This window comes from Pagrus pagrus, assembly GCF_965226575.1.
Source record: "Pagrus pagrus genome assembly, chromosome: 3".
In the NCBI taxonomy this organism is placed as follows: domain Eukaryota; kingdom Metazoa; phylum Chordata; class Actinopteri; order Spariformes; family Sparidae; genus Pagrus; species Pagrus pagrus.
The window spans coordinates 35,295,820-35,417,715 of record NC_140187.1 but is presented as its reverse complement, the minus strand read 5'-3'; the positions used below and the strand labels follow the sequence as shown (position 1 = coordinate 35,417,715).

Here is a 121,896-nt window from a genome sequence, read left to right as displayed (position 1 = left end):
TATTTGATCTGGAAAATCCCTTGTTGTGATAGACTCATGTGTTTTCATAATGTAGCCTATCATAAAGTGGATACAATCACCGCAACTCTGTCCGGAGCTTCGCTACTTTTATTTCCGTATCCTTGGTAACAGTAACCCAGGTACAAGGATCCCCCCCCCCCCTTGTCCAGATGCGTTCCGCGGTCCATGGCGATTTTCTTGAGGTTTTGAGCTGGACTCCTTCGCAGTACAGGCCGGCTGGCTGACGGTGTCCGGTCTCATTATCACTGGCTGTTTGTGTTGTTTGTCAAAACATGGATGAATGAAACCTATCAACTTTGTATCGGCCGCGTCTTGTTGCCTATTTCTATCGAGGAAAAGTTATTTCAGGATATCCTATGTTTTATCGCCCAGCCCGAAAATGACACAGCCCGTTCATTCATGAGAAATCATCCAGCAACACTCTCAATCAAACAAGGTGGGGAATGAGAAATCTGCGGACAGTAGTTCGCTCATTTTAAAAACACAGACAGGTGTGTTTGGAGCTGACGAGACTGAGGACCGAAAAAAGAGAGTGAGACGTATACTGTAGCTGCCGTCGTTACATTTGTCTCATTGAAAAACTATAGACTACTGTATTACAGTGGCGAGCGGTGACCTTTGACTGTGGTCATGCTGACGTGTCAATACCATGCGCGCCCGTAAGGGGGGTATTTATTTATTAATAAAAAAATATTATATGTTTTTTTATGTCTCAGATCAGTAGGCGCTGCTGCCGGTGTGTTTTTAAAATGAGCAAACTAGGCTAGTAGCGCCGCAGATTTCTCATTCCCCACCTTGTTTGACAGAGTGTTTCGAGATGGTTTTCATGAATGAACAGGCAATATGTCACTGTCAGACCGGATCGTTTGACGGGAGGGGGGGTCGGGCCGTATGAGTTTCACTCATTTTGACCAGGCTACACGATGAAATGAACCACTGACAGTTTCCCACTGAACAATTCAAACAAGTCAGTTTTGCGCATGCGCGTTGGCAGATAAGCTGCTTCACTGACAGCTTTTTTGCCATTCAAAGTGCTCATCTACAGTAAACACAGCCTCTAGCAGTAACTGTACTACTCGGTGTCACAGTGCGCATGCGCGAAACAAGCTGTCAGCTTTCCAGCTTTTCGCAAGCAAAACGGGACAGATTAGGCACGGATTTAAGACCAAAACAGTAGAACTAAGGTATTGTATAATTGAACACACTGCCAGATTAATATTTTCAATTATTTTTATTGAAGGGCTTGGGCATGCACTGCATTTATAGCTTATTATGACCGCTCGCCCATGCTGTATTATTATTATATTGCATTCCCCATTTGTGTTCACTGCTCCGTGCTGCTGTCTTATGGAGGCGTCCTGCTGCTCACAGATGCCACCTGGCGGTTGTTTGGGCACATTGCAGCTTCTGGTGAAAACACAATTACTCCTCCACAAAAAATCCGTGTGACTCTCCCGTGACTCACGCGTGAATCTCGCGTGAAATCATCCACATGAAACTAGTACCCACTGTAAGGGCCGAATGTACTGTAGCATTTACCACATGGGCCAGTTTAGGCTCACATCTGTTTTGTGCGGGCCAGAAGAATGCCTACAGTGCCGGATTGTTGCCTGAAGTGGCCCACATCCGTATGCTATCTGGGTACTTGATGGAGGGGGGGTATGGAGGGCACACATTTAATATAGTGGTGATCAAACCGGGTCTAGACGTCCTTTGATTAACAAGTTGGTGTTAGCAAATGTGTATCTGCAGGGTTTAGGAGACAGAAAGGAATCGCCATTACATTACATTTACTCCAAATGTGTATTTTCTTCCTCAGCAGCTAACATGGCTTCATTATCTAGCATTATTAGCTAGTTTTGCTTTATTTTAATTTAAGATAGCTAGTACAAATGAAGAGATCAAGATTGGCTTTATTTGTCCCACAACTGGGAAATTCACTTGTTACAACAGCTCGAGATGCAACAGTACAGGAAAAAGAAACAGAAAAATATGCATAAAGTTAAATAGAAAATAAAAATATATTTACAATAAAACAATATATTATAACAAGATATTTTAAAAAAATGCTTTGCGGGGTTGAGGTGAAGTCTGAACAAGTGAGTCTTGAGTCTTTTGCGGAAGATGGTGAGTGACTCTGCTGTCATGACATTGGTCAGGAGTTCGTTCCACCACTGAGGCACCAGAGCAGAGAAGAGTCGTGACTTCGCTGAGCCCACCTGCTGATGTAGTAGAGCGAAGTGCTTGTGCTGGGGTTTGTGTTCTGACCAGTTTTTGGAGGTAGATGGGTGCACTCCCCCTGTCTCCTGAATATGACTGTGAACTCGACCTAATACGAGTAGGAGGCCGACTCCGAAGAGCAGAGACCCTTGACCACTGTCCTGCACACAGTACTGGTTGAAGTTGAAGGCATCCTTAATTCAAAGCCCCTCGGATATGTCTCCTCTGACCTTGCCGATCCAGATCCAGTAACACCAAATATGTTGCTGATGGGGCGGCTTGACTCCTCTCTTCCTCAGGCAATCTACTGTTCAAGTGAACTCCTTGGCCGAAGGACATGGCGTCACAGCCAGATCTTGGCAGATCATTTCTGGACAGCATTCATTCGCTATTATCTCCCTACTATTATCTCCCTACTCTACAAACAAGTGTTTTGTCCAGTCATTGTCGAGTCATTTGCTGTGTTTTTGAGATCCTGTTGTTCTCGTTCCTGCTGCTTAGCTTCTGCTATCCTGCTCCTGTCCAGTTTCTGTTATCATGCTGTTCCGTTTCCCTAAAGTTCCTCCTTGTTTGCTTGTTCCTGTATTGCCAAGATCCCCATTAAACCTCATCCAACGCATTTTCCGCCTGCTGTCTCGTGCATTTGGGTCCACCTTTGACTCCTCTGTCTCTGGGTCAGCCAACCCCTGTCTGGTACAGAGCCTCATCCTGGGTTGGCCAATGCACCTCGACCCTAAGCCTCTTCCTGGGTTTGTTCCTGACTCTGGTTCCTAGTGGCCAACTCCTGTTCCTGTTCCTCAGTTGGTGGCCCAGCTGACATCTGAGTCTGGTTCCCAGTCAGCGGCCGGGCCTCCAGAGGTCTTCCGCCTTTGCTGCTGGCCTCCTGCCTGGCTTCCAGAGGGCTTCTGCCTTCACAGTTGGGTGGAGCCTTTATACTCCCTGAGCAATGGGAAGTCCTTGTCTTTGCAGTTACCACAGTCATTGTACATGCACTTGTTGTTGGTTTGGTCTTTACAGTCAACGTTTCCAGGTCAGGGGTGTTGAGCAACTTAATGCTGCCAGCTTTTCAGCTACAAAACCCGAGCTCTCATGCAAACATTCATGTTTCCCTATTAGAAAGCCTTGGGTGAACCACCCAGAAGGGCATATGTAAGAGTGTAAAACAAAGAAGAGGAAACTGCAGTAGTTCATGTGCAGGTTCTTCAGGAAGTCCAAAGGAATCTCTTTTGCATCCTGATCTTGGCTTGTGTCACAGTCTGCTTTTTACCGTCCATCAGACAGCTTTTGTGGCGTCTGGTATAAAAGGCTTTTACATTGTCTTAGAAGTCAGTAGGAAGGAATGCTTTCTCATGAAAGAGGACTTCAGTCACTCTCTGGTGAAGCCAAGGGCACTTTGGGCATATTTCTGTTACCTGTATTTCTGCACAATCCTCCCTGTCAGCAGATTACTGATCAGTCTTCTTTCCCGACTATTACCTGCTTGATGAATGTGTTGCTTTAGGTCTTCAATCAATGAGGCTCTGATTATCTCTCTCAGACAGTAAATGTTGGAACTCTGCCACTTGGTGTTGACTAATGTTTTGCCTCCTGCTAAAAATAGAGGAATAAGCCAGAGAGGACACGATGGGAAAGAGAGTCCTGTTATTTTGAGCCTTTTATGGACTAATTAAGCAATTCTGCAAGAGATGTTAATAACTGGATTATCAAGTTATGCATGAGGATTTGGATACATCTATAAAGAAGCCACTGATAGTTTATTGTTAACTTTAGCATTAATTTGTACCTCCAGCCATCCCCAACTGCCTTAAACTACTGCAAAGCTCACAACATAGGTTTAATGACAATTTTAACTTGTTTGAGGACAGCCCCTCCATCATCAGGGCTGACGTCTAGCCCAACAGGCTGGGTAGCCGAATGCTAGCAGCTAACTTGCAGCACGCTGTACAGTCTTCTACACATGATTGACTATTTACATCCCACACCCCCTCACCGGAACCTCCCTCTTCATCTATGGTGGCATCTCAGAGTCTCCCATGAGCGCTCCCCCCTACAGGTCCCTCCTACCACTTATACCCCTATCCAATCATAGACATTTTTCTGTCTCTACTATTAGTCCTAAACCTCCCACTCCCACACCAATAGACATTCCAGTCAGAATCACTAACAGATCCTATAGCAGAGCTAAAGATAAAAATATAAATGTGCCTACACCAGTCATGATGAAGCTTAGCTACTCTTGCGTGTAAGTGGAGGGAGTGCAGGGGGCACTCCTGACAACTTTCTATGACTCTGTGGTGGCATCAGCCATTTTCTATGGTGTAGTCTGCTGGAGCAGCAGCATCTCGGCAGCAGATAGGAAGAGACCTGATAAACTTATCAAGAAGGCCAGCTCCATCCTGGGATGCCCTCTTGACCCAGTGCAGGGGGTGGGAGACAGCAGGATGATGGACAAGCTGTCATCGCTGCTGGTGAAGGAGTCCCACCCGCTGCAGGTCACTTTCACAGCACTGGTCAGCTCCTTCAGCGACAGGCTGATACACCCCAGGTGTGTGAAAGAGAGGTGTCGCAGGTCCTTCCTTCCTGCTGTTGTTAGACTGTACAACCAGCACTGCTCCCAGTAGACCTCACATGTGCACTATGCAATAAAAAAAACTCTACACATATCCACATACATTTTGGTTTGCACTAATTGGACAATTTTTAATACCCATATTTATTATTTATTATTTGTAAATAAAAATACCAAACTGTTTATACTTACACTTACGCTGTTCATATTGTAAATACTATGTATATACGAGTTAATTGTATTTCTTATCTTCTTATTATATTGTTTATTTTTTATTTTTTACTTTTTATTATTGTTTAGTGTAATACTGTCCTTTGGCTGCTGTGACAAAGAAATTTCCCCATTTGCGGGACAAATAAAGGAATTCTGATTCTGATTCTGAAGGCCTTTGAGTGTAGGCATGTCTCCACTGATGTTTTTAGCTCTTTTGAATATCTTGCTACTGTTTTTAACTGTCAACCATATTAACAATCACTGTATATAGAGCACTAAATCACTATCCAAGGTTTGAAATGGATTCTTCTGAGCTTTTACATATATTATGAATACAAATTACAACAAAATTCTTATTGTTGGTGATTTTAATTTGCACATAGACTTGGTCACTTGAACATCTTGGTTTCACACGTCTACATGCAAACCCACAATCGTGGCCATACTTTAGATCTTGTAGTTAGTGAGGGGCTGAATGTTCAATTGTCATTGACGAGATGTTGCTCTATCTGATCATTGTTGTGTTGAATTTAGTGTGTCAGTGCCCAGGCCACAGGTTAACGTTGAACCCACAGTAAAGAAAAGACATGTTACACCTGAAGTGGCTGAATGTTTTATTATGCATATGAATCTGTTGCCCTCACAAACTCTCCCTTCATCTGTTGACTCCTTAGTAAATGAGTTTAAGTTATTAGAAATGTTACATTTCTTAAAGTTTTTAACACAATCTGTTAAAAATATTCTGTAACTCAATCACATTGATTAGAAAACAGTCTCAGAAGTCACCTGGGCTTCCCAGAAACATATGTGATTTGCATAGTTTAGGACAACACTCATAACAACATGGCTCAGAGGTGTGTTATTGAGAGAAATGAACCAACTGAATATGTTAATGATTAGCATGTTGAGGGACAAAAAGTCTTACAGTCAGGAGTTGATAATGAGGAGAACAACTCTACAGGTGTGAGGTGATTTTGGTGAGATGACGCCATCATCCATTGCTTCCGTCCACACATGTCTCCTCTGTCAGCAGGGAGCTGATGTCTCACCGTCTCTTTTGTCTCTCATTTGACTTAATACTCAATGGTCACTGCTTTTGTCTTCAGGTATTCGTTCAGAGCCTCTTGTCCTGTTGGAGTGACATGGACACTGTCAGTATGTATGGATATCAATCAGGACAAACTTGAGTACTTTGTTCAAATTCTGCAGACAGAGGTGAACCACTGAGTAAACAGGGATGACACAGGCTGATGTTTGGAAAGTCAACACAGTGAACAGCTGCGTTTCAAAACATCAATAGCCAGCTCAGTGGAAATGCTGCCATTTAATGAAGCTACTCGCCACCATAATGAAATCCACATTAAAGGAATAGTTTACTCTAAAACAAAATTCAGTCATTATCGACTCACCCACATGCTGATGAGAAGTCGGGTGTAGTTTCTTATTCTTCAAAGTGCAGCTGGAGACCCGCGGGGGTACTCTCCGGCAACAATAATCCATATAATCAAGTCAATTGTGCCTGAGAGGAAAAGGTACATAAAACTACACAAAAACTTTGTAATATTCCTCCATACTGCTCGTCCGCTGCAATCCAAGTGTCCTGAAGTGGCGACATCCAGAGTTTACTCTAAACAATGTCATTTAGTACATGTTTGTAGCCTTAACAGTCACTATGCTATATCTGCCTGGAGGCACACTCTGTGTTCACGTGAGTCTCCCTCACAGCCGACGAGCAGTATGGAGGAATATTACAAAGTTTTTGTGTAGTTTTATGGACCTTTTTCTCTCGGGCACAATTGACACTCATTATATGGATTATTGTTGCCGGAGAGTACCCCCGCGGGTCTCCAGCTGCACTTTAAGGAATAAGAAACTACACCGGACTTCTCATCAGCATGAGGGTGAGTCAATAGTGACTGAATTTCGTTCTAGAGTGAACTATTCCTTTAACTTAAAATACAGTGAAACAGCCAAGAGCTGGTCAGCATAACAGTAGTCTCACTTTGTAATGTAGTACATTTGTAAGGAAGGATATATTGCTCAAAATTTCTGATAAAAGTCTATAATAGATACATAGAAATGCATTATTATACCACAGTCTTATCAAGAAGGACAGATTTTGTGATGACATCTCCGGATGTTCTGCCATAATTGTGTTGGGCATAAGAAGTCATATTCAAGCTTAATGCAGCATGTCAAAAACTCTGAGTACTGCTTCAGAGTGGTATGAGGACAACTGTCAGACTAAACATCTTGCATAGCTTCGTATGTCAACTATTTTCTTTCTACTGAAGCACACCCGACAAACCGTATCAGGAGACAGAAGGAAGTGTGCATCTACTAATGGACGAGAGGCTAGCTAACTGAGCTAGCTAATGTTACAGCAAGAAGGAGGCCATTCACTTTTATGTCCCACACTGTCAACACAAGCCTCTTTTCCATGAGTAGATGCGCACTTCCTTCTGTCCAGTGATTCGATTGGCAGAAAATAGTCTCCACATAAAAATGCTCAGAACAAGTTCTGTGGATTATCTTGAGTAATCAGGTCTTAATTTCTGGAAAGAGACATTCCTGTTGTGGTTTACAAATGTGTTTTTTTTTTTTTTACGCTTTGAGCACTAGTTCGATTATATTCAAGAGAAGGCTCTACAGCCAATATCTCCAAAACTTCAGCTCACACCAAAACAATGTAGATGGAAAAAAGCACTGCAGGTAAGTATTTTTGATATCTGTTCTTTTAACTTCTCTTCTGTTAAATACCTCTTTAATTCATCTCAACTTATCTTTCCTGTTTCTTATTTATGCAACATTTTGTGGAATGAGAAGATTCCTGAAACTCTACGCTTATAAAATTTCAAATTGTTCTCAAATTTCTGTATTTCTGTAACATATTACTAAGTGAGCTTTAGAGGTGGTGGCAAGCAGATTAAAGCTAACTGGAAGATGGTTCTAGCTACATATTTAGCATTCAGTCATTAGAGTGGTATTGAACTTCTCAAGTGATAATAGTCTTTCCCAAAATATCGAACTAATCTAAGTGTACCTGCCCTGGCCTGAAGGGATCTTTTTTTCCTTCCTCTTTTAATTGAAATGCTTATTCTGTTAACCTACATGAATAAAAGAACCACAGTGACTCAGTGACAGGAGCAGTTTCTCTTACCCAAGTCTTTGCCAAAGCCAGACTGTTTGAAGCCTCCAAAAGGCGATGCCACATCAGTCTTGTTGTAGGTGTTGACAAAAACTGTGCCAGCGTTGAGCCTTTCACTGACGTACAGAGCTTTGCTGATGTCTCTTGTGAAAACACCTGATGCCAGACCGTACTCTGTAGCATTGGCCCTTCTCAGGACATCATCAACCTCGCTGAGGGACATAGACAGACAGAACACAGGGCAGGAGGGAGAAACAGCAGAAAAGAGAAGAAAAGACAAGGGGTAAGTTTGGTGATGTTTTGCAGCTGTGGTGAATGTATGAAGTAATCGTGAGTTAGCCTTACCCGCTCTGGAACTTGGAAATGATCATGACCGGGCCGAACGACTCCTCTTTAGCGATGAACATGTGGTCTTCCACATCAGTAAACACAGTGGGTTCAAAGAAAAAGCCTGGAGGCAGACATTTAACAAGTCAAATTCATCATCTGTCATATCAGAGGTGGAGCTCACTAAACCATCAAGCAGATGACGCTGCCTTACCTGGTCGCTGCACTTGTTTGCCACCACAGACCTGTGTGGCTCCCTCCTTGATGCCAGTCTGACAGTACTCCACCAGTTTGTCTAGATGGGCTTTGTGGTTCTGAGGGCCGTGGTCTGTGGAGCGGTCCAATGGATCACCGATCTTCATCTTCTTGACCTCCTCAACCTGATAGACAAGACATCCAAATAAGACAACCACAAAAGTAGAGCTGCACCCTGTAGACCCCAAAACCTTAGTAAAGTCGACATGGAAAGGATTTTGTGATTACAAATCTGTTGTTCTTAAATCTCTCTTTCTCTTGTTCCAGTATGTGAGTCTGAGTTTTTACTGACGTGTATTTCTGAATTTCAATCAAATCTATTTGGCTTTGTGTCTAGAGTTGAGTCCTGCTATCCTCCTGGCTGCAGTAAGACTGGCTCAGTAAAGCTAGCCTTGTACAGCTGCTCTATGTCTGGGAATAACCACTTGACCATCAATTCATATTATGACTATGTGACTATCAATGGATGCTAAATGACAGGTATGTATCAGGTTCATTAATTGTTTACAACACACTGGAGCTGGACGATATGGCCTGAAAATAATATTGTCATGTTTTTAGGCTGTTGCTACCTATAGGTCTATATGCAAAACAATTCTACATATGCAATCACAGAGCACACTGACACACTTTTGGCTGTGTCAATCACTTCTTCTGGACTTCTTTTATTGCACAGAGAACTCAACAAGTTACAGAGCGCATGTGCCACCTACTGGTGACTATTCACGTAGCGCAACATTAGTTTCATACATAACATTTCCTCCCCACTAAGATGTGTTGTCAATATACACAAAGTATAGTTTCTATAGCACAACATAAGATAGTTTTGTTTTTTTTTAACTTAAAATAAAAAATTATTCAACTTGTTGTAACTTGTATGTTGAAAACAATATTTCTCAGAACTCAACCTTACACCCTTATTTGAACTATTCGGTGTGTTCACTCATCATGGTAACAAACTGGTGGTTTAGTGATCCTCACAGGATAGCATCTAACAGTCTCTGTCACCTCAGTCTGTCTCGTCTGTGGTGGTACATTAGACTGATTAATCTTTGGTGATTCAGTGGTCTCAGAACCTAGATCATCGTTCTTTCCAGAGTGAGTGGTGCTCGTGTGAAGTTGAGGGCAACTACCACTCTGGGGTAGTAACACTGGGGGTTTACAGGTAAGTTCACCGCAGTGTGCTGGGGCTCTGGATCAGGGCGTGCCAACATTTGATCCACATGTCGTTTCCATACCCCGTGTGCTCCTACATTCACCTAGTATGATACTGGTCCAGTCTTTTCAATAAAAACCCTTTGTGACCACTTCTCCTCCCCCTTCCTATAGTCACGCACCAAAACTGCCTCTCCAACATCAAACTGTCTGTCCTTAGAGTGCTGTTGGCGCTGTAGTTGTTGGGCCTCCTGCGACCTGTGCACGGCCCCAGCCACACTGGGTTTCAGGAAATCCAGCCGAGAACACAGCCTGCGTCTGAGGAACAACATAGCCGGCGTTTCCTTCATAGTGGTGTGTTGCGGTAGGACAACAGAAATGCATCAAGGCGTTGCTGCACAGGCACTGTGCCCCTGGAGGATTTCAAGCATGTTTGAATGTTTGCACAAAACGCTCAGCCAAGCCATTGGTGGCAGGATGGTATGGCGCCGAGTGGACGTGTTTGACTCCATTGAACTTCAGGAACGCACAGAATTGTTCAGAAAAAAACTGAGGTCCATTGTCACTCACAAGTACGTGGGGAGTGCCATAGTGACTAAAATGACCCCTAAGCACTTGAATGGTCTTATTGGCTGCGGTACTGTCCATGAAATGCACCTCAGGCCACTTGGAATGCGCGTCCACCACGACCAGATACACATGTCCTTCAAATGGACCTGCAAAGTCCACATGTATTATTTCCCAAGGACTGGAGGGCCACATCCAAGGGTGTAGAGGTGCAAGCCCAGGCTCTTTTTGTACCCTCTGACAGGAGGGGCAGGATTTAGCCTGGAGCTCAATTTGAGAATCAATGCCAGGCCACCACACCTGGATGTGCCGTTTGTAGCTCCTTCAGAACCCGGGGGCGCAGTTTAGGAGGCGCAATCACCCTAACACCCCACATAAGGCATCCCTGCTGTATTGTGAAATCATGCCGTCGCAGCAGATAGGGATACAGCTCTTCACCTGTGTCTTTTGCAGCCGGAAAACAACCAGTTGAAACCATTTCTAGGACATGAGACAAGGTGGGGTCAGACACGGTGTCACGTCTGATCTCAGGGTTACTGACTGGTAATGTGTCCAGTAGGGGTGTGCAGAGCAGCCGATATTTGTATCTGTATTTGTATTTGTTGAGGGGGGAAAAGTATTTGTATTTGTATTCGAGTAAAATTCAAAATAGGCGTACATTTTTTTTTTTTTTGAGTTACACTTCTAATTTTCGTTATAGTGCAAGTATTCTTTAATTATCCATTATAATAATTATGGATATGCAATATTGGTTGATGTTTTTCCATAAATCCAGCAATGAACATGTAACAAGGAATGTCATTGAAAAGAAAATAACATAACAGCCATTACCTCATCCATGGTTAAACCAGCAACTAATAAAATATCATTGTGAACATTATGAACCCCACCACCACCCGTCCTTGTTGGAGGACGTTGAACAGACAGAATAAAAACAAATAATACTTAAAAGAACTATTCTTTCTAATGCACAGAATTCCAAGAACTAAACTTGATCTGTAAATTATATGACATAGTAGCCTATAGCTAACGGTCATTATGCTTCTGGCCTCTACCTGGTCTTTTTACTAAACTTAACCAACTCCTTTCTTCATTGCCTAAAACCCAACCAAAGCACCGAGCAAAGAATTTTTTTTTCTCCCCCGGTCTGCTGTCAGCAGGGTCGCCGTCTGCAGCAGCCTCGTGCCCGTGAAGTGGGCTCAAGCCGCGTTCAGCCGCACTCGAGCGGAGCGGGGGAGAGAAACAATGTGTATTTCTTTTACTCTGTGGAAGATCTCCCAACGGAGTGAGGGACAAAGCAAGTGGGACAGATCTGCCCAGTCCCTGAGCAGCGCGCGTTTCACAGACAAGCCACAACGCAGAGAGTAAACAACGTCACCTGGTTCAGCAGCACCATGGACAGCTGCGGGGGCGGGGGGGGCGGAACAGCGGTGTTTTGACGCCCCCACCCCCGACTCCTGAACGTCACTCACTCACTCATCCGGGCATGTACTGCGGTCTCATGAGGAAACGTAGCTTTTTGATATGATGTTTTTCTTGTTCCCGAATACAAATATTTTTTAAAGTATTTGCTCGAAATAAGTATTTGTAAAAAACACGTTATTTGTGCCTTTCCAAATACCGTATTCGGGTTCGGCTCCACCCCTAGTGTCCAGCTGGGCAGAGTAGAATACCTCTACTGCGCCTGGCTTCTCGTGATGAACGTGAGGGAGTGGTAACCTTGAAAGTCCGTCCGCATTAGCATGTAAAGAACCTTTCCTGTATTGAATGGTGTACTCATGCGCTGACAGGAGAAGCGCCCACCTCTGCATTCGGGCTGCAGCCATTGGTGGTGTACTTTTTAATGGACTCAGGATGGAGGTCAGTGGACGATGGTCAGTGAGTAAGGTGAATTTGTTACCATAGAGGTACTGGTGGAACTTGCGTATTCCAAAGACTATGGCCAGTGCCTCTCTCTCTATCTGAGCATAATTTTGTTCCGACCCCGTATAGGGAAGCATCACATGCAAGGTGAAGGGGCAGCTCAGGGTTGTAGTGGGTCAATACCTCTTGTGATACTAGTAGTGCTTTAGCTTTCTGGAATGCTGACTCACAGGCTGACGTCCACTGCCATTTCTTCCCCTTATTGAGCAGTTCATTTAATGGTTGCAGGACAGCGGCTATGTCAGGAATAAAACGTCCATAATAGTTTAACATCCCTAAAAATGAACGACTGACTGACATCACATGGCGCTGGTGCTTCCACAAAGGCACGTACCTTGTCTGGAGATTTGTGGAGACCGGCCGCATCAATGATGTGGCCCAAGTATTCCACGGACTCAGGAAAAACAGGCACATCTCCTGCTTGAGGTGCAGGCCATGCTCCTCTAGCCTGCCCAGGACTGCATCCAACGTTTTGAGGTGTGACTGTTCATCAGGACCACTGATGAGGATGTCGTCAAGGTAACAGTGAGTATACGGCAGTCCAAGTAGCACCTGATCCATAGCCTTCTGAAATAAGGCAGGTGATGATGCTGCGCCGAATGGTAAACGATCAAAACGGAATAGTCCTTTCTGTGTAGAGATAGTCAGCAGCTTCCTGGACTCCTCTTCTACCTCCATCTGTAGATAGGCATTTGATAAATCCAATTTACTGAAGTGTTGACCTCCTGCTAGTGAGGCAAAAAGCTCCTCAATGCGTGGAATGGGGTATTTATCAACACAGAGGGCTGGGTTGAGGGTGACCTTAAAATCCCCACACAGTCTCACTGTGCCATCCTTTTTGCGGACCGGCACCACGGGTGTGGCCCAATCACTATGTTCTATTGGTGAAATCATGCCCAGCTCAGTTAGGCGTTTTAGCTCCGCTTCCACTCGAGGTCGAAGAGCATAAGGTACATTACGTGGAGAGCAGAAGTTGGGTACACTGTTGGGTCTCAGAGTCAATCTGGCTTGAATTCCTTTCATTGTGCCTAGCTTTTTAGAGAAGACAGCTGAGTGTCTTTTTAACACCGTCTCTAAATTGTCTTTTTCTCTTTGCTCAATGGCATAAACAGACTTTAAGTCTTTCCAGTTCAGTTTAATCACTCTCAGCCACTCTCTGCCAAACAATGGAGGTGCATTTACTTCACTACGAACAAAGGCAACTTAGCACATTGTTTATTTAGTTTTACTTGCACTTTGATGACCCATTCTGGGGCCAGAGGTTCTCCAGTGTATGTCTTTAGCATGACATCAGTGTGTTGTAGGGGCAGTTCGCTCAGCGTGTTTCTGTACTGTTCCCAGGGAATCAACGACACTGCAGCCCCTGTCTGTATCCAATTCCATCTCCATTTTCTTTCCATTTACTATAGGCAGCACAGCGATTTGTGAATATTTTCCTTTTAGAGGCAAAGAATACAGTCCCAACTCACAGTCTGTGTCAGATTTAGTTTCCTCACTTTCACTTTCATTTTCTCTTGCCTCTACATGATGAATTCTCCTCTTTTTATCTTTTGCACTGCGTGTAATTGCATTACCTTTCTTTTCTGATTTCTCCACTTTTGGTTTCCTTTCTCTGTCTTGGCTGCTTTTGGCTTTACTCCTACACATGCGCTTGGTGTGGCCTTTCCTCCCATACTGGTGGCAATCACGATCCTTGTACCAGCAGTCATCATCAGTGTGATTCGTTTTCCCGCAGCGGTGGCATCTGTCACCTCTGTGAAAACACCGCGTTCACTTTGAGAGAGGTGCTTAACTGCTGTATGAAAGCAGTGGATTATGCCGACACGGCATAATCCACTGCTTTCTGAAACGTGAGATCTTTCTCAGTCAAAAGACGCTTCTTAGTGGAGCAGATAAAAGCAGAATTTGAGTGGAATTGTGTAAATTATGATACAAGCATGAAATTTGGTGTATTTGTTCTCCAAAGGCTTCTGATCAAATCTGTCCGATTGGACATTTGAAGATCCAAGATGGCGGCAATTTTTTCAAGATGGCTGCCAAATTAGCCTCCAAAATCGCCTCTTTTATTAGTGTGTGTAGTTTTTCGATTTGTTTGATCTTTGTGTCCATTCCTATGTTTTCAAGTATGGTGAGTTGGATTTTGTGACTTTAAATAAGGTAGAACACAAAAAATTTATTTTGTAAAACATTAATACGAGGATTTTTTGCCCAATAAATAAATACATTCAACTCATGATGTAAGTAGTAATTCTTGATAGTTGACAGTAGTTGATGGTTGACTCGACAGTAGGTTATATAAAGAATACTGGCAGATATATTGATGTAAAAATACATTCTCTTCTTTCTAACATTTGCACCAGCATTGGCTGCAAAAATTGATCAGGTTATATTTTAATAGGCTATATTTTTTCAGTTCCAGGGTCGTAAAAGCATCAGCCTTTGAAACTAAATGTCAGACCAGCCATAGCTGTTAGCTCTACAAGTAAATCAAGGACCACTGACTGGACCAAGTGTTGCATATGTCAACTAGATAAAAAGGAAGATCTAAAGTCTCCCCAGACCAATCCTGTCAAAAAAGGAGATGATCGGTATGTCACCACGCAAGGAATATTCCTCGGTTTCAATCACTTCATCAATTACCAATCAATATAGACCCTACAAGACTTGATGAAGGTGGAGGGATAGAGGAAACCTTGAGACGAAACAAGGCACACTATCATGAGATGTGTAGGCTCCTGTTTTTACAAAGAGCTGAAAAAAGATCAACCCCAACAGCTACCAGGAATGAAGGCGGTAGAAGCCCAATATCCCAAGAAAGGCCCAAGAGAAAAAAAAAAATAGTGTTTTCTATGCAAGACTCAAGGAGTTGAGCTAAGAGAAGCAATGACAATGAAAGTGAATATGATAATTAATGAATGTGCAAGAACACTCAATGATGGGAAACTACTTGCCAAACTGAGTGGCGGAGATGTCATAGCACAAGAACTGAAGTATCATTCTGCCTGCTTGGTGGCTCTGTATAACAAAGAACGAGACTACCTAAGGGTCCAAGAGCAAGAGAGAGCACAGGAAAACTGGAAGGAAGCATATCCAATTGCCTTCTATGAACTGGTCACTCACGTCAGTGAAATAAAAGCTGCCAGTGATGGTACAGATCCACCCATTTTCAGGCTTGCTGATCTGACCACACTTTACAAGCAGAGACTGGAGCAGCTGGGTGTTGAATCACTTAGGTTCATGCTACTAGCAGTCCTGCTGACTGGGAGTGGACTGGGGGTGGACCCAGAGAGGAGAGACATGGCAGATTTGTTGGTCAACATTACCCCCCATTGCAGCCAGCTGTCAGCAACTGACAAAGTGTTCCTGTATAAAAGGTTGCAACCGGAGATGCAAGTGCTTCAGATCAGGGCTCCCTTGCACAGCACTCTGCAGCTGCATATGTGACCAGTAGCAGCCACAGGAACTTTTGTGTTTTGTGTTGTGTTACACAGTTATATTGGTGTTTCATTATGTTTCCAATAAAGTAATATATTAATCTTTTTTCTCGTTTTCCATTAATAATGTCATCTATATGTCTATATACCAATACAATACAATGCATCTTAAAGAAAAATGTACACTAATGTCATTCAAAGTAGTCAACTACACACATTTCTATGAAAAAAGGGATCTTCGGGAGGCTAATTTGGCAACCATCTTGAAAAATGGCCGCCATCTCGGATTTTTTAATGTCCAATTGGACATATTTTATCATCAATGGGCCCTAGAGAACAACCAAACCAAATTTCATGCTTGTATCATAATTTGCACGATTTTTCTGTTATCTGCTCCACTATCTGCACAGTTTCACACGTTAATCCACACACGAATCTGTCCCGTAGTGCGTCTTCCAAATACGCACCAAACTCACAATGTTCTGACAGTCCCTTTATTGCTGCCACATACTGTGCCACTGTTTCCTCCTCCCCCTGATTCCGCTTGTGGAACCGGAATCTTTCCGTTATCACCAGCGGTTTCGGAGCGAAATGGGCTTGCATAACGTCCACAATGCGGTCATACTCCAGCTCCCCAGGCTTGTCAGGAGTAACCAAACTGTGGAGTAGTCCATACGTTTTAGGTCCCATCACACTAAACAGCACGGGCACTTTTTTTGAGGTCCGAATCTCATTAGCCAGAACGTAATGTTCAAAACGTTCAATATACGTCGTCCATTGCTCTCTGGCCTCATCAAAAGGATCCATATGTCCAAATACTCCAGCCATGATGCGTCTTTCGGTGGACTGTCCCGACCTGTTAGCCTCGTCGGAGGAAGAGCGGCTCATTATCTCCCAACAGCCCACACTAGCATACTAGCTAGCTGTTCCATGCAAGCGTGGTTGATCTTTTACATCCAAACTTGACCCACACCGGCAGCTCACTTGCAGGTCCTGAGAAAAGTCTTCCAGACTACACAACTCGTCGCCAATTGATGTTGTGTTGCTACCTATAGGTCTATATGCAAAACAATTCTACATGCAATCACAGAGCACACTGACACACTTGTGGCTGTTTCAATCACTTCTTCTGGACTTCTTTTATTGCACAGAGAAAAAACAGTCCTGTTTAAATAACGGAAAATGTAATAAATTCCCAATAATGTAATAAGGTATTACATTATCGGTAAAATTCACGTAAGCCTAAGCCTGCGGTGAACTTTGTATGAGCTTTATGAGCAATTTGCAGCGGTGACAGTCCCAAGCTGTGTGTTGAACCAATATTTAGTTCACTGAATGATACTTGTTGCCTGGCTTCTGTCTCCCTTACCATCGCTGTGAAGTTTGATTATCTATTTTTCTTTTGTACTGCATTTATATAAGAGGAAATCACACAGATCACAGGTGTGTACATTACAAAGTGGATTCTTATAAACTGTATAAGCAAGGAAGCAAGAACATAAGCACTTTCAAACCAAGTGATCTTAGGTCTAAGCTTAACTATAGATCTAAGAACATTTTGATAAGTCAGATGAGACATGCACTAAGATAAAGATGAGAAATTAATAAATGCCACCAAGAAGCTTTTTGCTGTTCAGTTGGGTGAATAAAATGTGAAACATCAGCAGTGTGAAGTAAGAAGACACATACCACTCTTTTTACAAACTGGTTATGAATGGTGTCCTCAACAAACAGTCTGCCAGCTGCGATGCAGTTCTCTCCCTTGTTGAAGAACACTGAGCTCATGCCCTGAAATGCACATAGAACACGCAGTGGTTTTCTCTTCAACTGTTTCAATGAGTGCAAAAAAAAACAAAGATCATGCTCCCATGAATGAACTGACCATGCGCACAGCTTTGTCCATGTCACAGTCACTAAAGATGATAAGGGGAGATTTTCCGCCCAGCTCCAGAGACACTTTCTTTACATTACTGACTGCACAGCTTCAGATGAAGAAAACACAAGGGTTAGCAGTCATGTTACATTTTGTTTTGATAGAGTTTTTAAAATGTGCTTTAGCCCTCACCTCTTCATGATGTGTTTACCAATCTCAGTGGAACCTGTGAAGCCCAGTTTACGGACATCAGGATGGTCAGACAGGCGCTGTCCGACCAGAGCACCTAGAAGAAAAGGAGGAGTTTAATAAATATATATTCATTAGCCCATTAATGTCCACAGGGAAATTTGATCATTTTCTTTACAGCACTTGAAAGCACAAATCCATTAACGTTTTTCAAATTGGTCGAAGTACAAAGCTAAAGGTTTTCTTCACATTTTTAATAGTCAAAAGGATGTTAAACCACCTTTTTGTGATTGTTTGCATTTCTGTCTACCACCAGTCTACCAAAACAGGATAAATATGTGAAATCAAATAAGAAATGGGAGATACCCTGTGCACAGCAGCGCTCCTCTTCTGGGTGCAACCAGTAGAGCGCAAGTCACAATAGAGAAAAATATCCTCAGAATGAAGTACAATCTAATTCATAGAACAATTAATAGAGAGTTTTGCCACCCTCGTACAGGTAAAAAATACAAGATTAAAGAGTTTTTTTAACTGTATGTCTACACATCTATATGCTGAAATGTCCATGTGGCTTTATATATGTATGCCAAACAAAGCGTAATCTGAAGTTGAGAATAGTTGAACATAAAGCAGCCATAACAAATGAGAACATGGATTACGCTATTGCTAGGCACAACAAGGAAAGAAATCATGGTTCTGCTGCTTCTCTTAAATTCATAGAGATTGAGAGGGTCACTCCTACCCCTCGGGGTGGCAACATAAATCACTTATTAAAAAGGGAAGCATATTGGATACATACTCTTAACTCGTTGGAGCCACATGTGCTACATGAGATACTAGACCAGTCCATTCTTGTACTGTGTACTTGTATGTCTCACCTACATTTTCTCTCAGGTAACGTACGTATGTAGGTAAAGTTGAGCTACAAAAACACCCCTCCTGGCACAACCCCTCGCCCTACCCTCCCCCATTTAATAGGCATGTTTATGATCTCATTTATTTTGTATTAAATCATGAATTTTGTATAATAACCTCATATTATTTATATTTCTGATATTTTCTGGCATTGTATAAATTCTGACTTTTATAATGTAGTGAAGTGGATTATCCTTTCCTGTATATATACTTTTTGTACTACTTTTTTCTCCTAGTTTGATATGATATGAGGAAAGTTATGTACTTTATACATATTTATGAAATCATATACATTCTGTATCTAGTTTTCTGTGATCAGATCAGCCTTATTTTGTATTCTGATATTATTATTATCATTGTTATTATTATAAATTGTATCTCATTGTCTTATATAAAATGGTAATGTGGGGTGCTGTTTAGCTCAGTTGGTGGAGCAGGTGTCCCATGTACAGAGGCTTTGTACTTGCTGCAGCAGCCCCAGGTTCGAGTCCCGGCCTGGGGATACCCACTGCGTGCCACTCCCCCTCTCTCTCTCATCCTGTTTCTTGTCTAGCTTGAGCCTGTTCTATCAATAAAGCCATATAAAGGCCTGTAGCACCCTTTAATGTAATAATTTCCTGATAATGTAATAACGCCTGAAAATTTAATAAAATTTGCACTTAATTCGATTGAAAATGTAATAAAACCCAATAATGTAATAAAATAATCTGACTGATATTTTAATAACATTTTTACTGATAATATAATACCTTATTACATTATTGGGAATTTATTACATTTTTAAGGGGCGTTTTTTTTCTTCAAAACTGATAATGTAATACTTGACAGATAATGTAATATATATATGTTCATTTTCAGTCCAGAGTTCTACATTTTGTGTTTTGAGAATCTAAGTGTTATATACACTGGATTTGACACAACAGAATAACTATTGGGTTAAATTGCGGACCTTGAGTACCATACAGCCATATGCATATGTGCAAATACTCAGTAAGACCAGGATGTTGTTGCATGTCCCTGAGTGGGTGATGGACTTACCTCCTTGGGAGCCCAGAACTCCAGCTCAGATATACGCTTCTGAGTAGCACTGGAGACCCCAGGTAACTCTTCCCTAAAGGTATCTCTTCATTTCACATATTTCCAACAAATCACTACCTCATGAAAACAACCACAAACCAAAACCAAAGCAACTTTCAGTAACACTTCATTTGAAGAGAGTATACATAAGCATTCATAACACCTGCATAAACATTACATGACACCCGACATAAACATAGGCCTACAAATCCACTCATAAATGGTTATTAAATCAATTTCAATGTCAAATTGACATCTCTATGTCAAGTTACATAGTGGCCAGTTGACATACTGTCATATTCGTATACTGTATGAGATTTACTTGTATAAATAAAGATTAAATACAAATAAAAGAATGAAAATATATATAATTGTTTGTTTCCGCCTGTGCCTCTTGTCAGCACTGCGCAATTGACAGGCAAGTCTACAGGCGTAAAAGAGAAAAAAACAAGCGTCGCCGGGAAAGACTCAATACTGAGATGACAGCAGACACAACGACTGCCAACAAAAAGAAAGCTGTTTTAAAGAGACTCCGAGGAGTTTGCTTTTGGTAATAAAAGAGTCTCATATTAATGTGGATGAATCTACGTTACCCACTTGTTAATGAGTCAATTTTCAATAAATATATTGTTTTGTCTTTATAGTTATTTTGATATTATTATTTAGTGGTCGGCTCGCCTAGCATTTCCTAGTTTTGGTTTCCCTGATGCTGCCTGGCGGGTCATGGGAATAATGCCGCCGGATCGCCATTTATGGTCGGAACTACGACAGTATCTGTTCGTCTTCGAACCTCCGACTTTCATTCTTGATTAATGAAAACATTCTTGGCAAATGTTTTTCACTTTAGTCCGTCTTGCGTCGGTCCAAGAATTTCACCGTGTGCACAGAGGCTCATGGGAAATGTAGTGTGAAAACACTTCGTTTTCAGAAACTCCTCATAGTCACTTTAAAAGAAAACAGTCCTGTTTAAATAACGGAAAATGTAATAAATTCCCAATAATTTAATAAGGTATTACATTATCGGTAAAAATGTTATTACAATATCAGTCAGATTATTTTATTACATTATTGGTGAAGTTATTACATTATTGGGTTTTATTACATTTTCAATCGAGTAAAGTGCAAATTTTATTACATTTTCAGGCGTTATTACATTATCAGGAAATTATTACATTATAGGGTGCTACAAGGCCAAAAATACTTGGTAATGTAGGTTTATGTTTTTTTTTACAGTGGAAATGTCATGGCTGTTGCCTATTGTTTGCTGATACAGTACAGTAATAAAAGTAGATAAAGAGAACCCAATTAAACAAATGAGACAAAAATATTATACTTGGCCATTTATGTATTGAGGAAAATGATCCAATATTACATATCTGTGAGTGGCAAAAGTATGTCAACCTCTAGGCAGTTAATTTGAAGGTGAAATTAGAGTCAGGTGTTTTCAATCAATGGGATGACAATCAGTGGGTTGTATTTAAAGAAGAGGGATCTATCAAAGTCTGATCTTCACAACATATGTTTGTGAAAGTGTATCATGGCGCAAACAAAGGAGATTTCTGAGGACCTCAGAAAAAGAGTTGTTGATGCTCATCAGGCTGGAAAAGGTTACAAAAACATTTGTAAAGAGTCTGGACTCCACCAATCCACAGTCAGACAGATTGTGTACAAATGGAGGAAATTCAAGACCCTTGTTACCCTTCCCAGGAGTGGTCGACCAACAAAGATCACTCCAGGAGCAAGACGTATAAACGTCGGCGAGGTCACAAAGCCAGAAGGCTATTGGAAAAATGTTTTGTGGACGGATGAGACCAAAATAGAATTTTTTGGTTTAAATGAGAAGTATTATGTTTGAAGAACGGAAAACACTGCATTCCAGCATAAGAACCTTATCCCTTCTGTGAAACATAGTGGCGGTAGTATCGTGGTTTGGGCCTGTTTTGCTGCATCTGGGCCAGGACCGCTTGCCATCATTGATGGAACAATGAATTCTGAATTATACTAGCAAATTCTAAAAGGAAAATGTCACTGAATCTCAAGAGAACGTGGGTCATGCAGCAAGACAGCGACCCTAAGCACACAAGTCGTTCTACCAAAGAATGGTTAAAGGAATAGTTCACTCTAGAACGAAATTCATTATTAGTCATTATCGACTCACCCTCATGCTGATGAGAAATCTGGTGTAGTTTCTTATTCCTCAAAGTGCAGCTGGAGACCCGCGGGGGTACCCTCCTGCAGCAAAAATCCATATAACGGCGTCAATGGTGTCCGAGACGGAAAGGTCCTTAAAACTACACAAAATATTGTAATTTGTAATATTCCTCCATACTGCTCGTCCGCTGCAATCCAAGTGTCCTGAAGTGGCGACATCCAGAGTTTACTCGAAACGACGTCATTTAGTACATTTTTCTAGCCTAAACAGTCACTATACTATACTATATGCTATATGTGCCTGGAGGCACGCTCCCGCATGCACGCGAGTCTCCCTCACAGCCACTTGCACTATGGAAGCCACGCCGGACAAGATCAACGAGAACTTGCGATATATACACACCGGTATTTACATCCAACTGTGAGCGACCGAGCGACACACAAACACAAGAGGGATCTGCCAGCACTAGTGATTTGAAACTTTGAAACTCACAGCAGGATGTAAATACCATACTTTTGCCACTCCCAGATATGTTATATTGGATCATTTTCCTCAAAAAATAAATGACCATGTACTGTATAATAGTTTTGTCCCATTTGTTTAATTGGGTTCTCTTTATCTACTTTAAGTTCTTGCCTGGAAATCTGATGTTGTTTTAGGTCATATTTATGCAGAGATATAGTAAATTCTAAAGGGTTCACAAACTTTCAAGCACCACTGCATCTGTATTGAGGAATGTGATTTTTTTGGATTCTCTGCTGCTCAGTACCTGATTATTTAAGGAAACACCTGTTGACAATTGAGTACAGAGGGAATCTGAAGAAGCTGCATGCCAAACGCATAGTTGGTCAATACGTAAAGTCAATACGTTCTGGTGTGCGCTGGAATATTTACTTTTTTTTTCTCTAATGTGAAATCAAATATTTGGATTTTGTCATGTGTAGCCAAATGTCTTGACAGTTTACACACCAAATGTTGTGTTTTCACCTCTAACAGAAAAAAAACCTCTGTGGGGCATTTGTCATTAATAGGTAAATCAACATCAGGCTACAGTGACCAATGTCTGAGCATGTGTTCCTACCTGATCCAGGCAGAATGTTAATCACTCCTTTGGGAAGCCCCGCCCTTGCTGCCAACTCAGCAAATTTCAGTGCTGTCAGTGGAGTCACCTGGAAACAAATGACTTGGTTTTAGCCACACTAGCAGCCGAACAGGGATGGTAATGTCGGTCTATCAGCAGGTCCACTGCTGTGGTCCAGAACACTGAATTATCTTGAGAACTTCTGGGTGGACTGCCATCACTTTTGTTTAATTGTTCATGTTACCAGTAAGATTCATTCCAAATGTAGTGTCTTGACGACTATTGGATGGATTGCTGATAATTGGCATATCAGTTCATGTTCCCCTTCAGGATGAACTGTACTTAGTTTCTTGACTTTTTAAAAAAAAATCTCAGGCCATTATCAGTTAAATATTTAATTGTGTCCAGTGCTCTGGTTTATGACCAGTCCTGCAAACTCATGACATTCCCATCCAAATGAGCTGATTAGCAAATGTTAGCATACGGTGATGGTGAACATGTTAAATGTAAACTATGCTGGATTTTCCTTTAAAAAAAGAAAAATGATGGATAGACTCTCACAGAAATAATTTATGACCCACTGGAAGAAGAGTTTGTTTCTGTAGAGGACCTGCCATCTGTTTGTATTTTTTAGTTTTACTGAGTTTATTTACTGAGTTTGGAATGTTTCTGTGTGTCAACCTTTGGACAGTTGTGTTTAGCCCTTAGCCAATAACAGCAAACAGGGTATAAGGGTGACCAGGTTACATCTCTGTCTCTCTCCTCTGCTATTTGTCTGCCATGGATGAAATAAGAGCTGCAGGTCTGACACATAGTTGGCTCCTTTTTGTTTTAATGTAACTGATAACAAAATAGTGTCAAGGAGCAAGACAAGCGTGTCATTAGTTGAGGACACACCTTCAAGCAGGTAGCCCAGTTTTGGTGGAAATACAAATCCCTGCCTTGCCAAGTCAAACTGAGTAGAGCCAGGCCAGCAGATGTGATGGAAAAACAGCGCAAGTTACTTGACCACTGCTGCTTTCTCTCTCTGTGTCTCGCCCCTTGAGCCGGGGAGGAGGGGCCAACTTTGAACGGTGTGTGTACAAACAGCAACCGACAGATCCTGCAGAGTACATCTTTAATACTAACATGCTAACTTCAGTTAGCCATGTTAGCCACTTCATTGTGTCATTATGAGCAGCGACGTGGCTAACAAGGTTGCTAGCATGGCTGAAGACTTCTAGTCTTGTTTTCATTCGCTCAACAGGACTACTGCGGACTGCACTGCCATGTCCTTTAGTCCTGTCTGGACCAACTGCCAGTGTGGAAGCTGACCTGAGCAGGTTTGAGGACAACTGTGTTTCCAGCTGCCAGGCAGGCTGCTGTCTTCCAGGCCAGCATCATCAGAGGGTAGTTCCAGGGAATCACAATGGCACACACTCTGAGAAGAAAGAAGGGGAGGATGCAGTTGCTTTCTTTTCCAGCTGTAAAAAATATATTTATTCATGTAATATTGGAAATAAAACATTGGGATGACTGTGATTCAAGGTAAAACCTTTAAGCCTCATATGTTCCAAGACTTTTTTTTTTTTTTTGCTTCTGTTCCCATTTTACTAACTTTAAAAAGAGAGAGAAAAAAAAAAAAAGAGAAACAAGGTGAATGATATATATTTATTTCTACTGATCGATCTTGTGCATTTGACCCATCCAGATATTTAGGAGCTGTGGGTAGCCAGAGCCCACTGCCCAGTATATGGTGAGAATCTAATCAGGTTGTGTTTTACAGCATTCTGAAGGTTGAGTCCGGTAGTGTCTTTACTGATAGTACGACATTTTAAGAGCTATGATCACAAATAAAAGAACATAATCATTTTCTGCCTGCTCAGCATGCGTGTGTGTGTGTGTAATGATACCGATGTAGAAACTCATCCATCTCTCTCTGTTATGGACACACACACACACACACACACACACACACACACACACACACACACACACACACACACACACACACACACACACACACACACACACACACACACACACACACACACACACACACACACACACACAAAGAAAAAGCAAAGTTCAAAACAAAACAAGAAGTAGGAGACCAAAAACATACCAAATGAGAGAAACAAGGAACGACAGACCAAGACGGGGTAACCAGGAACAGGCAGACTGACGGCGTATCAGGGGACATCACAGACAGAGGCTGACGGAAGACGGAACGAACTGACAAAGACAAGAGGGAGGACAAAGACTATATACAGACACACTAATGACAAGACGAGGAACAGGTGAGGAGAGTGAGGAGGGAAGAGGACAGGTGAGGTAATGAAGGGAAAGACACAGAGGGAAGAACACACAGGAGAGACTAAAAAGGAAGAAGAGACACACCAGGGCCTGATTTCAACATAGAACACAACAAAAAGACACTGAATCATAACACTCACCCTATTGGTTCCTTCTTGGTGAAGGTTAGGTTATGGTTGGGCCTGGCCTGGTTGATGGGGATGGTGCTGCCCTGTGAAAAGATAACATCATTTAGTATTTCCACGTATTTATCCATGTTCTATTACTGACTGGCCATATATTGCTATCATTTGGTGTTCATTAAAGTTTTATCTGAATCTATGAGTGGCACTGTCTTACTTGGATTTTGTCACACCAGCCGGCAAAGTAGCGAAAGGTCTGGATGGACATGCCCACATGAGTCTTCAGGGCCAGAGTGTAAACAGCTCCGGAGTCGATGGCTTCGATGGTGGCCAGCTCCTCCTGGTGCTCCTCCATCAGGTCAGCCAGCCTGCGGGTGGGTGGAGAAGCAGAGGAGACATAGGGTCACTGACATTATGGATCATGCATGAAAATGTGGCAGCATTACATTATTTTTCTTTGCCCAGTTGCACAGAATGACCAAATTACATTGGGACTAATAGTATCATTGAAGCATGTTTTCACAAACAGGGAACATTATTGAAATGAACAGTATGTAATTTGCTGCCACTTGGGGTCTTCATTGTTAAACCACATCTGCCAATGAAAATCTATTTTACATGAGGCAGAAATGTTCATCGACAAAGTCATGTTTTGACATTTTACGTCATGTTTAGTCATGTTCACCAACTTTCTTCCTCACTCTTTGTCATATCATCTGGCGTTTACCCAGTAGTCATGGTGACAGAAATGAAACACACCATTACATTGAGAAAACTTGTGGATTTCTCTGGATTGAACATTGTTGGAAAAATGTTGGATAATTTAAGAACACAACTCAACAACATGTATAACATAGCTCTAGTCGTTTATAGACATTTTAATGCAGAAATGTTGCATAATATTATAGATCTTTAAACGTCAAAGACCCCTCTATAATTACCCTCAGTTAATCCTACTTTGGAGTTTTCTGGTTAACAAAGTTATGTTTACATTCACTTATTCCCACCAAAACACACTGGATGTATCATAGAAGTCTAACAAACACATTAAAAGCATTTCCTTCCATATTAAACATTTGCACAACTGATATCTTGGAATATTTTAAAATATCGTTTACATTCTTGATTGCTTGCTACAAGTTTCTTCTTCACTATCATTCCTGGCATCTTGCTAAGATTCTTGGTATGTGGAATAACATGGACCTGGCAGCAGGATTGTGTATTGTGGTGCCTGCATACTCTGTCCTTGTGCTCACACATGAGATGCAAATAAGAAACAACTCATCCAAACATTCAATAACTCCATTAAGAAAAAGAAAAAAAGGTTACTAATTGTCACGACAAGGTTAAGCTGGTGGGGGCCCTTAGTTAATGACTTGTGACTTGGAACCATGGTACAACTAGAATAAGCGGTTAAGGTATAGTATGTGGCCTACATAGACAACAGTGTATGTGTGTTGTTGTTTTGCCTTGAGAGCTTAAAGCGGGACCATAATGACCAGAATTCAGTTCAGTAAGAACAAGTGCACTGACTGGTAGATGAGTCTGCCTCTGTCTCTGGGGTTCATTTTTCCCCACTCTCCTTCTTCAAAGGCCTCCTTAGCAGCAGCTACTGCCTTGTCCACATCACTTATCTGAGCCAGAGACACGTCACAGATGGCCTGCAGGACAGACAGATTAAGATACATCAGGACATCAAACCACAGACCCAGCAGACTGAACAGCAGCACTCCAACCAGAGGGGTTAGATGGTGTTCATTTTGTCTTAATCTCCGTCTTTCCATCCTTACCGTGCCATCAGTGGGGTTGATGGTCTTGTATGTCTTTCCTCCATCTGCATCAACAAACTCTCCGTTAACAAACAGCTGATGAGGCATATTTATGGTCATGTTGTTGATGTTCTTCTCCACCTGAGGAATTAAACAGTGTACAAGACAGCAGTCAGCCCACTGTCTACCCTGTCACCAGTCAGTAACAGCAGTTCTGAGAATTTAAACACAGCCGATTGCGCTCACATAGTCGACGACCAGTTCTTCTTCATCGTCCTCCCCTCGGAGCTTCCTGACACACATCTGGATGAAATCCTGGAAAGTGGGGTTCATGTAGACGTCCTCATTCTGCAGCTGGCAGCTACTGGCCCGAAGCTTCACCTCCTCCACAAGTCTGAGGAAAACGACAGCAGACAGAGAAGAAACAAGATTTATTCATAGGGATTTGTTGATCTGAATAAATCCTCTGCTCACTAGTGGTATTGTAAGCTAATGTTTTTCAAACAAACTCCAGCCCATCCTAACCCTTAGTCAGCCTTGTACATCCTCTGGAACATTTTGTACATATTCATGGTCCCAAATGTGCCAATCCATCTGGTAGATGTTGAGATATTTCACTAAAGAAGGAAAGACTTTGACCTGCTGTTGGCACTACAGGAAAAGATGGGGGATTAGCAAATATGTCACTAGTTTCATGGAAATCCATCCAATATACCTGTATTTAATTCTGAACAACCAAGTCAACGTGCTGGTGAGACTAAAGGAAAAGTCGTCAGGATTCACTCTCTGGGGACCGTAAACATCTATACAAGATTCCATGGCAATACATCCAGAGGTTGTTGAGATAATTGAGTCTGGACCTTATTACAGTAAGACTCAGCTAAATAACTAAAGTGTACCAGATAAATTAGATTAATTCTATTTAAGGAGATCTTTCATCCTCTTTCCATTACCTCACTACGTCCATGGAAGCAGCACCAGACTTGAAGAAATCTGTGGAGTCTTCAATCTTTGTGACATTAGACAGAATACTTTGCCACACTGCCTGTGAGGAAACATTATCAAATGTCAGTGTGGGACATTTTTGTGGATAAATAGATATTAAGATGGTGAACTGCCCTAGAATAAGGAGGAGAGGAGGCCCTACCTTCATCTGTTCAGCAAAGGTTTTCTCCTCTTCAGTGAGCTCCACAGCAGCACTGCTCCCTGAGCTAAAGTAAAGTGCTGCAGCAATCATCTTCCCATCCTCAAACTGCAGGTTCTTCACCAGCAGCTGTTGAGACAGAGAGCATGGCATGATCATACTGATACACCCTAAGTGTGTGAAGGAGAGGTATGCTGCTGCTGTCAGACTCTACAATCAGCACTGCTCCCAATAGACCTCACTCTGCACTGTCAATTTTCTTAATACCCATATTTATTATTTATATTGTAAATAAAAATTCCCTGTTGTTAGTTTTGTACAATATCATGTTTATATGTATATACAAGTCTATTCTATTTCTTACCTTTTTAATTATATTGTTAATTTTTGGCTATTGTTATTGTTTTTCTGTAATATTCTGTCCTTTGGTTGCTGTGGCAAACACATTTCCCCGTTGTGGGACAATAAAGGAATACTGATTCTGATTCTGATCATGAAGACTGAGTAAATGTGAAACCACTTTCACCTATAATCTGCTTTAAAAGCTTTAGATTAGCAGTGCTTTGGTCTGTGTCAAGTCATCTGATACTGTATTCATGAGTTAATGGAAATATTTTCATGAAACACCATTCAGTGTGCTGACTATTTTTAATACATTTTAAAGACATGCAGGACATGAGCAAGCACTGAGTCATCCCTCCTGAAGTGATACAACTCATTGGCTCATAAATATCTGACAACCTTATACACTTCAGGCTGCTTCACCTGTGACAATACTGAAGAGGCTTACAGGTTTACACTAAGTATTTGTAATAGAAAGGGTAATGTTTTTTTTACAGGTAAAATCTGATGTTGTGACTTGTTTTAAAATGTACTGTAATGCAGTCCTGAGACTTAAGAGAGTCCATTTTGAACAGAAGACGCCTCTTGGATGAGAGGTGGAATGTCTTCGAGACACTGAAACACGTCCAGTTGCCTACGATACAGCACTTAAAATTACCATGATCTGGATGACTGAGAACCTTCGTCAACATGAACAGAACAGTATTATACACAGTCCACTGCAGTAGGTGGCGCTATGGCCCAGGTAAGATATAGTATGTTTGGCAAGAGCTGGTACACTACACAATTCACAGCCTGCAAGCGGACAGCTGACGGTCAGGTTGTAAAATGGCAAACGCCACACTTCAGTCATTTAACGTATTTCTAACAGAAAGATTGAGTGCAGCTGCGGTGGACATCTATGGATTCGTTGAAAAGACACTAACAGACTATCAGGAGGAGGTGTACCGAACAAAACTGGAGAACCAGAGGCTGCTGCGGCTGCTGGATTTGGTGTATAAACCGGAGATAAGACTGCACAGAGCAGGTATGTCTGTCCTTCAACACTGCACCATACCCTGGTCACTCGGCTAACACTGTAGTTAGCCATTAGCTAAAGCACGGAAAGTTCAAGATGTTTCTATTCGCTTCATCAAGCTACGTTAGCAAGCCATGTTAGCTTACGTTACTCTTTCCCAGCTATTTACGTTTCCGGTCGAATTTCAAAATAAAACCTTATTTATACGTTACGTGTGGAACCGTATCAAACACTATAAGGACAATTACAGTATTCGTGGTAGCGAGACACTGCGGCAACATCACAACAAGATGTTTTCCTTTTAATTCAGTACATCCAAATGTTTTTTAGTAGCTTCTAATTTTACATTAACGTTACATTTTACGCTTGTATTTTTACCATCACTTAAGTCTGTGCTACCGTATTGGGGTTCTTTTTGAACAGAGGGAAACGCCAAACTTACTTACAGAAAATGTTGCGTTAAAAGGGACTTTACATATGTGCTATTTGTATTACAATTATATTTTACAAAATATATGACTCAATGATACACGGGGAAATTCAGCATACATTTGATCCACATAACAGTGCCCAATTTTATTAAATCAACTTTTTAAAAATGTAATATTTGTCCTCTGTCCCAGCTGTCAGTTTGGTGGAAGACAGCACATGAAGGCCAGTGGGGGATTAAAGGTTGAATATGTAGAATCTTTATTAAAAGCAATATTTTAAAAAAAATAATACATCCACGGGGCGTTTTGAGGGGTACAGAATGAAAGTATTGCTTTTCCATAAAAAATGTTTTTTTAGTCTGAATTAATATTTTTAAATTTTTTGTCGGGCTCGACAATGACGTTCTGTTTACATTTTACCAGCCAATAGTGGCTGTAAATTGCGGGTTGCCAGGGTTGTCTGTTGTTCCGGCGCAGCTACTGTAGGCTGGCACTGGGTGAGATGGAGTTTGCCAATGTAGCTGTTTGGGAGCCTCAGAGAAGACGGCGTTATTTATCTCAGCAGCTGAGTGACCAGAGAAGGGCAAAGTCGAGGGTCAACATAGGCCAAGCATGGAGTCGATGGACTGCAATGAAGGAGTTTAACGGCTTCAAAACGCACGCCGAAATGGCTACGTTTCTCCTCGACCGGTAAGCTAACTTTCATGTTTACTTAGCTGTAACGGCTAACGCTAACGGTAACTGTCAGTCAAACTGCTCTGCAATATGGTGCGATTTGCCGGAGGGGATGAGTTCAAACAGGCTCGAACAGACTCCGGTCTCCTGTAGGCTACTGGGCTGGGTCTGTCTCAAGGTTTGAAGCGGTCTCAATTAGAAACCAGTCTATTTCAATTTTCTACAAGTTATTGTGAATGTACAACATCTCTCAAATCCCACGATCGCCCGTTTAAACAGTTTCCAAGCTGCTTCACTGGTGTCAGAGTAAAGACCTGACCCGGTCCGATCCGCGTATTAAACTTGTAAATGAATGTTGCTCTGTTCTGGCTGCAGAGGTGGGTAGTAACGAGCCTCATTTACTCCATTTGTTTATGTTTTGATGGAGACACTTCCAATACAGGCTCTGTCACATGACTGTGTTTCACCAATCACGAACCTGGCAACCCGACTGCTGGAATTATTTTGTGTTGTTGCGACTACGACTTCGAGACACTAGATGGCGGTGTTCTGCTCATTCTCCATATTCAACCTTTAATGTTAAAAAAGTAGCCTACATAAATGTATTTTAAGTTAAAAAATGTAAACAGTTTGTTAGTCCGCCAATAAGGTGCCATTAATGTGAACATAAAATCCAAGGTTGCATGTAAAGCATTAAAATTGTGTTAACTATATTTTTTAATGGTATGCGTGTAGTAATGACTATGTTGATGTGATGTCACACACTGTATCTGCATTTTTTATCTCTATGTTGTTCGTTTGTAATTCTAACCTGTGACCTTTGTATGGTTATGTTATGATACTGTGGAGTTAGACCCATAAACTCTCGTTCATTTTCTGGTGGTTTGCCAAAAGCTTGATGGGACTGTGGTAGGGAGTAATATCATTGGCCTGAATGGGTGAAACAAAGCTGCACTGTATCTAATCACACCTCAGATCCAAAAAAAGGAAAGAAAATTAAAGTTGCAGTAAAATGTATTTAGAATCAAGATGACAGGTCAAACCTCAAATGGCTAATGCTCACGTCATATTGTAGTAATCTGAATTTTGCGTTTCTGACTTTTAAACAGCAATTATGTCAACTCCTATGTCCACCAAACAAATATGGACACTTCATATGAGCCAAATAGGGTAATTCAATGTAATTAAACACTAGTGTGGCATGGTACATAAGACTAGTTTGTCAAAACCATGGATCTAACAAGGGAAACCAGGATACAGCGATGGAGACAGAGCCCTGTTCACTCCTATGAAAGCTGCTCTTTGGCGTATAAAGCCAAAAAATACTTTGTGTGAAAAATTCCCCACATCTTCCACATAACTCCTGGATTTTGTGTGTGCCATAGAGCACGCGCACAAGAGAGTGGCTAACTTCTGTTTTAGCCCTCTGCTTACTTGAATGGGAATAAAACAATTTAAATGTGCAGCTTTACTAGACTTTCCAAATGTCATTGGACCAAATGGCTCAAATTCTGACAGTGAAATGATTCATTTCACAGGAGTTGTATCACTCAAAAAATGTATCCACCATTTTACAGCCACTTCTTTCACAATGTGAGCTTATGGAAAAAGTATTTTTAGGCCAGTGTGCATTAGAGGTGTGACTCTTCACTGGCCTCACGATTCGATTCGATTACAATTCAACTGTCAACGATTCGAATGCAAAACAATTCTCGATGCGTCTCAGTGTATGACATCCTCACTGATCTATATTAGTGCACATGGATACTTTTTCATCATTTAAAGTCCCCTTTTATTAAAAGTCCTTCCAATAATCAGACTACAGCAGTCTACAATATAAAAGCTGCATCTTTTTAATAAATAAACATTACAAAAACAAAACATGTATCCATCTGCAGTGCCTTACACGTTTGTTGTAACCTACGATAATAATGTTTTCACATGGCAGCTTAAGATAAGTCATTTATGGAGCTGCACACACCTCTCACAGAGTTGGACGGCAAAATTGACAGCACCTCTTCAGATCTTGGCTGACTGGCTGGGCTTACTGTTACAGTTATTATTTATGGCTGCAGACGATGATCCATGATGGATTTGTCCAGTTCGTGCTTCCCAGCAAGTTCATAAAATCTGACATGTGCAGATGTCCATTAAAAAATACTACGTTTTTTTTTTTTTTTTTGCACTCACAGATGATATCTGCCTCCCTCCAACGTACCTCCTACATAAGTAACGTTAGCTTAATGTCCGTCCACAGTTCAAAGCATGGGAACAACGTCGCAACATAACTTTACTGTCCAGCTGAGGCCGGACAAGCTACAGACTCTCAATTATGCTCTGTCTCTGCATTGATGCAGAATCTTCCACTTCCGTATCGAGATGCATTTTATAGTTTTGAAATTTCCACATGTCTAGTGTGCATTGGGTCATGTAATTACACAGTTTGACTGCTATGGCACATTGGCTTCAAAGCCTTTCGCTGTTCCTGGGGCTTGGTCAAGAAAAATGTAGCCAAAATACCCAAGACATTCAAGGCTAATTGTTGACCTTATTGTTAAACTTGTTGACATGCATATATTTAGATTTCAGACTTTCTGGACTTTCCTCCCAGTGTGACACCAGTGTACTTTCAGTCAAGGCTGAATTATTATTTTGTGTCTATGTGCTGCAGTACCAACATGCAGATGCTCTCTTGGGATCAGGAAAAGTTACAGTTATAATATATGTATGACCCATCCATCCAGCATTTTACCCAGTCCCAATTATGAGCCATGTGTTCAGGTCCCTTCCTTACCTATGGGATCACATCATTTAGGGCTGCAACTAAGGATTGTTTTTACTGTTGATCATATTCAAGATTAATCAAGTAGTTATTTGGTCCATAAAATGGTGAAAAATAAGTCTTTCCAAAAGCCAAGGATGAAATCTCCAAATGTCTTGATGGCCCTTAACCCAAAGATAGTCAGTTTACTGTCATAGAGGATTAAAGAAACTAGAAAAAAAATCACATATAATAAGCAGGAATTAGAGAATTTTGGCTTGTCTTCTTAACAAATGAAACCGATTGATTATCAAAATAGTTGGTGATGAATTTAATAACTGACAATTAATCAATTAATTGTTGCAGCTCTAACTGTGTTGTGATCGATAGGGTTACTTTCCTCAAAGTTAATCTACATTTACCATCTAAGATGAGATCTTTCTTTCACTTTAGCCCCACTCCCTACAAATATTGCAGGTGGTTATTTGAGAAAATTTCTAAAGGGAAATCTCAGGAATGCAAATCTTAAGAAAAGCATAGATTGATATGGAAAGTTTCCACCAGCTCACAAGACCTGCAGTCCCACGTGTATTGGCCTTAAATAACTGCCATTGTGTAAATCAACAGTTCACATTTTTGAAGCACACACTTTCAATGGTCCAAATCTTAAGATAAAACATCACGTTATACTTAAATTCTGTTTCTTTCATAGTTTTTTAAGCCTGATTATGACATTATGGATATCTGATAATGTATATGTGCAGTAATCATGTGAGAGTGTGAAACACACTTGCATCATGGCACATGGCCTCTATTGTGTTGCTGGTTCAGTATGCTTTTCTCTACTAACTATTTTGAAAAGATAACTTGCATTTGCTTTTGTAGGACAGGCGTCACCACTGGAAATCATTCAAGTTTCTCACCATCTAGTTCAAATGTGATCAAAGAAGTGTTTTTTGTAGCTGCTACCAAAAACGTTTTCCTATCCACTGTTACAGATACAAGGCAGATCGATTTGCTGACACCAACACAGGAGGTGTGTGCTCAGGAGCATCAGATACAGAAGGAATGTATTCCTAGTGAGGTCAACAAGGAGCCAGTCCTCCTGCCCAAAGTCAAAGAGGAACTGAGTGAATGCTGGACCAGGTCTGTGGAGACAACTGCAAATCTGTCATACAGCAGCGGAACAGACACGCTAACTCAAATGGTCACAGTTGGAGAGCATGAAGAAAACGAGATGCCAGACAACTTGAATCAAGTTGTGACAGTCGGAGAACGCGCAGAATACGAAGCCCGAGACAGCCTAACTCAAATTGTGACAGTCAGAGAACACACAGAGTACGACATATCATTACAAAATGGCCAAGCATCACCATCCTTTGGAGTATCTTCAATATATACAAAGAAGAAGAACATGTTTTTTGTAATATTTGCTGTCAGCCTTTTCAGAAAAAAGCCGAGTTACAATTGCACCTTGCAGCTCATGCACCAAACAGTTCACCAAAGTCCAACAACAAAGCGTTCAGTTGCTTTGTCTGCGCTAGAGAAACAGACAACAGGAGTCAAATGATCTACCACATGAGAGCACACACCGGGGAGAAACCATTTGCCTGTCCCATTTGTGGGAACAGATACAAACTGAAAGGTCATATAAAAGAACATATGAGGACTCACACTGGTGAAAGGCCTTACACCTGCTACATCTTGCATGTCACATGTCATGCCAGGATTAAACACAGGGAGTTCATGCTGTTCAAGTGCATGGAGTGCAACCAGTGCTTCCCTTTGCTCCTCGTGCACAAACAGCACATGTAGACGGTGCACAATGTCACCTTCTCTGTATGAGATACCCTGGATGTAGCAATGCTGACCAATGTTAAAGGATAAGTTTACCCAAAAATGAATATTCAGTTAATATCTCCTCCCTCCCATGCTGGTGGAAAGTCAGTGGAATTTTGTAGTCCACAAAACATTTCTGAAGCTTCACAGCAAAACAGCATTAATGCATTCTTCTAAACAACTGAAGTTGCTGGGGACTAATTGTGGGGAAAAATAACTGAAAAAAACACAACATGGTTCCATACAGATCGACCGGTGTAATCCAAGTCTCCGAAAGCTAGAGTTCCCAAATTAATTTGAAAGGAACCGCCATCATCGTCCCTGTGGCTCTCACTCTCATTCTGATGATTAGAAACTATGAGAAACTGGTTCTCCAACACATCAAAGACAACATCCCTGCTGGACAAGCTGCAGACTCTCAATTATGCTCCGTCTCTGCATCGATGAAGAATCTTCCATGTCCGTACGGCAATGCATCTTGTAGTCGAGAAATTTTCATACCTCTAGTGTGCATTGCGTGATGTAATTACACAGATTGGCTGCTATGGCACATTGACTTCAAAGCCTGGAGCTGTTCCTTGGGCTTGGTCAAAACCTGAGAAAAATGTAGCCAAAATAGCGAAGACAAGTTGAATTCATTCAAGGCTACAGATGTTTCACCTTTGGTATGACCTGTTTGCCGCTGCGTTACCGCGGTGATGCCGTGGCGGTAAAAGGGGGGGCTGCACTTGATAACTGTAGATGCTAGGTGGTAGCAGAGTGCTTGAATCCTGATGATGACGGTACAATCCTGATGACAGGATTTTATTTTGTAATCTGTATGACCACAATGTGCTCAGCAATGGCAGAGTTGCACAGTCCATATTTTAGCTGGTTGACTCCATAGGAAGTGGATGTATGTAGTCTCCAGGGTTTCCGCGGGGTCTTAAAAAGTCAAAAATTTGACAGTCTCCATTTTAGGCCTTAAAAAGTCTTAAATACGTCCATATTTTGCATTTAGTCTTAAATTACATTTAGTTAGGTCTTCAATATGAACGTTCATTCACCGCTACCGTCATCGCCTTTTTTGTTTTTTCGTTTTTGTGAAATGTGTTGGTGAGATTCACAGTTAGCTCCGTGTGTTGTACTTCTTTCCGAAGTATCCAGGAACGTAGGTGGCATTTTGCCAACAGCCCGGTTGGAATTTATCGCTGTACACTTCGCCAGTTCCGGAAAGACTTCGACTGCAGAATCTGCTACAACTATGGGAAAATGTTAATTTAGTGTGTTGGCTTGAACAACCAGAATGCAGTTGGTTAAAAGCCGCATAATAATGAATCTGAAGCGCAGTGTACGCTCTGCAAGAGGACCCTCAAATTGGGCACATTTGGTGTGAAAGCGCTGGTGTCACACAAAATCGGATAAACACCAGTTAGCTTCTAAAAGTCCCCAGCGAAGTCACGCTATCACACGCTTTTGTACGGCTTTGTCACCAGTTCCCGGTCCAAGTTCGTCCAGTTCTGCTCGACCCGAACTCTGCGCCGCCTCTGCCGTCTCGCAGTCGAGCGACATTCAAACACATTCAACTCCGACATTGAAAGCGGAGGTGCTTTGGATTTTGAACACCGTGTGTGTGTGTGTGTGTGTGTGTGTGTGTGTGTGTGTACAGTTTTTAAAAAAAAATTGTGGGTTATTAGAGTTAACTAAATTAGGTTAAATTCCTAGATAAAAACTAAACTAAAACTATTAATTACTTTTTAAAATTAATTAAAACTCAACTGAAATAAAAAGCAAACTGAAAAACTAAATTAAAATAAAAACTAATGAAATATAAAAACTATAATAACTAGGGGTGTAACGGTACACAAAAATCTCGGTTCGGTACGTACCTCGGTTTTGAGGTCACGGTTCGGTTCATTCTCGGTACAGTAAGAAAACAAAATGCAAAATATAAATGTGCTAGCCTAGTTGTTTATTACACACTTTTGTGCTTTTAACAATAGGAACATTAGCCTATACAAAGCTAGAATTCTGCTCAAAAATATAAATACAATATTCTGAAATGTAGATATTTTGAAAAACAAAATAAAAATAAATAACATTGGCTCAGACTTTTTCTTACAAAAAATATTTGCTCCATCTGATGTGCAAAATTGAACAGTTTCAAATTGTTGCTCAGATTATAGCAGATTTTGTTTTTTCATAAAGGCCCGGTATGATTTTCTGGCTAAAATGTGGGCGAGAAGGTAATTGATATCGCGGCTCAATTACCTACGGCATTTGTTATTGCTTAAGCCCGATCTGACTCACCAGGCAGAGGCTGTTTAAATGCGGTGGGGAGCTGTGTTTGTACTACGCTCGTCATTCTCTTCGTTGTAGTGATGTTCACGTGGGGGTGGTGCCGTTTCAAATGAGTTAACAGGTTTGACGTGTTGCCAGAAACATACCCGATCTCAGATTAACAATGTCGGCAAACCGCTTTGGTTTTATCAACCTCTCTTTGTCCCCGTTTATATTTCACCGGGAAGCCGAAGTGTTCCCAAACGGGAGACCTTAATGTCGCGGGAGGGTCCTCAAGCTCTGGCTTATTGCAAATGCTAGCGGCATTAGCCATGACGTCCGCTACAACTGCTGTTTGTTGTGTCTCGGTGTGCGCAACTGCGCATGTGCGGCTGCAGCATGCTCCAAACGTGCTGTCCTCTACTTAATATGTCCGTGTGGAAACTCGTTCGGTACGCCTCCGTTCCGAACCGAGCACCCCGTACCGAAGCGGTTCAATACAAATACATGTACCGTTACACCCCTAATAATAACCCTGACACACACTCACTCCATTCTTCATTGTTTGAGTTGCTCTGTGAATGGCAATAAATTTAGTCATTTTTGAAAGTAATTCTGGAACTTTATTTTTCCTAAAGGTGCGTTCACACCGGACCTTTTATTTTTGTTGCTGGCGACAAGTTTACATATTAAGTCAATGCAAACGAGCGACTGAGCGTTAATCGCTCAGGCGAAATGTCGCTGGGGCTCTGAGCGACAGCGACGGAGCGAAAAAACGCTCAATCGCTCTGTCGCTCGAGATGAGAAACCCCAAGTCTCTGGCCGTCAGACGCTTGTCGCTCAGCGCTGATTGGCTGCCGTAATCTATGTATAACTATGACAACTACTGAAACCATGGAAACGTAATACAACTCCGCCGGTCCGGAAGAGCAAAGTCGGCTTTACGTTGACACACACACACACACACACACACACACACCGGAGACAAATGGCCAGGCGCTCCTCAGCTGGGATGGAGCGCCTGTAGTTGGTGTCCAACCGGGCAATCCTGCCTCCGATTCTCGCCAACAGCTCGTCAAACTGGGCCGTTGTCAGCCGCGTATACCGTTGAAAACGGGAAGAAATGAGCGCCTCCGAGCGAGGGACGTGAAATTCACTGGAATCGCTTGAATGACGTTATCAGAGCGATCTGTTGAATTGTGCCGATGAGCGACTGCAGCTGAGCAACAGAGCGACTTTTTTGGAGCGACACAAGCGACAGCGACAAAAATAAAAGGTCCGGTGTGAACGCACCTTTACTGTTTCGTACTTCGTGTAGGTCTTAAATTTAGTTCAAAATGGTCTTAAAAAGGTCTTAAAAAGTCTTAAATTTAACTTGTTCAAACCTGCAGAAACCCTGAGTCTAATGCTATGTTAATATGACTGCTTCGACTGATGTTTAACTTTAACAGCTCTTCTGTGAACTAAGTTAAATAAACTACAGATGTCTAATGTTAAGTTACTGTTTGTACTTGCATAAGCCTATAAGTGAAACATACAGTCTGAGTTATATGTTAATGTCCAGCTCGAAGGCAGTGGGGAGATCACTGTTAATTAGCTGTGACAGAATGCGGTACGCCCAGATTAACTTGTGATATAACTTTAACCAGTGGTGCAGGTATACGACATATAATTACTTACTTTTCAGTCGGCACTGCGTACGCCCACTTCTAAATCCCCTCTGATGCGCATCTTCATTACATTGTTTGAGGGAACTATAGGGAACTATAGGTAACTGCATACTTGTGGACGCAACCGTCCCTAATGCTAATGTAGCTCCTCTGGGTTATTTTTCAAATTTTGACAATCTATACCGCAACAACACATAAGTTAAGGTTGTAAGGACTATGGCTGTTGGTAGCTGTTGTTGATTTTCAGAATCATAATCAGTATTCCTTTATTGACCCACAACGGGGAAATTTGTTTGCCACAGCAGCCAAAGGACAGAATATTACAAAAAAACAATAACAATAGCCAAAAAATTAACAATATAATTATAAATATAATAAATAATAGACTTGTATATACATATAAACATGATGTTGTACAAAATCAACAGCAGTGATTTTTTTATTTACAAAATAAATAATAATTATGGGTATTAAGAAAGTTGGCAGTGCAGAGTGAGTTCTATTGGGAGCAGTGCTGATTGTAGAGTCTGACAGCAGCAGGAAGGAAGGACCTGCGATACCTCTCCTTCACACACTTGGGGTGTATCAGCCTGTCGCTGAAGGAGCTGACCAGTGCTGTGAAAGTGACCTGCAGCGGGTGGGACTCCTTCACCAGCAGCGATGACAGCTTGTCCATCATCTTGCTCTCTCCCACCACCTGCACTGGGTCAAGCGGGCATCCCAGAATGGAGCTGGCCTTCTTGAGAAGTTTATCAAGTCTCCTCCTACCCGCTGCCGAGATGCTGCTGCTCCAGCAGACCACTCCATAGAAGATGGCTGATGCCACCACAGAGTCATAGAAAGAAGTCAGGAGTGCCCCCTTTATGTATGTATGTATTTTGTTCAAATACAAAAAATTGTAATTTTTATATGGGTTATTGTTCTTCAGACAATGGGGCTAAACTAGCTAATATGTGCTAATGGCAGGTAAACGTTATGGGCTGATGGAATGCAAATACTATGGAGTGCAGAATCAGGCTACATTGTAAATACAGATAAGATCTCTTGTATTCAGCACAGTATGCAAGATTTTAGTAGTTAGTAAACCTATAGAAAAGAATACCTTTTGATATATCAGAATGAATAATTATTTGGGATGATTTTGGGATACTGTGATAACTAAGTAACTAACTGATGAAAAAACTAATAAGAGGTCATTTGAACTGTGCAGTTGCTTGTCCACAGATCGCAGGGCCGGAGGTTTGATCCCCGGTTCCTCCAAATGTAGCCTATTTTATTCAGTGCCTTGTTAGTCAGCCACACACACAGTTATTATTACTGTTTTTGTCTGAATTTTCACATCTCTATTGTACCTGCTATTCAAGCTCACCACAGAGGAATAGTTTTTAAAACAAAAAAAGATTACAAAACACCAAATTTGTAGGGTTACAAAGGCTCTTGCTCTCAGTGTCACAATGCATCTTGTGGGGGCTGGAAGACCTGTTGGATGATGGCCCATTAGTGTAACTCTCGCCAAAATGCAACCTAGGCTTTTTTTGTGAATGTACCCGAGTCAAACCTTCGTGTACAAGCCACTTTTAAGATTTACCATAGTTTGGTTTTCGGGTCAAAATCATTTTCAATTGCGTGCTAGGGGCAATTGTATGGTAGCATCAAAATCGATATTTTTAAAACACTAAGATTCGACACAACATGAAACTTTGCCCGTAGTATCACCAGGGTCTCTACACATGAACACGAGCATTGAGAACTTTGTTTGTGTACACAGAGTTTTCTAAAAAGAAGGTTTTTGAACAACTCACGTTAGCAGTAACAGTAGCCGTCCTGCCAGTCGAGAAGAGTCGATCCCCGAGTACGGCGTAACATGGAGCCTTCTCCTCCATGTTGATCCAGGATGATTTTGACCCGAAAATGAAACTACGGTAAATCTTAAAAGTGGCTTTTTCACCGTAATTATGATTTTACACGAAGGTTTGACCCGGGTACATTCACAAAAAAAGCCTAGGTTGCATTTTGGCGAGAGTTACACTTTAAGTGATGAGGTGCGGGTGGGTGGAATAGTTCTTTAATGCAGGGCTCTACAGTGCAAGCATATCACTTGCATTTGCCTCTAAAAAAATTTATGTGTGAACCGGGAAAATGACTTCGGCGCACAGTGTGCGAGCAAAGGTCACAAGAAACCATCACAAGCACAAGTTACCAGCCTTTTTCACACAGAGACGCCGCATTATCGCTGCAGCGGCGGTTTGCCAATTCTCCACCGTTGTTTGTTCACTAAGGTCATGATGATGACGTGTGTATTTTTTCAACGTGTTTCCCGGTGTCCTCCTGTTTATCTAAACATGTACCTGCTGACTGTTTATAATCAGATGGATTAAGGGTGTCACGATTCAGTCGAAATTAATTCACAATCTCCAACTTCGAATTAAAAAATAGAATCATCGATGCTGCCACGCCCCCCTTTTCACGTCCGGTCGTCTTGCCAAGGAAGTGCTGCAAGTCAGCCTCCTCTAACTTAGCTACTAGCTAAGCCAGCAGCTATTAGCTACAGCCAGTCAAACGATAGCATGGTGTTACACCATTCCTGTTCGGCTCCCGGACCGTGGTCGGGAAGCACAGGGGAGATGATTTCCTCCAGGGTCAAAGTTTATGTTTACCTTCGGGATAACCCCCTTTCATGTGTTAAGCTGGTCGGGAAATAATACCAGGGAGCTTTACTGTATCTGAGGAGCCGTCGCCTTTATTCAGCCAAACTGCAGCCTATATTGTCGGTTTATTGCTGTCGCTGCTGCTGCTTCTCCTTCCTCTCCTGTTCATTCACTGTCCGCACGTACGCACGCTCCCTCACTCTCGCTCGCCCACTCACACCTTACGCACCTTGTATATGTCCAACTGTTGGGAAATAGTTTGTTAAGACATTTAATTGTTCAGAGAAGACTATGGACATGGCTGTTTTATTTTTTTGTTTTTTTGTTTGTTTCCAATTGACTGAAGATATAAGTTATTGTTACATTGTGTTGTTAATAAATGTTTTAAATTTGACAATGTAGTGTGGTACATTGCTAGCAAAGGTCAGATATTATATTGCATAAAAGTCTACTCTAAAAATGGCATAGCAACCTGTGCTTTAAAAAAAAAATAAATGTAAAAATCGAGACTCGAATCGAACCGTGACCTTTCGAATCGAAAATTGAATCGAATCGAGGATTTGGAGAATCGTGACACCCCTAATATGGATACTGTTATAATGTGTTGTGGTTGAGATCCTGACCCACCAAACATCCTGGAAATTGACAAAGTTACGTTTTTCTCTAAATTACATAATTACATAATCGCCATCAGTCAACAGGACGCTGTCTGACTATTTCACTCGCGGGGAGGGAGGCTGTTTTTGGGGGGAAAGTTCACTGAGTTTCGGTCAGTAGGGCTGACTGTCGCGTTGATTTTTTTCACCGCGACAAACAGTTGGTGATTTTGACGGGGACAGACAGTGTTTTTCAGGCAGAAATGTGACGAAGAGTCGGTCGGACAGAGACTTTTCCTCATATAAGTTGCCAAAGAGACGACCAGTTACTATGTTACAGTTGTTTGGTCATGTGACATTGCTTTGTGGGACATTTTCTCTATATTTGTATATGTTGAGTGATGGACCTGTTTAGTTATCAGACAGTGAACACCAAAATCATTGTTTTGTAAATACTGCAGGGGCCAGAAGCTGATTGTTTTGGTATATATGTTTTGTGTTGCCTGAAATGAAAAAAATGAAATCAAACACTGTAAAAACACTGTAAATCAAAATTTTGTTTGTGCTGCCTATTTAAGTGTGAAGTGTTAAACATCGATAAATACATATTTTTTGTGCTCCCAGATATTTTACTTTAGCGGCACGTGCTCGTTGGGAAAAATGTCAGCGTAGAGCCCTGCTTTAATGAGGAACATATTGCCTATGAAGGTGCATCTTACTATATGAATACTGAGCACACTATATAGCAGGTAAAACACTGCAACATTGAGTTTAGATCAAGGGCCCATCTTATTACTGCAAACACTTTCTGCTGCTCCAAGATGCGCCAGCAAAGCTCCTGATCACACCTCATTTTAAGACCGTCGGTCTAGAACTAGCAATGACACTTGCACTGCGCTGTGCGCCACTTCAGTCAGGAATAAGATCGGCCCTAATGCAGGAGGATCGCAGGAGGATGTCCCTCATCAAAGATTAATAATTTCACCCACCCATCGCCTTTTAATCAGAATGACAGTCTGTATGTCCTGTCCTGTGCGATCAGAGGACTGAGATCTGAGCACCACATTATTCACACAGAGACGCACCGCAGCGCTCCTCCAGTTAAATAGAGCATTTTGCTCATATACAGTCAAATGGAGTTGTTGTTATCATCTTTATTGATTATTGATCACTATCAAAGGCAAACTCCATGTAGAAAGATAGGACTGTCAGTGGCTGTGCTGGATTGCTTGTATCCATGGTGCCTCCAGCTGGTCAATGAGAAGAAGGCAAAATCCGTGCACACAGATTGTGAATCTGAGAGCACAGATTTGCAAAACCATGCGCATTGATTTATAAATCCAAAAATAAAACGGCATGTCTGGTTCAAGTGGGAGCAAAGAGAAACTCAGGGCCCTGGTGTGTTCACTGTAGTCTGGACTGCTCACATGTGCCACCTGGTGGTTGTTGTTGCAGCTAATGCCAAATCAGCTGGATGAAATAAAAGTCCCCCTTCCTTTTCTGTTGTGTGGCAGCACCTTTAAACCCCCGGATCTTTCTACCAGTGTGGCACAAGTGTACTTTCAGTAAAAGCTGAATCATTCTTTTGTGTATAAGTGCTACAGTACCAACACGCAGATGCTCTCTTGTGATCAGGGAAAGCCATTTCCAATACAAACCATGCGTCACAAAGTCTATAGTATAATTTGGGTATACATACAGTATAATATATGTATGACCCATCAATCCAGTGTTGTGGCAGTGCTACAGCTGTCATCACACTGAAACCTATTCTGGACTGTACATTTTTACCTACAGCGTAATTGTGGTACTGCACTCCCAGAGATCAGGAGAACGCTATTGTGAAATATGCAGACGTCACCACCATCATCGGCCATATTATAAGGAAATCAAAAATCCTGCAGAGTGGTGCCCTGAGAACAATCTACTGCTCAACTTCAGCAAAACCAAGGAGCTGATTGTTGATTTAGAAAAAACAGGAGGCAAAGACACACCCCTGTCTTCATCAGTGGAGCTGAGGTGGAGCAGGTGAACAGTTATAGGTTCCTTGGAATTACTATCACTGAGAACCTATCTTGGTCATCACACATCACCACCCTGGTTAGAAAAGCACAAAAAGGCTCTACTTCCCATGCAAACTTAGGAAGGCTAAATTCTAGAGCCAGATTCTGGTAATAGAATGTATCCTGACTGGAAACATCACAAACTGGCATGGTTCATCACAGCCCAGGACAGGAAGGCTCTACAGCGGGTGATTAAAACCACCCAGAACATCACTGGTGCCATCTACAGAGCATCAGTGACATCAGTGAAGTGAGATCTCTGCACAGAGCCCAAAGAACACTAAAAGACAACACCCACCCAGCCACAGTCTGTTCACCCTGCTGCCATCTGGCAAAAGATACAGAAGTATCTGCTGCTGTACCAGCAGACTACAGAGCAGCTTCAGTCTCCAGACTGTGAGACTCCTCAATTTATCATCAACAACATTGTTTAAAAAAGATGTCGCAGGACTCAAGCTTTGTTTTGTTTTTTAAACCATTGTTATTCCTTTATTTACACCCTCGAAGTGGGGTCAAGCTTCTGTATCCATTTCAGATGGGGTGCATGCTAATCTTCTTAGTTTAGTAGCTACAAGAGAATGTAATTAACATCTTTTAAATCAATTCAGGATCTCAAGGCTTCTGGAGACTTGGATTACACCGGACAAGCTGTATAGAGCCATTTTATGTGGGGTTTTTTTACGCTTGTTTAGGAGACTGCTGCAACACGTTTTTTTTCTTACACTTAATTAGCAGACTGTTTAATCCAATTTGGGCATGATTGCTGTCTTTGTAGGTTTGTCCTTGTGACTGTATAGACTTTGCTGGACTTTGAGTTTGACTGACTTTGGATAAAGCTGCGCATGCAAATAAAATGAATGTCAAGGACTTATATTACTATACAGAATGTGTTTTTTGGCACTGTGTTTTGATTGACAGTTATACTGCCTTAAATTCTGCCTTTAATTCATAGGTGACTTTGTTCTTGCCGGTGATGTTTGTTCTATGACAAATACATCATTAAATGTCCCACAATTTAATTCTAAAAAGTCTTTAAAAAGGCTGTTGCTAACAAGTGTCTAAATGAGACTACAGAGGTTGTCGGGGACATTTTACATCATGAAGGCAAACATGGAGATTCATCTACTCACTAGTCCGTATTTACAGGCCAACTTTAGTTCACCCTATTCTAACTCTAACTTTACAACTTGTACATTAATCAGTTTACAGAAATGTGTATACTAATTGTGCAATAAGACGCTTGGTAGTGAGATTTGAGTCATGTGACCATGATGCAGTCTGTTTATAGCCTAACATTAGCTTTTTACTTCTAGAGATTTAATTTATGCCTCAAAAATAAAAAAAAGTGGTGTTCATCGGTGAAGATTATCTTGCTGAATAAAACATGTAAGTATCATAAACGTGTGTTTGTCACAGAGATTATTTTTTGCAATAACCAAAATCCAATTGCAAAAACTCACAGGCTTTTTGTGGAGGGAACCAAGGCAATGCTGACTTCAGGGTTAGACGACAAACATAACCCGTCATCTCTACACCACTCTATTGGCTACTACTAGCATAACATGCATGAATTTCATACTCAACTGTTGAGTGGTCAACTTGCATTGTGTTTAACATAGGCACAAGGTTTTGACAGCGAAGAAAAATGTGAGGAATTCAAAAACATCTGGTTCTGCTGCATCAATTTTGATACTTAAGAAAGTATTCAATTGTGTGTATAATTCAAGTGCTAAATCTTTGGTGAAAGTTGCACATGCGCATTACTTAATGGACACGATGTAGCTAATCAGAGGCAGAGTAGGGTGGGTCATGCCAAGCAAGGTAGTGTGATCTTTATTAACACCGCTACAGCAGTGGCAACTGTATGTCTGCTGACTGACTGGAATGTATATATTTTAAATATAATATATATATATATATATATAAAAATTAGGGCCGGGACTTTAACGCGTTAATTAAGATTAATTAATTACACAAAAATTAACGCGTTAAAAAAATTTACGCATTTTAATTGCACTTATTTTTGCACCGCGGAACGTTTCTCACTGGATGAGTTTCAGGCGTACCGATTATACTGAAGCACAATTATTTAACGAGTTAAAAAGCCGCCGACACTGATCATTGCCCATGGATCTATAAAGTTTTAATGTAGCCTGAACGCAGCTCAAACCGACCCGGTGCCTCAGCACTGCGACCAAGCTTTGATAAACACACCGGATCCACGCAGGTTTACAGTGTCCTCCCGTAGTTTAGCCGGTCGCTACCGTTTAAAAAGCGCTCGTCACAGTGGAACTGAGAACAGCGGAGTTTCCTCTGCTGCAACTGAACAGCTGACATGTGGTCAAGACGTAGGTAGCCTACAGACCTGTCACTGTCTCACGGTGCATAAGACTTCAACCTCAGAGCTCTCTGTCTTCCGACTGTCCTGACCTGTCCCTGAACATCACACAGGGAAAACATAGAGCTGCCTGTGTTTTATTAATGTTTACACAGGCTGAGTTCAACAAATCAGTTTATGCTACTGTGATTTAAGTAGTTAAATACAGTATTCATCATAGTGTAGTGGCAGGAAAGACCATTTACCAAATAACGTGTTACTTAAACATTTCATTGTGCTGTGCTCTAAAAATAAACTAACAAACTAGTGTAGAGTCCTGTATAAGGAATGTTCAGCTTAAATTTTCCACTTAAATGTAGGTTCTCAGGAAAATCGCATCTTATCAGGTAATCGTTAATCGATCGATAAGGTCCATCAACTAACGATTAATGAATTAATCGATAATTTGCATCCCTAGTCGGTTGGTCTTGGTACCACCTTGAAAAAAAAACAACAATGTTTTGTTGCTTAAGCTTATGTATTCAGTCATTATTCAATGGTATACTAAAACCCATATGAAAAAAATTGCTTCTCACTGTTCTCAGGTCAAATATTTATATGCGATTAATTTCGATTAATTAATTACAAAGCCTCTAATTAATTAGATTAATTTTTTTAATCGAGTCCCGGCCCTAATATAAATATATATTTATACAGCGCCTGTTACAAAGTGATGCACATAAGTCTTGGAAGTAAAGGCTCGACTCCAAACCAGGTGTTTCAGGCAGTGCAGGAGCAGTGTTTTCTGTGGGAGAGAATAACTGGACTGTGGGCTTTTTCACATTGCAGACCTTTTGCATGCACAAAAATGCTACATAACACAATAACAGAGAGGCAAAAACCCAAAAAGCGTAATATGACCTCTTTAAAGGATAACTACCGTTTTTTACAACCTGGACCTTATTTCTGGCATAAAATACGATCATTTACTCACCCAGATAACTTTGGTGTCATTTGGCATCGTTCGGACGAAATTAGATCCAGTGGAGCGCCGCGTATATCCATATAATGCGAGTGATCCGGGCACCGAAGCGCAGCCTCTATGAGCATTATCTGCCACGAACTAGTTCATTTCACCAATATTTTGTCATGATACGCTAGTGCTATTCCCCTCTGAGTCCGGGCTCGTCTGTTGTCAACATCCGGGGTCTGTAGGTTGACCTACTACCTCTGACCTGGAAGATGTCGTCTCTGAGCTGCGCGCGCACCCGCGACAGCCGGCTTGTTTACCTGTAGCTGCTACTGCTACTTTGACCCCGGATGTTGATAACAGACAACCCCGGACTCAGATGGGAATAGCACTAGCGTATCATGACAAAATATTGGTGAAATGAACTAGTTTCGTGGCAGATAATGCGTTATATAGAGGCTGTGTTTCAGTGCCCCGTCACTCGCATTATATGTATATAGCGGCGCTACACTGGATCTAATTTCATCCGAACGACTCCAAATGACACCAAAGTTATCTGGGTGAGTAAATGAAACTCTTAAAGAAGTACTCTTAAAGATTGTGACCAAGACATAAACTGAGGAAGACATTTTATTGCAGAAAATGTAATATGTCAGTGTTCTCTGGTGGAGGCAACACTGTTGCTTAATTATGTTGAACATCTTCATAGGCCGGCATATGTGAACTCCAATGTGTGATAAGTTTAAGTCAGATGTTGATCTGCCAATATACCAGCTGATTTCTAAAACAAAACCCCTGCAGTGCACCAGTGAAGTGTGATTTCATGGTAGAAAATTGCCCTCAGGTGGATCAAAGTTGCTATTCATATTGTTGAATGGTCATACTTAAATATAGAATGCTTTGATCAGCATTTTCTAAACTATGCTTGACTTAAGAACACATTGCTAATATGCCAGTTAAGGTGTGTTCAAACTGAATAAGAAACAAACTGTAGATAGAGTATGGCTGTATAGTTGATTAGATAATTTTAATTTCTTACTCTCTGGCATCACTAAAAAAAATCCCTCTCCCACCTCCAGGTCATCCAAAACTCTGCAGCCAGTATTTTAACTCGGGTTAAGAAACACGATCACATTTCATCTGATCCTGGCTTGTTAACACTGGTTACCTGTTGCTTTCAGAATTGATTTCAAGCTATTATTAATTACTGACAAAGCCCTGAGAGGCCTCGGACCATGTTGTTTAACAGACTTTTTTTGCCCTCTGTCCCTTGCCGCTGCCTGAGATCTTCGGATGTGTCGGTCTTTGTTATACCAAGGTCCAGATAATAAATCAGATGATAGAGGCTTTGCAGTCGGGGCTCCTAGACTTTTGAATGACCCACCTGAGAAGATCGGAACTGCAAACTCTGCTGTGTCTTTTAAATCATATTTAAAAACCCATTTTCTAACATTTGTTTTCTCAGTTATCTCATTTGTTTTATGACATTTTAGTCCATTTTACTTAGTGTTTTATATATGTTTTTTAGATTTCAAAAGGTCAAATGTAAAGTAAAAATGCTTGGTTGTTTGGGGAGAGTTAACACTGACTGCAAAAGCACAATTTTATTTTCAATTTCAACAAATGACGTGCAGTGAAAATGTACAGGTCTAACACCTCTTTAGACTTCAGTTGTTATACTGTGTATGTTTCAAGGTGCCTTTAGAGAAAGACACCTTAATGTATCCAGATCCTGTACACACACGTCCTTTAAATTCACACCTCAAATGAAATACCTTTTGATTGTCATTGTTATGTTTTGGTGTAAAACACAATCAGACTGATCAGCTGATTTCTAGTCTGAGGCTCTACTGACTTGCATAGACTCTTGACTGGTTTGTCCCTTCATGAAGGTAATGTGGCTCTGAGGCGGCTGATCAAAACTATCTCAAAGGTAAAACTCCTGATGAGTGGACTGATGGGAGCACTATTTTGGCACTGACCACTCTGTGTAATGCATTTCCTTTTTCATCTTTGCAGATGCCAAACAGCCAACTGCCCCTAAAGAGCAAGACTGGAGCCTTGTTGTGTGTGAGGAGGAGCCAGGACCCTCTCAGATTAAAAACGAGCTGGAGGAGCAGAAGGAGGAACTGTGGATCAATGGGAGCGAGGAGCAACCTTCAGCAGAGGACAGCGATGACGGGGACGCCTTGACGAAAGAACTCATCAAAACAGTGCAGCAGTTAGAAGACTGTAGAGCAGCAGAGGAGAGCAGCGAGCTAAAAGAAACAACCAAGGAGGATCCAAAGCTCTCTGAAGACAAGACCAGTACCACCTTATACCGCTGCCACATATGCAATTACATATTCACCAAAAAAACTGTGCTTACATGGCACCTCAAGACGCATGAAAGGAAGTCGCATGACGGCAAGGGAAACTTTGACTGTCACATATGTGGCAAACGCATCCCCTGTCAGAGCAATCTGCAGAACCACATGAGAGTACACACAGGAGAGAGACCCTACAGCTGCAATTTCTGTGGGAAGTGCTTTAAACTGAAAGGGCACATGACAGAACACATAAGAACCCACACCGGAGAGAAGCCCTTCACATGTCACATCTGTGACAAATCTTTCAACAGAGGTTCGACTCTGAGGAAACATGTATTAGCCAAACATAAAGAGGAGAGGCCATACAAATGCGGGGATTGTGATGAGTTGTTTACTGAAAGGCTGCTGATGAAGAGGCACATGAGGAAAGTTCACGGTGTGAAACTGTCCACGACTCAAAGCCCTGCTTAGAATTTAAGAATGGATGTCACTGATGATGCATGTTATATTAAGTCTGAAACCTGAGTAGAAAAGAGGGCTATTCAAATGTTTCAATACTAAAACGTTGCTCTGAGAATTTTAGAATCGTTTTTTTTCCACATGAAGTCAAATGTTTTCAAAAATGTTATCCACCATTAAAAGCTATTCAAGAACTTTGCTTAGAAAAAAATATATCGTGGAATGGGCAAAATTATCATTCAAAAGGAACACTTTGAAATTGTAGGAAATGTGCTTCTTTTCTTGCTGAGAGCTAGATAGAGTGATCTCAATCTCATGTAGGAGCCAGGAAGTGATTAGTCTAGCTTAAAGACTGAGCAGCTGAAAGAAACTAGGTTAAAATACATAAGTTCAAAAATATATACCTACATAAATATAAAAAAACAAACATACAGAAAATGTAAAACAAAAAGAAAAAAGTAGTGGTTTTATGGGAAGTTAGGTGCTGTAACAATTTCTTGGCACAGTGAGTTCCTGGTGTGTTTTTAAGAAATAAACTATTGTTTTCCATGATAAATAATATATTTATAGAGAAATATGATCAATATATGAAAGCAGCTACAAGAAGTTGCATTTTGTGTTGATTTTGGCAACCTTTGTGGACAAAAGCAGATGATATGAGCACCACCACTTCCTGTGGTAAAGCTCTTGATCTGGCTAACGCGTAATGGAAGGAATTTAAAGAAGTACACTTTACACTTAAAGTAGAAGTATCCTATGTTTTATTTCAGAAAAATAAAAACAGCTGTTTGCAGGATGCATGGGGATAATGTATTTTATCCATTTTTCATTGTGTGAGATTAATAAGTGTAATACAATGATGGTGAAGGCTATACTGTCCTCACAGGTCATGTGACTCTACAGAGTACTGGAGCTGCATGCTAGAGGATGTTTAGGCCTGCCTCTTTGAAACAATGGACCACCTACTAATTCTTAAATTTATTTTTTCTTTGTAAATCAATGTGAACCATAAAAACATATACAGCTGTGCTACATCCTCTGTTATTTAGTGAAACCTATGTTGCAATGTCATTGTTTTATACATTTATGTATATTGTAAATATCGCTTGTATTTTTTTTTGTTTGCCAAAGTTCAGTCATATGATGAACCTGATGTAAATCAGCTTTGTGAACATGACAATATAAAGCTAGAAAAAACATTCAGGTGTGAACATGTATGGCTAAATTATCGCTGTTTTTTTTTCTTCTTTCTGTATCACATTTTTGTGTAATGTAGCAGTACAGAAGTAACCCCAGTTTTTAGGAAGAACTACATTTAGACTTAGATGTGACACTGGTGTGAAAATTAGTTCCAGACTTATTGAATTGTGTCCATCTCATGTAGAGATTTTCTCTAAACAACAAGAGAGACAAAAGATGGAGGAAGAACAACATCTGTAGGTTACATTCCAATTAGATGACCATGTCTTCTTGTGTCTAATTGAGTGAAGTTGATAAGGAGGTTCAGGTGCAATCGTTAGTAAGTCCAGTCTCAGGTCAAGTTTACATTTGTCAATTTCTCACTCTGCACCTTCTTGCACAACCATGCACTGAATACCCTGTAATGACTGAACGAAAAAGTAAGGAACATTAACATAAAAGACACCAAAGTGCTGTCACTTTAACAGACAGAAGAAACCACCAACCGTGTTTCCATGGTCCATGTGGTCAGTGGGAACAGGACACTCTCTTATAGCCACATCAACTGATATAAGCCCTGATAGTTTATCCTGCCACAGCTTTAGACGCTTTAGGAACAGTCTGCTCTATAATGCTGGTAATTTAGATTGTATAACGATGTTTCTATCCAGATTTCGTAAAATTCGCATTTCTAAAAAAATATGTAATTCTCAGAAGAGCCATCATCAATTGCTGGTTTTGACTGTTAAGTATTTCTTCAACAAAAGTGTGTTCCCAGCTTCATAAGAGTTGCTTTATTTATTTAACATAATAAACATAATATCACTCAGATGATATGCATAGCAGTTCTTAGTTACTCAGTTATACTATGGTAGTTACTTTGTCCATGCTGTGGGCCCCATTGATAACATGTGTACTGTGCTGAAGAAACAAGTCTGTGCCAGGAAGCCAACAAGTTTAGCTGAACTTCACCGATTCTGTCAAGAGGAGAGGACTACCAGAAGCTTGTGGATGGCTATCAAAAGCACCTAATTGAGGTGAAAATGATCCAGGGACATTTGACCATAAAAATACATATATATATATATACAGTGGAGGAAATAATTATTTGATCCCTCACTGATTCTGTACAGTCTATAATTTTAATGGTAGGTTTATTTTAACAGTGAGAGACAGAATATCAAAAAAGAAAATCCAGAAAATCACATTAAATAAAAGATATAAATTATTTTGCAATTCATTGAGTGAAATAAGCATTTGATCCCCTATCAAAACATTAGTTAGTACTAACCCTTGTTGGCAAGTACAGAGGTCAGACGTTTCTTGTAGTTGATTACCAGGTTTGCACACATCTCAGGAGGAATTTTGGACCACTCCTCTTTGCAGATCCTCTCCAAATCCTTAAGGTTCTGAGGCTGTCGCTTGGCAACTCAAAGCTTCAGCTCCCTCCACAGATTTTCTATAGGATTAAGGTCCGGAGACTGGCTAGACCACTCCATGACCTTAATGTGCTTCTTTTTGAGCCACTCCTTTGTTGCCTTGGCTGTATGTTTTGGGTCATTGTCATGCTGGAAGACCCATCCACGACCCATTTTAAGTGTCCTGGCTGAGAGAAGGAGGTTGTCACCCAGGATTTCACGGTACAAGGCCCCATCCATCTTTCCCTCGATGCGGTGAAGTTGACCTGTCCCCTTAGCAGAGAAACACCCCCAAAGCATAATACTTCCACCTCCATGCTTGACGGTAGGGATGGCGTTCTTGGGGTCATAGTCAGAATTCCTCTTCCTCCAAACATGGCGAGTTGAATTGATACCAAAGAGCTCGATTTTGGTCTCATCTGACCGCATCACCTTCTCCCAATCATTCTCTGAATCATTCAGGTGTTCATTGGCAAACTTCAGACGGGCCTGTACATGTGCCTTCTTAAGCACGGGGACCTAACGGGCGCTGCAGGATTTTAATCCACTACGGCGTAGTGTGTTAGGCTACTAATGGTTTTCTTGGTGACTGTGGTCCCAGCTGCCTTGAGATCATTAACAAGCTCCTCCCGTGTAGTTCTGGGCTGATCCCTCACCTTTCTCATAATCATTGATACCCCACGAGGTGAGATACTGCATGGAGCCCCAGACTGTGGGAGACTGACGGTCATTTTGTGTTTCTTCCATTTTCGAATAATCGCACCAACGGTTGTCTCCTTCTCCTTCTCAGCTTCTTGCCAATGGTCTTGTAGCCCATTCTGGCCTTGCGCAGGTCTACAATCTTGTCCCTGATGTCCTTAGACAGCTCTTTGGTCTTGCCCATGATGGAGAGGTTGGTGTCTGATTGATTGATCCTGTGGACAGGTGTCTTTTATACAGGTAACGAGTTGAGATTAGGAGTACTTTCTTAAAGCAAGAGGACTAATCTGTGGGAGCCAGAATTCTTTATGGTTGGTAGGGGATCAAATACTTATTTCACTCAATGAAATGCAAATCAATTTTTATCTATTTTTTAATGTGATTTTCTGGATTTTCTTTTTGACATTCTGTCTCTCACTGTTAAAATAAACCTACCATTAAAAGTATAGACCGTTATTTCGTCAGTGGGCAAACTTACAAAATCAGTGAGGGATCAAATAATTATTTCCTCCACTGTATTTATATATATAGGGTGTCACGATTTCGAAATCGATCGAGATTAATTCACAATCTCGAACTTCGAATTAAAAAATGGAATCGTCGATGCTGCCACGCCCCCATGTCACGTCCGGTCGGCTTGCCAAGGGGAAAAAAAACCACACGTGTTGAAGTGCTGCGAGTCAACCTCCTCTAACTTAGCTACTAGCTAAGCCAGCAGCTATTAGCTACAGCCAGTCAAATGATAGCATGGTGTTACACCATTCCTGTTTGGCTCCCGGACCGTGGTCGGGAAGCACAGGGGAGATTATTTCCTCCAGTGCCGAAGTTTATGTTTACCTTCGGGGTGAACCCCCTTTCACGTGTTAAGCTGGTCGGGAAATAATACCAGGGAGCTTTACTGTATCTGAGGAGCCGTCGCCTTTATTCAGCCAAACTGCAGCCTATATTGTACACTTTATTGCTGTCGCTACTCCTTTCGCTCCTTCCTCTCCCATCGATTCACTGTCCGCACATACGCACGCTCCCTCACTCTCGCTCGCCCACTCACACCTTATGCACCTTGTGTTCAACTGTTCGGAAATAGTTTGTTAAGACACTTAATTGTTCAGAGAAGACTATGTTGTTTGTATGCTGTTTTATTTTTTTGTTTGTTTTATTGTGAACTCGAATGTCATCTTCTGTGAAGAAGACTGCATTTACAAAAGAGAAAGTAGATGGCAGGTTATTTTGTTTAAGTTTCCAATTGACTGAAGATATAAGTTATTGTTACATTATGTTGTTAATAAATGTTTTAAATTTGAAAATGTAGTGTGGTACATTGAGAACGAAAGTCAGATATTATATTGCATAAAAGTCTAGTCTAAAAATGGCATAGCAACCTTTGCTTTAAAAAAAATAAATGTAAAAAGCGGGAATCGAATCGAACCGTGACCTAAGCATTGAAAATTGAATATATATATATATATATATATATATATATATATATATAGCCAGGGAATAAATCCCAGCATTAAAATAGTTTGTAATGTTCCTTTAAAACTTAAACCATGTCATAGTTTGTGTGAAAAGTAGTTCCTTCAACTAGAGGAATATCAATCTATCTTGTTTGTGTTGGTAATTGTGAGCCCTGCTGCTATTGGTCAGTGAGTAGAGACGTCAGGTTTCCTCAGTGGGAATTGGGCAGTGGGCGGGACAAGAGAAGGGAGAAGATCGAGGTGTGTTGTAAAGCATGGCCGCTGTGTGTTTTGTTCCTCACCATAGCTATTAGTCTGCAGCTAAGTTCGCTAAGTTAGAGTGTCTGTGTAATGAGAGAGTGTAATCTTACTCTTACGTCAAGTGAAGAGTTAACTGATATACGTTTTGTCGAAAGACTGTGAGCTACGGAGTTACTGTGCAACTCTCTAAGGGATAGCACAAATGCTAATTTTGTGCTAGTGCTTCATGGAGGGACTGTGACGCTCGGACAGAGTCAAGGACAGTGCGCAGCGGGATCGGACCAACTCGTGTGAGCTGTGGTGGTTTAGGGAGACCTGCCGTTTCTCCCTCAACAGACGTCGTCGCGGCAACGATACGGTTAGCAAGCGGCTCCAGTGAGTCTCGGACGAGGTCGGGACTTTGTTTTTTTTCCTGCGTCATCGGCTGCAGGTACACAGACTGAAAGACTGGTGGTTCAGCTTGGGTGAGTGAGCACGGCATCGGACACAGTGTCGCCAATTTTCACAAGTCATCCACAAACAGGCCTGCAACGGGGGTTTTGTTATTTTCTTTGCCGGCTGTTGTATTAATAGTTTTATGTGGGCCCACACTAAATTTGAAACGTAATATTTCATTTACCAGATATTATTGGTTTATATTCTGCTGATACCTTTTGAACGAGGTTTACAACTTTGAATGAAGGATTGAGATATTCTGTGCAATTTACAGTGTGATAACATTGCCTTGGTGAGGTTTAAAGGGCACTTGCCTGATTTTTGGTTTCTTACTTAATACTGAGATTAAAGGGCAGCTATTTGATTTTCCTGAAATACTTTAACTTGGGTTATTAATACTCTAAAAGAGGGTACAATTTGTGTTTATTAAGTAACCTTATTTTACCATTACATAAATATTTTGAGTGTGGGAATAAATAACGCTGTCATTTTTAAAAGCAGAGGTGCGACGTGTAAAAACACTAACCTCCGGTGTCATATTCAGTTCATTGTATCTGAGGAGTTCGTCAGGTAAGCTGGGTTACAGGTCATAACAATTAAAGCAGCAGTACAGTTAATAGTATCAGACATAATAAAGTGAAAGAACCCTTAGTGCTGTATCTTAAAGCAAGGATACTTAGAAAGCGCTACATATATATATATATATATACATACATATATACACACACATTAGGGCTGTCAAAGTTAACACTTTCAGGCAAATTCCTCTTAATGCCGTTAATTTTTTTGACGCGCAAATAACGCACGCAAGTTATGAACCTCAGCCCACTCCATAGTTTGGGAAATCAGGAAGCGATGCAGCAGTAACGTTGTGGATGGCAGCAGAAACAAACCTCCTTGAGCATAGATGGATAAAGAAAAGGGTCTTTTGAATGACAAGTTCAGCTTCAAAGCCCTGCTTGATGGTTCTCTCGACAAGAGCAAAGTTATTTGCATTTACTGTCGATGTGAACTGAGTTACCACCGGAGTACATAGAGTCTCAAATACCACTTGCTGGCTGAGCACACAGCTGATGCAGAGAGCCCTCTTCCCCCTCTAAAGCCAGACCACGCTGTATAATTTGAAACAGACGCCTGAACAACTCTACATGAGACAAATTTTCAACAGCGATTGGACACTACATTGTGTTAGTATTACTAAGGAATGTTACATTCAGGTCAATATGTCCATCTGTTGCTACTTGTTGGGCTTGAGTTTGACATGTTATGCTTTCAGCATATTTTTTGAGCATGCAGTACCTTTGAGGTTATTCTGGAGAATATTCTGGACAGTATTTGTCATTGTTTTGGATCGTTGCAATAATAATAGAAAAACATTTGCATAAAGCAAGCATATTTTTCCACTCCCATGTTGATACAAGTATTAGAAACTTGAAAAATATCGCGGCCCACATGGCTCCTATTGGATCAATTTTCCCATCCAATCCCCTCGCTCACTCTCCTGCTCCTGCTCACGTTTGGTCCCGACCCACTTCCGCATTTAAAACTACAAGTGGACAAGAGGTTTGTTTTGCCCTGAGCAGTTCAGCTGCCTCTGCTTGCCCCACCGACAAAGAGTCAAAGAAAGCGAAAGTCTGTCGGGTGTTGGAGTGTTTGAGTTACACCACTACATTTGCTGTCCTCTTCAAGTTGCTCTTGAGAAAATTTCATGTAGTTGTCCCCTCCAAAGGTGATATTTGATTTTTGCCCGTGCAGATTGAAATTTTCAGATGAGTTTAAAATACTGGCTCATCACACCTCATATGTACTTTTTGTACTTATAGTTCCTCTATTGCCAGCAGACACACAGACACTTCATATATGGATGTCTTTTAGTCAGACAGGTTTATGGACATTGGCTACCTATGCAGTAAAAATGATGCAATCAGATTGGTTCATAGACCCATTTTAGGCAGTATCAGAGCAGAACAACCCTAGCTCACGATTAGAGGGTCTGTTTGAAGCCAGGGTCTTGTAATTGCATACTTGCTTACTACTATGAGGATGTTTAGTAAATGTTTGTCTCTGATGCCCAGCTCCTCAGACCCAGCTTTGGAAGTTTACTTACCGCCTTGTCGTCATTGCCAAACAGCACCAGGCCTGCCTTGCTGACGATGCCGGGTTTGCTGGCTCCAGGGATCTCCAGGGGCTGACCTTTAGCTGCAGAGCCGTTATCCACCAGAGTGGAGCCGTAGAAAGTCACTTTCTACAGGAAGAAAGACACAAAACAGCATTTTTAGTGTCATTGAAATATGTGTGTGTTGTCGACAGCAACAAAAATTCTCACCTTGCTCTGTATTTCTTAGTTGTTATGTTGAAAAATCACTGGCAGTTACAGGCATTACTGCAGTGCACAAAAACTTGACATCTAAGTATTTATATTTCATGACTAAATGAGCAGCTATGCTTTAAGACTTAAAGTAAAAAAAACTCCGCAAATCTGCTTCACCAGATTCTGTAATCAGTCTCATCCAAATGTTGCTAAGTTCTTATATTATAACGCATGGCACCACCCTTTTCCACAGAGTCCCACACACCTCAAACCAGTAGAGAAGCACAGAGTACAATTGCTATATCTTCTACTATTCTAACTTAAGTTGAGTTTGTTCATCTGAACAAGACTGGAGCCAAAAACTAGAATCTATGAACATTCTAATGGTGATACAAGATGCTTAATGCTGCTAAAAACCACAGACATGACATTTATTTCTTGGGCCTGGCATGAGTAGGCATTGATAAGACAATTAACAGGAGTGCCCTACAGAGTACTGCACAGGAACATGAATCATAGCTTGTTTGTTCATAAAACAAATTAAGATTTCTTAACACTTTGGATGCAAAAAAATCAAGTCGGTTTTCAATCGTATTTGAGCATCTATGAAAGTGTGTAACATGATGACATTATAAGATTATATTGTTATCCCTCTGATGTAACAAAAAAACAATAAGAATTATTATTTAAATCAATAAAAAGGGGCACCACCCTGGAATCAGGGACCGATAACCAGACCGAAAAACAGTCGGGAAAGAAGGGTTCACTTGAAATGTAAATATTTGTAAAATATTTAGAATTAAAGGAACAGTGAAGGAAATGAATCCGAGCACTAACGATCACAGCCAGCAGTTACCACAAAGCATATGCAAAAATAATTTACATTTACATTTAGGGCATTTAGCAGACGTTTTTGTCCAAAGCGACTTACAATAAGTACATTTGTCACAAGAAAGAAACCACAACATATCACCATCGATAAAGTAAGAATGAGAAAATAGAAACAATCTTCAAGCCCTCATCTGAGCAAAGTAGCTGCTATTTATCAAGGATACCTTAAGTACATAAGTGCTATGATTTAAGTCTTAAGGGTAAGAACATACAAGTGGGGGGGTGTCATGCTATGCAGGGTCGAGGTGAATTCTTTTATCACCAAACTACACGCCGACACCTTTGATGAAGACAGCCCATAAACAACAAGTGCCCGATCTGGTCAGGCTGAGAGGGGACTGGTGACGGCCTCCATGAAAGGGGTCCAATAGCGTGGGTGAGTGACGAGGATCTTCAAGCTGTCCCACTGCTTCAGTCAGACATCTCCACAATAAGTCTCATTTCCAATCTCAAACCTGTCCCGCTGGGTTTCATCCAAGTCATCTGGGGTGCCATGGTCTCTCAGTTCGCTGTGGCGACGAGGGCTGTTTACAGGGGGGCCGAAGACTGGTGAAAAGGTGGGCATGAGCCACGCTGTGCATTTAGCTTGCTCGTGGACGGGGGGCCCAAACTACTTACACTGCATTGGACTCAGTGGTAACCTTTCTTCCCTCTGGGTTGGGGTGACAGTGTCAAAACGTAAGGTGGTGCAGCTCAAACTGGACTGCGGTGCACTGCACCTGGGCACCTGTGTCCATCAGGCAGGCCACTAGAGGCACTGGATAGCCCTCCGGTGTCAAGCGGTCAGGGATGGTACCACTGGGAGCTGCAGGGCTGCTGGCCGTGGTCCCCAAGTTGACTGGGGTGGCCTGGATGGGTTGGCCAAGTTGCTGGGAATCTTTGACTGAGAGGGCTACTTCTCTCACCTGAGAGGCTTGAAGCTTTGCACCCAGTGCCTCAGCTGGATCCTCTTGGAGCTGAGGTCCACCAACTGCATCTGGGAGGGGGCCTGTCTCCATGTCAGGTGACTCCTGGTTCAGCGGGACAGGGGCCATACTTACATAGCTGACCTGTGTTCCATCAATCCTGGCCTCTGCCTGGTGTTGGGGGGCCTGGACTGGAGTGTGTTGGAGTTCATCTGTCTGTTGAACTCCACACAACATGATCTTTCCTTGTGTGGGAGGTCTCCTCTTTTCCAGCCTGGACTTCCTGTCGCAGGCGGGAATTATCATGCTGTGCGGCGTGATAGTTGGGCAAGCCGTTCTTCATCCTGCACGACTTGCACCTGGGCTTTGCCATGACAGCACAACAGCGCTATCTGACCAAGCACCTCTGGGATGGTGTGCTGCGGCTTTCCATCCGGATCAGTCAGATAGCTTATTAACTCCTGTAATTTCCCATCGCAGGTGCTAATGTCACAGCTATTTAGGTGGCCTCTATCCTCTATGGAGAGATGAAGGAGACCAGCGACCACATCCTGCAGGGCTGGGTGGTCTGACTCATGAGGAGCTCCGGCTCCTGTCATACTGGGGTTTTGTCTACTCTGACGAAGGGTAAATGTGTCAGAGTAGACAAAACCTATGTAGGGTAAATGCACACACAGTGTCATTAGTGACTTGTTCATTGACGACCCCGCTATAACATCAGGCACGTGTGTTGCGATAGCACCTACACAAAATTCGGAACATCAGAGTCTAGCTCTGTCCAAACCACACTGTGATTAAGACATGTTAGGTTGACAGACACTGTTCCGCCATTGCTTGTTGAAGCCTCGCGCAGTCACCTCCATTGACCAGCCCTTGGCATGGCGTGGTAAAGTTTGCCATCTTGAAGACACAGAGACGTCATCTTCCAAGAGATCGCATCGGCCATCTTGTCCATCATCTTGGCTCTCTCTCCCTCTTTGTCACTCTGACTCACACACACACACACACACACCCCGCATGCTTGTTTGTTGTTTGTTGTTTGTTGCTCAAATAGTTGCTATAATAGTGTTTTAGTTTCATAGTTTAGCTGTTGTAGTTGAACAATAGATATTTGTTGATTGAAGTATTATTGATTATTGATCAATTTTCTAACATTAATAAATTCTATAATAGTTTACAGAGCAGTTTTCTGTGATTATTTGTGCATATGCTTTGTGGTAACAGCTGGTTGTGATGGTCAGTGCTCGGATTCATTTCCTTCACTGTTCCTTTAAATGTAAATATTTTACTAATATTTACATTTAAAGTGAACCCTTCTTTTGAGACTGTTTTCCTGTCTGGTTAGCGTTTGATTCCAGGTTGGTGCCCCGTTTTATTGATTTAATTAATAATTGTATTATTAATAATTACTATTAGTAATTATTAATTGCTAATAACCACACCTGCCCTACCTTTGTTCCCCAACAAAATCAATATGAGATATCAAATTCTGTTAGAACTGAGCATTCAGTCCAGGAGTGTGACAAAGAAACAAAGGGTGGAGATGAATGATTTACCTGTCTATCAACCTCCGCCCACGCACCAGGCACTTTGTCATTTCCTCTGATCCAGTTGTGGAGAGCCTCAGCCGACTGGTTCCAGTCAATCTGCCAACACACAGAGGGATCTGTTATTTTAATGTCTTCAGATTCAATATACAAAAATGTAAAGCAATCAAATATTGCTGAATATAAATTCACTTTTCTCAAAATCAAACAGAAAATCAAGGTGTCTGAGCTGATAAGAAAGGTTTGATTCAGGCTGGACTGCATCAGTTGTGCCATTCAGCCGGAATCATTCATTCATTTGAGGATTGGACACCAACATTTCCCATTTCAACTTGTCAATCTTCAAACTCTTTAAATCAAGCTTTTGACTTTTGACTAAACTGCACAACATAAAATCACAACATTAAACCACACATACACAGAATAGATGTTTTTCAAAAGTCCAATGCTACACATTCAGCAGCATTTAAATTTTACCATCAGGTACTACCAATTGTGGATTAGGTAACTGATTATAATCCTCATGGCCTTTCTTTGCTTCCACAGTCAATGACCAAATCCATGCTAAATTATGCTGTCAATTAAACATATGCAAATGTGGTTACCAAATATTATTATGTATTCCAACAGTAATCACTGCTGTAGAGTGTCTGGTCAGAAACTCTCTCTCCTCCCCCTGCTTATGCAGTAAAAGAGAAAATACATTTTCTGGTATCCCTGCCCACTTGACCCAATCAGGACAGAGAACTCCATTAAGAGGCAGTCCTCCTGTTTGTTGCTGTGTCTTATGATTAATTCTCAATATTCATGTGGTGACGTAGAGAGGAGGAAAGACATGCTAACTGCAAAACGTTAAGGAAGTTAGCTTAAACTACAACAACACTTACAGCAGCTTTATTCATTTTATTGTATTCACTTTATTTATCAGTACTGGATTATGAGTTTATAGAATTTCTCTATCTGGATGTCCTTGTATATTACCCTGGAATTATCTTTCTTCTGAATACACTCATATGTGGCTCCCTCCTGTGGCTGGGTTATCCTCGGGGCCTTCCCCACTGCAATCAGCTTCACGGCTTCCACCTGGAACCAGAACAATGCACTTCAAGTCATTGAAGCCAAACATGAGCGCTATCTCTATGGACTTTGCCATCACAGTGGTTGTTATGTTGGGAGGGGAGATGGCTGCAGGCAGCTGACAGTAGAAACAGGGTCCATTACATGATACACTCATTTATCCACTTGTCTGCTTTTATTTAGCTACATGTTGTGACTCGTCAAGCCTTTCAAAGAGATTAATCTTTTTTTGTTGTTAATGAAAAGAGATGCTCCTTATATTTTGTACTTTGAACATTATTGTGTTAAGTTTTAGTTAATCTTGCTGCTTTAAAGGACATGTCACTGGTTTTGTTTGATTTACTACAAATCACACAAAATAACACAAAAAACTTTAGCAGCTGTTTATTTTACAAACCACATTGTAATGCTTTGGATTTGTGATTCCATTAGCAGTGTCTTAAATGAGGGTAAACATCAAGTTAACTTACGTTAATGTTTGATTGTCAATGCTGTACAAGCTCAGACTGATTTGAAAGGTCTGCTCTGTAATCCTTCCTAATGGAAATGTAGCTTAAATAATGTACATTTAATGTTCGCTGCTATTATTTACACAATTCAATGGAGTTTTGAGAGGTGACTCATGAATGTAAACCCATGGTACAAACAGATCTAAAACTGTACAAGAGGATTTCATTTGAAACTGAGGAGCTTACGATCAGTGGTATAGTCCTTTAATCCTGTAATAATCAATATTTTGGTCGACAATAGGTTAAATGCATAATGTCACAGTAGTCTTTCACACCGTCTGATATTCAGCCTTTAGCCAGTTTGTGGCTGTTTTATACTGGAATGATAGCACATGACAAGTTGCAGTCTGTGTGTGTGTGTATGTTATAGAGGCACTGAGCGAAGACTATGCACTTTTTATACATAGTTTCATCTCAGTTCATGTCAAATTCTGTGAAACTGACACCACACTGCAGTGAATAAAAACACAATGCTTTTTTTAGGGGTATTTTATGTTCTTCAGTTCAACAGACATCGTGATGTGTAGTAGTTGATTGTCTTACAATGTATCAAATATCACAGAATCACTATATTGTGATACAATTAATACCGTGTGCAACGTGTGGTGATCATAGTATATGGAATAATGCTATTAATATCAAACATGTGAGTTTCAACTAATTTTTTCACCCACAATGCCTTTCCCCATCACTACACTTACTGTGCCCTTGACTCCCTCTGGGAAGAGGAATCTCTTGTATATTGTGTTGACGGTGTCATTGGGTTCAACATCACAGTCCCTCTGCAGCAGGATTGGTCCAGTGTCCAGTCCGTCGTCAGCCCAGAACACAGTGAACCCGCCCTTTTTGTCACCATGGATCAGGGTCCTGTGTGTCAGAGACGGCAGCTAAACAACTGCACGTGTCACCATGTTTACCCCAACCTGATAAACATGTGTATCACTCACCAGTTGATAGCAGAGGCTCCCCTGTGGCGAGGCAGCAGGGAGGGGTGGTAGATAATGGAGCCGTGTTTCGGGTAGTCGATGACCTCCATGGGAATGAACTGGGAGCAAAAGGGCAGAACATTCAGCTCAGCACCAGTGGCCTTGTACTGAGCAACCACCTCTGGGATGGCCTGGCCCTTCACACGCCAGCGGGGGAACTTGAAGACAGGAACACCATCCTTCTCGGCCTCAGTTGCTGTGTGACCAAAGAATGATCAAACTCTTTCAAAAAGTTTAGTAAAAATACAGTATTTGTACATTTGTTGTCAGCGTAGTGTTAAATGTCTTAAAGGAACAGTTCTCCCAAAAAGTAAAATCCAGTCATTATCTCCTACCATGCTAATAGGGGGAGGAGAACTTCATGTGAAGTTTTGAAGTCCACAAAACATTTCTGGAGCTTCACAGCAAAACAGAGTTGGAGCACCCACTTCAGACAGGGTGCACGTGAACACACAAATTAACGTCTTTTCAAATCAGTTTGGGATCTTGGGGCTTCTGGAGACTTTTAAAACATTTTAAAACAAGTCCCCAGCTATTTCAGTTGTTTAGAGAAGATAGTGCTGCAATGCTGTTTTGCTGTGAAGCTCCAGAAATGTTTTGTGGACAACGAAACTTTCCATCCTGATATTATAAGGGTGAGTAGATAATGACAAAAAAAATATTGAATTGTTTCTTTAATCTGTATTACCATTTCTGACTGTTTAAGTACTGTATAAGTGATGAAAGTAAATCTACAGCTGTTTTAAGCTTTGATATTAAGCTTTTTCTGGCATAAAGTTATACTACAGGTAATGACAAACAGTACTTGGACACAAACAGTAATGACTATGCAACTTTTACAGGAGTTTAGGGGACCAAAGTGATAACAACCAGTGGAGTGAGGAGTCCAAATTCCATTTGGCAGCTGTTCTGAATGATATTACTTATTTGATTTGGAGACTTCAGTGACAGATTAAATTCTACTCTAACTTCTCCTACATCTCTTTATGGCAAAGGTAAGGTTTGAAGGTCCCAGTCACAGTTAAGCACTCACCTAGTGGGTCAGCCTTGCCATCCTTGTCAGGGATGGTGAAGACTCCGACAATGGTGTGGCCGTCCTTCCTCAGCTCCTTGTAAACCTCCTGGCCGAACAGACTCTGACCAATCACTGCGATCTTCATCCTCACAGCTCTCTGTGTTCTGGAGAGGCAGAAACACACACCAGGACCACCAGAAAATATGTTTGTAAATGGAACAAGGAATCAGACTGTATTGGTTGTGTCAAACATGGGACAAAAGTGCCATTTTATATAGCAAGAGGGTTTCCTGAGCTGTGTATATTTTTTTATACTTTGCAACCATGAAGCAACTGAAATGTGTAAGTGTGTTCCAGTATTTCTCTGGCAAAAGGGTGTTTAAAGCTACAAGAGACCATGAAGTTGATTCAACTCACTGACTTCAGAATACAATCAACAAAGTTGTGTGTCTGTTAGCTTTGTGTGTGTGCAGGTCTTTCATGATAAACTATGTGTGGTCTGCTGTTTTGAAAAGACTGAGAGGTCAAAAGTCAGTCACGAGTCTTGACAGTGTGAATGAGTCCAAAGAGCAAACTCTGTGGTGGCTTCAGCATGAAACAGTTTGAAGAAAAACACGATGCAGAATAATTATTTATGTGTCCATTAGTATTTTTGGATAGTGTCTGTGTGCGACCAATCAGCAGTCTGCTCTCTCACCTATAACCATTATGCATCATGCAAGGAATTATGAAAGAGAAGGAACAAACTCAAGTATGGTCCTTACCCCTTGCCTGTCTGCAGAACCAGCACTCCTCTGCTTGCCTGGAAAGAGTGATTGGACAGAGACAGTTGCTTTAACTTTCCTCCCCCCAGCCACACATGCAGGCAGCCCAATTACATAACATGCAAATGGAGCAGGGTGATTGGACGGGATGGGCTGTGAGGCTTCAGGGGGCAGCCTATCAGCTGCCACTGGCTGTGAACAAGCCCAGCCTCACGTTAATGTCAACTCTGATAAATCACCACAACATTTAAGTTAACACCGATTGTGTCGTTTTCCTGCCATGGCAGTTTACTTTTTTCAATGACCACAAAGTATGTCAACAGAGAGGAATGTGCAGGCCTGCGTGTAAACAAATCTATAATGTTCAACATACATCCACAATTTACAAAAAATGTATTTAATTCCCAAAGAGACCTGAATGTTATAGAGATACTGCTGTGGAATTGTTGCTACTATTACAAAAAGTCCTACAATAATTTCTATGAAATTTGAATCAGTTGGTCAAACAATTGTTCAATTAAGGAAAACAAGAAATGCATCTTAAAGTCATTTAAAACTTGAAAAAAATGATGTGAAACAATTATAAGTGAAGAGAGAAATGACAGACAGAAAGCAGTTACTGCTGCTGATGATGATGATGATGATGATGATGATGATAATGACGATGATGAATTTCTTTCCTTTTTAAAGTGTGACTGAAAAGCAATTAAATGCACACTTGTTCACTTCCATTCACTCAGACCAATAGTTTATGTTGGCTAATGTAAGCAAATGATGGCCAATTACAGGTATGTTAATAGCCCCCCCCACCCCCCCACTTTACTGAATTCAGCACTCTCGGCTACTTGTGCTACTGTACAGTAAACTCCAGAGCATCACTACTTGTGTAGTCTTCCTACAGTAAACTTCAGAACATCACTACTTGTGTAGTCTTCCTACAGTAAACTCCAGAACAACACTACTTGTGTAGTCTTCCTACAGTAAACTCCAGAGCATCACTACTTGTGTAGTCTTCCTACAGTAAACTTCAGAACATCACTACTTGTGTAGTCTTCCTACAGTAAACTCCAGAGCATCACTACTTGTGTAGTCTTCCTACAGTAAACTCCAGAGCATCACTACTTGTGTAGTCTTCCTACAGTAAACTCCAGAGCATCACTACTTGTGTAGTCTTCCTACAGTAAACTCCAGAGCATCACTACTTGTGTAGTCTTCCTACAGTAAACTCCAGAGCATCACTACTTGTGTAGTCTTCCTACAGTAAACTCCAGAGCATCACTACTTGTGTAGTCTTCCTACAGTAAACTCCAGAGCATCACTACTTGTGTAGTCTTACTACAGTAAACTTCAGAACATCACTACTTGTGTAGTCTTCATTTCAGCATTATACTCATACTCATAGTCATGTAGCCTTATATGAGCTGGGCTGGACCAAGGAACAGACATAGACATGTAGTGGGTTGGAAATGCTATATGTTACGTTTTTATCCTTTGCTGCTGGTCCAGGATTTCCCCCAGGTCTGCTGCCGGTAACAGACGCATGTCTCGGACATCCTTGCCACAGGCAGCCCAGACAGAATGAAAAAGAACATCAACTGTGTAAATTAAATAATATTTTAGATATATTTTAAAATATTCTAAAAACAGATGATTCAAAAATATAAAACTGCATAAAAAAAAAACAATTTCAGTCTTTATTTATTTATTCTTTTTTTTCAAACATGTTAGCAATATTGTGCAGTAGTATATTTTGAAGTATTTCAGGGGTTTCACCTCATGGAGAGTCTTCTGTCACAAGCATCTGTAAATGTACGGTTTCCATTTCAATATCTAAATCTGAATAAGTATAGGCACAGGGTTGTTCGAAGCTGCAGTAGCTCTGTTCAGTGAACGTTGGGAATTACCTTCTTTTCAATGGCGACAGGATATTTTTCCTATTCAAAAGAAGGTGAGAGTGTTACACCCCTGTAAAGGGGAATAATAAATGAGAAACACAGACACAATGTTGCTTCAGTCACGTCCAGTGTTGTAATGAAGAAGAACAAGAATACACACTTTTCCTCAACATTACATTGCTATCAAATTAGCAACTGTTATAACAACTGTTATCTCAAAAGATTGCTCAGTTAGAAAAATAAAACATTGTACTGGAAACATAAAATATCTTTACAATGGTTTAAATCAAAATTGACAAACTGTACTTTCAAATGGACAGCAAACTGTATAGTAATATAACCTCATGTTTTACATCTACTTCTGTTCAAATATAGATGAAAGTATCACATCTGTCATGTATAGTAGTCATAACCAAATTTATATCCTGCAAAATGGAAGCTATTACAGTTTTTCTCGATTGTTTACTCACATTTTCTGAAAGCATGCCTCATACTCTCAGAACTCTACACACAAATCAAAAAACACACACACAATGGGCAAAACCCCTCACTTCTCCTGCAAAATGAAACTTTACATTCAAAACAGTTATTTCTTCTCAAAATGATATTTTGTTTTCAAATGACACACACAAACCATCATATGAATAGACATTTATAAGAACCAGTTGAACTCTGATGTGGTCAATGTAAAACACTATGATGAATGGAAAACACTTCTTCTCCATTCATCATTCATCTTTTTGGTTCAGTGTTACACTTACTACAGACAGTGCATACATAAGTGTGTTGTAAAATATTTTAGAATATTGTTTTTATACTCAGAACACACAAATACACAGTAACAAATATTTTATTTTTCCCACAAAAACAATGTACACGGTGTACATCCCAACCAACACAAAGTTGCAAATACAATGGTCGACATACAAAACAACAGAAGAATTTGCAGTTACAGTAAAAAAAAAAAAAAAACTATGCTGCATCCTCTCTTCTGTTTCAGTCGGGCCACAGCACCTCATCCACATTGCATCATCGTGTTGCCCTTGCTAAAGCTCTGATTGCTAATTGTAAAACTGTGTGACAGGTGTTTGCCCATGTGATGAGTCAGTGTGCATAGTAGGGCAATTAACTTTAGAATTTTGAATAACAGTGTGTTCCTTGTGAAAACAAGAGATTTTCTCCATGGAAATTGTGCCAAATGCAGAGAATTGTGCATAGTGTTCTGAAAAAAGTGTGTTTTAGAACTGCAATTTGAGTGTAAAGCAGGAATTGTGCTTGTAGTTTAGCAGAATTTGTTCAGGGGGTTGGTGCACAAGTTTCATGTTGAGGTCATTGTGTCTCAAGTACCAGTAACTGTGTGTAAACAATTGAGAAAAACTGTAACATCACTCTTTTACCCATACAAATACAAGAATAACAGTGCTACATGGTTATCATCAAATATTCTCATTAAATGTCAAACATTGCACACAAACGGCACTACTACACCTCTGAAACAATGTGGTCCGCTCCGCACAACGCAGCTAGCAAGAAAGCTACGGTGGGTGTAACATTCAGGTAACCAAAACTTATTAGCTCTCAAAGTTACTGCAAACTCCAGTATTTTACTTCCTATTTATCTTTCACGACACAGAAAACATGTCAGAACCCGATTATGTTCACTTTTCTTACCTGTAAAGGGGAATAATAAATGAGAAACACAGACACGATGTTGCTTCAGTCACGTCCAGTGTTGTAATGGACGAGTGAAAACACCGTCTTCCCCTCTACCGTCTTAGCTCAGACACAAGCAATCTAAACCCGAACACCCGAGGTGATTTGAGGATTAGTTTTCAAGAAATAACTTAGAAGAAGAAGCACTTTAGGAAACAATATAAAACAGTAATCAGAGAGCTTTTACAAAATAACATAAGGAATTAGTTATGTTTTAAACACAGATATCCCTTTTAGCTTATCACTCTATGCTTGTTTGTCTAGAAGACCAGAGTAGCAGATAACAGATCACTCGATCAGCAGATCACAATGAATTTCACCTTAATCCACTTTTTTTAACCTTTATAATTACTTATGATGTTATGTTTTTAACCATGTACTTTCATGAATTATAGCATTCTTTTGCTTACTTTTTTTTAGCAAAATCACACAAGTTTTAAAAGCACTTTAGCATTTTTTATAGCACTTTTTTAACCATTACCATTACCACTCAACAAAAATGTCGTCCTCGACATGAAATGATTAAGGCAGGTGCAACCAAGATATTCCAACAGTTCGTGTGTAGGCACTTGGCCTACCCAAAGTCCTTGAGTGTATGATGTGTGTGGCAGATCAAGCTGCTTCAACAGTCCATTTATGAGTGTGTTTGTGTGTCTTGACACTCTGCTGTCTCAAAAGTCCATGAGTGTATGGGATATGTGTGCATGTATGTATGTTGACACTGCTTTCTCAAAAGTCCATGAGCGTATGGGATGTGTATGTGTGTATGTGTGTGAGACAGTCCATAAAATGTCTGTGGTTACCCGTGCAGGGGCACAGGTTGGTATGTGGGGTAGTGGACAGAATCTGGCCACATGGTCCCTGGTTGATGGACTCTGTAGTGTTGCATAGGGTTCAACCTATACATGGGTCTGGCCGGAGGTCCCATACTGTAGCAAACTGGATTACCAAACTCATTATAGGTGAATAGCTTTGGTCGTTGCCGTTCTCTCCCTGGCCGCTCTTGCACTTGTTCATTTTCACTGTGACTGTCACGTGATGGAGGTGACAGAGGTGGCCTCCAAGAATTTTCAGTTCCTCTGGAGCCTCATCCCTGTCCAGCAACTCAATCCCGCCTGGATCCGCCCTCAGCTGTATCAGTCTCTCCTGTTCCTCTCCTTGCTTGTGATGTGCTCCTGTCAGTTCAGAGTCTGCTGCCTGGCCAATATATTCCTCTTCATTACATGCCTGTGGATGTGCATCCTGGGGAGGCTGTTTAGGTAGGTAATAGAGCCAGTCATCCTCTGAATCCTCATCGCTGTCATCCTCTTGCTGAGTATTGGTTTTCCCTTCATTTGTCTGTTTTAAATTTTTCCTCTGTGATCTGGCGACTTTTAGGGGAACTTCCAAAGGCAGATGGTCACACGGAAGCAAGAGATTGCGATGTAATATCCTGCTATCTCTCCCCTTTCCTTGTTCTGGTACAACTTCATAAACTGGAGCATCCTTGTTTACTCGTCGAACAACCTGATGGATAGTTTCTTCCCAATGGCTGCGTAGCTTGCCAGTACCTCCTCTTGGGGTCAAGTTTCTAACCAGAACGCGATCTCCTGGCTCCAACTCTGAGCTCCTCACTTTGCGATCATGGTTTCTTTTCCCTCGTTCAGCCGACTTTCTTGCACTGTTCTTTGTTATTTCATAGGCTTCCTGCATCCCTTCTCGCCACTTGCATGTACTCTCTGTGATCAGGCGTACCTGTTTCTGGTGTCAGGCGGAAGAGTATGTCGACAGGCAGTCTTGGGGTCCTCCCAAAAAGGAGATAAAAGGGAGAAAAACCTGTGACTTCGCATCTTATACAGTTGTATGCAAAAATCAACTTGTTCAATGAGTCCTTCCAGTTCGATTTCTCTTTCTGTCAGTGTTCTAAGCATCTGTATGGGTGTTCGGTTGAAGCGTTCTACTTGGCCGTTTCCTTCAGGGTGGTATGGCGTAGTTCGCAAGCCTAGCACTCCAGAGGTCTGCTTCAGTTGTACGAGGAGCTGGTTTTGAAATTCACCTCCCTGATCATGATGGATGCGTTGAGGGAATCCAAATTTTAATGCATTATCATTGAAAAGTTTGTCTGCTACCGTTTTTGCCGACTTAGAGGTGGTAGCATAGGCTTGGGCAAATCTTGAGAAATGGTCAATGATAACCAATACATATTCATACCCGCCTGCACACTTGTCAAGATGCAAAAAATCAATGGAGACTAATTCAAAGGGCTGGGTTGTGACAATGTTGGTTAGGGGTGCTCTAGCCTCTCGGCTGGGCTTCTTTTGTTTCAAACATGAACAGCTTCGAGCCACATAATGTTCAATGTCCTGTTGCATATGAGCCCAAAAGAAGCGTTCTCTTACCAATGAGGTGCTGCGGTCAACTCCTTGGTGCACCATATCGTCATGTAATTCCTTCAAAACAGTTGCCTTGTACTTTTCTGGCAGAACAAGCTGTGTGCGTGTGGCTGTTTTTCGATACAAGATGCCATCATCATCTAAGGTGAGTTTTTCCCATTCGCGTATCAGCCTTTTACTTTGTGCACTGAATGATTTTAACTGTTTGTTATCAGGTCTTTCATTTAACTGACGACACTCAATCACTTGGCCGATATTTTTATCTTCCTCCTGAGCTTGACAAATCTCTGCAGGCAAGAGAGGCTGATGTTTTGACTTTTTGATGTCTTTGCACTGAGCAGACAGAGCCATGGACCACACTGGATTAGGACTTGGGTCCTCAACCGACTGTACTACTGCTTGTACTGAACGAGATGACAATTCCTCAGTGCATTTTTTCAAAATGGAGTGGCTGTCTACTGGCATCCTCGAAAGACTCTCTGCATCAACGTTTTCCTTTCCTGGCCGGTATCCTATAGTGAGGTGAAAATCTGCTAATTCAGCAACCCACCGGCATCCAGTTGCATTTAGCTTTGCCGTGGACAAAACAAAAGTCAGCGGATTGTTATCCGTATACACAGTGCATGATGAGCCGATCAAATAGTCCCTGAATTTTTCACACACGGCCCATTTAAGGGCCAGGAACTCCAATTTTCTGGAATGTAGATGGTAGTTCTTCTCGGATACAGTGAGCGTCCGGGACGCGTATGCTATTACTCGCATTTTTCCTTCCTGTTGTTGATATAAAACGGCCCCCAGGCCCAGGTTGGATGCGTCCATGTGTAGGACAAAGGGTTTGCTGAAGTCAGGAAAGGCAAGTATTGGTGGCTCCACTAGATGATCCAAAAGTTCCTCAAGCAAGTGCTGATGTTTTTCTGTCCATACAATGGGCTGGTTAGAGGATGCGCCATTGTGTTTCCTTTTTATCTGTCTCATTCTTGTTCCATGTTTGTCACTCTTTTGTACATCAGTAGGGGCTCTCGAGAGGTCGTACAGAGGGGCAGCTATTTGAGAGAAATTACGAATGTACTAGTGACTTCAGATTTTTTCAAGTCGACTTATCCGTCATAAAGTCGAAGTCGAGTTGACACGTTGTTCGATGACGTCATCACATTGACACAGCGGAGGAACACCTCCATACATGGGATGTGTGTCTGGCCCACAGCCAGAGAGTTTTAAAACCAGGAAACAGCTGATCACAGCAATCAGTCCATCACGTCATCCGCGGACATCAAGATGAGCAACAGGAAAGCCGCTGAGATCCGTGAGATGCTAGCGTCTCCTCGGTCTCTGTAGCTGACAGCTAGCGGACACAACCAAACAGCTAGTAGCTGCTGTCAGCTTGTTGTGTAGCGGCAAGCTACGAACGGTCGCTACTTTCAAATTAAAAGCCCCCCGCTAAGAACCCAGTTCTAAAATCCAATTGGATGCAATGTAAAGCTCTTATTTTGAAGACAAATTCGTTGACACTGTTCACTGCCCAAAAAATAAAACAAAAAAACACGACTTGCCGACCACTCTCAGGGGCCGTCGACTTGCGCCACTGATGTCGACGCGTCGACAAATCGGCTTTTCTGTTAATGCCCTAGAATGTACTGGCGATAATAACTGAGGAGACCCATGATGGCTCTTAATTCTCCCACAGTGGTTGGTTGCTTGTCTTTTAGGGCTCTGACAGCTATGGTGTCAGCAGGGTCAATTTTACTGCCCTCTGATGAAACAACCCGCCCAAGATAGCGAACCTCTCGACGAAACATCTCACATTTGGCCGGCTTCAACTTTATGCCATACTCTCTCAATCTCCTCAGCACAGTTCTGACATTTTCAACATGACTTTCAAATGACTGACTGAACACAAGTATATCGTCAAGATATGGGATACAAATCTGATCTCGAATCCCCTCTAGACACTCTTCCATACATCGCTGGAAGGCAGCCGGTGCGTTCATCAGGCCAAAGGGGATTTGGATCCATTCATACAAACCCCAGGGGGTTACGTAAGCAGTGAGGGACCGAGTCTTTTCCGCCATGAACCCCTGATGGTAGGCTTTCCCCTGGTCTAAGAGCGAAAACCATGAGTGCCCCCCCAGGCCATCCATGATGTCCTGCACCCGGGGAATAGGCTGACGGTCTGGTACAGTTTGTGGTTTAACTCACGGTAATCTATACACAGGCGTACGCTTCCATCCTTTTTCCGAACGCACACAACTGGGGATGCATAGGGTGAGTTCAATTTACGCACCCAACCTTGTGTGATGAGGTCATGTAAGTAGCTCTTCATCTCTTGATAAAGTGGTTTCGGCACAGAGATGTAAGTTTTGGCCACAGGCTCAGTGTCTTTCAGTGAGATGGAAAGCCGCAGATTCTCAATACAACCAATGTCGTCATCAGAATTAGAGAAAGAGCCTGACTCTTCTCTTAACATTTGTTGAACTATTTCTTTTTCAGATGAGCTGAGATGGTTCACGTCGACTTGGGGATCCCATTCACCACAAGAGGTTTGTTCATTTCTTACTCCCACATTGCTCACTGTTATTTGAGGAGAGGCGCAGGATTGTTCGAAGATTGTCGGTGGATAAACTGCTTGAACTTGCTGCACTGTCCCAATGACAGTTCTGCCAGTGAGCACGACGTCATGGTCTGTTGGGTTTTGCACATCCACAATTATGAATGGTTTTGCCCCTTTTCCCAGTGTCACAAGAGTATCAGTGAATTCAAGGCCCTCTGGCCACTAGGGCTGCCCCGATAAATCGAATTTTCATTGTCATCGTGATATGAACATGTGCGATAAACACATCGCAAAAGACTGCCTGACACGCGATGAATAAGAAAAATCATTTTGTTTACATGTACCATGCATGCACCGTGAGCATGCTAACATTTAGCCTATCAGACGGAGCCCTGGATACAAGGGCCAATCAGATGAAGCCCCAGCTAGCCGTTAACTACCCCGCACAAAATTAATCTACATCAGTTTGGTGGTGATTGCCAGGTAATGATGGCTGAGGGAGGAGAGAAAAGCGATGAAAATGGTCGACGAAGAACAGCACTTCTGCTATATGGAGTTATTTTGGATTCAGGAGAGACGACGTTGTAACGTGGGCTGGTGAAGGGGAAGGTGATGGTCCACTTTAGTGCGGCAACGCCGGGTAGCTCCGGTTACTCAAGATACGGCAGGCAACATTGGGGGTTTCCGCACGGCACTTTTATTCATAACACTGACCATGCCATGCCAGGTCTCTAAGGCACTAATGTTACAGGAATTCGTGCAGACGAACACACCGAGGTTCTTCTACCGACAGTTTACAAAATAAAAACACATTAAAGGGGAAGTCTTCTCTCTGTTAGCGGTATCCTTTCTCATGAGGAGCGGAAGTACACCTACTCTTCTTCATCGTACAGGTTACATTACCCATTAAACAAAAGTAGGCGCCACCTAGTGGCGCTACATTGAATAACTCTGACTGTTACGTGTTACAAAGACAGGTACTGTGTAAGCACATCAGTACATCTTCAGCACATCAGGGAATGTGGTACATGTCTGAAACCTAACAAAGTTAACATGCTGGTTTTCTTGGCCAAGAACTTGTGTCAAGGGAATAACTAAGGTTGTAACTTGACCTAAAGGGTAGATATTTTTTCCTGATTTTATTTTCTCTTGATTTAGTGGGCTGGCCCTACTCTATTTCAGTTCATACTATAGATCTCTGCACCTTGTTAGGCAGAGTCAAGGGCCTTGATGATTGTGATGAGAGACATTACAGTTAATATAAAGTGCCATGTTTAATTTATATTTATTTAATTATGCAAGTTGTTTCCCACTGGATTTTTTTTTATTTATTTCAACTCTGCATGGTAAGAGATGTTTTGGTTGAGTTTACAAGAAAATACTTTAAAGGGAGCAGGGGAAATTAAACTTTAATTTCATATAATTATGATGTTTTATTCAAATTAATGTTCTGCTTAATTGGTGCGGTATTCATGTGCAGTTTATTCGATAAAAGCATGTTCAAAATAATTTATTTCATTCTTTATTCAGTGGGCATTGGCTATTCAATGTTTCGGGTCTATGTTAGCTGTCTACATATTAATGCGGAAAAACTATTATTTACTGTATAGTTAATAATATGCAAACTTCAATATTTGTTTATTTATCGCAAGTTAAATCGTCATCGAATATTGAACAGTGTTATCGCACATCGCAGATTTTCCTCATATCATGCAGGCCTACTGGCCACTGTGGGTCAACACTTGGCTCAAACATCAGTGTTGTCTCAACTTGTAAAGGTGCTGTCAGAACACGGCAATCTACTTTTACAGATGTGTGTTTGGGGACATGCACTCGCTCTCTGGTCGTCTTGACTACATATTCATGTGATCACTGTTCAGCAGTAACTTGCTCTACAAAAACTTCAGCATGATCCATTTCAAAGCCAGGAAAAGCTTCTTTGACAGTTTTAATTAGCTGCTGTTTATCAGTGGCATTATTCTTATTATCAACAATCAGTCCAATAACATTTGAGCCAACAATAGGTCGTGCAAGACTGTCACCTTTAATCACCAAGGTGGGAACAACGACCTCTGTTGTGGGGACTCTGCAGCTAATCTAAATGTCACCTCTATCCATCCGACTTTTGGCATGTCTTCCCCGTTAGCAGCAACAAGGTTTAAAGGGTCATTAGCATCAATGATCTCAGAAATGTCTCTCAATGTTACGTGTGGTAAGTGTTCTGCCAGTGTTCACTCACTACAGTCACTTGTGAGCCGGAGTCCCACAAAGCTCTAACCTGCTGGTCTTGGATATGGCAGTCAATAAGATATTTCTTTCCAACTAGAGGAGCAACTTTGATGTGTTTTCTCTTTCGTGTTGTGGCTCGGACTGTTTTACATGAGGTTGTTAAACGCTGATTTCTGTGGACCACCCAGTGTTCATGTTGACATGCTTTGGAACAGTATAACACACCTTTACATGATGCACATTGTCTCAGCCTCACATTCCTTCCATGTGCACCACAGTGTACACAAAGTTGGGGCGCTGTTGATGAAGCGGTCACTCCCTGGCCCGCTGGGGTAACCCTGGCCCGTTTAAAGCGCTCCCTCTGAATTGACCTGATCTGCCCATTCTGCAACCGGCTGCGAAATGTTCATTACTGCCGCATCTGAAGCAGTGACTACAGTCTTCTACAGTTTCCTGCTCGCAAGTATAGCATCTCCTTCTACGGCGTGGTGCAGGTGTGGGGAGAGGGCGTTGGTTGGCGAACCTTTGGTTGAGTTGAAGATAGCCATGTTGTGCTACAGGGGCAGGAGCAGCCCATTGTCTCTGTGGTGGGCCGTGGTGGACTGGTGCTAGCTGATGAGGAGTGCAGTCTGGTGGTAATGCTGGGTCTGGGTGCTGCCTGGGTGGGTAAGAGGGCTGCTGCATCGACTCTTTGATGGAAGTCACTTCAGCTTTAAGGTCCTTTAAGAGAGACATGTTAGCTTTCATCTCCTGCAGTTCTGAGAGAATATCAATTTGATTCTTACTGTGACCCGGCTGGCTCGTTTTCTCCTTCTTTTCAGCAGGAGTGTGGTCAGACTGTGCAGAGTGAACGGCTACAGGTCGCTGTGGGGTTGTCATTTTCCTCTTGTCTTGCCTCTCACTTTCATAAGCACATGCTGTATTCAGTTTTTCAAACAGGAGTTCATCAGAAACACCAACTTGTTCCAGATATGGCTGGAGATCTCGTTTGATATTATCATTCTGCAGGCGAGTCATCACTGAGTGAAGAAACATGTTCTGTACCAGCACTGGATCATATCTTAGGCCTGACTCTGACTCTTGTGAGGCAAACGGAATCTTCTGCCTTAGATCTAGAGCACGGATGAGGAAGTTTTGAGGCGTCTCCTTCATGCCCTGAACTTCAGATGACAACTGTTTATATAATTCTGTTGCGCTTTTCTCGGTAATGACAATGGAGTATCCTTCTAAGTGTTGGTAGTTTGAGGTCACTTTTCCCCTCTAAGTAACTGCGTAACTGCATTCCTGGAACAATGGCTCTTATGACGGCATCAACAATCTCAGTCTCAGGAAAGCCCTTAAGGAGGCCATGCTCAATCTGCCGTGCTAAGCTGGAAAATGTAAGACGGTCTTTTTGTCCTGGTTCTCCGATCTGTCCCGGAGACTCTTTGTGCCAGGGGGGAGGGGCCTGACCTGGACCTGTACCTGAGACTGGCGTTGTGTGGATGACTGTGGTGACCTGAGCCTTGTGTTCACTTCCCCTATAAGTACTCCCTGTAGAAGGCAGTGGCTGTAATTGAGGGAGACTGCTTTCTTGTCGTATAGTGACCTGTGTCTTGTCCATTTTTATCTTCATTTGATTTTGCTTGAAGCTTAGCTGAGTGCTAAGTCATAGCTACCTCAGCATGGAGCTCAGTTACCTTGTCTTTTAAGAATAGGAGTTCTGATAGTCCCATATCTTTGAGTTCTTGTAACTCCTCCCTTTGCAGGTGATTACTTATCATTGTGATTAATGAAGCCCTGTTCTTTCCTGCCACAAGCTCACATTCTTCTCCAGCAATAGCGAGGAAGTCACATAGTTTTTTTAGATCGTCTGCTGGCAGTGTACACAAAAGTCCAAGTATTTCCAACTGCAATGTCTCTATCTCAATTGACTCCATTGTCCTGGTGGCAACAACTCAGCACTCTGTAACAGTAGTAATTTGTGTGCTAAACCTCAGCAATAGCGCTCCTGGTACTTTAAGTTCACCTCAGATTGCTTGTGCTCTTTGTTGTAGACATTCAAACCACCACAGTATAAGCCACTGGATGCTGCCTGCCTGGGTAAGTTGAAGGGGACTGAATGAGAGCTGGGGATGTCCGTTGCTGGCAGAAGTCAAACCTCGTCTTACCCAATCCCAGCGGTGCCTCAAGAAAATGTTACACCCCTGTAAAGGGGAATAATAAATGAGAAACACAGACACGATGTCGCTTCAGTCACGTCCAGTGTTGTAATGAACTTTTTCAAGAATACACACTTTTCCTCAACATTACATTGCTATCAAATTAGCAACTGTTATAACAACTGTTATCTCAAAAGATTGCTCAGTTAGAAAAATAAAACATTGTACTGGAAACATGAAATATCTTTACAATGGTTTAAATCAAAATTGACAAACTGTACTTTCAAATGGACAGCAAACTGTATAGTAATATAACCTCATGTTTTACATCTACTTCTGTTCAAATATAGATGAAAGTATATCACATCTGTCATGTATAGAAGTCATAACCAAATTTATATCCTGCAAAATGGAAGCTATTAACATCACTCTTTTACCCATACAAATACAAGAATAACAGTGCTACATGGTTATCATCAAATATTCTCATTAAATGTCAAACATTGCACACAAACGGCACTACTACACCTCTGAAACAATGTGGTCCGCTCCGCACAACGCAGCTAGCAAGAAAGCTACGGTGGGTGTAACATTCAGGTAACCAAAACTTATTAGCTCTCAAAGTTACTGCAAACTCCAGTATTTTACTTCCTATTTATCTTTCACGACACAGAAAACATGTCAGAACCCGATTATGTTCACTTTTCTTACCTGTAAAGGGGAATAATAAATGAGAAACACAGACACGATGTTGCTTCAGTCACGTCCAGTGTTGTAATGGACGAGTGAAAACACCGTCTTCCCCTCTACCGTCTTAGCTCAGACACAAGCAATCTAAACCCGAACACCCGAGGTGATTTGAGGATTAGCTTTCAAGAAATAACTTAGAAGAAGAAGCACTTTAGGAAACAATATAAAACAGTAATCAGAGAGCTTTTACAAAATAACATAAGGAATTAGTTATGTTTTAAACACAGATATCCCTTTTAGCTTATCACTCTATGCTTGTTTGTCTAGAAGACCAGAGTAGCAGATAACAGATCACTCGATCAGCAGATCACAATGAATTTCACCTTAATCCACTTTTTTTAACCTTTATAATTACTTATGATGTTATGTTTTTAACCATGTACTTTCATGAATTACAGCATTCCTTTGCTTATTATTTTTGGCAAAATCACACAAGTTTTAAATGTTTTCTCGATTGTTTACACACATTTTCTGAAAGCATGCCTCATACTCTCAGAACTCTACACACAAATCAAAAAACACACAAACAATGGGCAAAACCCCTCACTTCTCCTGCAAAATGAAACTTTACATTCAAAACAATGTTATTTCTTCTCAAAATGATATTTTGTTTTCAAATGACACACACAAACCATCATATGAATAGACATTTATAAGAACCAGTTGAACTCTGATGTGGTCAATGTAAAACACTATGATGAATGGAAAACACTTCTTCTCCATTCATCATTCACCTTTTTTGTTCAGTGTTCCACTTACTACAGACAGTGCATACATAAGTGTGTTGTAAAATATTTTAGAATATTGTTTTTATACTCAGAACACACAAATACACAGTAACAAATATATTTTATTTTTCCCACAAAAACAATGTACACGGTGTACATCCCAACCAACACAAAGTTGCACATACAGTGGTCGACATACAAAACAACAGAAGAATTTGCAGCTACAGTGAAAAAACAAACAAAACTATGCTGCATCCTCTCTTCTGTTTCGGTCGGGCCACAGCACCTCATCCACATTGCATCATCATGTTGCCCTTTTATGCTAAAGCTCTGATTGATAATTGTAAAACTGTGTGACAGGTGTTTGCCCATGTGATGAGTCAGTGTGCATAGTAGGGCAATTAACTTTAGAATTTTGAATAACAGTGTGTTCCTTGTGAAAACAAGAGATTTTCTTCATGGAAATTGTGCCAAATGCAGAGAATTGTGCATAGTGTTCTGAAAAAAGTATGTTTTAGAACTGCAATTTGAGTGTAAAGCAGGAATTGTGCTTGTAGTTTAGCAGAATTTGTTCAGGGGGTTGGTGCACAAGTTTCATGTTGAGGTCATTGTGTCTCAAGTACCAGTAAATGTGTGTAAACAATTGAGAAAAACTGTAAAAGCACTTTAGCATTTTTTATAGCACTTTTTTAACCATTACAAGAGCATTTTAGTCCCAGGCACTTTTGTTTGATCAGATCCCTGTGCAGACTACAGATGGCACAAAGCTGTTTTTTTTATCTTAAAGGAGACATATTATGCTCATTTCTGCTTGTTGACATGGGTCCTTGATATCTAAATGGAGTGATAGTAACATGCTTTGGTCGAAAAAACCGAAGGATTGAGCACAGCAGGGTTGTTTACACACCAGTTTCACAGCCCTGCTCTCAGCGGCCGGATTCTGACTTTTTTTTTGTTATGTTAATGAGCTACTGCGTGCGCCGCCCACTTCTTCCTGCCGACCGGAAGACGTGAGGACGGCATCGCGGGACCATGGCAACGAGTGACACACAGCAACTTTCAATAAAGTTGAGAGAAAAAAAACCGAAAAAAAACAACAACAACAACAACAACGAGCAATACACAGCGCGGCGCAGCTTTTCAGTGTCCGTGCCTGCATATAACTGATAGTAGCACAGCAGACATGTAGCAGGTAGCCCCTGTCTCCGGCTCCATACAAAGTAGTGATTGCTTTACTGCAGATAACGTTTTGGTGCTCTCAGGTCTCTCATGCCAGCAGCTAACGCTACAGGCTGTAGCATTAGCTGTACCGTTAGCTGTAGCCTACAGCTAACGCTACACACGTATTACATGTATACCAACACACAGAAAAACGGTCAGAGGACAGTCTCCCAGAGCCATGACATCTGCCAAACTACAGCAGCTCCTCGGGCTGTCACACAGTCAGCAGTGCATTCAGACAAGACACGCTTCTAGAAGTTTGCTTACACACTGTCCTTTAGCACAACATGCTAATGAATGAACGTAGCTCACTAGCTGTGAATAACAGACCAGTTCATACTGTTTCCTCTGCGTGTTCACCGCGGAACAGCAGCTAAACGTCCGCGAACAACTGACACACACAACTGAGACGATGTCACACCGTCTCCTCTGTTTGTTCACCGCCGAGCAGCAGCTCACTGTCCGCGAACAACTGAGACATTTCACCCCGTCTCCTCCCCATGTTCATGGCCGAGCAGTGGTTCACCGGCCGGTTAGAAGCGATAAAATCTCAATATCCTAATTCATTGTCTCAATTCACCGTCATGTTTTAAAAGAGTGCTGATATGACAAATAAACGTTTCGTATCATTAACATTATCGTGAATCCTACGGCCAGTAAGCCCAGCGTTGATAACTTCACATGTAATGTTAGCTCAGCCTCATATTTACACCCACGGTTAGCGTTAGCTCATGTGCTAAACGGCCAAAGTAACACAAACTACACTGTTTTTTAAATACTTACAGTTCCATCATTGACAGTGGATCCATCTTTCAAGGGACAATCTCGTTGCCAGTCCAGCGTTGTACTGACCCTGGCTGCTGAAACAGTCCGGGGTGAAGTGACTGGCACAGACCATAACGCTTCTGCTCACTGAAGCTGGGACCCTGATAAATAAAAAGTAGCCTCTTCGCTCTGATATCCTCTTTGGTAGGGAGGCGATGTAGCGAAACATGAGGATCCGTGCATCCGACGACAGAGCAGCAGTGCTTGGCTTTCGGGTTGTACATGGTAGCGGTCAGGCTGTCGCGTACAAGTTAGCGAGGGGAAAAAAATGGCGGATCCTCGTTCAGGTAGCTGGCGTAATGTGGGAGGAGATACGCAAAGAGTATGCAAATCACCCGGACTGTTACGTCACAATCCGGGTGAAATCCAAACGGCTCGTTTAGAGACTCAATTCCTGACTCTGCCAGGTACAAAATATTGACTTAGTTGTCAAAACTCATGCTTAGGGGGTGGGGAGGCACTCCGGATACGCAAATATACATACTAAAGCAAGGAAAAAGTCAGTTTTGCATAATATGTCCCCTTTAAAAAATCTTCAGAGAAAGAACTGAAATTACAGCTGCACATGACATGCACTATCAGACTACTGGGGAGAAAATTATACAGAGAGGAGCTAGTGTCATCGCTAGTTTCAGACGACGCAGTTGTCATTTTCATGCTCACCGCCAACGTTGTGTTAATAGCAAATGTACTTAAGCCCACCTGTGTGCCCCCAGGCATGTTTGTCTTAAAGTGAGGTGTGGTCAGGCGCACTGATGGCAGATTGCTATCTGGAGGCAGCACAAAGCAACGGCGCCATAGACCAACAAAAAGCAGCTGGGCAAAAGTCAAAAGCGCAGTCTGTTTCCTGCTATTTAAAGGACACATGACACCGGATCACACCGTTCATACACTCTGATTTTATAATTTGAGAGGCTGCTTTCAGTTATTTTAAACATGTCACTGTAACAAATATCATGGCACATTTAATCAACAAAACTAAAAGCTGTAGTTATATACTCTCCAAAGGAACCGAGTCAGGAGTTTTACTCAATCAATGAAGTTTATCAGATGTTCCTCGTGCGCACATGCGCATGTTAATGTTGAGATACACATATGCTTTCTGCTGGAGGATCGCTGCAGGTAGTATCATTAATATTTTCCTCATTAAGGACGTATTACACCCTCAGGATGAGATCAGAATGATACTTTCTATGACCCGTCCTGCCTGATCCACAGACTGAGATGCGCGCACACACAGAGGGACACAGCAGCGCTCCTCAGTTTTATATCAGTTTATTTTTTCATATGGAGTCAAACAGAGTTGTTGATGGTTGACAGATGATTGTGAAATAGCGGGACAGAGGGTCCAACAGCCAAGTATCACATCCCTTTCCCTCAGTCAAGACGAATGCCACTGGTTATTATGTGCCGTGTCCTGGCGCACCTAGCTCTAAAAGGGAAGACGACACTCGGATTGGTTTGATTTATGTTTCGCTCAAAACACACCCATGACTAATCAGAGTCTTACAGTTTTTCTCAATTGTTCACACAATTACTGGTACTTGAGACACAATGACCTCAACATGAAACTTGTGCACCAACCCCCTGAACCAATTCTGCTAAACTACAAGCACAATTCCTGCTTTACACTCAAATTGCAGTTCTAAAACATACTTTTTTCAGAACACTACGCACAATTCTCTGCATTTGGCACAATTTCCATGGAGAAAATCTCTTGTTTTCACAAGGAACACACTGTTATTCAAAATTCTAAAGTTAATTGCCCTACTATGCACACTGACTCATCACATGGGCAAACACCTGTCACACAGTTTTACAATTAGCAGTCAGAGCTTTAGCATAAAAGGGCAACATGATGATGCAATGTGGATGAGGTGCTGTGGCCCGACCGAAACAGAAGAGAGGATGCAGCATAGTTGTTTTTTTGTTTTTTTTACTGTAGCTGCAAATTCTTCTGTTGTTTTGTATGTCGACCACTGTATGTGCAACTTAGTGTTGGTTGGGATGTACACCGTGTACATTGTTTTTGTGGGAAAAATAAAATATATCTGTTATTGTGTATTTGTGTGTTCTGAGTATAAAAACAATATTCTTAAAATATTTTACAACACACTTATGTATGCACTGTCTGTAGTAAGTGTAACACTGAACAAAAACGGTGAATGATGAATGGAGAAGAAGTGTTTTCCATTCATCAGTGTTTTACATTGAGCACATCAGAGTTCAACTGGTTCTTATAAATGTCTATTCATATGATGGTTTGTGTGTGTCATTTGAAAACAAAATATCATTTTGAGAAGAAATAACATTGTTTTGAATGTAAAGTTTCATTTTGCAGGAGAAGTGAGGGGTTTTGCCCATTGTTTGTGTGTTTTTTGATTTGTGTGTAGAGTTCTGAGAGTATGAGGCATGCTTTCAGAAAATGTGTGTAAACAATCGAGAAAAAATGTAATACCAAGTCTTTGCACTGTGCGCCGCATTTTGAACTGAGAGAGATGCTCCTACAGGTTCAAGAATGTGTGTGAGTGTTTTTTGCAATAAAGAATGTGATTTTTTTATTGTGTGACAGTCTAAGAATCTCTTCTTTTTACATGCTTCCAAAAATACACAAGAACTTAGAGAATCCACCAGGAATCTCAATTATCAGCGGAAATGAGCCTGTCACAGAACCAACATCAAAGTTTGTTGATTTTTACATCAAACCACTTGTCTTAAATCTGCCCTCTTACATTCAAGACAGCACACATGTTAAATTAAAGCAATTTTTAGTGACCTTGGATGTGGAATCACTATATACCAACATTGATCATAAAGAGTGATTAGAGGCTTTATCACATTACTTAGAAAAAAGACAACCTCAGCAGATGCCTCTCACAGCCTTCATCATACAACTTGCAGTATGGACTTTGAATAATAATGTCTTCTTGTTTCAGAATCAACTCTTTAAACAGAATAGGGGTACAGCGACGGGATCCTGTTTTGCATCTAACTATTCTAACCTGTTTGTAGTAGCGTTTTCTGAACCCTTTTGCTCCCTGAAATCTACCACTGTGGCGTTTGGATTTTGATGCGTGCAGATGAAAAGATGAGTAGAGTGTTCCAAGTTGATCCCTATGACCATTTATTGTTACAGGTTTTTTGGTTGGTTATACAGAAACCTTAATAATAAAATTAATAAAATAAAATAATGTGAGAAAGGCTTTCAATATCAAAGTCCATAGGCCCCACGGTATCACACACAGTCATGCACAGACACACGGTCAAACAACTGTATGCCCTCTCAGCCACGCCTAGATGCTGTGGCTTCAAGTTCTTATGGCTCTCCTCCTTGGGCTCCACCTTCAGCAGCTTCCCAAGCAACCTCTAGATGGGGACAGACCTGTGGCCATACACAGTCACTCACTCAACCATTCTCATATACAAACACAGACACACACACATGCAGAGCACACACACACTCTCACTCACAGACTTATAACAAGAAAGAAAATATAAGAATCAACATAAAGCTCAATTTGGCTCCTACAAACATTTGTGTAGTCTAGCCTAAATATCTACAATAAGATTATATGGTGGGACAGGTACATAGATGATATTCTTCTACTGTGGTCGGGGTCAGAGGCAGAACTTTTACAGTTTCATTCGTATCTAAACAACAAGATTAACGAGTTGAACTTTAGCTTACATTTTTCTTTAACAGAAATTCACTTTCTTGATTTAAAGATTTTCAAAACAAACTGGAGATTTGCATACTACCACATTTAAAAAATAACCGACCACAACACCATTCTCAGGGCAGACAGTTTCCATCCTCCATGGCTCATAGATAATATACCTTTGGGCCAGTTTCAGAGACTTCAATTTGTGATTCAGAAGAAGGTTTAGAAAAAAATGCTCCAGACACAAGTCAAAGATTTGAGAAGAGAGGATATAAACAAAACACTATATCCACAGCTTACAATAGCAAAAAGGCTCACTAGGGAACAGTTACTGGTTCAAAAACAGAAGCAACAGCCAAGCTCTGATCAGGTGTACTTTGTGACACAATATGGTAGTGAAGCAAATAAAATAAAACAAATCATTAAAAGAAAGTTCTCTTAGAGAAGATCTTCCAGGTGCCCCTACCATTAGCTTTAGAAGAGCCCCTACTCTCAGTGACAAACATGTAAAGAGTTATCTTCCCCCTGTACAACAAAAAACTTGGTTAAGCACCAGAGCAGGCAACTACAAATGTGGATATTGCAATCATTGTGGTAATATGACTTATATTAGCTTCTTTACTGACATAACATTAGGTTGTAAGTATGGCATACAGTCTTTTATGAATTGCAATACCTCATACGTGGTTTACAAATTTGAATGTCCGTGTGGTTGTTTTTATATTGGGAGAACAAAGAGTAAACTTAAAGTAAGAACTGGTAGCCCCCAATACCCCATAGCTTTACATTACAAAGAGGAGACAGATTAAAAAGGCTCTTACAAAGAGAATGGTTCTGGATCTATACACTGAAAGCTACCCAATACCCAGGTTTGAACAGGGAACTTTTATCCTTTTTAACACTTTTTTCTACCAAGGCATTTGAGGCATTTTTCAGCCTTAAAAGTCTGAAAAAGATACTTTAGGCATTTGAGAAATTACTAATTGATGCTTTTTTGTTTTCTGCAATATTTAGAAGTTTGAAGATTTTATGTTAGTATATTTTTCTATTATCTTGCTTAGCCTTTTGATTTTAACCGCCTTATTATGTGACTACTAACCTGCTCATACTGATCATGTGACAATTTACCTATTACTGCTCACCTGTCTTCATTGATCATGTGGTTAACTGTCTAGACCAATCATGTTACTACTTACCTGGCAATACCGATCATGTGACTGTCTGCTAACCTATTAATAGGCTCGTTGGAGATGAGCCAGGCCTGCGCAGAATCGATCACCGGTGACCACCGCACAATGCATGCCGGTTAGATTTGTGTCCGACTTGATCCCGACTTGCTCTGACGTCATTGACGCGCCTGCAACGATAACCTCACAAGATCAAGGCGGCCGCAGTTGTTAGAGTCAGGCGCCGCAGTTGCTCTCCACCGACTGCAAGACCTCAGGGCATGATGGGAAACGCCTGGCTGTTGCCTGATCAAAGAGCTGATTGGCTCTTAGTTAGGACTACAAACACTACGTTTTGTCGAAAATCCTAATTTGTGTGTAATTGTTATATTTAATGCTAGATTATATGAATCTCATGTTGTGCAATGAAGGTTTAATCTGTTAACAAACATATTTTGTGTGGTTGATAATAATAATAATAATAATAATAATAATAATAAAGGTTATTTATATAACACTTATCAAAACGAGCAATCAGTGCTTTACAAGGCAGACAAAAACGACAAAGGATAGAATATAATGCCAGATACACACATATTCCCACATATATACTGTATATAATTACAAATATGAATACATCAATAAATAAAGATTATAAGAAACCTTTGTTGCTCGTCCTCCCCATGTGTAGCCTATATATGTAGCTGTGAGAACGTTTGGACTGTTAATTCAGTAGTTCGATTTCTTAAATTTATGGATTGTATGATTTATAAATGACAGTGCATACGCAATTTCTTCAGCCATAGCTATCCGAACGTGTTGTGCAAACTACAGATAGCCTACAGATGGCTCTAACAGGATGTAAATATTTCTGTGACTTCCTGTATATTCTTTGACAGCGGCTGGAAACTGTCCGACTGGACTGCAGCTTTTTGCCACCGCCCCCTGCTGCTGCCGCCTGGTCTCGTCCACCTTTCAGGCGAGGCGCAGTTCATCTCGAACGAGCCTAATGTAAGAGCCCAAAGGCGGCCATTTTGTAGGCATGTTTTTACTGTTGTGATTCAACAGCCATGATTAATTAAAGGCTTTTTAACTCATTACCCTCATGAGTGCCTCAGACTTTTTCTATGATTCTGAAAGAACAAGATCCCTAAACTGATGAGCACCAGAGGGACACCCTTTTCCACAACCGATTGGGATTGCATCCTGTTTTTTGACTGAAGTAAAGGCACATATTATAATAAATGGTGTAATATACTTATATATAAATGTGTAACAATCAATTGCATATGAATCCTGAAATATCAACAGATAAGCTTAAATGTATATTACATGTATGCTCAATTATATTTTATGTGATTAGCATTTGATTATTTTAGAAATAACAATTTTACAAAACTGTATTTTTATTTTAATTTTCATTTTTTTTAATTCATCTATTAAATTTTCTGCCAGAACTGCAACATTTTAGGGCTTTTAGATAAGTGAATGTTGTTTTACATTTTTATTACTTTAGTTCTTTACTAAATTATCCCATGTAAACCAACAGATTCAATGGCTTTTTCTAGCCAATTGTGGGAAAGCATTTTCTCAGTCAGTTTATTTCCTTGTTGACTCAATGTCATTGTAAATGCAGGTCAACCCAAATTACATATTATGGCATTATTATGTAACCTTACGACAATTACATTACTACAGCAGCCCTATACCTCCTCAAGGGTTATATAAGGCTACAATAATGAGTCTGTCTCCATCCTGGTTTAAGTTTGAACTTCCACTGTTTCTCAACAAGACTGTGCACATAAAAGTGTATTTTACAATGAAGCAGAGATACAGGCAGCAGTAGACAGTGGCAGCTGGTCATTCAATAGCCATATACTCTTAACAGGCTCACTGCTATTTGTTTAGAAATACAGATCATAGAACTAGAAAATCTGGTATTTGACTTCTCTATGACCATTGTTAACGCAGCATTATATTGTAATTCCTCAAGATAATTCACAGATTAAGCTGAAGAAAAATGAACAAAACTCACAAACCTGGAAGCTGATAACATTGATGCTGGTGTAGTTGCTTCAGTGAAGACATGTCAGAAAGGTCGGAGGACAGAAAGGCCAACGTCTGTGTCAAGCAGCAAAACAACATTGCTCCAACCTTCAGACATTCAGTGCAACACAGAAAATAATTAAAAAAATTATCATCCCATTATCATCCACCTCAAATTTTGCCATTCATTTTCAGTTTTTTTCAGTTTCTTTAATGTCTCATCAGCTCATAACCACCTTCTGTCACAGTTGCCTTTTTCAGATATTTTCCACAATATACTGAAAAATTTTCTCTACCATATTTTGTGTCACTTTGATTTCTCTAGGCTGAAGGAGCACAGTTATTTTTCTTTTATGTCATATGTTAGTGGGTAGTCTTTGAGACTTTCTTAGTGAAGCTGTTGACAACAGACACTTTTAAACAAATGTAGTTTTTAGATAGGTATAGATTCTGTGGACATTTTTGAGGCCTTTTATGACATTAATGGTCATAGGTCAACACTGTAGCACAAGAGAGATAAACACTAGCCCTTTTCACATGTGAGTGAAGATGAGTGAAGGATCTGTTTAGCTGTCAGACTGTGAACACCAATAGACCGACACACCCCTGACCGTCCCTCCAGCTTTTCCATTCACACAGACGTCAGCTTGCCTCTGATACTACCTCCGGAGGCGGATCAGAGCTGCAGCGATACTGTCCCCTCTCTCCACATCTGAAACTTTCACACAGATGAAAATGCAGTGGATCGACACGATCCCTGCACTGAAAGGGCAGTGTGGACAGGGCTACTGATTGTTAGACTGAGCCATTGCATTCAGTTGACCTGCATGGATGTTGACATAATGGAAAGAATAAGTAAAACCTCAGGACAAAGTCTACAGTGAGAACTTGACTTCTTCTCAACTGTCCAAAAATAGTTTTAAATATTTCTTTTGTATTTCAACTGGCCAGCGTTAATTTATTTTGTCCTCCACATTACCAGCAATGCAATGCTGACCCGTCAGACAGTTTGAATCCTGTCAAACTGTGTCAGTGTTACAGGACAGAAGTGAGAAGATACTGTATTTCTGTCATTCTATTGTCTTTCCTTCATTCAAGCACAAGGGGGCAGCACTCTACCATAAAACAGCTGCCAAACAGCCTTGCGCCTTCTGCCTCAAAGTGAGCACTAAGACGCAAGTTTTAGTGTTTTAGTGATTTCTAGCCATGCAGGTAGTGTTGATTGAGATGTCTGACTTTGCATATCTTATTTCCAAACCAAGTTTCCCCTCATTGGCCTACTGAAAAGCATAAATCAATTAAACTTGAAAGGGTTGTGCTGAAGGACATCACACTGATAATTCACCTGTGTCTGGAATCTTACCAGTCGTGAGGCTGAAAATGTTTACTTTTTCCTGAGGGTGGGGGTAGAGGACAGGTCAAAGTTCAACCTTGGGGGGTAGAAGTAGGCTCAGTAATTTTCATGGCAATTTGCCTGTTGGATTTTTTAAGCACAAGCTGAAATTTTGACATATTGATGGTGTTAAGAGGAAAGGTCACTGGGGTCACAAGAATCATTAGGATCATCTTCTGGGGAAGAATATCAATCAAACTTCATGTCAATCTATGAGTAGTTTGTGAGAGATTTTTCTTTGGAACAAAAGATGCAGTTTGGGAATAAAACAGGCAGACAGCTAGCTCCTGATAATTAATGTACCTCTGTGTGTTAGATGAGATGAGGCAACTTAAAAGGAGCAATCCACAGATTTTTCATTTCAAGTTGAATTCACTTGTCATGGGGAATACTCAGCCTATCAGCAGCGGTAGAAAAAGTCCATTCTTGAGCTTAGAAAAAGTAGTCTGACAACATTCCCCAAGTGAGATACACATAGCTTTTTCTGGAGCTTTCAATCGTAGCACATCATCTTTAATAGCAGATAGAATTCACTCAATTGTCATTTGATTAAACTTCATTAATTTGAAGCCAACACTGATGAGAAGCCATAAAACGGTTAGTTCATAATATTAACGAGCTCACATGAAAAAAAAAAGGAAATCAACTCCATGACAACTGAGGAAACTATCTGCTGATAGAAAGCATAATTATGATACAGATGGAAGCTCGGAAGAAGCTAAGAAGCTTGGTAGCTAACCTTGGCCCTTGAGTTGGGATTGTTTTTACAAAATAAAATAAATACTGACATGACACTGATGTTGCCATCAGGCCTATTTGGGCTTTGGCTTCAAGACAAATGTATGACAGGAAGCCTGCGTTACAAACTTAAGATGTGGAGTTTGCCAGGATCCTCCTGACATAAAAAAAGGATTTGCTATTGATTGCATTATGGGGAATTAGGATCCAGTGTTTTTAACTAACACCCATAATAGAGACTAAAAGTGAGGATCTCCACCTTTGCTGCTTTGATTTTCACCAAGTCTGCTTCTTGTGAGTCTTGTGAGCACACTTTTATAATTCATAGGAAAATACTACGTTACTGGAGTCCACTTTTACTGTGAGTTAAAATTCACAACCAGTCTCACATTACAAAGTGAACATTTAAATATCTCTCTCACCATAATGTATGTTTCACAGTAAATACTCAACTTCATAAAGGAGGTCTACAAATATTCAGAAGATCTTAGTGAAATAATTCATTTCTTCTTTCAAATGTTAAACTGTAAAAATATGTTTTTGTTGCCAAGATGTGGATTATTGCTTGCCTTGCATCTCTTTATTGTACATACAGTATATGAATGTGTTTGTTGTTTGTACAGCATGTTGGCAGTGAAGAGGATAATCTGTACTCTGTACCGCGGCCAGGAGCTCCACATATCCATCATGCAGATTATAATTATATCTTATGTGTGTGTGCATCTGTCCTGATTGATGGCTTAGAGTTCCTCATTGGGGTCCCTGTGTGTATCTAGACGTCTGAGTGTATTTTCACACCAAACTCAGGCTCCATACTGCTGGAGAATCACTGGCTATAAATACACATTGTGGGCACACCACGTCCTCCATCAGCTTTCCTGGAATTAACTAAAACACCTGTCCCCCTCCCCAACACACACACACACACACAGTACCAAAAGAATGCCCCCTTTCACCCATGCCTGTAAAATCACTATAGTGTGTTCCCATCATCAGTGACTTTCACAGTTTAGCTGCGTGAGTTGTCCAAATGCTGCAGTCAACAAGAAGGTGAAGATTATTTATTAGAGAGAATTGCCTCTCAAAGGAGACAGACTGTTGACAAAACTGAAGAGAAGCACTGAAAAATGTATTTTTGTTTGTTGACTTAGTCATTTGTTTTAAAGCTGTAGATAGTTAATAACAGTCAAGACTGTGTACGTGTGTGTGTGTTTGTATGAGAGAGAGAGGGGGGATGGCAGGGCTGGCATGCACCACAAGATATAAGAATAATATACAGCCCAGTTAATAAAAATCCCCAGGAAGGCAGTTACTGTTTAATTTCTTATCTTGTTGTTGGGTAAAGAAATTGCCGCAACACTGTAGTGTTTCTCACAATGTTAAAAAAAAAAGTAAGAAATATTTCCTGGATCCATCTCTTTATCTGGATCTGTATTATAAAGTAATGGGGTCTATGTTGTTGAAATCCATTCAGTAGGTTTTGTGTAATCTAGCTGACAAACCAACCAACAAACAGACACGTTTAATAACAAAACCTCCTTGGCAGAGGTAAACATGAATCACAACCGCAATCTTCACTCAACTTGCTTAATACTTAATGTCTTTTTTTAAGAATAACATAGGCTACTGGTGAGCATAAATGTTGTATGAAAATTAATTTGATCTGAAATCGCTCAGTGTTGGCATTTGTATTAGCATGTTTGAATGGTAGCTCTATGTTTTTTTAAAGTTTTCATTCATCACACTGGGTCAACCTAATCTTAACAAGAAACAAAACACAACATTCATAAATATTCTCACTGAATATGTGCAGCAATAATATTTCTGTATCCACGGTAACTACAGTGTGATAAAGGTACACCGTAAAATACAGTTATTTCAACCTATGAATCACCATGCTGGCAGACATGAAGCCAGATTAGCATATAAAGTTGTGCTTCTGGCTGCATGAAAGTCAACAATTCACTCTCACTTAGCTCTGTCATTCGTCTCAACAAACTCCTGAGAAAAACAATATTTGGCTCCTAGAAAGCTAAATGCACCACTATGTTCCCCACTAACTGTTAATGTTTAAAGTATTAACGTTAACAGTGTCTGGTGATACACACCGGTATTTACTTCCTGCTGTAAGTGTCAAAATTTCAAATCACTAGTGCTGGCAGATCCCTCTTGTGTTTGTGTGTCGCTCGGTGGCTCACAGCAGTAAGTAAATACCGGTGTGTATCTATCGCGTGTATCTAGTCTCGTTCATCTCGTCCGGCGCAGCTTCCGTAGTGCAATCGGATGTGAGGGAGACTCGCGTGAACGCGGAGCATGCCTCCAGGCAGATATAGCATAGTGACTGTTTAGGCTAGAAAAATGTACTAAATTACATTGTCTCGAGTAAACTCTGGATGTTGCCACTTCAGGACACTTGGATGGCAGCGGACGAGCAGTATGGAGGAATATTACAAAGTTTTTGTGTAGTTTTATCAACCTTTTCGTCTTGGACGCCATTAAAGCTCGTTATATGGATGTTTACTGCCGGAGGGAACCCCCACGGGTCTCCAGCTGCACTTTGAGGAATAAGAAACCACACCGGATTTCTCATCAGCATGAGGGTGAGTCGATAATGACTGAATTTCATTCTAGAGTAAACTATTCCTTTAAGTTCATGGCATAGATAAAGCCCATGAGCAGAAGGCAAGCCACATATCTACAATCATCAAGAACCTCAGTTCCCTCGATGATGATGGACACATTGGCATGGGTGGCACCTTCATGGGCTGCACTTTCACAGAGGACACAGATCTTCATGACATGCTCAGCATAGTCCTCTTTGACGGTTTCTTTGCTGACATCCTATCAAAACATGTGAATTAGTGTTCAGATGCAATACACTGCACGTTTCATGTTTTCAATAAAGTTCTTGAATATGTAAGAGGCTTGCTTGAAGTGGACATTTAATTCAGTCTACACATACAAAATTGCAACAGAAATAAGACATTCAGAACAGGACATTAGTAAAATGTTGAGTAAGTATTTAAGTAACTATTGATTTTGATTACCGTTTCCTTTAACACAGATAAAGACAAGATAAGTTATTATAAACGGGATTTGTATTCACTATTTCTTTGTCCAAGTATGACTTTGAGTATGAAGACAGCTTGGTTTATAAAAGATCTGTTTTGTTCCAAGCAGGAAGTAAAAACAGGCAAGTGTACTGGATTTGATGTAGGGTAAATGAGGTAGGCTTTGGGTTTTTACAGGCTCAAGTGTGTCAAATTTTGAATCAGAATTTTAACAAAATAAATGGAGAAATAATGAAAAAAATTAAATGTTTGCTTTTATCATTTCAGATTTTATTAATCTAATGCCAATATTTGTTAAGTTCTTTCCCCACATAGTGGCATGGGTTACTTACCTGTATATTATAAAGGTATATATAATATTTTTTGTACAAATATTAGGGTTAGATTATTCATTTTAAGAACAGACGTGTTTAAAGTGGACAATCATCAGAAAATGTCAAAATTTACCTGGTAGTCTTTGATGACTCCCTCTGCAGACGCTCCAAGGAACTCCATCAAGCAGCAACTGATGGCATCTTGTCTACCTTCCACATGTCCACAAGTGAAAAATAGTAGAGAACAAAGTAAACAAAACTGTAAACTCACTCATGCCTATAGAAAGAGATAGAAACAACAGAATGTGGCATTATTGTCAATGGAAGCTGCTACAAAAAGAAGGCAAGTTCAGGAATTCAGAATGGTGCTAAATCACAGGAAGGAGGAGAGAAGACATCCAATTACTCAATTCAACTGTAATGTCCAGATCAGTTTCTCTTCTCAGTTAAAGTGAGTCCTTCATAAGCTGACCATGATTGTATGAATTTTGCACTTTACCTGCCTGAGTGAATCCAGCATGGGTCTTATTTTTGTTCCTGCTACCCCGCCTTTTGTTTCAAATATCTTGTGCAATTTGGGAGTGTAAAAGTCCAGTTTGGTCAAAAAGGTTTGCTCCATATGAACTACTGTTATCCTTCTGTACTCCTCTTTGATCTGAAACAAAGGTTGATAAAAACCTGTCATGTGCTGTGCGGAAACAATCATCATTACCCAGTTTATTGGGTACACCTACAACAGTCCTGCAATAAAGTACACCTTCATGAAGGTTAAAATATTCAGTTTTGGCTGAAACTGTTTTATAGAGGTGTTAATTTAAATGTACGGCAATTTTGGAGGCTGCAGTTTGTGGTGCTGTTGAATTATATTGTGTTATACTGACTGAACATTATAACCTCAAAGAAGGTAGGATTTATTGTGGGGTTGTGTTAAGACTGCATTAGCAAGGTGGATCTAATAAACTGGCAATTGAGTGCATCTAACTAATACCTGCAAACAAAACAGACACAGCAGTCTCAACATCAGGTAAAGAAACACATGAAGACCTGGATTTACCTGAGGTTCGTGGAACAGAGCAGGCCATCTCTCCATGAAATCTTGAACTGCAGGGCAATGCTTGACAACTTCTAGTCTTCGATAGAAGAAAGACTCCTCCATTTTCTCACCAATGATCTTCTCATTGTTTTTCTTTGTTATTTCCTTCAGTAAATCTACTCTCTCCTTCTCTAAAGAGTCCTCTGTCTCCCCAAATGGCAGTGGTGGCAGGTAGTTCACTTCAACTTTCTGAGGCCTTTTGATGCCTTTGGATAAGCCTTTTTCATTTGACTTCTGTCGTTTCAGCATGTTCACTTCTAGCTCTGGACAGGCAAGTTGACGACATCTTAATTTAGCCCGGTAACTGCCCATTTTATATTTCAGCCTCTGCTGCCAACCATATAAGCCATTAAAAGACCCTGGCTCTTTGAGGCATATTGCCTCTGCAAATATCTCAAGAATACTACTGGTCAGTCTTGGATTGTTCAACAGGGTACCATCTTTTTGGTAGGCCTGGTTTCCTGCCTCTAGCAAAAGGTCTAAGTCATAAGAAAAGGTAGGTATTTCAAACTTAGCTGGTCGCGGCTCAGACCGGCAAGATGTTCCGCTTTCATCAGGGGAGGAGAGCAGGAGTCCTGAGATCCTGATGCGTGGCCAGAGCAATCATCAGAATATTGTTCCAATAGTGGACAGTCAACATCTGATCCTTCCACAGAACTGAGAGTAAGGACAACTGGTTGAATTTGTACAACCTTTAATGTTCCCTTGTCTTCTACTTCTTCAATGCAGCTCAAAGTGAAAAACTGGCCACCAAAATACATAGCTTGATACAACACAGTAAACTCCCCAGGAATATGAAATGTCTCTTGACTCAAGCAATTGTACATTGCCTGTGTTCTCCAGCTTGTAGCTCCTAAGGTGCTCATTGTACCATGTGTTTTGTAGTCTGACAACAAAGGTCAGTTTTTCACTAAGTTGATCAACTTACCCTGCATTAGCTGTCGAGCCAAACTGCTGATTGAGTCAATTTCCTTTAGTAGCCTGCAAAATATATAGAAAGTGCAGAAATTAGTGTCTCGCAATTTATTGCCTAAAATGAACACACAATAAACATTAAGAATTTGGAGCTATAAATGCATTTTTTGTATCATGTCAAACTGAATTGAATAAATTGTATTAGTTTTTCAATTCAGAAAGTCCATGATTCTATTACACATTTATAGATATAACTAGTCACTGCATTCAAGGCAAATCAATATGCAAATCAATATGCAAAGCAAACAATGCAATCTCTGGCACTAAATCACTACTAAATAGCAATGCTTTTATCCAAAACCCATCTTTCATTACAATGTAATGGGCAACATGACCTCATATGATGCTGTTTTACTCATTAGAAGTTTCCACTCCTGCATTGTTGGGTGTCTGGGTGATTTCCAGTGTCTTAATATAATTCTGGCAGCAGAGGCTATCCCAACCATAAGAACTGAATATGCACTCTGTCAGGTCTGGTGATTCTGTTTTCTCTCCCAAAAGACATAGTCTTGGAGATATTGGCAGGGTTACTCCCACCCATGTCCCTAAAAATTCCAGTATGTTATTCCAAAATGGTTTGACCATAGAGCAATCCCATATTAGATGCAAAAAGATGCCCATCTCCTTTTTACATTTCCAACATGTATTGGTACTTATTAGTCCTGTCCTAAAAAGCGTAGTTGGTGTCTAATTTTATACTGAATAAATTTCCCTCTGGCTTCCTTGATATACATACCATTATTTGCCATGATCTGTTTCAATGTTTCAGTGTCAATTTCACAGTCAAGGTCTCTCTGCCAAATAATTCTCAAACTGTCACATATACTACTAGTTAAATAAATTGAGTCGTTGTAAAATGTTGACGCCTTATGGTTAAGTGAATTGTTAAGATATTCCACAATCGGGTTGCCTACTTCAACTGACTTAAACTTTTTTTATCACACTGTGTCTAATTTGTAAGTATTTCAAAAAATCCCCTTTTTCTTCCAGTTTGTACTTATTGACTAATTCAGTAAAATACATGAATATTCCGTCTTTACAAACGTCACTTATTCTGTGTATGCCATTGTCTAGCCACTGCTTCCAAAAGACTTTCTGCCTCCCTATTTGTACTTCCTGATTGAACCAGAGTGAGGCATAAGGCTGTTTGTAAAGTGAAAGTTTGTGCATTTTGTGAAACTTAGCCCAGACCTCACAAGTATACAGTGGGTACTAGCAGGGCCGGCTCTAGCCCATTTGGTGCCCTAGGCGAGATTACTCCCCCCCCCCCCGAAAAAAGAAAAGAACACTGAACTGAACTGACAAAATCTAAACCATCTGAACACTCACAACAGTTTTATTTGAACAACAACAATGAACTTTCAAGTGCCTAGACACCTATTAATCCTTCAGTAAGGTCACACAGTGATTTACAAATAACAGCACATCAGGCAATAAACACATCTGAAGCATAAATTATGAATAACCATAGTATTGTTCAGTAATGTGACTGCAGCTGTAACATGCAATTACATAACTCACCTGCTTCAAGCTAACTTTCTGAGGTGGGTGGTGTGTTGATGTGGCAGCGCTGCTGCTGCATGACACCTGACTTGTAGCTGTATTCAAACATAGAGTACATCCATACTGTTAAGTTTGTTGTGTCATTCTACTTCATTTAATAAATTAATTAATAAGGTTTGATATGAAGTAGGTACTGTACAAATAAACTTCATTTTGTTTGCCTAAAACCTAAATTAACTGTAACTGCTAACAAGCTTGTGCCATTCAGTCACAACAACAACAACAACAACAACAATAAAGATAATAATAATCATAACAACAACAACATAGCAGTGCATAACAGACCACAAACAATTGGCTAAACTTACATGCTTCAGAGAGTGGTGTGGATGTTGCATCAGAAGGCCCCTCTCCAGCAGCTGTTAGGGGCTTCTGGAAATATTTTTTGAGCGCATCTAGACGGATATAGAGTAGATTCACTTATTACTGTACAAACAAAAAAAACAACAACAAAAAAACGACAGCAGACAGAATAGGACAAACAGCTGTTGCAGCTTGCAGCAGTTATTTGCATAAGTGGTGTGTTCAACATAACATTTATAATTACCTTATAATAAAAGATTCACTACTATTTCACAATAAACAACGCAGAGTACAACCTGCGGCCTCTACTTTGATTCATGAGTCATTTATCCTTCTTAGTAGCTATCAGTGTCATTGCTTAGCGTACTAAGCCAGCGTTGCTTTATTTCAACCTAGCTAGCAAGCTAGTACAAATGAAACGTCTTCACACAAAACGGCATTTAAAAAAAGATGACATAATGTTACCTTTATATTGGGACTTCTTCTCCTCTTTTCTTCTCTTTTGGTATCGCGCACCCGAGGGCTTTGACGCCCATTTCATCTCGCAAAATATCAAAACATAACCTGTCTGTCACTTGACGTGACGTGACCTGAACTCTGTGACACCTGTCTGACCCTCTGAGGTGCGCAGCCAATGACTACACGTCACGTGACTCAGCACCACAAGTGAGAAACATGTCATTGTTTATCTGTTTCTTTATTTTGTTAATATTTATTATTTTCAAGACAGAACACGAAGGGAGGGCGCCAATGGACATTGAAAATTATTGTTTTGGTTTTTTTTCTCCCTTGAGGGTGACTGGCGGCGCCCCTCCAGCAGATGGCGCTCTAGGCGACCGCCTATGTCGCCTATGCCTAGAGCCGGCCCTGGGTACTAGTTTCATTTGGATGATTTCAAGCGAGATTCACGCGTGAGTCACGGGAGAGTCACACGGATTTTTTGTGGAGGAGTAATTGTGTTTTCACCAGAAGCTGCAATGTGCCCAAACAACCGCCAGGTGGCATCTGTGAGCAGCAGGACGCCTCCATAAGACAGCAGCACGGAGCAGTGAACACAAATGGGGAATGCAATATAATAAGTAGGCTATAGTTTTTCAATGAGACAAATGTAACGACGGCAGCTACAGTATACGTCTCACTCTTTTTTTGGTCCTCAGTCTTGTCAGCTCCAAACACACCCGTCTGTGTTTTTAAAATGAGCGAACTACTGTACAGTAGTGCCGCAGATTTCTCATTCCCCACCTTGTTTGATTGAGAGTGTTGCTGGATGATTTCTCATGAATGAACGGGCAATAGCCTGTGTCACTTTCGGGCTGGGCGATAAAACATAGGATATCCTGAAATAACTTTTCCTAGATAGAAATAGGCAACAAGACGCGGCCAATACAAAGTTGATAGGTTTCATTCATCCATGTTTTGACAGACAACACAAACAGCCAGTGATAATGAGACCGGACACCGTCAGCCAGCCGGCCTGTACTGCGAAGGAGTCCAGCTCAAAACCTCAAGCCCCGGTCTGAGTTAACACGGAACTACGAAGCACTCATGCTCTGTGCGAGTTCACATCAAAGGAGGCGTGTGTGTGTTTCATTGAATTTCAAGTCAAGCGGGGAGGGGGGGATCCTTGTACCTGGGTTACTGTTACCAAGGATACGGAAATAAAAGTTGCGAAGCTCCGGACAGAGTTGCGGTGATTGTATCCACTTTATGATAGGCTACATTATGAAAACACATGAGTCTATCACAACAAGGGATTTTCCAGATCAAATCCGTTGGATTATCACGCTGATTATCCATACCAGAGGTAGACTGCCGGTTCTCACGGCCCGGACTTCTGCCAATAGTTTTTTTTTTTTGGAGGGTGTGTGTGTGCCGAGCGGACCCGTTTAGAGAGACACGCGTCTGTATGGGACAGGCTTTTATTTAATTGAGAACAAACCTTATGCTCAGCAAAAAATTCTTAGGTCGCCGGATCTGAACCCGATCGAGTTAGTCTGGGCTTCAATGAAACGCTACATTCCCTGTGAGGCCAAACCCAAGAACAGAGATGAACTGATCTCCGCAATAGAGTCATTTTGGAAATTTAAGCTCACCAAAGAGGCCTGCAACAAATACATAGATCAGGTCGAACAGGTCATAGCATTAAAGGGAGGACCGACTGGCATGTGACTACATGGCAGACGGCGAAAAATGCCCAGATCTACGCAGATCTGGGGACACACTCTGCTTTAAATTACCTACTGTATATCATACTGCACTGTTCTGTATACCTGTCGATTTTTTTAATAAAAATGTTTTATTTGAAGCACGTAGGCTACCATGTATATATCTTATATTTTTGGGAAGTCTGAATTCCAGTCACTACACATCTTATGAACGTGATGTAAAGTAATAACTTTATTTTTTATGTATATTTTTTTTAAATGCAGCCTCTAAAACTAGAATGAAAAATATTTTACTATGTTCCACCTTCTCGGCTCTATTGAAAGTAATGAGCTTAATAGACATATTAGCGCCTCCATTTATCTCTGACCAATAGGTGTGCTTGTAATAATTGCTGTGACGACAGCTGGATACAATGTAACACATTAGCGACACATTAGCATCCTCCATTTATCTCTGACCAATGGGTGTGTTTGTGGATACTTCACTCAAGTACATTGTCAGACAAAAGTCCTGCCCCCCACAGTACTTCACACAGCTGTTTGCTTTGAACAGAAAAACCGGTTCCTACAGTAGCTCTCCTCACACTTTTCAGTTCATAAGTGAAGAAATTTCGTTGTGTTTCATGTAATAAATTTCACATGTAAGGGGAGCTGAACATACAGCCTCCATTCAGAACTCCAAGACACATGTGCCAGACGCACAGAGGCATGCGCAAAACACAGATGGAGACAACAATTTTTAGTTATTTTTTTTAGTTAATTTTCGTTTCTTTTGGATTTTTGTGCGTATTACTGAGCCGTTTTGGTCCATGTTTGTAAGCCTTTTTTCCCCTGGATTATATTTTCTAAAGTAGCAACAATATAGTAATATAGTAATATATATTGTTTTCGTTTCATTTCGTTAAGCAAAAATCAATCAATCCATTTTGAAACTATGAGATTGTAGAGCACCAGTTCACTGTAGCGATTTTCACACACACCCAGTCTCGCTTTCAATAAAACACACTCGCATTCTATTACAATCGGTGAAATATATGAAAACACAATTTAAAAAATGACAGTTGTTGTTGCTCTAGTTTTTTGTTTGGATAAGCTTTATATTTAAAAGTGCAATGTTCAGCTGTCAGAAATTAAAAGAAGCCTCCTCTTGTTATATTTGCAGCAACACTGTTGCTTCAGGCTGTGATCAGCTTTTTTGTATCGCTCGTAGCCTACTTTCCATTAAAACAACCTGCTGCTCTTGGCTGAAATCAGCCCGTTGTGGCTCCATTCTACGATTAAAGTAGTATCAACAAAGTCACTGTTAACAAAATCAACATCTAATCTGTCCCTTCAAATTGTGTGTTTGGAGCAGCTGCAGACAGATGTGCATTAATGCTCCGCTCGTGAGTCCAGCCGCATCGGGTCCAGGCTGCTGGCACGAACGAAGCAGCTTAGAAACTGTTTAAACGAGCGATCGTGGGCTATAAGTGGATTGTTACATTCACGAGAACTTGCAGAAAATAGATATCAGACAATTTGCTCAAACTTGGAGCCAGACCGGCCAGGCTACAGGAGAGAAATATATGGAGGGGGCCAGGACCCCCATGAGAACCACTGATCCTGTTGAACGTAACCACTGTGAAACAATAAAAAACAACAACATTGATCTGATTCACCGGCGTAGCGGTCCCTCTCTCCATTCACTCTCTAGCTCTCTCGACCACAGCTGCAAATGAAGTAGTCTCTGGCCTATGAACAGCGCCACTCTCCATTACAGCTACGTTGTGGTCAAACGTGGAATTATCCCAAAATCTTTTGAGCTGCATTTCAGTACGATGCTTCCACCTAGTGGCTACAATGTGACCTACAATTTCACGCAACGCGTGAATCACGCTTTCCGTGAGGGAAACCTCCATTTGAAACTAGTACCCACTGTACTTGCCAACCCTCCCGATTTTCCCGGGAGAGTCCCGAATTTCAGTGCCCCTCCCGAAAATCTCCCGGGGGCCACCATTCTCACGAATTTCTCCCGATTTCCACCCGGACAACAATACTGCTAAACCATCCTTCACTGGGCGCCGTTTCTGGCCGGATAATAATAATGGTTACACCTCGAAGTCTGCCCATACCTACGCTCCTTCAAGGGCTGTGCTACTGGCTGCGAAGCATTGCACCTTCAAATACAACCATGTGTAGAGGAGTGTTGTTGTTATGGATATTGTTATGGTTAGGGAAGAGTATCCCCAGTTCTCTGTCTATGTATGTACCCGTATCTGTTGATGTATAGGCTATGTTTTAATTTCCTTTTGAAGATTACTTTTATTTCTAGCATACATTGCATAGATTGATGGCTAATCTTTTTTTTTTTTCAACAATCTGTTTATTGAATTTTCAAACATATCAGAAATAGCAGGAACAATAGATATGTATGAATGTCCGTGAGAGTCCATTTTTTCCAAAAAAAACATGTATAACAACAATAAACATAGACAGGATTGTAAATATATAAATAAAAAAGGGTAAAATATAGCCTGCTTGATTAAACAATATCAACAGCTAAAACAGAGAACAAAAAAAAAGAAAACAAAAAAAACGATTGCACCATGGAGGCAACTCCTAAAAACCTACATCATGTACCATAAGATGTTTTGTAAGTATCACTAAAGAATTAGTCCAATTGCAGAGGTAATAATGACTAAACTCCCCCTGCTATGTCCAACATACTAGATAGGTCCTTGTCTCTAAGAAAATGTATGAATGGGCCCCAAATGTGTTGAAACTGTTCTTGCTTATCTTTAATTGTGTATGTGATTTTTTCCAAAGGTAAACATCTTGACATTTCCTTAAGCCACTGTCCAATACTTGGTCAATGGGGGCTTTTCCAAGTTAATGCTATTGATCTTTTGGCATGTAAAAGACACAAGTCTATAAATCTCTGTTCTCTACATTTGAATTTATGTCCCTTTGGATAGATACCAAGAATGAAGAATCTAGGATCTACTTCTAAATGAATTAAAAGTATCTCCTGAATTATACGACTCACATCTGACCAAAACTCCTTAATCCTTGGGCACTTCCAAATGCAATGAAAGAGTGTTCCTTTCTCTTTACCGCATTTGATACATAAATCTGGAAATTTACAGTTAAATTTGTTCAGTTTTCCGGGGGTGTAATACACTCTCATTAGCCAGTTGTATTGCAGGAGTACCATTCTTGTATTGGTAGTTTGAGTTTGAGCCCTCCTACATGCCTTGTACCATTCTTCAATTGTCAGTTCGCCCTGTAAATCATTTTTCCATGCTTTAAACTTAGATTCTGTGGATTCCAGTGAGTTAGTCAACAACAAATTGTACACTTCTGATATGATTCCCCTATCTAGAGGGTTCTTAATTAAAACTTTCTCTAGTAAAGATAAAGAAGGAATGTTGATGACTTGCTTTTGAATAGAAGCTATAAAGCTTCTGAGCTGTAGGTATTTAAAAAAGTGCTTACGAGGAATATTATAAATATCAACCAGCTCTCCAAATGATTTGATATTTCCATCCTCTAAATCAAATATGTCACCAATTAAGCTTAATCCTCTGTCAGCCCACAATTTAAAGCCACCATCATCCTTTCCCGGAATGAAATAATTATTTCCCCATATTGGACTGTATTGAAAAAGAGTTTGTGTTTCCTTGAAGTATTTTTGCACATCATACCATATGGCAACCATATTTTTAACAATGGGGTTCTGTGTTTTTTTAATTAGTTTTTTAGGATTATCTGAGTATATGTATGCTGGTAGCTGAGGCTTTAAAGAAAACGATTCAATATCTTTCCATGCTGGTGAGTTGTCTGATGAATAATAAAACCTCATAGATCTAATTTGAGTTGCCCAGTAATACCATAACAGGTTTGGGCATTTCAGCCCTCCCCTGTCAAAAGGTAAGTAAAGAAGGGATAAGCGAAGCCTGGGACGTCTATTTTTCCAAATAAAACAGTTGAACACTTTTTGAAGACCTATTACAGAGATCGAAAGAGATGACCATTTATCAACTGATTCAAAGATGGACTTCACCACTGGTGTATAATTAGTTTGTACAATTTCCTCTAGTTTGCTGGTAATTTGAATTCCCAAATAAGTAAAGCTGTTAGCAATCTTAAATTGTTTAGCGTGAATAGGGGGGTTTTCTCTTTCAAATGAGTTGAGCAACAAAATGGATGATTTGAGGGTGTTAATTTTGTGACCGGAGATACTACTGAATCTTTTCATAAGTTCCATAAGAGCCGGAATAGAAACACTTAAATTTCTGAGGTAAAGAATTACATCGTCCGCAAAAAGAGCTATATGATGTTCTAGTTGATCAATACATATTCCGGAAATCAAGTGTGTGGTTTCTTATTGCCATTGCTAGAGGCTCTATTGCTATTATAAATAAAGCGGGTGAGAGGGGACACCCCTGTCGGCATCCTCTCCTGATTTTAATTGGATTGGAAAGGTTATTATTAGTGATTATCTCTGCATAGGGTTCTTTATATAAAAGTTTCACCCAATTGCAAAAGGTATTGCCCAATCCAAACCGGTCTAATAGTTCAAACAGGTATGCCCATTCTACCCTGTCGAACGCTTTCTCTGCATCTAGGGACAGGAAAGCTGTATCTGATTTTTCTTTGTGGACATGTAGAATGTTTAGCACCCTTCGTACATTATGAAAGCCCTGACGTCCCACAATGAATCCATTTTGATCTGCTTTTATGATCCCTGGGAGGAAAGTTTCTAATCTTTTGGCTTAAATTTTACACAAAATTTTTAAGTCAGAGTGTAGGAGCCACACATTGTTTTGCTAAGTATTATTTGGGTTTCGATTGGTTTGGTCTGGTTGTCACGGTGATATGTGGTGTTTGGGTCACATGGGCACCGGCAGTAGGTTACATAGGGGCTGAATCACCTGCACTGGAGGAGGAGAGAGGCGAGTTTAGGTAGCCGTAATTTTTGTTGACCGCCGTTTGTTCAAGTTTGATAGATGTTATACACGTAACCCATCCGATATGCGCGTGTCATCTGAAAACCGCTGTAGTAGCTCTTTTTGTTTGTTTTATTAAATATACTGAAACTTACCTGGACTCAGCGTGCTTCTCTGTACGCTGGCAGCAGCGCGTCATACAAACATACAGGACCTACTCTCTACCTCTCAATGCGACTTTAAGGGATTGGAAAGCCGCAATATTTGTCAACAAAATAGGCATCAACGAAAGCGATCGCTGGCAGCGCAAAGGAACTCCGAGACGCCCAGTAAGTGCAGCGGAGCCAAGCGAAAGTAAGACAAAGCGCAACGCCATACATCTGTCATGGAGGACAGGTAAGCTTACCTGTGCATGTATGTGTGTGGAGAAGGAATTCGGATTGCATCAATGTCGAAGTGTCTCCGTTAGGAACATTTGAATGAAGGAATGCTGGTCGGATATGCGTTGTCTGTGCATTATGTTTGCTCTGTGCTCTGAATGACGTCTGCACTTTGTCGCTTGCATATGCAAGGCTTTATGATGTTTCAAGGAGGAATGCTGATGCTGCGGTGTTGAGATGAATTATTCTGATATGTGGATTGTGCATTGTGGATGGATTTAAATGTCGCGGTTCTCTGAAAACTGAATGAAAAGGGGTTAAAATGAGTCAAACAAACGACGCTACCTCGTGCTCTGACATGGAGTCTGTGAAAAGGGAGAGGAAACTCACTGAAAAGGCTCTGGTGAATAAAATTGAAAAACTTCAAAAGGAACGCAAACATGCTGTTGATAAAATTAAAGGCTTGATACCAAGAATGAAAGAGCTCATGAAACAAAGGGAAAATGTGTCTCAGGTGAAACAATGTTTGGGGAATTTAAACACATTATGTGAAAATGCCACAACCGCACATAATGAACTGTTGCCTCTACTCCCTGCGGATGAACTCATTAAACAAAAGGAATGGTTTTCAAGTGTCATGAATTACAGCAATACATTTCAAAAGGACACTCAAAAATGGATTGTTGAAACTGGACAAAACATCTCTCAGGAACAACAGGATTCACCAGAAATACCATTGCACTCTGTGGAAATGAATGAAGCAAATCAAATTGAGGACGACATTAACCCAAGTGACAGTGTTTCAAATATTGAAAGCCACAAAACATCTCAGTCACAATGCTCTTCAACTTCTTCTGCACGTTTAAAGGCAGAAGCTGAGCTGGCAGCTTTAACTATGAGGCACAAATTATTAAAGGAAAAGCATGTTTTGGAAGAAGAGGAGCAACGCCTGCGCAAAAGGAGAGAAGAGCTTCAACTGAACACTGAAATTGCAGAAAAAATGGCAAAACTTGAAATTCTTAAGATAAAAAGCGCAACAAGTGGAAAAAGGACATCAAAGGTCTCGAATGGAATGAACTCATATTTGGAGAAGACACAATCTAAACAGTTACTCAATGTCGATGCAGATGAATTCATTCCTAAAATTGAAACAAATACAAATACCACTTCATATGAACAAAACCAAATGCAATTTCATATGAACCCATTCAACACACAAGATTCACATGGACAACTAGGATTTAACACAGTGGATCTGGAAACCAGAAATGACGTTCTTGGCATCATGAGGAAACAAAACGAAATAACAACATTGCTAATGCAACAGCAATGCCTCTCAGCTCTACCTAAGAGAGAGATCCCAATTTATGATGGTGATCCATTGAAATATCACACGTTCATCAAAGCCTTTGAGAATGGAGTTGAGAGGAACACAACTAACAGCTGTGATCGTTTATACTTTTTGGAACAACACACAAAAGGTCTTGCCAAAGAGCTGGTAAGAAGCTGTCAACACATAAATCCAGAACGTGGATACGCAAAAGCAAAAGCTTTATTAAAGGAGCAGTTCGGGAACGAACAAAAGATCGCCTCTGCTTACATGGACAAAGCCCTCTCATGGCCTCCAATTAAAGCAGAGGATGTAAAGGTCCTGCAGGACTACAGCCTCTTCCTTAGAGCCTGTTGTAATGCCATGGAGGATGTGCAGTATCTTTGGGATATGGATATGCCTTCTAACATGTTGAGCATCATTAAAAAACTTCCCTACAAACTCAGAGACAAATGGAGAAACCGTGCCTGTGAGTTGCAGGAACGACACGACCGGAGAGCTAAGTTCACAGATATTGCTGACTTCATTGAAAGGCAAGTGAAAATTATGACGGATCCTGTGTTTGGCAACATACAAGACTCTCAACCAATAACCATGAATGGAGGAACAAACAAACCCAAGGCACAGTTTCGTCCTGGAAACAAAGGGAGCAGCTTTGCCACCACTGTAGGCCCTGTGGAGAACAATCATCAGTCTGCAAGGAAAGAAAAGGAAATTAAACAAACGGGAAGGAAATCATGCATTTGCTGTGGAGGAGAACACACATTAGATGTATGTGTACAGATGGGAAGAATGCCTCATGAGAGGAAAATAGGCTTCTTAAAGGAAAATGGCATTTGCTTTGGCTGCTTGTGTACAGGACACATCAGTAAAGATTGCCGTAAAAGGATTTCCTGCTCAAGGTGTAGCCTTAAACATCCCACTATACTTCACAAGGAACTCGTTTATGATTCTGAGCGGAAGGAGAGGAGGCCAGAGCTGCTTGTAGACAACACACTGATGTCAAGTGGTCTTACAGGGGCTGGAGACCAGGACTGCAAATTGCCAATTGTTCCAGTCCAGGTTAAATCTAACAAAGGAACCAAAATTGTCATCACTTACGCTTTCTTGGATCAGGGGAGTACTGCAGTGTTTTGCACTGATAGCTTAATGCAAAAGCTCCACCTCACAGGGAGGAAAGGGCGCATTCTCCTTTCGAACCATGGGCCAGGAGAAAGTTGTAAGCAATAACATCGTATCAGGACTGGAGGTTGCAGCACTGGAGGGGGACGATTTCTCGAGCTGCCAAGAGCTTACACACAAGAGTCCATGCCTGTGCACAGAGGAAACATCCCTACTGAAAGAGATATTAAACAATGGTCATATCTGAAACACATTCACTTACCTCAGATTGATGCAGGAATAGAGCTACTTATAGGAACCAATGTTCCTAAAGCACTGGAACCAATGGAAGTAGTGTGTAGTGTGAATGATGGACCATACGCGATCCGAAACTTGCTGGGCTGGACTGTTAATGGTCCACTGACAGGAAACAGTGGAGAGACTGTTAACTGGGAGCATCCACAAATAACTGTCAACAGAGTTTCAGTCATGAACCTGGACGACCTCTGGCAGCAACAGTTTAAGAATGACTTCCCCGAAAGCAGCGTTGATGAGCAACCCGCAATGTCAAGAGAGGATCGAAAGTTCCTGGAGTTTGTCACCAACTCAGTAAAACAGGTGGAGGGGCATTACCAGATTGCATTACCGGTAAGGAACATTGACATCAGCATGCCAAATAATAAGAGAATTGTTGAGCAGCGCTTGTGTTGTTTGAAAAGAAGATTTCAGAAGGACTTAACTTTTCACACTGAATACAACATGTTTATAAGTGACCTTCTGGCTAAAGGCTATGCTGAGAAGGTGCCAGACGAGGAGCTGGACCGTGTCGATGGATAAGTGTGGTACATACCACACCACGGAGTCTACCACCCCACCAAAAGAAAAATCAGAGTTGTGTTTGACTGTGGAGTAAGATATCAAGGAACATCACTGAATGCTCAACTTCTGCAGGGCCCTGACCTTACCAGCTCTCTGATTGGAGTGGTGACCCGTTTCAGGAGGGAACCGATTGTTATCATGGCTGATATTGAATCCATGTTCCACCAGGTACTGGTCCCTCCTGATGACAGAGACCTCCTCAGATTCCTCTGGTGGCCAGAGGGGGATATGAAGCAACTACCCACTGAGCATCGGATGAAGGTGCATTTGTTTGGGGCGACATCATCTCCCAGTTGTGCCAATTTCGCTCTCAGAAAGTGTGCAGAAGACTACGGGCATCGCTTTAGTGAGGAAACTGTGGATAAACTTTTGCACTGCTTTTATGTGGATGATTGCCTCATGTCAGTGGCCACAGAGAAGGAAGCAGTGTTGCTTTACAGGAACCTGGTCTCTTTGTGTTCCAAGGGAGGATTTTCTCTCAGGAAGTGGATGAGTAATAGGCCTGGAGTGCTGGAAGCCATCCCACAGAATCACAGAGCAAAAGGCATCGAAGGGTTGGACATGGAGCTGGACTCGCTACCTGTAGAGAGAGTGCTGGGTGTGGAATGGAGCATTAAATCAGACTCCTTTAAGTTCAGGATTGTACTTAAGGATAGACCACTTACCAGAAGAGGAATCCTCTCGACTGTCAGCTCCATCTACGATCCCCTTGGAATGCTGAGCCCTGTAGTTTTAACAGCGAAGAAGATGCTGAGGGACCTGTGCAGGAGAGGGATAGGCTGGGATGACACTGTGCCTGAGTCAGTCTCCAAACAATGGCTGGAATGGCTGCAGCAGCTGCATCTGTTGGACAGATTTGAGGTAAGCAGGTGTATGAAGCCACCAGGCTTTGGCGAAGTTACTTCAGCCCAATTACATCACTTCTGTGATGCCAGCGAGCATGGATATGGAACAGTGACTTACCTGTTGTTGAAAACCAAGAACTCCAAAGTACATAGTGCATTTGTGATGGGAAAGGCTCGAGTAGCTCCTTTGAAATGCGTCACAATCCCCAGGATGGAGCTTATCGCTGCAACTATGGCTAGCCGCATTGACGTGCTTTGGAGGAAGGAATTACAGATGGATCTTTTGGACTCTGTGTTCTGGACGGACAGCACATCAGTTCTGAAATATATCAGGAATGAGACTTCACGGTTTAAAGTCTTTGTCGCAAACCGGGTCTCACAAATCCTCAAGGTTTCCTGTTCTGCTCAATGGAGGTATGTGGACACCAGCAGCAATCCAGCAGACATAGCCTCCAGAGGCGTGAGAGTTGATGTGTTCATCGCGGATGCTACATGGGTGTCAGGACCTCACTTTCTCTCACAGCCTGAGAGTGAATGGCCTGTTGAGCAGGAAGACCTCAATCACCTTTCACTCGGCGACCCTGAGATCAAAAGAGTTGCAGCGAATGTTGTCCAGGCCAGGGAAGAACCTGTAACTCTCCTGGTTGAGTACTTTTCCTCCTGGACAAGTTTAAAGAAATCAGTGGCATGGCTCTTGAGAATTAAGAGCTGGCTCATGTCCTGTGTCTGACATCAGTAAGGAACAACAGGCATCCTCTGTGGAAAGACAGATGAAGGATTTTAAGAGGACAGCGGTGCACAGGAGTCTTACAGTGAAAGACCTGGACCAGGCTGAGCTAGCTGTCATCAAGTTCTGCCAGGGAAAGAGATTTCCTGAAGAACTAATCAGTCTGGGGAAAGAACAGCCTGTTAAGATGTCCAGTCACCTCCATAAGCTCTGTCCACAGCTGCAAGATGGAATCCTGAGAGTTGGTGGTCGGCTCAGTAGATTGTCTATGCCTGTGGAAGAGAAACATCCCATTATCCTAGCGAAAGATCTCCACATCTCAGAGCTCTTACTTAGACATGTACATCAGGAAGTGGGACATGGTGGTCGTAACCATATGCTGTCTAAGTTAAGGGAGAGATACTGGATATCTGGTGTGGGATCAGCCATCAGGAGAGTGCTCGCCAGGTGTATCACCTGTCGCCGTTTAAATGCTCTGCCAGTTCACCAGCAGATGGCAGATTTGCCTCACGAAAGAATTGTCCCAGATGAACCACCATTCACCCGTGTGGGAGTGGACTGCTTCGGACCTTTTGAGGTTAAGAGTAGAAAGAGCATGGTAAAGAGGTATGGTGTTCTATTTACTTGCCTCGCAGTTAGAGCAGTTCACATCGAAGTTGCATCATCGTTGGACACCGACTCCTTTATTAATGCACTCAGGCGTTTCACCGCCAGGAGAGGACAAGTTCGGGAGCTACGCTCCGACAACGGAACAAACTTCGTAGGAGGAGAACGAGAGTTGAGGAAGGCCATCGAACAGTGGAATCAGGTGCAGATTCATGATGTCATGCTTCAAAAGGGGATCCAATGGAGCTTTAATCCACCCGCTGGCTCACATCATGGGGGAGCTTGGGAACGGTTGATACGGTCTGTTCGAAAGGTTCTTAATTCAACCCTGAAAGTGCAAAACTTGGATGAAGAAAGTCTTCACACAGTGCTTTGTGAGATTGAAGCCATACTAAACAGCAGACCAATCACCAAAGCCTCAATGGATCCAAATGACCTGGAAGCGTTGACGCCGAACCACCTGCTACTATTGAAGACCTCACCAATATTGCCACCAGGAGTGTTTGAACCCTCAGACATGTATGCACCACCTGGAAACAGGTTCAATATATGTCTGACTTGTTTTGGAGGAGATGGATTAAGGAATACTTACCTCAACTACAGGAGCGTCAGAAATGGACAGGAGCGAAGAGGAATTTTGTAGTGGGAGACCTTGTCATCATCATGGACAATACGGCACCTCGAAACTCATGGCCTGTGGGACGAGTGATACAAACCTTCCCTGACCGAAGAGGATTCGTCCGTCAGGTACGGATTAAAACCCGGAGCAGCTGCCTGGACCGGCCTATCACGAAGGTTTGCCTGCTGCAGGAGGCTGAAGCAATTTGAGAACATACTGGCTACAGTTGTGACTTCTTTGACTTTTTTTTGGACTGTTACTAGACTCACTTTGCTGGATTTTGAGTGTTTGACTTTGACCAGTGACACTGTGGACCTTTTGAGTCATATTGATATGATTCAAGAAGAAGATTCGAGCATGGATTGTTGATGGACATTAATTGTTGAGCTTTATTGTCGAAAGTCTTTTCATACATTTATGTCTCCTACTTGGTATGTGAATAATTATTTAAATTAACTTAATAATTAGGGGCTGGTGTTGTAGGAGCCACACATTGTTTTGCTAAGTATTATTTGGGTTTCGATTGGTTTGGTCTGGTTGTCACGGTGATATGTGGTGTTTGGGTCACATGGGCACCGGCAGTAGGTTACATAGGGGCTGAATCACCTGCACTGGAGGAGGAGAGAGGCGAGTTTAGGTAGCCGTAATTTTTGTTGACCGCCGTTTGTTCAAGTTTGATAGATGTTATACACGTAACCCATCCGATATGCGCGTGTCATCTGAAAACCGCTGTAGTAGCTCTTTTTGTTTGTTTTATTAAATATACTGAAACTTACCTGGACTCAGCGTGCTTCTCTGTACGCTGGCAGCAGCGCGTCATACAAACATACAGGACCTACTCTCTACCTCTCAATGCGACTTTAAGGGATTGGAAAGCCGCAATACAGAGTTTAAGAGGCTAATTGGTCTCAAATTTTCACATTTATCATTTGACTTGCCTGGTTTAGGAAGCAAAATAATTAATGCTCCTCTTAACGAGGGTGGTAAAATTCCTTTTTGGAAAGATTCCCTAAACATTTCTAAATGAGGGATTAGTAATTTAGATTCAAATTTTTTATAAAAGTCTGAAGGTAGACCGTCAGGGCCTGCGGCGTTGCCAGATTTCATGCATTTTATTGCGCTTGAGATGTCCTCTAGAGATATATCGTCCTCCAACAGTGATCTATCCTCTGTTGAGATTTTTGGGAAATTAATATTATCAAGAAATATCTTTTGGTCTGGGAGTTCTGGATCTCTTTCAGAGGTATACAGATTTTCATAATACCTTTTAAACGCGTCGTTAATTTTGATGGGATCTACGATACTCTCCCCTTCTTGGTTTATGAGACTAGTGATGGCTCTTTCAGTTTGAAGCTTTTTTATGCGCCACGCCAACATTTTTCTGGATTTTTCCCCTTGGTCGAAAAAGGTTTGTTTAAGTTTTAAAAGATTATCCATAGCTTTTAAGGAGGAAATTTCGTTGTATTGCACCCTTAAACACACTATTTCCTGATGTAATTTGGAACAAGGATTCCGATAATATTTTGTTTCTAAGAGCTTAATTTTTGATTCCAGCAAGGTTAATTTTCGTTTAGCGTATTGATGGCTAATCTATGCAATGTATGCCTTTTTTGTTTTTATTTATTGAGCATACATTGCATAGATTGATGGCTAATCTATGCAATGTATGCCTTTTTTTGTTTTTATTTATTGAGCATACATTGCATAGATTGATGGCTAATCTATGCAATGTACAGCATGCCTTTTATATTTTTGTTTTATTTTATTTTTTGTTATTATTTATTTTATTTATTGAACTATCACCACCATCCACCATTTGCAAGGGTACTGTGGACAGCTGTTTAATTTGTTACTTTACTTTACTTTGTTACTGTGGACTGTTATTTTGTTTGTAAAATAAATAAACACTGTGAAGTTCAAGTATTTCATTTTTCTTTTTTGTGTGTGTATAATATATATATATAGGACCCCCCCCTCCGCGGCCCTTTTGAATATCTCCCTAATTCTGAGGTCTCAAGGTTGGCAAGTATGCTCACAAGAGTGCTTGACAATTGGATTGATCTTATCCCCTGTATCATTCCCGTATTGGGATATCACATTTATAGGATGAATCAGTTGAATCGGATGAATAGTCTTCTCTATAGTGGCCCACTCTAAGCCAGACACCGTTCCTCTCCAATGGCTGGCAATCTTATGCCTGGTTCAGACAGGACGCCGAAGCGCCGCACTCGGAAATTCTCGCACGAGCCACGGCCCTTCTGTTCACACCAGACACAAATTTCTCCGTGTCGGTCAGCAAACGGCTCTGCTCCTCAGCTGTTCTGTAGTCACACTTGGAGCTGTTTTTTCACCATAGGAAAGTAAATAACCGCATAAAATTACAACGCCATGTTTTTCTGACAACTGTAAATGTATGCCCACTTCATAGTACTGAGTAGTTTTCTGTCAATCGGGGTGTTTAATTATCGAAAATAGTTTTATTTTGAAAATCGACCGGATTCTCTCATTGTTGCTGTTTGACTTCCTGCCCGGCTTATCACATTCGGCCACGGCACGCGAAAAAAATAGACCAGATGCCGAAACGATCACTGCACGGCGCGCGCCGTCAGCGGAGTGCCGCGGCGCTTCCTATGTGAACGACACAATTGGTTAACATGGGCACCGAAATGAAAATGGCTCCGCTCCTTGGCGCTTCGCAGCTAATTGCGGCGCTTCGGCATCCTGTCTGAACCTGGCCATAGCCATTTCAAATGAAAGAATATACAGTCTAACATCAGGCAGGCCAAGCCCTCCTTTATCTTTGAGCGCTGATCTTTTATCAGAGGTTCCAGTACAATTGTAAATAAAAGAGGTGAGAGGGGACATCCCTGCCCGTTCCTCTAGAGAGATCGAAGAATGATGAAATTAAACCATTTGTCATAACTGCGGCCCTGGGATGGTTTGGAACAGCAACCAGAGCCTGAGGAGATCACTGGCTCATAGTGGATCCATCCCTGTCACCTCTATCACCGGGCAACCCCCAGACCTATTTGGAGGGAGTCTGCCATCCAGAGGAGTGACACTTATTGGTGTTTCTTTATTCTATTTTTAATTTACTTTACCTTATTTATCTTATTTATTTATTTGGTTGTTGTTTTATTTATTCCGTTCTATTATATGGGAGAAAGGGGGTTATTCTTGCCAGCTGTGCTCCCGCCCGCCCCAATCGGAGGCCCCCTTGCGCCACCGGAGGGCCAGGTAGGGGTGCCCCCCCGCCCGGCACCCCAGTGAGTCCAACATAGCCCAGCCCCGCATCCAACCATCTGTTGAATATTATCAGTTGTATCAACGGTTACTTTTATCCACTTAACAAAACCAGGACCAAAACCAAACCTTGACAGGGCCAAGTGTAAAAAACCCCACTCGACCCTGTCAAAGGCCTTCTCAGCATCCAACGAGATGGCAGCCACTGGTGCTGTATTGGGAGAGTGTGACCACATTAAATGTATAAGCCTTCGTAGATTGTCAGTAGAAGATCTACCTTTTATAAAGCCTACTTGGTCCGTGTGAATAATGTATGGTAAAACCGTTTCAAGCCTTAGAGCCAGCACTTTGGCCAGTATTTTACTATCTACATTAATGAGGCTAATTGGTCTGAAATTAGCAGGGTCTGTAAGATCTCTGCCTTTCTTAGGAATCAGTGAAATAAGTGCTTCGTTAAGAGATGGTGGTAGTGAACCAGTCTCAAAAGCCTCTTGAAATACCTTTGTTAGTATTGGAGTAATTATATTTATACATTATATTCTTTATAGTACTCTACTGGGAACCCATCGGTTCCAGGTGATTTCCCTGTTTTCATAGCACGAATAGCATTTTTCACCCCTGAGTCACTGGTTTATCAAGAAAATCTGCCTGCTCATCAGATAAAGTTGGGAGGTTTATAGTTTTTATAGGTTTTAAAAAGTCCTGCACCGCTAGTCTATTTGGAGTACCAGATGATCTATACAGATAATCATACAATTCCTTGAAGACATCATTAATGTCCTTAGAGGATGTTACAAGAGAGCCCCCTGATCCTATCGCTGGAATTGCGTGAGCAAAGTTTTGTTCTTTGAGCTGTCTGGCTAAGAGTCTGCCAGTTTTCTCCCCTGACTCATAGAACATTGTCTTAAGTCTAAACAAAGCATGTTCTGTTTTTTTATTGAAAATGTCATGAATTTGAAATTTTACATTTGCAGATGTTTTTAAATAAACTTTCAGAGTAATGTTTGGCCAAATCTTTTTCCATTTCTTATAATTCTGACTCCAATTTCTTAATTTTATCAATATGAACATTTTTTCTTTTCAAAGTTTTTGCAATAAGTTTGCCTCTAATGTAAGCTTTAGATGCCTCCCAAACCATTGCCACACTGTCTGTGCAACCCATATTGATCTCAAAAAACTACTTTGGGGATGGGGTACTTGATAAAAGTAGATATATCTACTTTTATCAAGTACCCCATCCAAGACCTGATTGAAATCTCCTGCTTAAATTATTTGTCCTTGTGAATTTCCCAGTACATTATTAACCTCATGAAAGAAAGATGGATCTCCTTTTTTTGGGAGCATAGATGTTGCATAATGTTAATTCCATACCATTTATAATGGCTTCAAGACAAACAATTCTAGCATTTGTATCCTTAAATTCCTTTAACACTGAGAAGTTCAACCTTTTATGCACCAAAATGAGAGCTCAATTTTTCTTACTTGAGAAGGAGCTATAATAAACCTGCCCAACCCAGTCTCTTTTAATTTTTTTAGCTTCCTCATCCCTTAGATGTAATTCTTGAATAAATGCTTTGTCAGCTTTTTTATGTTTTTAGATATAAAAGTACCTTTTTCCTTTTCACAGGATTCCTGCAACCATTAATATTCCAGGATACTACTTTAACATAAGCCTTATCTGCCATTTATACCATAAGAAAGTAAAAAAAATAGTGTAAGTATAAAGCATATAAAAAGCTGAACCATTTTGTCTGACCTTCCTGAAACAATAAATGTTTTTGTACCATCACTGAGCATATTCCAGATGTAAGTATTTTTTAAGTGAACACACATAAACATAAACATAAACACCAAAATGGTCAACATAAAACTTCCCTCTACAATAGAGGGGAAAGCATTAACACAAAAAAGTCTCCAACAATTAACTGAAGACTTGTTACCCAAAATCAGTCCAGGCTTAAGGAAAAAGAAAAGAAAAATCTGCCTAGGTCCGTAGGTTCGAGTGTCCGGTTCTCCCACTAAAACCCCAGATAGCTACACAGGCATCATCCATCAACACCATACCTCTCTCAGACTCCCCACATGGATTTTTGCATCGAACCTTTATTCTCCGTCTGTCATGTGCTGCTCAATGAACTGAACAACCTGCCAGTTGGGAAGGGAAAGTCTGCATCCATTCCACTCAACTCCATGTTTCTCTCTCGCGACTTTAAGTACTTCGTCTCTCACATTTCTGTGAGATCAGGTTGAACTGAAAGTGAAAGCTTTCCTCCTCTCAGCTAGCTCCCTAGTCATGTCAGGGAAAAGGGAAAGTCTGCATCCATTCCACTCAACTCCATGTTTCTCTCTCGCGACTTTAAGTACTTTGTCTCTCGCAGATGAACGCAGAAATTTTATCATTAACAGTCTCTGAGGCTGATCCTCAATTGGACGAGATCCAGGAAAGCGGTGTGCTCTTTCAACTTCTGACATGCGGCGGATGCTATTTTTCAAATCTTCCACGCGGTTCCACAAGGTCTCTATGCGCTTACTGTGTAGCTCGCGGCCGGTTACCAGTTGCTGAGTGGTGTCTTCCACGTTGGAAATCCGGCCTTCCACTTCTGTCAGCCGCTCTTGCATTTGCTGTATTTTTAAGTTCTGCTGTAGTCTCTTTAATCGTTGACACATCCGACGCCACTGTGTCAAGCGTCTTGCTCATCTTATTCACTTCAGCTAAGAGGTTTTCCATGCTAGCATGCTGCGCCTGTTGTCCGTTTGGGCTAGCATCCCCGGACTCCATAGCTGTAGTCTTCGCTCTTGTATTCTTGAAATATTTTGAAGATGTAGACATATTCCAGCAGATTAACTGTCTCACTCAATTGAGGGTTCGGTATCAAGATATTAACCTTAGAAAAAATGTGGAGAAATAATCGGATGTGATAGATTTAATTAGTGGGGTTTAGGACAGCTTCTACTGAGCAGCCATCTTACTCGGCGCCCCACGTGACTCCTCCATAGCTTCTTTACCTCGCACCTTGGTGTTTGTCCATTTTAATATTTATATCAATCAATTTTAAAGGAGAGGATGCATTACTAAACTGGACTCTTTTTCAAAACTGTAAACATTAGGCTCAGAGCCATCTACAAAGTTAATTTGTCAGACAAGACATTACAGAAAGTTCTACTATTTATCATTTAATTGTTTTGTACCAAGTACAAAATATGTGATTTAACATCAATCATACTGTACACACCATTATATATTTATGACTAGACACTGTCAATAGCACTCTTTTTATTTGTAGCATTATATTTGGGAAAATGGTGAGTAATTTTACCTGCATGGTCAGGTGCCTTGCGTTGCTGGTGTAACATGATACTGTTGTACTGTGAGAGGTAACCGTTACTTCAACAGACTGCAGAGACTCACTGCTGGGGTCTTAAGGTTAGCTGTAACATAATGCAAGCACACAAGCAAGGCTGATTATTAAGTAGCAGTAAACCAGTGATGTTAGCTGAGATTCATTTTGTTTTCGGATTGCTGATGCGGTTGTCTGCCCGATTTTAAACAGAAACCAATGGTGGCGGGAGTTCTGACGCACGTCACGCACTGTCGGTTACAGCGAGAGAGACTTATTCCTGTTTCAGGCAAAGAGGTGAACTTTGCGACGCGCTGCTTTTAGCCCACCACAAGATAACCGTGCTGTAGCTCAGTTAAACAGGAACATTTCAGCACATCTGAAACATTACTGTAACACTAATATGTGGTTAAGCAGCTCCCACATCAGTGCTGGGGACTGTGTCCAGCCGCATCAAGCGGCTAAGTGGACAGACTAATAATACCTTTTTCAATAACCAAACATTGACTTCAGCATACAACAGTAATATGAAAAAGTCAACTGAGCACATAAACATACTCACATGGGTCCACATCCGCGAATATTTCCACTAAATGCGCCGACCAAATCTTCATCCACTGGAAGTTATTGTCCTGGTACAAGTCCTGACCTGTTCTGGCGTTAAGGAGCGCAAAAATCCTCTGACGTCACCAACTGAGTGCACACCGTTAACTAATGTGCATCTTACTTGCTTTTAACAAGTTGTACAGTTAATGCATTTCTTTAGTGAATATTACTTGGTGCTATGGTTCAAATTTACATAACAAAATGAGGATAAAAAATTACATACAAACACTAAGTAACACATTAAATAAAAGGTGACATTTGAAGTAAAAGCAGAGGAATGTTAATTTCTTGTAAAATTTAAACACATAATCAAAGTAATATTTAGTTGGCCACAGAATCATTTTTATCAGTGTAGTCACCTGACAGCCTGCCAATCAAATCTTCGTTATCAATCAGTCTCACACCAACCATAGCTTTTCTCCCTCCTCACTCATAACCGCTCCTGCTAAAAATCTGCCACAGGCTGCTGCTGCTGGAGAGCTTGATATCAAGGTATGAAAGCTATAGGCTGCTACTGGATATTGTTTCTTCACTCAACATCTCTGTGCTCCTCATGTCGCATCTTGAGGTGGATGACAGGTCGATCATAGAGGACACCTGATTTTTTCGTTTTTGTGTGTCAATTCATACAGCACGCCGGCGCTGCAGATCCAAAAGAGTTGTGACGGTACAGATCATGACGTTGAGATCTATGTGGTTTTTTCAATGTGTTTCCCAGGTGTCCACCTGGTAATCTAAACATGTACCTGCTGACTGTTTATAATCATGTGGACGCAGTTATAATGTCTTGAGATCCTGACCCACCATGCATCCTGGAAAGTGACGTTTTCTGCTCTAAATTACATAATTACATAATCGCCATCAGTAAACAAGACGCTGTCTGACTCTCTCAAGGGATTCTGTTTTCTGGGGGAAAGTTCACTGAAGTCTCGGTCAGGAGGGCTGACCATTGCGCTGATTTTTTTCAAGACTAACTTCAACAACACAATAGTGGAAGGAGACAAACACATGGTGAGTTAAAGTTTTTTGCCGGGGGCAGACTTGAATGAGAAATGTGACCAAGAGTCAGTAGGACAGACAGGATGACAGACAGGCTGACAGACACTTCTCCACGTATAACTGTGGTATTTTTTTTCCTCATATAAGTTGCCAAAGACACTACCAGTTACCACATTTGAATCCACATTAAGATCTGCAAGAGGCATGCTGCTAGGCAATGATACTTAGCATAATAATAGAACAGCCTCTCACATGATGCATGCTCACCTCTCTTAGAAAATGCTTTCTAAGGTTTGCAGCAGGCTTGCTGCACACACTGATAATTAACAATTGTAGAATGGCCTCATACACGATGCATGATTGCATCCCTAAGATAATGCTTTTGGGGGTCTGCAGCAGAGTTGCTGCTACATGTTGACACTTCACATAATTGTTGAATGGCCAGTTACATGACCCACGCATCTTTAAGATAATGCTTCTGAGGTCTGCAGCAGGCTTGCTGCTACACATAGATGTTTTACCATAGGCTGATGCTTAGCATAGGTGTTTTGCCTGCTTGGCATCGGGCTCTGCTGTTTTGGGGGTTTTCTGCATTGTGTTCCCTGTTTTGGTTTAGCATGCTGCTTGGTCAATTCAGGAAAAATGCACTGAATGGAGCCTCACTGCTGTGATGTGTTCCTCCTGTTTATTTGCTAGGCAGAGCTCATGAAACCAACCTCACTTTCTGTGCTACAGATTTAACCAGAGATGTTTCTCCAGCTCACCTGGGGCTTGTTTTCTGACCCAGTGCTCCACCACACTCTTAGCACATGTTTATTATTAAGACAAAATGTGTCATGATTCCTGTCTGTGGATCCAAAATGGGTCTGAGATGATGAAGACTGTAGTTTGGAGTGGGAAATAATACAGTATATTGTGCAAGCAAGCTGTGGGTTACATGTTTGTTTATTTTAGAAAAGTATGCAGGGCTGAATTGTAAATGAATACCAGAACATTAGTTGCTGGGAAGGGATTCAAACCAACAACTCCATCATGATGAGTGAAACAGGGTCTGGTGGGTCCAAACAGGATTGAGTTTATTTAACATCTCTGCACATAAATTAGTCTTCAGGACAGGAAGCCATTTG

The 121,896-nt window shown here is 41.2% G+C and overlaps 2 protein-coding genes across 4 annotated transcripts; one reads left to right on the top strand and one right to left on the bottom strand.

The window, feature by feature from the left end:
* Window positions 1-5,620: 5,620 nt before the first annotated feature.
* On the bottom strand, window positions 5,621-66,331 carry aldh1l1 (aldehyde dehydrogenase 1 family, member L1). The gene is made up of 23 exons (XM_084349219.1): window positions 66,258-66,331; window positions 65,512-65,657; window positions 64,440-64,674; window positions 64,194-64,359; window positions 62,888-62,989; window positions 61,916-62,005; window positions 58,360-58,497; window positions 28,453-28,578; window positions 28,259-28,350; window positions 27,552-27,699; window positions 27,327-27,446; window positions 27,070-27,197; window positions 25,754-25,904; window positions 25,555-25,625; window positions 24,434-24,539; window positions 23,120-23,207; window positions 17,898-17,991; window positions 17,715-17,814; window positions 17,522-17,620; window positions 8,713-8,878; window positions 8,517-8,622; window positions 8,184-8,383; window positions 5,621-6,152 (listed from the first exon to the last, which is right to left on the bottom strand). The coding sequence occupies exons 2-23, from the start codon at window positions 65,636-65,638 to the stop codon at window positions 6,097-6,099; spliced, it is 2,709 nt and encodes a 902-aa protein (XP_084205345.1). The 5' UTR covers window positions 65,639-65,657; window positions 66,258-66,331; the 3' UTR covers window positions 5,621-6,096.
* On the top strand, window positions 29,398-53,076 carry LOC311255063 (uncharacterized protein). Of its 3 annotated transcripts, XR_014622316.1 has the most exons (4): window positions 29,398-29,536; window positions 29,663-29,818; window positions 34,675-40,309; window positions 50,058-50,132. XR_014622316.1 is itself a non-coding variant. In XM_084349220.1 (3 exons), exons 1-3 carry the CDS (start codon window positions 29,482-29,484, stop codon window positions 50,816-50,818), a joined length of 972 nt encoding a protein of 323 aa, XP_084205346.1. In that variant the 5' UTR covers window positions 29,398-29,481; the 3' UTR covers window positions 50,819-53,076. The 3 variants fall into 3 exon arrangements, 2 of the variants coding, with proteins under 2 accessions (XP_084205346.1, XP_084205347.1); XM_084349220.1 differs by lacking the exon at window positions 34,675-40,309 and having other exon boundaries at window positions 50,058-53,076; XM_084349221.1 differs by lacking the exons at window positions 29,398-29,536; window positions 34,675-40,309 and having other exon boundaries at window positions 29,582-29,818; window positions 50,058-53,076.
* Window positions 66,332-121,896: the final 55,565 nt, after the last annotated feature.

Excerpts from the sequence above, each read along its gene's own strand:
- aldh1l1 (XM_084349219.1), bottom strand. The coding sequence starts at position 65,638 with ATGAAGATCGCAGTGATTGGTCAGAGTCTGTTCGGCCAGGAGGTTTAC. Across the intron at positions 64,360-64,439 it reads GGAGCCTCTGCTATCAACTG|GACCCTGATCCATGGTGACA; the intron begins GTGAGTGATACA and ends TCTGACACACAG. Across the intron at positions 62,006-62,887 it reads AGAAGAAAGATAATTCCAGG|ATTGACTGGAACCAGTCGGC; the intron begins GTAATATACAAG and ends GTGTGTTGGCAG.
- LOC311255063 (XM_084349220.1), top strand. The coding sequence starts at position 29,482 with ATGAACAGAACAGTATTATACACAGTCCACTGCAGTAGGTGGCGCTAT. Across the intron at positions 29,537-29,662 it reads TAGGTGGCGCTATGGCCCAG|AAAGATTGAGTGCAGCTGCG; the intron begins GTAAGATATAGT and ends TATTTCTAACAG. Across the intron at positions 29,819-50,057 it reads GATAAGACTGCACAGAGCAG|ATGCCAAACAGCCAACTGCC; the intron begins GTATGTCTGTCC and ends TCATCTTTGCAG.